The 142,268-nt window shown below is 37.0% G+C and overlaps 11 protein-coding genes and 1 long non-coding RNA gene across 23 annotated transcripts; 7 read left to right on the forward strand and 5 right to left on the reverse strand.

The window, feature by feature from the left end:
• Positions 1-3,081: 3,081 nt before the first annotated feature.
• them4 (thioesterase superfamily member 4) lies at positions 3,082-9,637 on the reverse strand. 2 transcript variants are annotated; one of them, XM_084385575.1, is made up of 7 exons: positions 9,556-9,637; positions 9,078-9,253; positions 6,961-7,156; positions 6,681-6,843; positions 6,461-6,571; positions 6,217-6,341; positions 3,082-3,616 (listed from the first exon to the last, which is right to left on the reverse strand). In XM_084385575.1, exons 2-7 carry the CDS (start codon positions 9,234-9,236, stop codon positions 3,567-3,569), a joined length of 804 nt encoding a protein of 267 aa, XP_084241701.1. In that variant the 5' UTR covers positions 9,237-9,253; positions 9,556-9,637; the 3' UTR covers positions 3,082-3,566. The 2 variants fall into 2 exon arrangements, with proteins under 2 accessions (XP_084241701.1, XP_084241700.1); XM_084385574.1 differs by having other exon boundaries at positions 9,078-9,627.
• A 91-nt stretch (positions 9,638-9,728) lies between these two features.
• LOC311276090 (uncharacterized protein) lies at positions 9,729-12,366 on the forward strand. Its single transcript, XM_084385581.1, has 4 exons — positions 9,729-9,883; positions 10,491-10,531; positions 11,523-11,649; positions 12,151-12,366. The coding sequence occupies exons 1-4, from the start codon at positions 9,812-9,814 to the stop codon at positions 12,256-12,258; spliced, it is 348 nt and encodes a 115-aa protein (XP_084241707.1). The 5' UTR covers positions 9,729-9,811; the 3' UTR covers positions 12,259-12,366.
• Positions 12,367-15,693: 3,327 nt separating this feature from the next.
• Positions 15,694-21,543, reverse strand: LOC311276087 (uncharacterized protein). The gene is made up of 5 exons (XM_084385578.1): positions 21,296-21,543; positions 20,294-20,591; positions 17,323-17,377; positions 17,089-17,206; positions 15,694-16,968 (listed from the first exon to the last, which is right to left on the reverse strand). Exons 1-5 carry the CDS (start codon positions 21,367-21,369, stop codon positions 16,944-16,946), a joined length of 570 nt encoding a protein of 189 aa, XP_084241704.1. The 5' UTR covers positions 21,370-21,543; the 3' UTR covers positions 15,694-16,943.
• Positions 21,544-22,233: 690 nt separating this feature from the next.
• On the forward strand, positions 22,234-25,309 carry LOC311276086 (uncharacterized protein). Its single transcript, XM_084385577.1, has 4 exons — positions 22,234-22,833; positions 23,040-23,094; positions 23,493-23,607; positions 23,911-25,309. The coding sequence occupies exons 1-4, from the start codon at positions 22,537-22,539 to the stop codon at positions 24,038-24,040; spliced, it is 597 nt and encodes a 198-aa protein (XP_084241703.1). The 5' UTR covers positions 22,234-22,536; the 3' UTR covers positions 24,041-25,309.
• A 15,841-nt stretch (positions 25,310-41,150) lies between these two features.
• Positions 41,151-43,811, forward strand: LOC311276089 (prostate-associated microseminoprotein-like). The gene is made up of 4 exons (XM_084385580.1): positions 41,151-41,436; positions 41,989-42,103; positions 42,189-42,297; positions 42,925-43,811. Exons 2-4 carry the CDS (start codon positions 41,989-41,991, stop codon positions 43,091-43,093), a joined length of 393 nt encoding a protein of 130 aa, XP_084241706.1. The 5' UTR covers positions 41,151-41,436; the 3' UTR covers positions 43,094-43,811.
• Positions 43,812-44,827: 1,016 nt separating this feature from the next.
• LOC311276078 (C-Jun-amino-terminal kinase-interacting protein 4) lies at positions 44,828-66,471 on the forward strand. Of its 2 annotated transcripts, none has more exons than XM_084385555.1 (28): positions 44,828-44,970; positions 47,245-47,728; positions 48,377-48,571; positions 49,274-49,394; positions 49,520-49,590; positions 49,697-49,767; positions 49,906-49,981; positions 50,101-50,276; positions 51,765-52,027; positions 52,234-52,291; positions 52,441-52,593; positions 52,959-53,001; positions 53,115-53,242; positions 53,566-53,619; positions 54,437-54,577; positions 56,708-56,834; positions 57,039-57,122; positions 58,251-58,298; positions 58,682-58,823; positions 60,108-60,150; positions 63,330-63,410; positions 63,503-63,570; positions 63,651-63,799; positions 63,888-64,059; positions 64,223-64,336; positions 64,435-64,533; positions 65,827-65,919; positions 66,041-66,471. In XM_084385555.1, exons 2-28 carry the CDS (start codon positions 47,630-47,632, stop codon positions 66,148-66,150), a joined length of 2,979 nt encoding a protein of 992 aa, XP_084241681.1. In that variant the 5' UTR covers positions 44,828-44,970; positions 47,245-47,629; the 3' UTR covers positions 66,151-66,471. The 2 variants fall into 2 exon arrangements, with proteins under 2 accessions (XP_084241681.1, XP_084241682.1); XM_084385556.1 differs by having other exon boundaries at positions 49,909-49,981.
• A 582-nt stretch (positions 66,472-67,053) lies between these two features.
• On the reverse strand, positions 67,054-68,586 carry LOC311276091. The gene is made up of 2 exons (XR_014625034.1): positions 68,431-68,586; positions 67,054-67,760 (listed from the first exon to the last, which is right to left on the reverse strand). It is a non-coding gene; the product is annotated as an uncharacterized lncRNA (long non-coding RNA).
• A 995-nt stretch (positions 68,587-69,581) lies between these two features.
• LOC311276088 (tumor necrosis factor receptor superfamily member 1A-like) lies at positions 69,582-72,731 on the reverse strand. Its single transcript, XM_084385579.1, has 5 exons — positions 72,680-72,731; positions 70,533-70,645; positions 70,277-70,379; positions 70,054-70,179; positions 69,582-69,931 (listed from the first exon to the last, which is right to left on the reverse strand). Exons 2-5 carry the CDS (start codon positions 70,599-70,601, stop codon positions 69,750-69,752), a joined length of 480 nt encoding a protein of 159 aa, XP_084241705.1. The 5' UTR covers positions 70,602-70,645; positions 72,680-72,731; the 3' UTR covers positions 69,582-69,749.
• Positions 72,732-75,148: 2,417 nt separating this feature from the next.
• Positions 75,149-88,854, forward strand: ccdc106a (coiled-coil domain containing 106a). Of its 7 annotated transcripts, none has more exons than XM_084385569.1 (9): positions 75,149-75,241; positions 75,812-75,890; positions 76,007-76,117; positions 77,318-77,503; positions 78,659-78,709; positions 82,038-82,268; positions 84,036-84,242; positions 84,360-84,663; positions 87,333-88,854. In XM_084385569.1, exons 2-9 carry the CDS (start codon positions 75,836-75,838, stop codon positions 87,355-87,357), a joined length of 1,170 nt encoding a protein of 389 aa, XP_084241695.1. In that variant the 5' UTR covers positions 75,149-75,241; positions 75,812-75,835; the 3' UTR covers positions 87,358-88,854. The 7 variants fall into 7 exon arrangements, with proteins under 7 accessions (XP_084241695.1, XP_084241698.1, XP_084241693.1 ...); XM_084385572.1 differs by having other exon boundaries at positions 76,007-76,108; XM_084385567.1 differs by having other exon boundaries at positions 75,209-75,356.
• Positions 88,855-91,543: 2,689 nt separating this feature from the next.
• arhgef5 (Rho guanine nucleotide exchange factor (GEF) 5) lies at positions 91,544-108,426 on the reverse strand. Of its 2 annotated transcripts, none has more exons than XM_084385554.1 (15): positions 107,818-108,426; positions 104,314-107,061; positions 102,427-102,475; positions 102,202-102,242; positions 100,289-100,647; positions 98,916-99,076; positions 98,543-98,695; positions 98,334-98,463; positions 98,135-98,209; positions 97,916-98,005; positions 97,677-97,825; positions 97,431-97,574; positions 95,902-95,972; positions 95,713-95,817; positions 91,544-92,753 (listed from the first exon to the last, which is right to left on the reverse strand). In XM_084385554.1, exons 2-15 carry the CDS (start codon positions 106,892-106,894, stop codon positions 92,617-92,619), a joined length of 4,245 nt encoding a protein of 1,414 aa, XP_084241680.1. In that variant the 5' UTR covers positions 106,895-107,061; positions 107,818-108,426; the 3' UTR covers positions 91,544-92,616. The 2 variants fall into 2 exon arrangements, with proteins under 2 accessions (XP_084241680.1, XP_084241679.1); XM_084385553.1 differs by having other exon boundaries at positions 103,894-107,061.
• Positions 108,427-113,150: 4,724 nt separating this feature from the next.
• On the forward strand, positions 113,151-119,316 carry m6pr (mannose-6-phosphate receptor (cation dependent)). Its single transcript, XM_084385576.1, has 7 exons — positions 113,151-113,470; positions 114,236-114,399; positions 114,504-114,661; positions 114,971-115,077; positions 117,245-117,375; positions 117,493-117,619; positions 117,712-119,316. The coding sequence occupies exons 2-7, from the start codon at positions 114,254-114,256 to the stop codon at positions 117,835-117,837; spliced, it is 795 nt and encodes a 264-aa protein (XP_084241702.1). The 5' UTR covers positions 113,151-113,470; positions 114,236-114,253; the 3' UTR covers positions 117,838-119,316.
• A 5,142-nt stretch (positions 119,317-124,458) lies between these two features.
• Positions 124,459-140,622, forward strand: casp2 (caspase 2, apoptosis-related cysteine peptidase). 3 transcript variants are annotated; one of them, XM_084385565.1, is made up of 12 exons: positions 124,459-124,767; positions 124,859-124,992; positions 125,728-125,889; positions 128,598-128,747; positions 130,192-130,267; positions 131,759-131,850; positions 131,975-132,154; positions 132,243-132,371; positions 132,525-132,615; positions 134,298-134,492; positions 134,619-134,728; positions 140,011-140,622. In XM_084385565.1, exons 3-12 carry the CDS (start codon positions 125,737-125,739, stop codon positions 140,143-140,145), a joined length of 1,311 nt encoding a protein of 436 aa, XP_084241691.1. In that variant the 5' UTR covers positions 124,459-124,767; positions 124,859-124,992; positions 125,728-125,736; the 3' UTR covers positions 140,146-140,622. The 3 variants fall into 3 exon arrangements, with proteins under 3 accessions (XP_084241691.1, XP_084241690.1, XP_084241692.1); XM_084385564.1 differs by having other exon boundaries at positions 124,459-124,992; XM_084385566.1 differs by having other exon boundaries at positions 124,459-124,992; positions 134,298-134,486.
• The last annotated feature ends 1,646 nt before the right edge of the window (positions 140,623-142,268 follow it).

Raw genomic sequence — 142,268 nt, forward strand, 5'->3', positions numbered from 1 at the left:
AGTTGCATGACTTCAACACTAGCCTACCTTAGAGTTTAGGACCGCAGAGCTGCCAACTCTGGCATTCAGCGTGAGACCCCACGCAATTGACCCTTTTCACACGCCACACATCCTTTTTCTCATGCACAGAAAAATCACGAACCAAAGAGGACACTGACAGACAAGACAGGTTACTTTTGATATGAAACAAAGATTCGGTCAATTTTATTACAAAATTCAAACAATAAACAGGCTACCTTTTGGCACTTTTAAATGTGACAGATCGCTGTAGCGCCTCGAGTAAATAAGCACGAATGATCAATAGGTTTGTTGAAAGATACAGTAACTTATCTAAATGTACATGCCTAATTACATAATATCGACCAATCAGAGTTTTTCAACCGTGGAAAGAGGTCAATAAAATAGCTGGAGTAGGCTACATGTCACATAACATTACATTTACCTCAGGAAAGCCATTTAATGACCATAGCATTTAATATACCATACCTTTAATTATACCAGCTGACAGGGCTCTCTGTAGCCTATGTTTACAGCATTAGGTGAGATTTTCTTTCTTAAGAAAAAAATAACATATAACCTATCTGCTGTGTATCCAAATTGAATCAAGATCGGAATAAAACCACAAGAATTAAATTGAATTTGTAAAATTTGTATCAAGCAATAATAAAAGCAGTAGCAATACCAATTATTGCACCGTGCTGTCACCAAACTTAATAAAATTATGTTTAGTTAGGCTACCAAATGTTTTGACAATCACAATAGCCTACACTTATTGTTTGTGATGCAAGTTTTGCATCCCCCCAATCCCCATAATTCTCACTCCAAGCTAAACTCAAAAGTTGGCAGCCCTGCCTCCTTGCAGTCTTTATTGTAAAAGATTTTCTCTAAAAGTTCAAATTATAATAGTTTGCAAGAGTGAGTAGTGAGTAGATGAGTAAGTTTACCTGTTCAGCGTGTTGATGTTTCATATCCCTGACAACCTCTGTAGTCCCTTTATGCCACTTGTTAGCAACCGCCTTTTTAAGACAAGTAAAACCTTTAAAAAAACACAATGGGGGATTACTGATGTATTTAATGTCGTAGAATAAAATATATACATATATTGAGCTTGTGTTTACCACAGACCAGCAGTCATTTAACCAAAAACCAAGTGCTAATAATGCTAACTCGTTTCCAGGTTTTGGCCTACAAAAATACGTCATCCCTACAGACTTCACGGCTGAAGTGCCGCGGCTTAATTGGGAACGGAAACAGCGACATCTTCTGGATAAAAAGCGACATTGAAGATAGGTTCCCTTAATTACTTCACCCAAATATAAAATTGTCATCATTTAGCCTACTCATCCTCAGTTTGTTTCAAACCTGTGTGAGTTTCTTTTTTCTGAACACAAAAGAAGATATTTTAAAGAATGTTGGTAATCAAACAGTTGACAGTAGCCATTGACTTCCATAATAAAAAATATATATATACTATAAGCCAATGGATGTTAACTGTCTGGTTACAAACATTCTTCAAAATATCTTCTTTTGTGGTCAAACTCATACAGGTTTGGAACAACCTGAGGGTGAGTAAATGATGACTGTAAAAAAAAAAAATTGGGGGTTAACTATCCTTTTTAATGTTTAAATGCATTTGAAGGACCCTCTTTCAGAAATCAGAAACACTTTGTTTGAGGTGGTCAGATGGAAATATTTAGGCTACAACAGTGTGACATTACAGTCAGTTTGAAAGCTTGGTTTCATCAAATGCACTTTTGCTGAGGTCGATTTATTCTTAGATCTGAAACAAAATTTTCTATTGTACAATGACCTTTTATGTTATTTGATTCTTCATGACCCCTTGAAGGACTGAATGAAAGTCTGGCATTTTTAATCAGCATACATGTTACATCCCTCACATTGACACTACAGACATTCTTTACAGTGTGCTATAGGTGTGGGCTAAAGATCGTTTTGGTCTATTCTTGTGTCTTAATGATGATCATAAATGGAATGAAACAGAAAAGGAATGAATCCTTATCTTTTTCTTATAAAACTTCAGGAATCACCTTTTCTGCTCTTTCTGAAAGTGCACTTGACAGGCAGGAGCTTTGTGCCCCACATGAGAACTGACCATTAGCGCATCTGTTTTATACATTTGCTTATCTTTTACCAATTTGATGGAGGCCCATCCACATCCAGTTGGTGTTAGAGAGGAAAAGAAAGAAAAAAAGGAAAAGAAAAAGAGGTTCAGGTTGTGGATATGTAGCAGGAAGACCCCCTCAGGCTGAGGAAGAGGCTCAGGGCACTGATTTAAAGTCCCCATGAAATCAATGGCTTTTAGTATGAATAGGTTAGCCTTACTGTCATATATAGTTTCAGACAGTGTACATTTATTTGCTTTTCATTGGAGAGGATGAAGTCTGGTTTCAGGTTAGTCACGTGAACCGCCTCAGCGTTACCTAGCGTAACCTCGGTTCCCTGAGAGGAGGGAATGAGACACTGCGTCATCGAAGATCAAAGAAGGGGACAACGCCAAAACGCCATCCTCGATGACGCAGTGTTGAGAGACCGAGTCGAAGGGGAACTCCAAGTAGGGTGGACCTAACATAATGTAGTAATGAAGGCATGTTATAACTTCCCTAGCAATAATAATAAGGTACTGCACACATTTCCATTTATAACAATTTCCACACTGATTGATTGATGGCTTGGTCCCCAGCGTACTTTCTCTGCCTTTTAGAGCTGCCAGTGTCCAAGAATGGCTCAATTTCAGAGCTCCCTTTCTCAAGCTGCACTGGTTGCAGAGCTTCTTGCCCAGTGACGTCCCTGTCACTGCATGAGGTTCCTCATGGACCTAATCAAAGTCAGTGAACCTCATGGCCTTTCCGGTCCCGGTCACTGTCATAGCTCAAAGTCAGCAGCCAAAAACGCCTCAGTCCAGGGCTGGTGTCAAGACCACTTCAGTCCCAGAGATCCCTTTCTTGGTCCAGGTCCACTCACAGACGTTCTTTAGGCAGCTGTGGTTGGAACCTCAAATGATCCAGAACGTTTTGTTTCAATTTTGTCAATTTTCAAAGGAAATTTCAAAACACAACCAGACATTTTTGAATAGTGACTTTAATGGGATTAATAAAGGCAGTTATGAATGTGTTATTCCTCAGCAATAACAAATAAGATCAATTAAATGCACACCTTTCGATTTTTAACAAAATGTAAATTCAATTTAACACAATATACAATATAACACTGCTAAAATATATATTACAGTTTTTCATTTTATAATACTTCGAATGCTAAAGAACCTAATTGTCACCATGATGAATAAAAAGTTAGTAACAAAACTTTTGTTATGCAAAAAAAATATTAAATACCATATCAATAAATATACATGGTTAACAGTAACCATTTAGTTTTTACCATAAAAATGAGGTAGCCACATGTAACAGTTACATGCATACCCCTCTGAATACCTCATTCAGAAAGCTGAAGTAAAACATCAACTTGATTAGTTGTTCATTGCACACACACACATTTGCATACAGATATGCACACAGATGTGCATGGATCCGGATTCCGGGCTGCTGTCAATTTCGTGTTCCGAATAAATGGCCCACACTTATTGACACAAATAGAGCTGTGAGGCAAGAAAGAGGGGGAAAAAGAGAATGTTAAAAAACAAAGGGTTAGAGATAGCACATACTATAGACTTTATGAAGCCCCGCCCCTTTTCAGCGCTGCGCTCGTTGTCTTTTGTCTTCCGGTCTGTATTTTCATCTTGCGTATTTATGAATGAATGACTCGTTTTAAAATCTTCCCGGTCTACTGACATTTGTTATGTCATCTGCTTTAAACATTACAATTCTCATGATACCTTTTGTTAACTTTACAATAAGTAAATCCACTTCACCAGCTAATTACTCCTCGACAGCGATGCCATAGAGATATACAGAACGACCGCAAAAACAGAAGTTCAAAGACAATATTCTTAAGATGGTGGCGTCCTCATTTCTCTGGCGCATAAGGTCTATAAGTTTGCAGGGCTTGACAGAAAGGACCGTCTCAGGGCCAGCATGAAAGACGCTTGGGACAGTTGATGGAATTGATCAATGGCTAGATAAGCCATTACATTCATCAACTCACACATCAGTTGTGGTAAACGGAAGCTCAAGCATGTTCGCTTGATGTGCAAGAACCAATGAGGTTAATTGTCATGCGTTACACAGCACGTTTGAGCTTCAGCAAGAACCAATGAGGTTCATTCTCGTGTTACGCAGCACGTTTGAGCTTCAGCAAGAACCAATGAGGTTCATTCTCGTGTTACGCAGCACGTTTGAGCTTCCGCAAGAACCAATGAGGTTCATTCTCGTGTTACGCAGCACGTTTGAGCTTCCGCAAGAACCAATGAGGTTCATTCTCGTGTTACGCAGCACGTTTGAGCTTCAGCAAGAACCAATGAGGTTCATTCTCGTGTTACGCAGCACGTTTGAGCTTCCGCAAGAACCAATGAGGTTCATTCTCGTGTTACGCAGCACGTTTGAGCTTCCGCAAGAACCAATGAGGTTCATTCTCGTGTTACGCAGCACGTTTGAGCTTCCGCAAGAACCAATGAGGTTCATTCTCGTGTTACGCAGCACGTTTGAGCTTCTGTAAGAACCAATGAGGTTTATTCTCGTGTTACGCAGCACGTTTGAGCTTCTGTAAGAACCAATGAGGTTCATTCTCGTGTTACGCAGCACGTTTGAGCTTCTGTAAGAACCAATGAGGTTTATTCTCGTGTTACGCAGCACGTTTGAGCTTCAGCAAGAACCAATGAGGTTTATTCTCGTGTTACGCAGCACGTTAGAGCTTCCGCAAGAACCAATGAGGTTCATTCTCGTGTTACGCAGCACGTTAGAGCTTCCGCAAGAACCAATGAGGTTCATTCTCGTGTTACGCAGCACGTTTGAGCTTCCGCAAGAGTTTTTTTTTTTGCGAGTCAAGCAGGTTCAGATGAGCTTCTGTTTATGTTCACTGATTAATGTTTATATGTGAATAAAAGCCTAAATTCAATCTGTTCATCATTTAAAGTGATTGAGTCTCTTCAGAAAATTTGGACTAAACCGCTCAATTCATATGGATTAGTTTTATGATCTCTGTGAACTTTTTGAAGCGTCAAAGTGGTAGTTGTTTAGCTGTCAATTAAGGATCAGAAAGCTCTCAGATTTCATCAAAAATATCTTTATTTGTGTTCTGAAGATGAACGAAAGTCTTATGGGTTTGGAACGACATGAGGGGGAGGTAAATGATGACAGAATTTTCATTTTAGGGTGAACGATCCCATTAACAGTGATTTACATTATTTTCCATTTTACATCTATTTAACAGAAGCATTCAAGTAAGAAATACAGAAATTGAATCAAATGTAAAAATAATCATTGCATAGACTTTAATGTATTAATTACAAATAAACTGGTTATTATTAAACTTTTTAGAGTGGCATATCCCCTGAGAATTTTAACATCTTTCAGCATACCCCCTCTCTCCACTTAGACAAGAATAAAATGAGCGGCAAAACTCAGCATTTTTTTTCACGTACCCCCTTCTGTAACCTCACGTATCCCCAGGGGTACGCATACCTCAGTTTGGGTTCTTAATGTTACACATCCATTTTTTCCCCCAATGGTTTACGTTGACATCAGGCAGGGGTCTCCCTACCTGCAAAGTTCAGATCCAACACACCTAATTATCAAGAGCTCCTGAAGATCTTAAAAAGCTGCCCTCAGTTGTGTTTGATCAGGGTTGGAGCTGAACTTTGCAGGAAGGTAGAGCTCCAGAAACAGGATGGGCACCCCTGACTTAAGACATAACCGACTATGTTTACGTGAAAACTCACCAAGGCAGATATTTTGAAATAAGTATCTGACCGTTCAAGCGCAATACACTGCGAAAAATAATTGAATTCGGGATCACATTGGCCTCGTTTACACTGCAGGTCTTGATGCCCAATTCTGATTTGTTACCTTTATCCAATTTTTTTGAACGTCCGTTTACACGTTCTTTCAACTGTGACCCATATCCGATTCATGTGTTTACACTTGCCATACTATCTGAAACATCGCACATGCTTAAAGGGTTAAATTCTCTTGGACAGATGGGCGGACGCAAAATATGCTTGATGCTAGCTCTGTGATATATGCGAAGTTCGCATTTTGAGTGACTGTAAAGTGCATAAGTTTGTGTGTTTGTGAACTCTACCTGTGGCCTCAGTGTAGAGTTTGGACTCATCAGTGCTGGTCACTTTGCAAGTGATGAATGTTTTCCTTCCCTCTATTCGATCCAGAGCGCTGTGGATTAAAACCACACTGCCCAGAGGCATTGGACTGTACAGGAGAACAGAGTTCAACAGGTGAGATCACAGATAATCAATCCTTAAAGCCAGTGTAAACTGGAAAAAATAAGGGTACAACTTAAAGACTGAAGTACTGAAACATTAGCTCACCTGCGGTAGTCCAGGTTGAGATTGGCAGTCATAACGGGTCCTGACAGGTAACCAGCATGAGAACCTGTCACTGTGTCAATCATGGTGGCTATGGCTCCACCATGGACATGCCTGACACACAGGAAAAAGGTGTAACATCATTTCCTGTTCTCCCATTCAAACAAATAAAAGGGTGACCTTCAATTTCAGGCAATAAACATAGAATAGAGCTCTTTCTTACCCAGGTGCCCCCTCTAGTAAACGTCCTGCCTGAAACACACAAACGCAGCTCTTCTCCTCCTTATTGACAAACACCACATATTCAAACGTTGCTCCTTGCTCTTTAACATTTCTTGTGAAAAGTCGAGCTTGGGCCTGGATGAGTTTGCTGAGGTGGATGCCGCCTACCACACAGAAACAATGTGACATTTGCTTTTACACTCAATAGCATTATGTCAATTTATTTTACTGATTACAGTGACTAGAAGTAATTACGCAACTGCATATTATTAATCATTTACCAGTAGCATATTTAATGGAGCGGTTGTAGCTGGGCAACTTCTTCCAAGGACCCCTTTTTTTCTCCTCGCCATTTTCAGTGTCAGTGTCACACAGTGCATTATAGTGATCATAAGCCTTGCACATCTCTGGACTCCATGACGAGTTGGGCAGGCTGAAGTCCCGCGGCTGAAATGAGAACGGCCACAGCGACATCGTCTGGACAAAGAGTGACATTAAAGTTAGTTGTCAATAAAGTAAATCAGAGCAGAGTTCATTCTGTAGTCATGTTTATGGGCAGGTCTTGTAGTGTTTGGTGTGCTGCCATCAATGGATGGCTACATTATATATATATATATATATATATGTGTGTGTGTGTGTGTGTGTGTGTCTGTGTGTGTGTGTGTGTATATATATATACCAACACAGTAATAAAAATTCAGCTTTGCATCACAGGAATAACTTGTATTTTAAAGTATATTAAAATAGAAAAAACATTATTTTAAATTGTAATATTTCACAATATTATTGTTACATAAGCTTTCTATTTTAAATAAATTCTGTTCTTTTTACAAAAATTATATTCATCAAAGAATCCTGAAAAAAGTATCACAGGTCATAAAATAATTAAGTAGCACGACTGTTTCAATTATTGATAATAAATAAGCATTAGAACTATTTCTGAAGGACCATGTGACACTGAAGACTGGAGTGATGGCTGATGAAAATTCAGCTTTGCATCACAGAAATAAATTATATTTTAATGCATATTCAAATAGAAAACCATTATTTTAAATTGTAATCATATTTCACAATATTACTTTTTTTCTGTATTTTTGATCAAAATAAAATGTTCTGTATTTATGATCAGGTTTGATGAGCATAAGAGACTTTTGACCGATACTGTGTGTGTATATGTTTGTGTAAATAAATAAATCATTTATATATAAAAATGTATAAATAAATATAAAAAAAATATATAAAAAATAAAATAAAATTTACTTTAAAAATGTACCGTTACAGTTACAAATTACTTCATAAAAAAGTATTCAGTAACGTAATCCAAGTACTATAATATGAAAGTAATGTAACTGATTACTTTTGGATTACTTCAAGGTCACGTATATAAATAAAGTCAAGCAAGAAGAAATATTATTACAAAAAAAAAAAACTTTTATTTATTAAGAATTTGGTCCAGTGCACAATATTTGCCAAATATACACACAGGCCTGAATATATATTTACGTAAAGGGCTATACAGACATCTAGTGGCTAATGTATGGTATTACAGATTATTTTGTTTTATTTTTAACTAATTTTTAACTAAAAAATTAAAACACAACATTTAAAAAATTTACACAATCTACATATTAGTTTATTTTAAAATAGGCCAACATGTCGACTAAAGCCGTGATCTTTCTTAATTTGCCTGACTGAATTTGGGGCGTTGGCAGTGGGAATTCCCCTACGTCTACGATGTTACCTAGACAGCGAACTTCCCGTTACGTGAGAAAAGATTAAGAAAGGACATTTTGGGTACTAAAAAAAGCGACTCTCCTAATTTCTACAAAATAGCAGCGGAATTTCCATGAATTAAAAGCGATTTTACCCGCAGGCAGCATCGTTTCTACTAGCAGCAGTGATTTAATCTGCGTTTGAGGAGATTGTAGAAAGCTGTTATTTGCACATGCACCAGCGCGTGGCACACGTGAGTCATTACTGGCAACAGAACCAGGAACTACTGTGTAATAAAGCAGCGCTTACTACAGTGTTGTTATGCCAAAATACTTATTTATTTAGCCAAACCATTGTAATCCTGAAAGTATTCCCCCCTTTTTTCAAAATGTAACTATAATCTGATTACTACTTTTTTTACGTAACTGTAACGGATTACAGTTTAACTGGATTTTTGTATCCTGATTACATAACGCCGTTACATGTATTCCGTTACTCCCCAACCTTGTATATATGTGTGTGTGTGTGTGTGTGTGTGTGTGTGTGTGTGTTATATAAAATGTAGCCATCCATTGATGGCAGCACAACATACGCTACAAGACACGCCCATAAACATGACTACATAATGAATATGAATTATTATCAGCAGTTTAAATTAAAACAAATGAGAAAATGAAAGGTTTACCGAGATAGGACTGCTAGTGTTGAATGAGGACTGCATGTGCCTGTGTGTCTCTTTAGAGAGCAGCTGGTTAAACGAGACTCGGTTCAGTCCATTAGAGATCCGCTGCTGTCCGAGGAGGAGGAGGAGGCCAAGTCTTCTTCTCGCTATCTGTCCCAGCATGATGACTGTAAAGCAGTCTGTTTTCAGAGGAATGTAGTGGCCGTCAATGCAGAACAAACACAGCAGATGTGTTATTCTTCTAGACAGGATACACGCCTAAATATCTAATATACAAATGAATATGACTTTCTTTTACATGATGTAACGTTAATTAACTGAAGGCATTTCCACACACGCTCTGTCAACAGAACCCGCAAAACAAGCGATAGCCGCTTAGTCCTTTTTAAACAATAAACTGGAAAACGAAAGAAAGTCTTTATCAGTTATTTAGCGATAGAACATTGTATAAAAACGACAGCCAATTCTGAGGTGGAAATACCTGCCGGTGAACTTCAACTGTGTGACTTTTACATTCACAGATGTCATCGGTCATTGGCTAATTCACGCACGCGGAGTGAAAACGCATGTCATTGTAACCACGTGACAGTAATTCATACGTCTGATTGGTGGGCTGAAGTGTTACAACATCCTGTGTGTCTGTTCCCACAACAATCCCTGGTTCCCGTCCTTTCGGCGCACTGCTCGAATCTACTGTTTTTGTAATTTTACATTTAGTAGTTGTTTACCTGCATCTGATGCACAATGTTTGGTCGAGAGGAGCGTTCAACAAACAAGTTTGTTGTGCAGAGAGAGAGGGACAGATAAGGGTACAGAAATGCTGTTTGTCTTTTTTATAACTTTACAGTCACAGGGTCCCTAAGAAAATATTATTAATAATAATTATAATAACATGAACTAAAAATGACTATATTATAAAATTAGGGACATACACTATCGTTCAAAAGTTTGGTGTCAATATTAATACTTTTATTCATCAGGGAAGGATGCGTTAAATGATCAAAAGTGACAGTAAAGACATTTATAATGCTGTACTTTTGAACTTTTTTGTTCATCAAAGACATTTTTCACAAAATTATTAAACGGCACAACTGTTTTCAACTGTGATAAAGACAAGAAATGTTTCTTGAGTATCAAATCAGCATATCAGAACGATTTCTGAAGGATCATCATGTGATGTGACACTGTTCAGAGTAATGATGCTGAAAATTCAGCTTTGCCATCACGGGAATAAATTACATTTGAAAATATGTTAAAATAGAAAACGTATTTTAAATTGTAACAATATTTCAATTTTTTATTTCAAATTTAGCCTATTGTTAATTGAATGTTTAAACATGTCGTGTGTTTTATCTTCTCTACAGACCCTCAGTAGTACATGTACATGTAGTTTTATGCTTTTCTTTTTTTTTACAGAGAGCTAAAGAGATGGCGGACAGGACTGCTGAGCCGGACACGTGTGTTTAAAGGGATAGTTCACTTTGAAATTAATTTTTGATATGTTTTAGCTTACCTCAAGGGCATCCAAGATGTAGGTGTCTTTGTTTCTGCAGTAGTTTCAATTTTGATATTTTTAGGTCAAACCGTTCTTGTCTGTCAGTCATATAATGCAGGTCTATGGTCACTGTCTCAAAACACAAGCACAGAGTCCAAATTAAAACAATTCCCCTACGTCCAAATGAAACAATTCCCCCCCAAGTACACATTGATGGCCTAAGACACGAAACGAGCGGTTTGTGTGAGAAAACGAACAGTATTTATATTGTTGTTATCTCTTGAAAACAGCACACGTCCAAATGATCTGACGGCGCGGGCGGGTATAGATATATACATAGATGTCGCCTTGGCTACGGTTTCGTTCCAATGAACTGCAGTAGCCAAGGCGACATCTATGTATATATCTATACCCGCCCGCGCCGTCAGATCATTTGGACGTGTGCTGTTTTCAAGAGATAACAACGATATAAATACTGTTCGTTTTCTCACACAAACCGCTCGTTTCGTGTCTTAGGCCATCAATGTGTACTTATGATGGGGAATTGTTTCATTTGGACGATGGGGAATTGTTTTAATTTGGACTCTGTGCTTGTGTTTTGAGCCAGTGACCATAGACCTGCATTATATGACTGACAGACAAGAACGGTTTGACCTAAAAATATCAAAATTGAAACTACTGCGGAAACAAAGACACCTACATCTTGGATGCCCTTGAGGTAAGCTAAAACATATCAAAAATTAATTTCAAAGTGAACTATCCCTTTAAGTTGATTTAATTCTTTTAGAAATGTAAAAGAAAGAAACGTTATGACATAAAATGAATAAGAAATACTGCAGTAGGCTACTTTTACGTCTCCAATCCCATATGGATCATTTAAATGACTCTGTCTTACATTAAGAGTTGAATACATCAGTAAATATATATACTGATATACCATGTACTTGTTCTAGAATCAAGAGTGTGATGTTGACGGCTGAATTTGAGTGTCTCGGCCTTGCTGTCTATGAAAAAGCCCTGAAATGCAGAGAGAGAACCAGACAGAGAGAGAAGGAGTTGTGGAATACCTCTCTCACTCTGGTCAGTAGAGATATCTGTGACTTTCTTGAAAAAAATCTACTGTGAGAGTGAGTAATTGATGACAATATTATCAAGTTTGGGAAAACCAACCCTTTCTAAGAGTAGTCGCAATAACAGTATATCATCAGTAGAGGGTGGTATAAAGACACGAGCGGAAGTCAGACTGAATCAGGAAATACATTAGTAGGCCTGGATCTTTGTGATTCAAGGTTGTCTTCTTACGGAAGCTAAATTTAACCAAACATTGTTCAAGTTAAGGTTTCTCAGGTTAATTTTTCAGTTAGCAGGTTTATTTGGTCCAGATACTGAGAAAGTCAACTGCTAGACTACGCTTACACAGAAAACCATGCAGTTCTGTCACAGATATCCACAGTTGTATTCGACAAACAGCAGGTGTCAAATGGAAACGATTCATGTGATTAGTTTTACTTTACTTTGTTTATCCACTCTTGATCCTGTAAAAGACTAACAGAGTTATCTTTTGTGCTTATCCTTATCTAGGTCCTATATGACAGCAAATTTACAAGTATAACAGAGGAGAGTGTTGGAACAAATAAACTAATACCAAGGAACTGGAATTGTGCCACATTTCATTGCTTGTTGTACTAACAAAATTTTTTAATGAAATGAAATACAGTGACCTGAATACATGTGATATATAGTTCTAATAAATAAAAGTATAAACATTTAAAGCAAAATACATGTTTTAAGAAATACTATATGTATTACTACTATGTCAACTATAGTAATTTTGTTTGGCATATAAAATCAACTTAAAAATAATTTGTTACATTTTTAAGTATGTCTATTGTATAATCTAAATGATTTTCCAGACATCCAACTGCCAACTTGAGAATGTCGGAAATGTTGACAGTTGTTGGGATGTTTGTGAATCAGCTCTATTATTTACCACACCTTTTCAGCATTGTCTCAATTTTTGTGTGGTATTTGCATTAAAGGACGATTCAAATATAGCTTTGACTTGTAAATGTTGTTGATAATGAAGGCAGCAGGAAAAGGTTATTATAATATCCTGTATTTTTACAGGTAAGGAGAGAAGCGTTACGCAGTTTGCTGGAACAGGAGAGACAGCTGCACATAAGAGAGCTGAGCAAGACTGACCTGGCCAACAATTTATCAACAAAGAACATAAACCATAAAAAAACATATGCCCATGTTCAGCCTTCAAATTCACAGCCCTCTAATATATGAGTTATTTTATTCTGAAGTTCCCTTTAAACTTAACCACTCCTGTGATCACTTAAAATCTTATATCAAGCTCGTTTCGGTCTGGAAAAGTCTGGACAGTAAGATTATATCCTGTTTTTATATGAAGTCTCTTATTTTCACAATGGCTGGATTTATTTGAAGAAAAGTAAAAGTATCCCATTGGTGAGTGTGCATTACTAATTAATTACTGTCATTTAATTACTAATCCTTTGAAAAAGTAAAGTAATGGATTACTTTTAATTTCTCTGTAATTTAATTACAGTTACTTCTGATGTATTTGCATTACTGTATAAACTATAGAACTATTCTGTATATAAATATTTGTCCCTTTTGGTCAGTTCAAGAATCATTTATTCATTTTTATATTATTTATTTGAAAGAATTAAAAGAGCAGTTTCACGTCTTTCCTTGTATCGTTCAACTGAGGTTGATATGGGATTTAGAAAGTAATTAGTAATAAGTAATACTGTTAGAGGGAGTAATTAGTATCTAATTACACTGTTGAAGATGTAATTATTAGCCAGTAATTAAATACTTTTTAGAGTAACTTACCCAATGTTGTATTATCCTTCAGAAATGATTATATTGTGCTGATTTACAAGATGATTTATTCACAGCATTATTTATACAAAGTGAAAACATTCACTATGGAAAAAAACTAAACATTGGAAATATGGATAAGCCTTTTAAAAAAGCCTAAGTTGCAAGCAAACAGGAACAACTCTTTAATAATAACCATTAAAGAGACCCAAAATGAACTATTTCCAGGAATTAATGTATGGTGAACTTAAAAATATAAATATAAAATAAATATGTCATCTGAAAATAGTCCTGTTTTTGATATTCAGGAATTACAGGTTCCTGTTACGGCTGTTGGAAGATCTATTCTTTCGAAAGAAAGGGAGGGTAAACACTGTTCACATTAGAGCAGGTCTGTGTGTCCTTTTCTAACAACACACATTTAGATTAGCTACCATGAAGAAAAATAATAGCATTGGTAAATATGTGCGTTCCCACCCTGAAGATCCTGCATTAAGCAACTTCTCCAATAATAGTAAAAGGTGAATTTCAAAAACCTTAAAGAGTGACTTGAACACTTTACTAGAATCTGAGTAAAATGCCACGAATGTGGAAAAACAGGTTAACAAAACTGGAAGAATGGGATTATTTGTCTAATACACATTTGTTCGCAAAGTGCTGTCATATAAGCTCACAATGCAAGTCGCTGCTCATGAATAAATTAAAACCGCCCAAATACGTTTCTAAGACTATATATTTTTTATATACTTGTGCAGGTGTGCTCAAAAGTTTACATACGCCTTGATTCTTAATACTGTGTTAAAAAAGGTTCAAACATTCACTGATGCTCAGGAAGGAGACACGATGCATTAAGCCGGGGGGTGAAAACTTTTGAACTGGATGAAGACGTGCAAATTTTTCTTATTTTTATATTATTATTATTATTATTATTATTATTTTATATATATATATATATATATATATATATATATATATATATATATATATATATATATATGTATATATATATATATATATATATTTTTTTTTTTTCATTTAATACTGCCCTTCGGAAGCAACAGAGGATACTTACATGTTTCCCGGAAGACAAATTAAGTACAATTTACCTTGACTTCAAATTCAAAAAGTTTTCACCCCCTGTTTTCATCCTCTGATGGCTACTTCCAGCAGGATAATGCACCATGTCACAAAGCTCGAATCATTTCAAATTGGTTTCTTGAACATGACAATGAGTTCACTGTACTAAAATGGCCCCCACAGTCACCAGATCTCAACCCAATAGAGCATCTTTGGGATGTGGTGGAACGGGAGCTTTGTGCCCTGGATGTGCATCCCACAAATCTCCATCAACTGCAAGATGCTATCCTATCAATATGGGCCAACATTTCTAAAGAATGCTTTCAGCACCTTGTTGAATCAATGCCACGTAGAATTAAGGCAGTTCTGAAGGCGAAAGGGGGTCAAACACAGTATTAGTATGGTGTTCCTAATAATCCTTTAGGTGAGTGTATACTGCTGGAAAGGGTTAAAATATGCAAAATATGCTGTAAAACCGAAGAATTTGCAGCACCTGAAGGATTTTTCTGAAGAACATTGGGCAGGACAAACAAGAACAACCATCACAAAACAAAACAAAACTAAACTAAACAGTCGTGGATCATCCAGGTAACGATGTTAAGACTTTTTAAGATGTTTAAGACTTAAGATATTAAGACTCAAGGGGAAACTTTTATGTAAAATATCTTATTCAGGACAGTACTAAATAATAAGTAACATGCATTTTGTATGATCCCTCTTATTTTGTTTAAATAACATTTAGCAGATTCTGCAAGGTGTATGTAAACTTTTGAGCACGACTGTACATATGGTACATAACCTTTAATATGACAATAAAACTTGTCAATCCTCCCCCATCTGTTCTTTTTGATGAGCAGAACAGACACACCCCATCCTCCAACACTCACGGATCCAGTCTAGCTAATAGTGTGCTGAACAGAAGACTACACACCCAATTCTCCAAAGAATCTTTGGTTTAAGCCGCTGCCGATTGCTCAAGTGGAATGATGCAATGCAAAAAAGACTTAAGCACCCTACACCATTGAGTTACAATGTATGATGAGCAAACAGACAGTACCAGAGAGTAATATATTGTTTTTTTAAGCATACACTGGAGGTGCAAAATGAATAATGAATGTAAATGAAGCAATGTTCAAAGCAGAGTTGGGTGTGTTAGAAATTGCAGAAGTGAAGACCAGGAGACATGGATGTAACTTCAGCAGGATTATTTATTGAGAACACGTGCGGTTAGTATCTGCAGTCATAAATTCTACCTGCGGAAGCTACTGTAGTTCTATACACATTTTAGGGGGCAGTCCTTACAAGTGAAGACAAAGCACTTGGGTGACGACTTTAAAAAAGCATGCAAATGAAGTATTTGTGTATAGGAACCCAACCCAGCTTCTAAGGTGTCATCAGTCCTAATCTAGTCTCAGTAATCTGTTTTATTTGATTTACAATAAAGAGAACAGAACTGGCAGGAATCTCTTGCTGGAAAATTTGCTTAACTTAATGATTCATCTGATATCATCATCATAAACTTAAATGCTGAATTCAATGTACGTCACTTTAGTTTTTAATGTTATGTCAAGACGTAGGATCAGCAGATCTTAAACAGATTCTTAAATGTGTGATCCCACAGGGTCTCAAGTAACAGGAGATAAGTAATCAGATTACTTTTCCAAGTAACAGTACTTTTAAATTTACAACTAAATATCTGAGTTACTTTGTCAAATAAGTAATCCATTTTACTTTGTTCTCCCATGTATTGACTGACACCTCTCCTGTCCACAGAGAAATCGATAATGAAGTGCAGAGGCGTTGTTGTGTGTGAACATGATGGTTATTGTAGCTCTATACTATATGTGAGCAGGCAAATTACTCATCTCACTTGCACAAAAACAGATTCAGTATTCATCAAAATGATTCAAAACAGTGAAATGCAAACTCAGAATATTACACAAACCTGCAATAATTAAATATGTTAAATAATACAAATGTACTTTATGTATTTAATCTCCCTCACCTGTTCCTTGTCCCACTCGGTTGAAATCGCAGGCACCTTCATGCATTACTTTATATATAAAATAAGTAACGCCATTAGTATACTTTTACTTTTACCGTAATAGTACCGTAATATTGTAAGGCATTACTTTTAAAAGTAACTTTCCCCAACACTGAAAATGAATAATTAACTTAAAAGGAAATGTGCAAAGCTTGATATTCTTAAAAATATATATATTTTTTTGTAACTGCCAAGTTTTTACAAAAACCAATGAGTCTTTTTTTTTCCACATCAGTCTTTATAACACATTTATTTAGTGCATTGTTCATAAAGAAGCACATCCATACCTTTTTTTATGAAATAACATATTAAACAAAGTCAAAAAGGGTGTGAAGAAGAAAAGAATATACACAATCCCATCCAGAACATTTTTCCTGAGCACTCCCAGACTTCTGAAATCCCTTCACAGTGCAATTGCGCACAACTTCCTATGAAGAGACAAGCAAAAGGACTCGTTGTAAAAAACATTCTGATTCGTGATCTTTGAAATAATAAACAACGATTACAGTTCATAATCAATGGAATGAATTCAAATCAACCACTCTTACTTTGCCTCATCCATTGTAACGTCCACAAATTTGCAGATCTTCAGATCTCTCTCTAGAATGCTCTTTTTTAGACCCTGAATCTCTTCCTCAGCTTTCTTTTTTTCAGCATCTTGGTCTCCTGCAGAGTAACGTGTGAGATGAAACATTGACAATGAGCATTATATTATCCGCATACCTTCTGACACTATAGTTCTTTCGTTCTAAACCCAAGGAATAAGAGTAACTCATGCTTACCCTTTAGTTTGTTAAGTGCTTCTTTTGCTTCAATGCTCTTCTTCTCTAACGTATCCTGAAACAGAGAGAGAAAGACTGTGAGAGCACGTATAAGCTTGTAGTTTATACACTATGGACAGGCAAAACAGAAACACAGGGCTCAGTTTAACAGAGTACAGACCTGTCGACAAACTTGATTTGCATAGCATGCACTGTGATGTAACACAACACTGTAAGGAATCCTAAAACATTAGCACATTCCAACTATCAAGAGACTCATATGAACCCTTCAAATTAGAGCAAATAGACAACACTCTGTTCAGGTTTGTAAGATCTTCTTTTGAAAGAAGTATCTTATGCTCACCAAGGCTGTATTTATTTGTCCAAAAATACAGTAAAAACATTAATATTGTGAAATATTTATGCAACTTAAAATGACTGTTTTCTCAGCATCATTACTGAGTCATTAGTCTTCAGTGTCACATGATCCTTCAGAAATCATTCTAATATGCTTATTTGATGCTTACAATTTTTTTATTTATTATTATTATCAATGTTAAGAACAGTTGAATGTTTTCTTTGATAAATAGCAAGAAAAGAATTTAATACATCCTTGCTAAATACAAGTATTAATTAAAAATATATATTACTGACCCCAACCTTTTGACAGCTATTGTGTGTGAAACTAACATACTGAAATTTCCAATCGTACTTTGCGTTTATATTATTATCATTATTATAGAAGTAATGTATTTGATTTAGAATGGCAAGCGGTCTATTGGTTCTTTGGGTTTTACTTATCTTGAAAAGTTGCAAAACTGGAAATACAGTTTTCATTCCATGTATAAACAGTGAGTTCCAACTGAATTGAAGGTTTGCATATTTAAACTTCATTATCACTTCTGGTGGCTTATTTAACCATACCAAATTAGCTTGCAAATGTATTGAATTCAACAGGTCAACAATACAAAGATTTGCTTTACCCTATTGGCAGAGAGTCACATCTCAAAACTGGATACTGTTACAGTTTCATAACATTAAATATGATCATATATGTTGAAATATAATCATTATGTGCCCTTTCTGTGTTCCTAATATACTGTTAATTACTTATTCAATTCAATTCATATTTATTTGTATAGCGCTTTTCACAATACATTTAAAGGGATAGTTCACTCAAAAATTAAAATTCTATCATTGTTTACTCACCCTCAAGTTGTTCCAAACCTGTATGAGTTTCTTTGTTCTGCTGAACACAAAGGAAGATATTTGGAAGAATGTCTGTAACCAAATAGATCTCGGTCCCCATTGACAACCATATATTTTTTTCATACTATGGAAGTCAATGGGGACCGAGATCTGTTGATTACAAACATTCTTCCAAATATCTTCCTTTGTGTTCAGCAGAACAAAGAAACTCATACAGGTTTGGAACAACTTGAGGGTGAGTAAATGATGACAGAATGTTCATTTTTGGGTGAACTATCCCTTTAATTTCAAAGCAGCTTTACAGAAAATGCATGTATCTACATTACAATTACAAAGCTTATGCTTTTGCGTTGATGAATATTTGTAGCATATAATGTGTATATACATGTATGAATGTACTGTATAAGAAAAAAGAATGAATCAAGTTTTTCACCATTTTATCTTTTGCATTGACTAGGTCATTGTAAATAGTCCTGTGGTCTGACAAATAAAATATTTAAAAGTGCAAATAGTTTTTCCATTGCCATATACAACTATTCAAAAGTTTAGGAACAGAAAGAAAAAAAAAAAAGAAAAAAAAAAAAGAAATTAATATGTGTACCAGTGTTGGAGGTAATGCTTTACAACCAATGTGAGTTGTGTAATCATTTACTTGTCAAGTAACTAATAAAGTAACAGATTAAAAAAACGTTTTAAAATAAATAACGCAAGTTACTTTGTTCTCCCATGTATTGACTGACACCTCTCCTGTTGAGAGAAATCGATAATGGAGGCGTTGTGTGTGAACATGATGGTTATTGTAGTTCTAGACTAAATGTGAGCAGGCAAATTACTCATCTCACTTGCACAAAAACAGATTCAGTATTCATCAAAATAAATAAAAACGGTGAAATGCAAACTTAGAATATTATGCAAACCTGCAATAATTAACTATCCTAAATTACACAAATATACTTCATATTTGCTGATCCAATTCGACCATATATTCTTCTGCAATCCAGAAATGACAGCACAGCTGAAAGGTTTGTTTACTGTACATGTGTGAATTTGCATTTCAGCCTGAGGCTTATTCATTTCACTTTTGGTGTGAAAGGACCTTTACATTTGCCAAAAATATACGTTTTTTGATGTTAAAAAACAAACAAGCAACCCCAGACCAGGTGAGAAAAAGTAACACAAAAGAAACGTAAAGCATTAGTGACTAAGAAACGCAAATAGGGAGTAACGCGTAATCCAATACTTTTAAATGTAACTTTCCCCCAACACTGACTTGTATTCAGCATGACACAAGTGACACAAAAGGCATGTATAATCTTACAAACGATTTCGTTCTTTTGAACTTTCTATTCATCAAAGAATCCTGAAAAAAAGTATTACGGTTTACAAAAATATTACTAGCAGCACAACTGTTTTCAACATTGAGTATGATACGAAATGTGTCTTGAGCTACAAATCAGCATATTAGAATGATTTCTGAAGGATCATGAGACACTTAAGACTGGAGTAATGATGCTGAAAATTCAGCTTTGCATCACTGGAATAAATTACATTTTAAAACATATTAAAATAGAAAATGGGTATTTTTAACCTGCAATAACAGTTCACAATAAACAGTCGTGTATATAGCATTTCACGTCGCAGGACGTCACCTTCTCACAAGGATTTAACGTCACCTAGCCTCATTTGACAGACAATAGAGCAAAAAGGAGTTGCTTTGTGCAAAGGCAGAGAAAAATGAGAAAATCACAGTAAAGCTCAACTGCTTCAAGATTATTTACAATACCTTGTCAGTTTTGCAGGTGCCGAGTTCCTTTTCAGATGCATCAGTGCTTTTCTTAGTGTCATCCCTCTGTTTTTTGAGCTGATCCCTCTGTGTAATCAGAGCACTGAGCTTTTTAGAGATCTCTTCCACTTTCGTCTTGGCTGACATGATTCCATCCTCCTTAAACTTCACCTGGTCACTGGAAACAACGATGCGTGTTTGCAGGTTGCGGATGTTGAACTCCTGCTGTACGGCCTGGTAGGTTATAATCACCAGGGCACATAAGGCCAGGAAAACCATTGCCGACATGCCTCTCATCCTGAGGGAATAAAGGTAGGAAGAGAGAGGAAAAGAAGACCAAGAGAGTTCCTCAGGGGAGCGCTGATTTAGTTTTCTCTCTCTTTCTCTCTCTGTAGACACAGTCACTTGGTTCTCATGGCAGCAGGACCTATGCTGTCGAACGAAACTGACACAACTACCTGTCTTTTCTTCCGGAAAAGCATTCGATCTGAGCCGTAGACAGGTAGGTAAGCCTGTCTTACCTGTACAACTGGATGTCTGGGTTTAAGTAAACAAATGTGTGTGGGTGTGAGAGAGAGAGAGAGAGAGAGAGAGAGAGAGAGAGAGAGAGAGAGAGAGAGAACCTCAGCACTTCCTTCCTGCTGTGATCCCTGACTAACTTTTCCATTTTCTCCACCCACCTTCGTGTCATCAAAGAAAACTAAGACAATATAGCATCATCTGTCAGGAATTCTTGTTCCCATCAAATAATATATATGCATATATATATATATATACACATATCCAGTCCTCCCTTATCTCTCAAACATCAACCCAACAGGGGGACTAAAGGGTTTAAGGTGTGGCATTCCTATAAAACTGCAAATTTGGTAAATCATTACAAGGTGGTTAAACAGGATGAACAGGGATACTCTTGTTTGCATGACTTAACCAACATGTCAAACTGTCCTCGGTGTATCGAAACCCTTTTCCCCCCCCCAGCGAGGTTTAACAGGTGCTCACCTGGTTCGTTGAGGTTTCAATACTCTACTGTGAAGGTTTGGCTCGACTGAAGTAAACATAATTTTGTCCATCATTGTACTTGGATTTCAATTCAAGGGGCAAGGTTCAGGCGTGACTAAATAGAATTCCTTCGATGTGTGACAATACTTAGGCCTATTTCATAATCGACTCGTGCGACGTGGTCGTACCAGAACCAGAACCAGAACCAGAACAAGCGTCCTCGCGTCAACGACTCGCTGAACCGACTCATTGAACGGAGAATCATTTCTGTCGGACACGAACATGTCCAATTCATAATAAGCTGCGAACTGATGAGCCAGTGAGTGAACAGAGGACTTTACTGAACTTAGGCCTACTTAGCAGAATGTTAAATAAACGTATTGGAAATGTCTTCTTGTCTTCTGTCAGATGGAGGGAAAACATTCAAAATGTGTTTTTGTTTTTTCATGCAATGAGCCTGAAATCATTTCATTAACACTTACATAGAAGCAAAACGTATATAATTTATTCATAATTTATTCTTCTAGGCTATTTTTTTAAGGTTTTTACAGATGGGTTTGTTCAAAACATTTAGGCTGTTCCTAAAAAAAAAAAAAAATACTTTTTTTTTCTGGCTATTGACAGTAGACCTAGCTTATTTTCTGATTTATTAAGTGTCTTTATTACTGTCTTTATCCAATGTTCAGATTTCTTTGACATATTTCTGGAAACATCAAAACGTGGCTGCCTACATTTGTCTTCTGTGGTCATGACGTAGGCTACATTAATTGCTGAATCAGTGTAACCGGTCCTTGAAACGAACTGTTCGAAAGAACCGATTCGGGGTAGATGAGTTGGACTTTCCATCAAGCGTAACGTCCTACGTCTTATTTGCTCGACATCACTGTGAACGTACACCAATGCGTTCGGGGGGTGGGCGTGGTTTTTCACAGGTGGGTTGTGTTACCTGTAGCGACGTCTCCACTCCTTTCAAGCGCCGCTCAGGTGTGAACAGGTATTTACCGAGCGTTAAAATAAAACGTCATACCAGGAAGGGAGCTATTTGAGGAATCCGTATATTTTATCATCGATCTCGGTTAATATCACCGAGAATACACAGAGTCAGCTCTATAAAATAATGCAACAGCCGTCGTCTTCTGGGAGGTGTTAGTATCTACGACAGGTAACTCTGATCATCCGTACACCTGCACGCGAGAGTACAGGATCTGAAACAGGTCTAGCTTCCTCTTGAGTCCTCCATCATGAAGTTTCCTGCCTTGCTGTTGGGTTTTGTCTTGGTGTGCAGTCTGGGCATCGCTGGCTACATCCATAGCAGACGGAAGCAGGAACTGCATTTGAATAAACAGGCTTCATTTCTAGATATTAAATTCAGGGTGACCGGGGATGTTCTGGGGGAATACGAAGATCAGTTGATCCAGTCCGACACAGAAATAGAAAAGACTAAGAAAGAGCTGGATACTCTGACTAAAGACGTGTCCCAAGTTAAGACCTTATTGGCTCAGAAAAAGAGTGACGCTGATAACTGTAAAGGAGACAAGGTGAGTTGAATATGGAGGGATTGTTTAATGTTTCATTTTTATATGCGCTCAACAATTAATATCCATCTTAGACCTTATTTAAATGCTTCATTGTATTACTATTATAACTGTCTGTAATGCCTTCAAATACAATGTCTCAACTGTAGGCCTAAGTGACACCTGTGGTTTATTATATAGGCTAACCTCTTTAATTTTTTCTTCTCCAGAAACGACTCACAGATGAAATTGCTGCTTCAGATTCAGAGAAGAAACATATCGGGGGTGAGTTTATTTTCAGCTTTAAAAGAAAACCGTAGGCTATGGAAATGTCTTAAATATTGACCAGAAGTAGTATGGAGTAGAAAAACAGCTATTTATGTTCACCCTGCATTGTATCTCAGATTAACTACATTTGTCATTTATTGTTAATCCTATGACAATACTCAATACTGCCTCCCTGCGGCAACAAATGCAAGTCAGTCGTGCCTGGATAAATGCCAGCTAAATAAATAATGATGTATATTGTTAGTCGTTGAGTATAGGAATTGTGCAATTGATTTCTTTGTGTTTTAAAGATGTTGACAATAGCCTACATAATTGCACATTTTGTCATTGTTTGTTTTGCTTTGACCTGCTATTAAAAATATCCTCTCAGACATTTTTCTGTTTTCTCTTCCTAGATGAGTTTGTCAAGGAGAAGTCTAATTGGGAAACGGAGGTTGCTACTCTAAAAAAACAACTGGAGCAGGAGAGCACAATCTGCAAGTACATCGACAAGACCTCTGAGGAGGGAAGGTGAGTGAATTTGTACAACAGAATAATTTGTTATGGATCTCCAATCTCATTCAACTATCAGAAAACATGTGAAATTAGTTGTGGTTAATTATGTGCAGAACTTGTTGATCGGTCATCGACTGCCATTCTGTGCTCTGTTCAGAATGTCCATATTAACCTGAAGCCTTTAATTGGGGATTTTACATTGTTACATATTTAAACTTAAAATTGAAAGATAATTTTTTTTTAAATGCCATTTAAATAGAAAATCGATAAAGAGCATTCCATCAACATTGCTTAACAATACTCCTTTACTTCTCCAAGGAAACTGTGTAACATAATTGAAGAGCCACAAAAGGCAAAGGAACCGGCAGCAGACGCAGACAAACCCAAACCTGAGGAAAAAAAAGTTGAAGTGGCAGAAGCTGAACAGCCAAAAGTAAAGGTGGCGTGAAGTAAAAACCAAGTGGATTGAGTATGTGTGTGTTAAGGAGACGGAAAACAATACTATGTCAGTATCCGCTGGAGAATTGAATTGGAAGATTAGTTAAAACTGAACATCTTGCTTGGGTTGATCTCCAACATTCCACAAGTGACCCTGAAATGACAGACACACACTTTCTCAACCATGCACACAACAAACCTGGATCTGAAGTTTGACTGATAACATCATGCGTTCTGTCATAGTCCTGGTCTGTTTTGGTTTATAAGAAGTATGGGATGACACCGATATTGACAATTTCAGCTGCATATCTGCTATTTGTCAATTGATTTTGTTGTCCACTTTATCAACAATTAAGTTATAATATTATTATTATTATTTTTTTTTGAGTTAGGTTCCTTTGCTTTCTTGGGTGTGTTTGTCCTTTTAATATTTCTTTATTTCTTCTTCTTTATTTTTTGCCCCTGTTACTGTGTCATTATGACCCTCCCTCAGGCTCATGCATACATGCCCGCTTGTATCGACCAATGGGAAAGCTCTTACCCTCTTACTGTCACTCCTAATTATCCTCACCCTGTTACCCCAGTTACTATTGTTATATAGTCCTTACAACAACGAGCTTAACCCATCAGAGCCTTCAGTGCAGTTATGAAGTTGCTCTTCAGTGTCATTTGTTAGAAGTTTTGGTTTTATTCTGAAATATTGTGATGCTTAATGTAACAATAAAGGAAGAGTTTGGTTAGACACTCCCTTTTATGTATTCTTCCAGTAAATGGATGGTTACTGCTATTTTAAATGTTTGCCTAGTCATTGTAATCTAATCTTAAACAGTGTCTTGACAGCTGAATATGCCGTTCTAGGTTGTTTAACCAGTTTGATGGGTAATGTCATAATAGGTTTAACAGGTGACATCCAGTTTGCGACAAATAACGACAGAAGGTTTAATATACAGCACCACCTTCTGACAAATCCTTGGCAGTATTTATACAGTTGAGTTGTGTTAAACGGAACTGGAATATTCCGGGTTCAATGGAAGTTAAGCTCAATCAGGAGCATGTATGGCATAGTTACAGACTTTTTTAGATTCATTTAGCATTTTCTAATAGATTTAATAGCAGAAATGTGCACCTTATTATTGTATAAATTCACTTGCATACATTTGTTTAAAAGGTTAGTTCACTCAAAATTGAAAATTCTGTCATTATTTACTCTCCCTCATGTCGTTCCAAACCTGTTCTGTGAAACATAAAAGATATTTTGAGTGTTTTAAATGTCTTAATGTTTTTATCTAAACGATGGAAGTCAATGGTAACTTGCGGTGGGGTTGTTAAGGGTGTGGGAGATCAGCAGAAGATCGGAAACCAGCTGTTTCAATGGCGTTAAAGTGCGTGGATAACGGTTGGTGCTCTGCCTTTATAAAGCAGCGCCGAACGCCAATTCCACTGACTTCTTGTTCTTCAGACCGTTGACTTCTGACTGTCTGAACAAGCCTGACACAGAAGTTCCTCGCCATAGAAAAGCACCCCTTCAGCGGACGGCATCACAAGCTGCTATTGTGAACGCGGCCGTAAATTATATATTGTTAATAGGAAGCATCACTAACATAATTTGATTATTTAAATTAAAAAAGTTAGAAAAGTTTTTCAACCGTCACCACGGTCATTCTGGCATCACAAAAAGTTTCATTTCTTTGCTTTTCAAAGAGTGTCAGCCATCTTCAGGCTGTGGGTATAAAGATCCTTCCATACCTGGACAATTGGTTGATCTGTGCACCATGAAGGGTAACTAGGTTATCTACCCTGGCACAATCTTACTGCTTAGGCACGTGTTGGCGCAGTTCCAAAAATTAGTGGGGATGATATCGGCAGCAATAAAGGTAGCGCCTCTGGGACTGCTCAATGCAGGACCACTGCAGTTTACACTCATCCCTAAATTACACAGGTGAGTGAAGTTGAAGGTCACATGGAAATATGTTCAGGCTCTGCATCAGTGGATAAGCAAAAGGAGATTGAACCAAGGGGTTCCTCTGGGGAATATACCAGCAAGGAGAATGGTGGTGACAATGGATGCTTCTCTGACTTGTTGGGGGGTTGTCTGGCAAGGCAGAACAGTCAGGGGTTTATGGGTGGTCCCCTCGACCATGGGGTCAGTCTATCTGTCTTTGAGACATTTGATTCAGTTCTACAGGAGAAGCAATAGACTTCTGTTTCGGGCCTACCCAAAACTCACCTCGCACAGTCTACATACCCGGAGTAGTAAACCGGGCAGCCGATCCCTTCTCCCGAACTGGGCCTCCCCCGAGGGAATGGCGATTACACCCAGAGGTGGTGTCTCTGATATGGGCCCGGTTTGGAAGAGCCCACACTGACCTGTTTGCATCAGCCGAGACAACCCATTGCAAGATGTGTTTTTCTCTGTGCAGCCTATAGATATATACACTAGATGTCGCCTTGGCTACGGCAGTTCATTGGAACGAATGCGTCAATAGAGCCGCCATCTTGGAACAGGGGAGCCCCTCCTCTTTAATGCATCAGCGTCAATGTAGGCCAAGGTCTAACGGAAATAAAATCACCATAAATCGTCATGAATGCGATTTTCTAGTTTTTTTGGTTCGTTCCAACGGTCAGACATGTAATTATCATTGAGTCCAGAGAAAATGTAAGGTTTTGATATTATGATAATCTCCTTCTTTTTCAAAATATAATGCATAGTGCTAGTGGCCTACGTTTATTAGTCACATTCTTCCACTTGAGTTAACTTAGAATGAACTATCGCTACTTACCTTAGCCTACTGCATGCAAAATGGCTACGATGTGACTATACATGTTAATTTAAACATTTAAATTGTATTGGTTTATTAAATATGATACACAAAGCAATTTGCAGGTGGAAGCAAATAAAAAATTTGAGAGGAACATAATGTGAAAGTTAGATGTTAGTTGAGGTGCCAAAGACCGTTTCATCTTTTCTTTATTCCTGTCCCGCAATACTTTTGCCACAATAAGTATGTATTAAAGTAGTAAATACATCTTAAATAGCTAAACAGTTGACATTTTCACAAATTCCAGTGTCCTTTCACACCTCCATCCCCAGTTTGCAAGGAAGAAACAAGCCCTTGAGCCCACTGTGGAATTCTATGTATAATAATCATGGATGTACTGTTTGAAGATTGACAGGGAGAGGACAAGCATACTATTAGGACTGTACTTATACAGGTTACAAGCGCAACACTTTTTTTCCATTAAAAGGTTTGAGTACAATCAGTAAAAAATCTAAAGTTAGGAACAACACAGCCAAAAGTGGGTACTGAGGATCAACTCCTGCATATTGTACATTTTAAACACAAGGGTTATTTCAAATAATATCTAAAGAGTACGGCACATTCACAGTTCATTTTCTTCCTCCAAGCAGAGAAATGTACACTTAACTTATAAAAAAACAACTTGACTACTACCATCCACACAGTAACTAGACTGATCATATTTCTTTAAGCCATGTTTTGCGTGAATGGGGTACAAAATCAATTTGGTCAGAAATAAACATTTTGTTGACCTTGAAAAGAGACAAAGGCAAATTTACAGGGACTTGCCTTGTTTTTCAAACGCTATACAGTGCATGTCTAAACTCAACACACTTCTTTATTGATTTTAGTTGCACACAAAGTCAAACAAACAATACAATGCAACAAACAGAAAAGATCATTCCCATTCTGCATACATGAGGTAAAAACACAGCAGTCTTTTTCCATTTAGGCAGCAAATTAATGCAGTTGTGGCATTAATACTGACAAGTTTTAATTAAAGTTTAGTTAAAGTTTTAATAACAAGCTAGTCAGTATTACAAAACAATGCACTCCCCAAACCCAATATCCATCGCCTAGTAAACACAATATACATATACAGTAAATATGGTTCTGACATGGTTAGCACCTGACCTGTTATTGTTCCATTGAAAAGCTGAGGTGGCAGAGAAAGAGAAGCAGTTTGAGGATAGTATAGGGTTAGGGACTGACCCGTCAGTTAACCAAGGACTGAAACAAACCAACGTAACCAGAAATATAATTTCGTATCATTCAATATCATAAAATACATTCTCACTTGTGAAATGTAATCCCTTGCTGTCTGGTTTGTAGATTTCGTTCGTGTGAACATCCATACGTAGCAGAAAAGTCCGGCATCATCCATGAATTCGAAGTACAGGCAGAGATAGCAGCGTTACCTAGCTACTTCCTAGACCCCTGTTCCAAGATGGCGGCGGTTCTGACGTATGCTTAGAACCCCAAGGCGACATCTAGTGTATATATCTTTGTGTGCAGCCAAGGTGGGCCTTTGGGAATGGATGCACTGTCTCACGAGTGGCCAGGACGATTGTTATACACTTTGTTATTATGGGACATTACAGGATCTTACTGATCGCCCCAAAGTGGCCATGTAAACATTGGTTCCCACTTCTCCTATGTCTGGTTCTAGACCTTCCATGGCTGCTACCAATCAGAGCAGACCTTCTCTCAAGTGGAGGGTCAGATCTGACACCCCCGAAAGCAGCCACGCTAAAACTCTGGGTTTGGCCCCTGCTTTGCAGAGTTAGAGGCAGTAGTGAAAACCAGAAACAATGCTAAAGCACCTTCCACTTGGGATAATTACTCAAACAGATGGCGTGTGTTCTCTAATTATGACCGCCGCTAGCGTAGCTAGCGAAAGCGGTCGGGATTGTCAAAGTTTTTTTTTTTTTTTTTTTTTTTTGTCACCTTACTGAATTTTTCGTCAACGATACCAGGGACACCGAAGCACCGGGGAACATGAAATTTGGTGGGCATGTAGCCCCACTAGACTTCTAAGGAAAAATTTCGTTTGGTCCCCGGGGGCCACTCCCCCCCCCCGCGCTGGGCCCCCCCAAACCCCAAAAAATGCAGTTTTTCCTAAATAACTACCTGAACCGTGGCACCGAGGATGAAGAAATTTTTATGGTATGTTGGTCTACTAGACTTTTACGGAAAAATTTCGTTTGGTCCCCGGGGGCCACTTCCCCCCCCGCGCTGGGGCCCCCTTAAATTTTTCGTCAACGATACCAGGGACACCGAAACACCGGGGAACATGAAATTTGGTGGGCATGTAGCCCCACTAGACTTCTAAGGAAAAATTTCGTTTGGTCCCCGGGGGCCACCCCCCCCCCCCCCGCGCGCTGGGCCCCCCCAAACCCAAAAAAATGCAGTTTTTCCTAAATAACTACCTGAACCGTGGCACCGAGGATGAAAAATTTTTTATGGTATGTTGGTCTACTAGACTTTTACGGAAAAATTTCGTTTGGTCCACGGGGGCCACTTCCCCCCCCCCGCGCTGGGGCCCCCTTAAATTTTTCGTCAACGATACCAGGGACACCGAAACACCGGGGAACATGAAATTTGGTGGGCATGTAGCCCCACTACACTTCTACGGAAAAATTTCGTTTGGTCCCCGGGGGCCACTCCCCCCCCGCGCTGGGCCCCCCCAAACCCAAAAAAATGCAGTTTTTCCTAAATAACTACCTGAACCGTGGCACCGAGGATGAAGAAATTTTTATGGTATGTTGGTCTACTAGACTTTTACGGAAAAATTTCGTTTGGTCCCCGGGGGCCACTTCCCCCCCCTGCGCTGGGGCCCCCGTAAATTTTTCGTCAACGATACCAGGGACACTGAAACACCGGGGAACATGAAATTTGGTGGGCATGTAGCCCCACTAGACTTCTACGGAAAAAATTCGTTTGGTCCCCGGGGGGCACTCCCCCCCCCCCCCCCCCCCCCCGCGCGCTGGGCCCCCCCAAACCCAAAAAAATGCAGTTTTTCCTAAATAACTACCTGAACCGTGGCACCGAGGATGAAGAAATTTTTATGGTATGTTGCTCCTAAGGGCCCACATCAACCTAGCCCATAATCACTCATTTGTGATTTGCGCCCCTCCCATAAAAAATGAAAATGCAATATTATTCTGCTTTAATCGCCCCTATCTTCAGTGGAGATGTTCAGAACTGCACCATATTTCATGTGTATGATTAACTTGACATCCTCTGGGGGTATCCTCTGCTAAGTTTTGTAGAATTTCATCCATGGGGGGGTATAAAATAAATTCATTTATGTGCACATTTAGTGACTGTACACTCATCGGCCTGTAGATGGTGCTGTTGAGCGAAGGGTTGCTGGTTTAGGATGATACTGTCACACACACACATGCAGGAATACAAACAAACGCAAGCATGCACACACACTGACATCCACACGCACAGACACACACCCATACACACACATACAAATCCACATGCACAGACACACACACACAAACACACACGCGCACACATGTACGCACACATACATACACGCACAGACACACACACACACACACACACACACACACACACACACACACACACACAGACACACACACACACAAACACACACACACACATACACACACACACACACACACACACACACACACACAGACAGACATGCACATACTATTACTTTTTTTAGGTATATACATAAACACGCAATACAGCCAAATTACTCCACGTCATTTATTTTTGTGGAAAGCCAGTGCAGGCCTGAGCGGCGGTCATATTTTGTACCGTGATGCGGTACATCTAGTTGGTGTCAGGACAGAAACCTGCGCCCCGTCTATTGTGGTCTTGATTCTATTCTATGCTTTCTTCAGTCACAGTGAAAGTTTATGTTGTGGCTATTTCTAATTCCCATGCTGCACAGTATTGAGGAAGGCTTAGCAATTGGTAAACACATGTTGGTGTCTCAATTTCTTAAAGGGGCACGTTGCCTCTATCCGGAAAAAAAGTTAAGATCACCACCCTAGGATCTTCCCATGGTTCTACAGTCATCATTGCCTAAATCCCCATTTGAACTATTGGCCCAGGCGGATCTTAAAGGGATACTCCACTTTTTTCGGAAATAAGCTCATTTTACATCTCCCCCAGAGTTAAACAGTTGAGTTTTACCGTTTTAGAATCCATTCAGCCGAACTCCGGGTCTGACGGTACCACTTTTAGCATAGCTTAGCACAGATCATTGATTCTGATGAGTCCAGTAGCATTTCTTTCAAAATGACCAAAGAGTTTCAATATTTTTCCTATTTAAAACTTGACTCTTCTGTAGTTAAACCGTGTACTAAGATCGACGGAAAATGAAAAGTTGCGATTTTCTAAGCCTATATGGCTAGGAACTACTCTCATTCCGGCGTAATAATCAAGGAACTATGTGGCTGTACCATGAGTGCAGCAGGCGTAATGATATGACGCAGCTCCTGAAAATAGTCCCCAGCTCGGTAACTTCTTCCAACGTGACCGGGACTAAGTTTGTCTAACCTATTAGACCTATTTTCAGGCGCTGCGTCATATCATTACGCCAGTACACGGTTTAACTACAGAAGAGTCAAGTTTTAAATAGGAAAAATATTGAAACTCTTTGGTCATTTTGAAAGAAATGCTACTGGACTCATCAGAATCAATGATCTGTGCTAAGCTATGCTAAAAGTGGTACCGTCAGACCCGGAGTTCGGCTGAATGGATTCTAAAACGGTAAAACTCAACTGTTTAACTCTGGGGGAGATGTAAAATGAGCTTATTTCCGAAAAAAGTGGAGTATCCCTTTAAATCACTAACGTGGAAAACAGTTTTCCTTCTTGCTATCTGTTCAGCAAAAAGAATGGGTGAAATACATTCTTTAACAGTAAGTGAGGACTGTCTGAGGTGGAAAGCAGATTATTCAGGGATTTTATTCGGCTTTCTTGCCTAAGGTTCTTAATCCTCGCATGATCAAGTAATTGAACTCTTTTAAGTACAGGGCTTGATATCACTACCTTGTGTCCAGTTTGAGCACTTCACATTGAGCGCACACAGTCGTTGCAACATTCACACACTTAGCTGTTTGTGTGTTTTGATAAGAACATGATGTTGGACAACCTGCCTTGAAACAGCGCCTATCACGTTGGATAGTGGACAGTATTGCACAAGTGTATTCCAGCCAGAGCTTACCAGTTCCAGGGAAGTTGGTGACTCATTCTACCAGGAGTCTGGCCACTCGGCAATGAAGGAAGTGGCACTTACAGACATATGTGCACCGGCCTCATGAAGCTCACCTTGCACCATTGCCAAGTATTACAGGGCCAATGTGGCAGTATAAGGAAGTGTTCGGTACACCCGGATGTTATAAAGGGAACCAACAACTTAAGGTCAGTCATTTGAATTAGTTTACATTAGGTCACGAGGAAAGGCAGCACAATAGCATCATTCAAGGTAAGACCGTGGTGACGGTTATCATTCTCATAGATCCAAAGTTATATCTGGTGAGTGGACCACGTCTCTGCAACGTTCTCCTTGGGATAAACTAGCGACGTCTTTTGAGGACGTGAGTCCCCACGACGTGCCCACGACGTTTCTGGAACATTAGATTATAAAAAATGTAACTTTACCACAACGTCCTCACAACGTTGTCATAAATATAAACCTAACCTTTAAAGGCCTATACAACGTTTATATATAGGCTAGGCATATATATATATATATATATATGTGTGTGTATATATATATTAGGGCTGGGAATCGGTTAAAAACAATTAACTAATTAATTGCAAAATTTGCTGTAATTAATTGCAATTAATTGCATTTCCCCCAAGCTTGTAATCATCAATATTTAAACTTAGAATCACCTAATTAAATTAAACAACACAGGAAGAAAAAAAGGAACAGAAAATAGCCCTATATTAAAATAATATCAATATATCAATATATTATTATTTTTCAATAATCAATCAACATAATCAATTTAACAGATTTTTTTTATTTTTTTTTATTATCAAAATAAAATATATAGTCCTACAAAGCTATTATTACCAGAGCAGGTCATTTTACCATTGTTGCCCATCATGGCTATACCAGCTCAACAAACAGAAGTCTACTACAGAGAAATTTCACGTTATTTGAGCGGACTTTGCTTTTCCAGTGCGTGATCGGTACATGATTCGAGCGTTTGGGCCATTAACGACAGAGCAGAACATTGAGCAGAGAGTGCAGCAGCGCGCCGACACACACACATACACAGAGCGGAAAAGACCCGCTCATGAAAGAAAATGAAACCTGATCGCCGACACGGAGGGGCGGGACGGCATATTTTCGGCCTTTTCAGCCGCAACAGGAAATCATTAAAACGAGTCAAAAAAAAGAAAAAAAAGAAAAAAAAAAAGAAGTGCTGCGTTAATTGCGTTATTAATTAAAAACGTTAACGTTAAAAACGTTAATTCCCCCAGCCCTAATATTAGCCTAATATATATATATATATCAATTATTATTAAGGAGGTTGAGTGTTCGTAAAAACAAAAACAAAAAATTCAATTATAAAAGTAAATGCGCTTGATTGCGTGCGCGTTGAACATTCGAGTAGCTTTCAAACCCTGGAGCGCGCAGAGTTGCCATGGAAACGGCGCAACAAACACAACTGACAAGCAGCAAACTCCCTCTCTCGCTGTTGTTTTCACTGCTTTCAGGTGAGTTTAGTCTCTAAAATCACACAAATAATACACACACCTGTTCCTGGCACTTTTCTTACGTGTTATTGACACACATCTGTTGAATATTTACTTAATAGAAATAGTTTAGTGTCTTCGGAAAAAGTCAGTTTCAGAAGAGGTAACGTTAACTTAACTAAACTAACCTAAACTCTTGTTTATAAAAGTAACTCAGTTGAGTGGGTGATTGGAAGTTGGCTAATTTATTTAACAAACTGATATTTAACATAAATGTTTGTGCTGTTAATCGATGACGTCACTTACACGGAGCGCAAAAAATGTCTAAAACTAGTTAAAATGCGTTTTGATCTTTCACGGTAAACAAATATTGATAAATGTTCTGTTATTTTAGCAGCGACAAAATAACCCCTTAACAACAGAGGGAAAGCTCCACGATTTCAACATTTCTGAAGAAAGCTGCTGCCAGAGAGGAAACACAGGTGAAGTGAGGAAGCTTATTAAATAACCTCATATCCATTTTCCCCCACAATATGTTTTACCTATATCACCATACATCTGTTTTTTTCCTTTTTTTTATTATCTCAAATCTAAAAATTGTATTCATGTAATTTATTTTAAGAAGGCTTTGACATTCAAATGTAAGTAAGCAATATTCAATGAATATGTAAACCTAAAACATAAATTCTGTTATCCTAAGAAATTATTTTCTGTATATTCTTCTTTCCTCACAACGTAACTGTGTTAGCTGGGTAGTTCTAACCCAGTTAATTGCTAATAAGTACATAGTATGTACATGCGGAACAGGACTGTAAAATAAAACGCTAACGTTACTGAAAAAAGTTAGTAAGATAAATCATGTTGTATATATCTCTTGTTGCTATAACGTTACTATTGAAACAGTGAGTATTGTAATTTTTACCAATTGGCCCCATTCACTTCAAATAAGTAAGTGCATCACTAAGTTTTATTTAAAAAAAGAAAAGGAGGGACAAGTAGAATTTTAGTGAATATGGAATACTCTAACAATGCCATTTTATTAACTCAGTTGATAGGTTTTGAAATATTAAAAGTAATGAGTAAGCCTTCCTCTTTTTTTCATGGTTTGCTTTGATAAAGAACAGAACTGACCCTAAGTGAACTTAATTGGCTTAGTATCTGCTCCCATTGTGTGCGTACCTCCCATCCCCTCTCTTTTTTGTTTCTCTTTCTCTCTCCCCTGTTTTCTTTTTTTTTTATTACCCCGCAGGCTCACAATTAGGGGAAGCAATTAGTGTCTCTCTTCCGCCCCATCTCGTTCAGAAGGTCATTGTGTACAGCGGGACTCCGAGGGAGGGGCAGAAAGCAGATAACATCTGCTTCATTTCTGATTCTCTGATGAAATAGATAATATATATATATTGTTTTGGGCTTGTCTTATGTAACCTTTTAACGTGTTTAATGTTAATTTAAGCATGTAGACAACAACTGTTCTACCGCTGCTTCAGCAACAGGAAAATTATATGCTTCCAGATATCAGTCCAGACATATTAATCAAACAAAGTAGAACAGATAGTAACAGGTTTTTTTATAGACAGAGATATTTTTGTTCGTGAATGTTACATTTCAGACAAGATAGATGACATGGAATAACAAAAAGGGCATGATAATACGGTATTTTGTATAATTATTATTTTTTTTTTTTTGTGGCGTCACAAAGAAATATGTGGTAAAATGCAAAATGCATTAAATGCAAAAGCTTAGTAGATATTGTGCTGTAGTGCACTGGTCTATTGCAATTGCTCTAAATACAAATAATTAAATAATAAGATATAGTATGGAGATTACCAACAAATGATGGAAAATCTATTATTTAAATGTGTATAATTTTGTTTTTAATTTATAAATGCACTTTTTCTGTCCTTTAGCTACATCAAATATTCCAAACTTTTTTTCTTTCTTTTTTTCTTTTTTGGGTGTGTGTAACAAGTGTTGTATTTAAATTAGTTATATTGTAAAGTTGTTGTCTGAGTCGTATTTGTAATTTATGTTATTACATTAGACAATTAATGATTCATTTTCTTGGTAAGAAATACAAAAGAAGAGACATTTTTCAAAAAAGTGTACAGAAATATGAATCATATATCCGCTTCAAGAAATAATGTGAACATTGGTTTACAAATCAATAAAAAATATAGAATCTCAGAAGTCTAAATGCAAATAAACAGTAAAATGTAATTCCAACTACCAGCTCTTTATCAAACACATTAACAACAGAATAATTTATTCATGGCTTTTTATTGTTCAGAAAGATACCTTTGCATCATGAGAACTGAACAGATGGACTCTTGAGGTTTGACTCCATTGGGTCATGACCTTCAGAAGTCCTGTCAGCCACAATGCAAATGGATGTCACATTATAGGGTGGAATGAATACCCAATGTTGAAGATCAGCAAAAGTGGCTCGGGTGACCATTGAATTGAGCTTTTATATTTTGGGGATATTAAATTATAACAAGTCAAACCCAAACTAAATGAAGTCGATGCCTCTTGTTTTGCTGCATATTTTCTCTGTGACAAGAGTGCACAAGCAAAAAGACAAACAGGGTTTTTGATGTAAACCCCTATGCCTAAATGTAACCCATAAGTTATCCCTAAAATCAGAGGGAAACGATATAACACTGAAGTTGAAGCATAACCCTGCTTATAAGCCTAAACTTGACATGAACTGTAAACTTGTCCCTCAAATTTGGTTGATTAGAATGTTGATCCAGGATCAACAAAGACGTTGATCCAGGGACATGTTGCACTTGGTGAAATCAGGTTCTGCTTGTTACAAGCCGGGATAGTGTAACAGGCTTCCTTACAGTAACCTGTGGACTTCTGTTTTGCAGCACTGGTCTCCATGGTTCTTACAGGCATCTCGGAATTGAGATCAGATTTGCTTTGAGTTAAATATTTGCTTTCACAGAATTTCATGTAATTCAAGAAGTATAAAATCATAAGGACATTTACATTGATACATTTGATTACATTTACTATAGGCTACAATATAGGTTTCTACAAATTTATTTAAATGCACCGTTCAGTGTTTTGGGGTCTGTAAGACTTTTTAAAGTATCTTATGCTCACCAAGGCTGCACTTATTTAATTAAAAATACAGTATAGAAACTGAAATATTATTACAATTTAAAATAACTGTTATTTGTAAAAAAAGCAGTGTGTTTCTGTGTTGGCAAAGCTGAATTTTCAGCATCATTACTCCAGTCTTCAGTGTCACATGATCCTTCAGAAATCAGTCTAATATGCTGATTCAAGAAACATGTCCAATTATTATCAATGTTGAAAACAGTTGTGCTGCTTCATATTTTTTTTGTGGAAAACATCAGGATTATTTAATAAATAGAAAGTTTAAAAGAACAGCATTTATTTGAAAGAGAAATCTACAATGCAACTGTCTGGAATTAAGCTTTGGACATGGTTTGTTTGCAGATGTAATACAGGGTTGTCTGACTGACCTCCCTGTTGCCCTCTGTGTGACTGTGAAATCACATGTATTGATCAGCCTAATGCAAGAGGAAGAGCCTGCGGCAAGGTGATCAATGCGCTCTTAATTAACCCCTGTGAGTGAGTGTGTGTGTGTGTATGCTGGGGTTTAGGAAGGGTGCTAAACTTTGGACAGGGGTGTATAAATACACCCATCCCAGCTGAAACTTGTGACATTCATGCACATCATCTTGCTTACAGACAGCACTACATGACAGGCTAACACACACATAGCTAAGCTGACAGTAGAAACTAACACACACTCCATATAATAACAGGAGATGCTTTCAGGCAAAATGTCCCTAAAAATGACTTCAACATTCCGGATCTGAACGATTTCATGGATGGAGTTTCAAAACAGTGAGTATATTTGTGTGAGTCTGTGTGTTAATGCTCAATCTTTGTAAGTTTATGCATATGAAAATGTTGTGTATGTGTGTTACGAATGACTTCATCTTAGTCATTTTATTCTTTAGAACCTTTTACCTTCTGACCATGTAAATTATTTAAAATATACACATAAATTACATTTATAAATTGGTAACACTATATTTCAATGTCCTTTGTGACACGTTATATGTACTTAGTATAGTAATAACAGAAAATTATACATAGTTACATCCAAATAACCCAAACCCTAAGTTATTATATAAATGAACATTAAATGTAAATGTAAAAAGTGCTAGGTTTAGGGCTAGGGTTCATCATTAGCTCAGTAAAAGAATAAGCAGTTAGTGTTGCCTTTGATTTCTTTCCTATCTAGTCTCATATTTTCTAACTTAATTGCTGTTTCAAAGCTTCTCTGTTCTCTTTCAGACGCTGTAGAAGTTGATGGTGAGGGTCTGATAAGTCAGGGACTGTGTGATATGTTTGATATTCGGTTGCTTTCCTTATATCACGTCAACTAAATATCAGACATATTCCTACAGACTCTGGCACAAATCTTCACATTCGTGGCCTCTCTTCATTCATCATCTTGGGTCCATCAAATTTTTAGTTTTTATCACTTTCTTGATTGTTTCTTGGGCATGATTACTAGCGTTTGAGCTATAAAATCTTACCTTATAATGTTGAGAAGGACATGCAATACTCATTTAGTGAAGACTACACAGTTTTTCATGTCTTTCATTTCTTAGTTACAGTTATTTTGTTATATATTTTGTTTAGTTCATCTTAAAGTTTATAACTGCATGACTTTAATAACTGTATACCTGAGCAATTAAGCCAAAATGTAAAAAATGTTTTTTTTGTGAAGAACAATTTAATAATCCAAAGACCCCTTTTTCCACAACAAAGACCATTTTGTGGAATAAACGGTAAGGTTCCATGAATGTTAAATGTTCTTTTTGGTCAGTTTGGTCAAATTTTATGTTTTTAATTTTTTTTTTACTTCATCGGAATGGTAAACTTGGTAAAGGTTTTGGCACTCGCTGGTTAAATGGTCCTGAAAAGAATTGTCACACTTGTATTGTTTGCAGTCAAAAATGCCCATTGGAAATGAATGGGAGAATGCACTGGAAATGAATGTCATCTACTGGAAATGTTTGGTACTGCGCATGACAAATTCTTACTGAAAGCAAATATTTTTGAGATATCAACCTCACATTTGGAACACAGCTTGTTTAGATTTATGGCTTTGATTTTCTCACAGTTTTAGAGTAAAACGTGTTTTGGAAAATATATATTTCATATAAAAATTTATAAATTGTATTTTTGTGCCTTTTTCATAACAATAAATGTAAAATTGTATAACTTTTTTCAAGTTCACTTTTTTAAACTCTTTTCACTTCAGCAATAATCTGCCAAATGTCATCTTTAAAACTAACCAAACTTTCAAAGCATTCAAGATTTATGACAGTTTAAGATGGAAATTAAATTTTCAGGTCCATGCTCAAAAAGTGAACTACTGCATAAAAATAATGTAGTACCATACAATCCTCTAAAAATAGATAATATTTCTGAACACAAAAGAAGATATTTTGAAGAATGTGGGTAACCAAACAGTTGATGGGCCCCACTGACTATACATTAAATACTATGGAAGTCAATGGGGTCCATCAATTGTTTGGTTACCGGCATTCTTCAAAATATCTTCTTTTGTGTTCAGCAGAAATTCACACAGGTTTGAAACAACTTTTTGTTTGAATTTTCATTTTTGGGTGAACAATCCCTACTATTAAATTGTTTCTAACAACATACTACAACTAAAACCACATTTTAATACCTTGCATTTACTCATATAAGTTAGGCTATTTTTACAGAGACATGTATGTCAGGTTTCAATTGTCAATAAGTGAAACTCACATATAAGAAAAAACATGTGACAAACAGTTGTTGGTGTTCTCATATGCAAAAATCAACCTACATTAATAGATATAATTGTTTAATACAAAAAATATTAGGCTATATTTTCATCAAAATAGTCTAATTCAGGGCTATTCAACATGGACCAAGTAATCAAAATGGGTTAGGTTGAGTTCTGTGACTTTTAGCATATTTGTCCACTATAAGTAAATTGCCAGTGTTTATAGATTTAATTTTTAACTTGTTATAAAAAAGATTTCCACCTAGCGGGAAAACAGCCCACTGGCCGTCTATTTAGGCTAATAATCTTGGACTAATTTAACAATACTACATTCTCACATCATTGGCATCGACAATCTAACAGGAGCATTGGGTCGTACCAAAACTAATAAAAGCTCACGACAGAATGACTCTATAGTTCAATTGCCATGATTGTCTTTTTCTTTGGTTCTTAGCCAGTAGCGTTTGTGTGTGTGTGTGTGTGTGTGTGTGTGTGTGTGTGTGTGTGTGTGTAAGTAGCGATGCTTAAATGATTTTAACCTTTAACTCATGACTCAGTAAGCAAAGTCTCATAACTAAGCCAGAGTTTGTGTGCTCAATTTACGTCAGCTATACGTTTCTGGAAACTGCGTGCGTGCTATTTCAGTCTAAATAATGTTTTACATGACGCAGAGAAAGTACTGTAGCCTATCTGCCTCAAGCAACTGAACCAAGTTCTTTTTTATTAGATATCATTACTGATAATTGGTAAAGATGAATTAACATAATCTTTTAACATATTTGCCAGTTTTACTGAGACTATAGATACTGATGTGCACATGGAAAGAACAGCATAACATTTTTAGCATCAGATAGCCTATGTACATCAATAATAAATAAATAAATATAAAAAAACACTTTAATAAATGTGTAATAAATTTAATAAATCTACTAACTCTCCATTGCAAAAATGCCAAAAATGAGCAGCTGCATTACACACCATAGCACAAACATTTCATTTAAATATTTTCATATTCCTAAGGATCTGTATGCTCGTGCAATGTACAACGTCTAGCACACACAATATTTGTAAAAGGTATAAGTTAAAATGTTATCGAAATGTCCTTTATGCAATATATGCGCTATTTTTTGGATTTTGAAACAATATATTTTAGCCCTGAATAGTGTATGAAAGGTGAACACAAGATTGTTAGAAAAGTATTGCAAGTATTTGTTATTAATACACACAAAGATGAATTTATCATGTTCTAATTCACTGCTCGCTTATGAGTATGGCTTGAAGGGCTAAAATCATGCGATAGACATTTTCACCACAGTTACACATTAAATAACACCCAGATTAGTGTAATTACATTACATACATGATTACATCGATAAGATGAAGCCATAATATGACTACTTGTCATGCTATATCTGACAAGCTTTCTTTTTTCTAAATGTATTCATGCAGTTTTACCTGACAGCTTGATACTTGTTTGACTTGTTTGGCCGTTACTCTTAAACCCTTTATTGTTGCAACCTCTAATGTTATCTGTGCATGAAAACAAGAATAATGTGCATTGTCTCTTGAGGCAATATGCAACTGAAATCATTTCTATTTAAAGAAATAACGGTGTGTTGAAGAAATCGTGCTGTGTGTGTGTGTGTGTGTGTGTGTGTACATGTTTTTCTATCCCGGTGGGCACTTCAACCTGAATGCACAAAGACTCATGGGTACTTGTGTCACTGTGGGGTCCTAAATTGAGGTCCCCATTAGGAAACAAGCTTATAAATCATACAGAATGAGTTTGTTTGAAAGTGTAAAAATGCATGATGGGTAGGGGTAGTGTAGGGGATAGAATATTCAGTTTGTACAGTATAAAAACCATTACGTCTATGGAGAGTCCCCACAAAGATATAGTGAACCAGACACGCGCATGTGTGTGTGTGTGTGTGTGTTTCTGTGAAGTAGGAGGGTCACAGAAGTATAAATATCAGAGATCATAGAGCATCATCACAATAAAACTGAAGAGACACTGAAGGAATCCAGAGAACAAAACAGAAAACATCTATTAAAACAAGATTCACAGGGAAAGGTAAGAACTTTATTTCCTCTTATCAAGTTTTACATTTATTTTTACATATCTGAATCTGTTTTGGATCCAGTTCTTAGTGTGTCAAAAAACAACAAAAAAAAAAATATATATATATAATGATACAAGATGTAAGTCATACTGTATAAACGATCTAAAGCAAAATAACATCAGTAATCATAATTTATTTTTTTACTATAGTTTTACTTTTCAATAAAAAGTGCTTCATAGAGACTTTTAGAGGTTTCCACCATGGAATAATTTTATGGATTTAGTTTTAATTAATTAATGTACTTTTAATGCATTTTTTATTTTAATTACACTTTATGACGCAGCTTATAAATACTTTATCACTAGAAAAAAATCCTAATAACTTGTTAATCATGAAAGAATTATGCAATCATTTAAGACATTTCTCCTTATAGAAACTTTGTGTTCTTTTAAAACTGAGGCTCTATATAAAACCCCACTGAACTTTTTTCTGTACAAACATATTGTTCACATCAATTATTCATAATAAACACTGAATAATAATAAGTATTATTATTTGTACAGATGGGTTCAAATGTCCCCACCGGTCATATTGTGCTGATTGCAGCCTTTCTGCTGAGCGCATTTGCTCCAACTCTCTGTGTGAACCGAGGTGGAGAGTGCACATTCAACACCAAAGGTACTCCACAGCGCATTAGTGAGTTTGTGTTTAATGCACCACACGTAGAGAGATGAATCATAAATCGTCTTCGTGTTATTTTTAGGCATCTGTGAATATCAAGGACAGGTCTTCGGCATTGGCGAGAGTTGGATTACTAAAGACTGCTACCAGTGCGTGTGTATGGAGCCCATTGGAGTGGGCTGCTGCGATTAGTAAGTTATTTTTTAAATCTATACCTTATACTGTAAAAAAAAAAATCTGTACAATTTACAGTAAAAAATGTCAGCTGTGGTTCCCAGAACTTTACCGTAAAAATTTGGTAGCAGCATTTTAGGTTTTAAGGATGAAACTTAAATCTACAGTAAACTTTTTTTTTTACTTTAAACCAACCGACTGAAGTACAGTAATGCTTTGTACATTTATAATACAACGACAACCACCAAACAACACATCAGTACAACACATCAGTTCATCACAAGTACCTTTTCTAGAAGCTGAGGTACATATTATGCAATAAACATTACTTTAATGCTTAACATGAAACCCTAATGTACATAACTGATGAAGAAACATAATTAGTTAAATGAAAACCTATTAAAATTGAAATGCCACACGGGGAATGTAAATTTTTCCACTGTAAATTATAAGATGGCTTGGTTTTCACTTCCAAAAACTGTATTTTACTGTATGTCCTGTTTGATTACATTTTTGCATCGCATATAAGGAAACATACTGTTAACAGATTTATTTTTATCATAGCATTTTTAGTCTTTTACTGTTAAAAGATGGAGCATATCTACCTGCACATATTCAGTGTGTGTTCGTTCTCACCCTGACAGCAACTCCCAACCAGTAGATTATCCCGACTGGTGTGAGGTCATCAGAAAGCCCGACTCCTGCACCAGTGTGACTGTGATGAGAGCCAATCACAAACTCCCTTGTCTTTATGGGAAGTGGGGCAGGATGCGACCTGATACATGGAAGTCTGACAATGAATTAATGTTCTAGAAAGAATTTGAAATATCACTAATTCACGTTTGCAATAATTGTTCATTTTATTTTTGGGGAATTTAAAAGGATGTGCTATTATACCATTTTTACCATTCTGTTTCAGAGAACTATTGGTTCTCTGCATCAACATATTATTTAGGTTTAATGTTCAGACCTGAATTATATGTTGATATAGAGAAACAATGTTACTATAACTTTATGTTTAAAATCGGCATTAAACAGAAGTTGCAATAGTCTTTCTTCTCTATTGTGACATGTATAACCAAATGAAATGGGTTCTCGAACAAGAACATTTTTTAGGACGGGACTTGATTTTGTCTGTCAGGATTTGTTGGTTGTGGTTTGTTATTGCTGTGATGTCATCAATATATCAATATGATGTCATGTGAGTGACAGGTTGCCTCTCCCTCGCCCCAGTAAACATCATCAGAGGGCATGTGCATTTAAAAAAAAAAAAAGTGCACAGATAAACAATTTAGAATAAATACTGCAATATTCCATAAAAAAAAACCAGGTGTTAATTTTGATTTCATGTAACTTTAGATAAGACTGCGATGCACAGTGATATAATTAGCCATTTTAAAACTGAAAAGGTTTGCCACTTTATAAAATTGCATTTAATATATCTATAATATAATCTTGATATTCTCAATATAAATATTGGGAACGGAAGTTTTTTTCATGTGTGATATACATATTGGCAGCTGCAGCACTGAGTACAAATAGAATGGATCTATAATTGCATGAATTATTCAAATGATAGATAAATATTACTGGGTGCGATTCCATAATTGTTGATGCTCAAATATTTATCTAAACTGTTGATTTCATATGTCACATTTGTATTGTTTTTCTTTTGGGTGTTTTAATTTCTATTCATTTTTCTATGTGGTTTGCAACATAGGGTAGGTCTAAATACAGTTTGTGTGACCTTACAATATTTAACATTAAACAAACATTTAAATTAAATATACAAAATGTATAACATTTAGCCAAAATGGGTTACAGGGTTATAAAGTCAGCCTAAGCTGTCACAAAATATTAGTTTGTTTACTGATAAACTTAGATTTCCAAAAAATAGTTAAAGGTTAAAGCTTGACAAAAGCAGCCAGCGTAAAAATTATAAATTGAGAATATTTCATGATTAAATATTGCATTATGTTTCATTAGTTAACATCTTACTACAATTAATTTTATATCAATTCAATAGATCATTTCAGAATTATGATATTGTTGTACGATTTTAATTGTTATATTGATCTAATATGTAATGGGCCAACAAAGTACCGTATTCGTCGAATGTGCCAATTCATATTTGTGTGTTGAGTAGATTCCAGCAGCAGAAGATCTCTTTCGATTTCCTCTGCCCTGTCATGTGTGTTGAAATCTGATAGGGTGTCGTTGCACGCTCACGCTGTCGGTGGTGGAGCGTCGCAATAAACATGAACGTAAACCTAAAAGCTGACGGTGGTAAACTCGGTCAGAATAAAAACGCTCGACCTTTGATTACCTAAAACCCCTCGGACACACACTGGAATGCGAACTATTTAGCCAGGTGTGTTTTTCTGTCCAGAAGTCACATGATAAGCCTGAGCCATCACGTGTCAACGTTCAAGTTTCAGGAAAGTTTTCATTTCTTGGGGGGAGAAAACACCTCCTATCTCCCGCCCCTTCTGCGTCATTATTGGTTCTTACTCAGCGCTGTTCTTTTTGATAGGTCCAAACTCACGTCAATCAAGGGGGTTGACGTTCTGACCACGCCTACTTCTTTAACCTGCTTTAGAGTAATTGATATCGTTTCTGAAGCGAAGGACTTGTAATTTCATCCGCATGAACTCATAGACATGGTGTCCGAGCCACAGTAACATGTAAAGGTGAGTTGATCAATTTGTTATTACCATAATAAAAGATCGTTTGGTGGTGAAATATCCCGTTGAAAAGCCAAGTGTCAATGAACAGGCACACAGCGTTCAAGGTGTTTGCCGACGTTACGCAAAGTTTATTTGACTTTCTGTTGAATATGACGTTTATGTTTGCACTTAATATTTATTAAGTAATGTTTCTTTGAGGCTGAGAGATGCGTTTGTCTTTCTGGGACTTCAAATGTGTGTTATGCATGTGTGTACAGTATGTGTCTGTGTGTGGTCGTGACAGTTCTTGCTACAAGAGCCCAATTAATATGATGTTCTTGACAGATGTTTTTATATTGTCCACTTAAATTACTTATTTGCCAGCTTATTCACCGTTTACAGTGAACCACAGACACAAAGAGTGACAACAGAAATCTGCATAAAACGTATTTACTATTTACCCATGTAAAGCATTAGATTTGGGTGAGTTACAGAAAATATGATAGTTAGTTTTTAAACTTTAAAACTACAATTAGACTTTGTTGAGCTTTATAATTAACACATGTTTTGGGGTAGTTTACTAAGAAGATGGACCATATTTATGCTTACATTTATATAAATGTATTGGAGAAACATATTTCAGATTGTGTGTTTAGTTGCACCACTTTTCAGTTCATTTAAATAGCCCTCTGTTGTGACAAATGAATGAATAAAAATACAAATATAGCTGCAAGCAGCAATTAAGGGCCAAGCACCACAGAGGCAGGACGAGGAGCTAAAAATCAAGGCCGCAAGCATCCGACTAACTGACAAAAATTACACAAGTAATTACTTTATTACCATTGCACATACTGCAATAGGTGGCACTGACACCAAATTGATCTGATGGGGTTCAGTGTTGGGTGACAATGTTTAGAATTTTTTTTTGTGTGTGAGATTTTTGGTCAAACTGTTTAGAAGCTATTAGAAAAAAAGAGCATATTTCGTGACTAACTATACAGGTATCCTCAGGTCATGGTTGTCATAACACACACCAAGTTTGGTCAGAATACGCTAAAGCGTTTCGGAGATAAAGCCATGTGTTTTTAAATACCTCCAAGGCATGGTGCCGAAGACACTTACTGAGTTTCGTAATGATACACCAGTGCGTTTGTAAAATATAGCATTTTACAGCAAAATTATAAATGGGGTAATATCATCTATTTTCAATTTCAATAGCCTCAGGTCATGGTTGTCATCGTAACACACACCAAGTATGGTTAAAACTAGGGCTGCATAATGTTATTGAGTTTATTGCGATTATGAAATCGCAAAGGCTGTGCCGCTGCGATTATTTGTTACGCGCAGCTTGTCGGTGACGTATGGCTCTGTGATCAGTAGTAAATGCTGCTCCATCTGAAAGCACTGCGTTTATAACTTGCATTTGAAAAAGCAACATACATCAAACATGAGATGCATTTATGAACCTCTTGACCAACAAAAGGCAACATTTAATAAATCAATCAAAGCGTTTCAATCTTGTGTTTATTCAGCTACAGCGATAGTATGATGCCCATAAGGATTTCCTGGAATGACGTGCGTTGTGTACTTGTGCGGCGGGGCATATTTGGAGTGTCTGCGCAAGAGCGTCCTCTGGCTTTCTGAAGGAGCAGCATTTACTGCTGATCACAGAGCCGTACTTCACTGACAAGCTGCGCATAAAGTAATCACAGCCTTTGCCAAATTGCGTGTGGTTTCATTTAGATTTATTGTGCAGCCGTAGATAAAATACATGAAAGCACTGCAGAGATATAGCCTCACGTACATTTTGGCGTATTCTTCGTCAAATTTGTTTGCATGTTATTCAAGAACGTCTTTCATGACTCAACTTGACTGTCTGAAGATGATTTTAGTCAGTTTTGCTGAAAACCGGACAAACCGTCTAGGAAGAGTTAGCCAGCCTAGGTTTTTCAGAAAATTCAAAATGGACGAATAATTTTGTTTCTAGCCTTTACGGTTCACAAGTTATTAGCATAAATGTAAGTGAAACTTTGTACAGTTGGTGGCGCTAGAGGGATTGAGTTAGAGACTCCAAAACTGCTATGGTTAATGCACGGACTGTTCTTTATCTGTGTGCCAAATTTCACAACTTTTAACCATACGATTATATGGGCTGCCATAGACTTCAAGAGTGGAAGAAGAAGAAGGTGCTTTGCCCCTAAAGATTCAATGTAATTGTGCGGTCAATATGGGGTTATAAATTGCTGTTTAAAATGGTTTAGATGTACTAACAACTTCTCTTTTCTCTCTTTTTACCAGAATGGACACCAAAATACCTCCAGACATGAACAGCGCCGACTTACCCCAATGACTTCAGTCCATCTAGTTTTTGAGAATGAATGTGAGACAGAAAACGAGAAGCATGGAAGAGGAGGAATTAACTGAAAATACCATGCGGCTTAAGAACATAGTTCTGTTTCTCAGGTAGCTATTTATAAGAGGAGGAAGATATGTTTTAGTAGCTGTCACTAACACACTACCACTATTTTCATGCTTGATTTGGTAGAGTTTCTGAAACCATTTTAAGGTAGTGAAAACAGTGTGATAAAAAAGAAAGAGGTTTGGGTACAACAGCAAGGCCGAGTGTAGATTCAAAACATAGTCATATTTAAAAAGCCAATCAGAGAACAAGGAGCCGTGAAACATGGATTTTGGTGAAAGTACTCTTTGTGGAAGTGGAGACCTGGAACTGGATCCAGATATCGTGAGCGAGGAAGCGGGGAAACTCTACTCTGAGCTACAGGTAACCAATCAAGAGTGCCCACCTTAACACACTCACCAATCAAAATAACTTTAAAGTCAGCATGAAACGGAAGTTGCAATAGTCTTTTCTTCCATATTGTGATGTATATCCGAGTGAAACGGCTTCTCGAATAAGAAAAGAATATAGGACGGGACTTGATTTGGGGAATTGACCAGGAATTGATCGGATGGTTATGGTTTGCTATTGGCCGATCTCATGTGAGTGACAGATTGTCCCGCCCTCACGCTGAAAAACACGTCTTCAGGGAAGAGATGTCACTGCAAGTGGAGGGGAAGTCATTTTAGTTAAAGATTATGAGGGCACATGAATTTGTTAAAAAATAATAATGTGCACAGATTTATAATAAACACTGGAATATACCACAAATACTCGATTTCATGGGGACTTTAAAGCTTTAGAGGATATTTTAAGCATTTGCCCCTCACTCAAGCATATAAAACAGAAGTTCAGAGCAGATGCTGACTTTTCATAAGGGAAGTCAACCATCGTATTTTTTCCTTTACAAGCATAAGTCATAAGTACTGCTCTTCCTGTGAGTGCAACTGCCCACTAAGATAAGGGGAAAAACCACCAAAAACATCACAAGCAAACAAATACAGTTCAAACTGTTTTTTTTTTTCTTTGTAGTCAGTGGTGGAGACTCATGGCGCTGGAGTGGTGGAGTCTCTGCTGCCCATCCTCGTCTGGGTTCTGGAAGGGCTGGCGAGCTGCAGGGCTCAGCTGAGAGAGAGAGAGCACGAGGCAGAGAAGGAGAAAGGAGAGAGTGAAGAACTGCTGCAGAGATATCAGAGGGAGAAAACACTGAGGAGAGAGAGCCAGGAGGTGAGAGACAATCTGTGTGATGAAATGAAGGTCTTTTGTCAATTGCCTTTTTTGATTTTCAGAAATGTTAAAGTCCCCCTGTAGTCAATAATCTTAGACCTTAAAACACACCAAAATGACATATTTAAATGTTTTTTCATTAAAAATAATAATATTCATGCCTTAAAATAGCTCGAATATAACTCTACACCCTTGCCTCATTTAGTAAACGCGGTTCTATGAATATGCAAATTAGCCCCGCCTCCACTCACTCACACCAGCTCAGAGATCCACTCGTTGACGATCACACGTTGACGTGATTGGTTACAAGGTAGTTTGTGATGTCAGAGACACCAGCGATTTCAAACTGCATTGTTGAGACTGTCTTTGGTTCACTGCAGTTTTAAAGTCCCCCTGTGGTGAAAATCAAGTTTTTAATGTTGTTTATATGTCTGTGGTGTTTATAAGTCAGCACCATTGCTGAGTATTTTCTCCTTAAACCTTCAGTGAACCAAAGACAGTCTCAAAAACGCAGTTATAAATTGCCACTGCTGTCACCTGTCGGTCAATATATATGCTAAATATATTTATGTCATCATATTTGATGGGATTAAATGTAATTATTTTTCAATTTCTTTATATAAAACTTTTTGTAATGAGGGGAAATTGTACCTTTTCAATTTAAACGCCTTTAAAACATCAAACCTTTCTGTATACCGTCAGCGCTATCTGGAGTTGGATGACCAGTTTGAGCAAGAGAGGAGAGCAATGCGTGCGAGAGAAAAGGAGAGAGAAAAGAGAGAAAGAGAACTGGAGAAGAAAGCCAGAGAACAAGCTGACCAATGTGAGTCTCTCCTAATTAAACCTGGCACCTTTCTGCCCTCCCTCTCTCTCTGTCTGTCCCAGACTGTTTATACACATGATGTATATAAATGTTTTAAATATATGACCGAAGTCTTTTCCGTGTAGTGATGGCTTTGGAGGAGCAGAAAGCAAATCTGACCCGAGAACTAAACTCAATCAAACACACACATAACAAGGTCCGTCACCGCTTAAGTCTGTGCGTCCGTTTTAGTTTTTGCTTTTTGGTTACTTTACATTTCTATTTCTTAACCTTTTTTTTTAATCCTCTCTTTTAAAATCCAGTTAGTACAACTGACACATCGAGATCTGCTGGAAAAGAAAAAGGAGTGGGAGAGTGAAGCCTCCACTTTCAGGTAACACTTCCCCTTTTTTGACAGGTAATGGAAGCCCACAATTTGGTACATGTTCCTTGTAAAAAAATAAAATAAAAAAAAACTATAACTTTCGCTGCATTTGAGTAGTTGGAAATGATCACTGTGTTGTCATGTCAGCAGGAATCATGTGCACGGCAAACATTCAGAAGCTGTTTCTACACAAAGCCAAACAGAAACCACCTGCACTCCAGAGGTCATTTTATTTTAAATTTAGTGGATAGACACTTAACAATTATATTTACATTAATTGCTGGAATAAAACAATAAATATCTTGATTTTCACAAAGCATCTCTTTTATACCACTCTTTCAGCAACATGGTCCTAAAGCTGGCTTTGGCCCTGATTCCACCGTGTCAGAAACTACCATTACCAACGACAGCAACACCACTGATGCTGAGGTCAACCATAACAATGAGCAATCCTTTGTCAGTGACATCATAAGCTCCACCCCTGAGCTGGCCCATTTGGAGGGCTTTATTGAAACAAGGTACAGTCATTTATAAGGAGAGAGTGTATTATACTGTATCTGTACCAGTTTTGATGATATTGAATATATATATTCTGTATACTTAAATATATATATATATATTCTGTTATATTAAAGAAAATAAATGCTTTTAATTAAGCAAAAGTAACAGTAACTGTTCTTTGAACTTTATATTAATCAAGGAATCCTGAAAAAAGATTATCTATTTTTATTAAAAGTATTAAGCATTAAAGGGATAGTTCACTTTGAAATTAATTTTTGATATGTTTTAGCTTACCTCAAGGGCATCCAAGATGTAGGTGTCTTTGTTTCCGCAGTAGTTTCAATTTTGATATTTTTAGGTCAAACCGTTCTTGTCTGTCAGTCATATAATGCAGGTCGATGGTCACTGTCTCAAAACACAAGCACAGAGTCCAAATTAAAACAATTCCCCATCGTCCAAATGAAACAATTCCCCATCATAAGTACACATTGATGGCCTAAGACACGAAACGAGCGGTTTGTGTGAGAAAACGAACAATATTTATATCGTTGTTATCTCTTGAAAACAGCACACGTCCAAATGATCTGACGCGCAGACGGGTATAGATATATACATAGATGTCGCCTTGGCTACGGTTTCGTTCCAATGAACTGCAGTAGCGAAGGCGACATCTAGTGTATACATCTATACCCGCCAGCGGGCAGTGACCATCGACCTGCATTATATGACTGACAGACAAGAACGGTTTGACCTAAAAATATCAAAATTGAAACTACTGCGGAAACAAAGACACCTACATCTTGGATGCCCTTGAGGTAAGCTAAAACATACCAAAATTTTATTTCAAAGTGAACTATCCCTTTAAGCAACTGTTTTCAACACTGATGATAATAAGAAATGTTTCTTGAGCAGCAAATCTTCTTATTAGAATGATTTCTGAAGGATCATGTGACACTGAAGACTGGTGTAATGGCTGCTGAAAAGGAATAAAGGACATTTTAAAATACATGTTTTTAAAATGTATTTATATTTTTAATTGTAATAATATTTCACAATATTACTGTTTTTGTTTGTTGTTGTTGTTGTTTTTTGCTATATTTTTTTTATCAAATAAATGCAGCCTTGGTGAAAATAAGAGACTTCTTTCAAAAAGTGGGTGTCTCAGTCAAGTCAGAAGCTTGCTTTCTGTGTTTGTTTTCTGTCATGCACTTGTCTTTTTGTCTTGCTGAATTCAGGAAGTGAGTGGGAGTTTGTTTATCTGTTAATGCGTGCAACATCCTGTGGATGCTCTATTATTTTATTTATTTTTAAGTCAAGTTAGATGATTTTTTGTTGTTGTCATTCTGCATGGCAGAGGAAAATAAATAAATAGTCTTATCAGTTTGGTTAATATTGATAATATTTGATTGCATTTCTCATATACCCATAATTAATCTATTTCCCTTAAACATCTGTTCTCTTTCTGTCATCTTTTCTGTTCCTCTGTCTCTCTTCGCTCTTTCCAGCTCCCCTGTTTGTTCGAAGACCGCGACCTCTGGACTAAACTCTAGTTTGTTTGAGGAGATGAAACATGGCCGGGAGGATAAGAAAGAGGTAGATGAAGACCAGAAGGTGAAAGATGGAGGAAAATCACAGGAGGAGGAAGAGATGGACAGCGACTCTGATTGCTTGGAGTGGGACTTGAGGAATACAGAGTCTGTGTTTTCAGAGTTATCTGAACTCAGCAGGGAATATGTGGAAAACGTCGACCAAGGGGCCAGCGTCAGAGGTACACGTATGATCATGTGTTTAATCTGCGTGTGTGTGTGTGTGTGTGTTAGAAGAAATTTACATTTGAAAGAAGGAACAGGCAAAAGCATAAAATTCCCATCAACTGCAATCCAATGCAAAAGCAAATTAGGCTGGCGTGTACAATAATGGAGCAGTTGTGCATGTGTGTGGTTAAATCTTTTTGCATTTGTGTTTCGTTTGCAGATAGCACAGACCAGTTCGAGCAGATTCTTTTTCAGTATGAGGAACTAAAACACACTCAGTAAGATTTTTTTTATATATATGTCAATCTTTTTATTGTCAAAGTTGAGGTTTGAATGAGGCTCTGAATCTCTGATTGTGATCCATGTGTGTTAACCATAACCACAAACGTCATCCATCCATCCATCCCTGTCTTTGTCTCTGTCTCAGTGAAATGGTGGATACTGCTCGTAAGGCCCTTATATCCCGTGTTGAGGAGCTGACCAATGAAAGATCTGCCCTGAATTTGGAACTCGCTTCTTGCCTTGAAACCATCACTCGGCTGGAAGGGAAAACCAAGGAGATGGAGGAGGAAAGCAAGCGGTAAAACGAATTATTGATTCTCAAAACCTGAAATTTATCATAACTTAATTTAGAATGAGCAGTTTACCGAATACTTAACCAAGCAGTTCTTTAAAACGGTGGGAATGATACCGTTTAAAGTCATATACATAAAATGACGCTGCTTAGTATTTTCAGGAAAGGAACAAAGCATGATAAACATTTCATATAGGATTGCAATTAGGAAAATAATATATGTACTGTCATTTAATAGTTTAAGGTCAGAAAGATACACATAAAAAAACATACTGACCCCAGACTTTTGAAGTGTGGATTAATAGGCAACAGTTTTTGTTTTGCTTTTTTGGATATTTATTTATGAAATAGCTTTTTATATTTCACAACAGGTTACGAAAAGAGCTAGAGACAGTCCAGTCGGAGGACCCTGATGTAAGTCTTTATCAAAGATTTCAGGTGCAAGGCGCAGAATGTTCATGGAATGTGAAAACACAATCAATAAAACATTGCCTAATATCTGCCTCATTCTCTTTTGTTCGCCTCAGGCCTCGCTGCCTACCTCCCTCCGTCGCTTCTCTCGTTCTGAAATGGCCCGGGTCGTCATGGAGAAAAACCAGTACAAAGAGCGACTGTTTGAACTGCAGGAATCTCTGCGGCGCTCTCAGACTCTAAGGTGTGTTTAACGTCCTCTCCCAGGATGCATATCTTCATCTTTAACAGAAACGTTCACCTGTCATTCAGAACTGTAAAGTGAGGAACAGGTCTGTTAACCTTCATCACAAGTGGTGCGTTGTGAGCATGAATAATGCAACTAATCGTGTGGCTTGACTACTGTATAGATTTTCATTTTTGAATAAATCCATTATATATCTACCCAGACCTTCGAGCACATTAAAAATCATGAATGGCCCTATCATTGTGTCAGTGACTTCTACACAGGCAAACACAGAACGTGTGAAAATGTAGTTAAACTAATTTGTTTATGTTGTCCTCTAGAGTTACCAAAGAAGAGCGCCCTCCTGTGGAAGGGAAGGGTAGTGTCTGGAGCAGGTGAGGATACTGTATTTACCTGTACAACCAGTACCTAACAGCAGTGTTTGGGAAAGTTACTTTTAAAAGTAATGCAACTAATTACGTTACTTAGTTACTTTTTATGAAGAGTAATGCGTTACATTACTTTTTCTCACCTGGACTGGGCTTGCATGATTGTTTTTTAATAACAACAAAAAAAGTTCTATTTTTGGCAAATGTTAAGGCCCTTTCACACCAAAAGTGAAATGAATACGCCTCAGGCCTGTACAGTAACGGGCGCTGCTCAAACAAACCTTTCAGCTGCTGTTCTGGATTAAAGAACAATAGGATACAGGAGAAGGAAGTTCAACACTCTTATTTCTAAATCTAATCTAAAGTAATTTTTGCTTATTAGTATGGTTGAATTAGATCATTGAAGGTCAGAAGCAAAGACATTGGTTAATAAAGTGAGATTGAATACATAAAGTATATTTGTGTAATTTAATATAGTCAATTATAAAAGTTTTGCGTAACATTCCGAGATTGCATTTTACTGTTTTTATTCATTTTGAGCAATACTGAATGTTTTTGTGCAAGTGAGGCGAGTAAATGCATGTTCACATTTAGTCTAGACCTAAAACAACCATCAACGCCTCCTAACTAGCGTTACTTATTTGAAAAAATAACTTTGACATTTTTCTGTAAATTGAAAAAGTAATGCGTTTACTTTACTAGTTACTTGGAAAAAGTAATCTGATTACGTAACTCAAATTACTTGTAATGAGTTACCCCCAGTACTGCCTAACAGTCAGTTTGTGCATTGTATTTCCTTCTCTAAACCCTTTTTTTCTTGCAGGTTTAATCGTTTTCTAGGTTTGACAAAGGGTCAGTTAGCACCAGCCACAGCTTTAGCATTAGCCATCTCTCCCACGCCAGCGCCTGCACAAACACCAGTGGGGTCTCCACAGCAACTCTCCACGAGACCGCCCCAAACAGAGTGAGTCCTCTTGCATTGGCAGTTTCAAATACCTCCTAATTGATCGTCTACCTGCTAATGTATTATAAGTGATACATGATAGCATGAATTTCAGGTCTCTAAGACTATTCGTTCATCAACAAATGAATTGTAGATCATTCACATTTGTGTCCAGAATAAGGAAAAGGATTTTTTTATTTTTTTATTTTTTTATTTTTTTAAAAATCTAGATCTAGAAGTTCCAAAGTAATATGATTATGTTTTTTGGGAGGCGCAATACATGAACTATTGTACAACCTGAGCTAACCTTTCCTTCTTATAAAAAAAGTCATTAGCTGATATTTTAAGAAACTTGTTGATACAGTCCTGACGCTGTCTGCATTTCCTGCTTTATACATTTTCTTTCTGCTTGTTGGTTACACCATATGACTTTGATGGTCACTCTGCCTGACTTGATATTTTTCGAATATTAATAATCAGTGAAGCATTTTTATTTAAACACTGCTTTTTTCTTTTTTCTTTTTTTTTGCTGTTACATTTCACCCTGCAAGCGAAAAAAAAATCTGAGATTAAAAACATGACAATCACAGAAGAGATATATTCAAGTCATTGAATGTGTGAATTGCATTTTAATGTTCGTTTCAATCAATTTTATATATATCTGTATGAATATAAATGTCATCGACTCAAACATACATTACCATTCAAAGGTTTTGTGTTGGTAAGATTTGTTAATGTTTTTGTAAGAAGTCTCTTATACTCACAGAGGCTGCATTTATTTGATCATAATACACCAAAAACAGTAATATAATGAAATATTGTTACAATTTAAAACAACTGTTTTCTTATTTTAATATATTTTAAAATGTCATTTATTCCTGTGATGTCAAAGCTGAATTTTCAGCATCATTACTCCAGTCTTCAGAGTTATATAATCCTTCAAAAATCATTCTAATGTTGTATCATTAATATTTTTGTGTAAACTGTGATTAAAAAAAAGTCAGGAATCTGTGATGAATAGAAAGTTCAAAAGAACAGCATTTATTTTAAATATCAAAAGTTAAATATCATATTATAAATGGACACTTTTGATCAATTTAATGCAAGATTACCAAATAAAGTTATGTATTTCTTTAATAAAAGAAAATATAATTGACCCCAAATTTTGAACAGTTGTGTGTATGTACTTAAAGGGATAGTTCACTTTGAAATTAATTTTTGATATGTTTTAGCTTACCTCAAGGGCATCCAAGATGTAGGTGTCTTTGTTTCTGCAGTAGTTTCAATTTTGATATTTTTAGGTCAAAACGTTCTTGTCTGTCAGTCATATAATGCAGGTCTATGGTCACTGTCTCAAAACACAAGCACAGAGTCCAAATTAAAACAATTCCCCACGTCCAAATGAAACAATTCCCCATCATAAGTACACATTGATGGCCCAAGACACGAAACGAGCGGTTTGTGTGAGAAAACGAACATTATTTATATCGTTGTTATCTCTTGAAAACAGCACACGTCCAAATGATCTGATGGCGCGGGCGGGTATAGATATATACATAGATGTCGCCTTGGCTACGGTTTCGTTCCAATGAACTGCAGTAGCGAAGGCGACATCTAGTGTATACATCTATACCCGTCAGCGGGCGGGTATAGATATATACACTAGATGTTGCTTGGCTACGGTTTCGTTCCAATGAACTGCAGTAGCCAAGGCGACATCTATGTATATATCTATACCCGCCCGTGCCGTCAGATCATTTGGACGTGTGCTGTTTTCAAGAGATAACAACGATATAAATACTGTTCATTTTCTCACACAAACCGCTCGTTTCGTGTCTTGGGCCATCAATGTGTACTTATGATGGGGAATTGTTTCATTTGGACGTGGGGAATTGTTTTAATTTGGACTCTGTGCTTGTGTTTTGAGACAGTGACCATAGACCTGCATTATATGACTGACAGACAAGAACGGTTTGACCTAAAAATATCAAACTTGAAACTACTGCGGAAACAAAGACACCTACATCTTGGATGCCCTTGAGGTAAGCTAAAACATATCAAAAATTAATTTCAAAGTGAACTATCCCTTTAATATAACTTCGATTACTTAGTGTGTTGTTTTTTTGTTTTATTATTTTATTTTTTGCGCAGGACTTCTCCTTCTCCCAGGTTGAGGAAAAGAGAGTTGTACAGGGAGATTCGTTCTCATGTGTGGGGTACCCTGGGTAAAAAACAGCTCCATGGATGGAGCATGCCTCTCGCTGTCACAAACATACAGGTAAACACACACACACATTATTCTTTAATTCAGTTGGTATGTATAGAAACAGATGGACTATAGCTGCCCCCACCCCAAGTGTGACTTGCGAGTCTACTAATTGGGTATATGTCTACAAATATGGCACTCTCCACAATACTCCTTAACTAAACTCCTCTCAGTATGTAAATGAATCTGTTTGTTGTGTGTGTTGATGTGGAGCAGGACTCTGAAGCCCCTCCTGAGCCCAAAGACGTGCCCGTCCTCATCCAGCTGAGACTGCTGGACCAGAGAGATGCTACAGCGAAAGTGAGGCTCACTCTTCACTCATTCAGTCTTAGTTTAGTCTTATCCATATAATATTATTGTATTTATTATTATTTTGTAAGCATATTGCACAGTTGTGCTTGGAGTCAATTGTTTTACTTGTGAAACATGCCATTGTCCAGACATCATTTTTGACCAGGCTGTCATTCAAAGAAATAATAATTGTACTAAATATTAGTTATTGATTATGTTGCAGTAAATGTATGATTTTTCCTTTTTTTTATGCATTTCTTTTTTGCATAGGACCTGTAGCTGTTGTTTTTTGTTTTTTTTGCCAAATCATTTTGTCAGATAAACAGCTTGACCAAATTTAGGATTTTGTTCTTCCCTCATATTTACAATATTTTCTTCATATTTTAATGGTTTAAATTTTAATGAAACTTATCATTAAAAACAAATATCCCCTCTGGACATCACTGGCCACTACTGTATATTTTATTATATTTTAGCTTTATTAAAATACTGATTACTGGTAACAGCGTTTAGCGCACCACCTACATACAGAAAGAATACTGATTCAAATATTTAATTCAATATTAAGGTGCGTATTCATCATGTCTCACACAATTCAGCATTGCGTTAACTGGTTTAGACGATCCCTCACTCTGTGGTGAAATAATCGAGTATGTTAACCAATCGCTGCTCAGATCGGCTTGGGTTGGATTAGAACTTCTTGTTCCATTGATTTTGGAAAAATCTTTACACAGTAATCATCAGAATATCTCTTCTTCTGTCTCTGAACATCTCCAGATTTGAAAACTCCTTGCAGACACTCATTTTAAGTAATGTTTAGTCAACTAGATGACTACAGCACATTGAAAACATACATAAGCGGAAATAAACGAGTACCATTTCAAAACGGAAGTGCGTCCCGAAGCTCAATGCAAGTCGTCCATTCAGATTAATTTAGGATATGGTCAGTAATGCTATAACTGTGTCTCAGGTTGAATATATTATTTTTAAGGTGCGTCACCATTTTGTCACGTCACTATAATCGACGTTTTCCACTTTCCTCTGCTGTGTGTCTAGTCCTTCACTGATTTTTGCCCGTTGAGAGCAAGGGTCTGGGATTTACAAGATGTGAATTTATACACTTTTTATTTTTTGCAGCTCACATGTGCTGTTGCGGTTCCTCCAGAGATATCAGGAGAGCAGACGGTATGTTCAAAAAAACATCACAATCTTTTACAGCTGATTTACATGTACATGGTTTCCACATCTTCATTTGCATGATTTTTATAGTCATTTGTAATTAGTGGATAAATGATTTCATACACATTACACTCATAAAGAGCTATTTCTCGCTGATTAAGTATTTTAGAGACTGGAGTAACTAGAGTTAAATGGGGGGAGGAGGTTTGAGTGGAAATCCCAGTTTTAAAGTTCCCTAACATTTTCAGGTTTTTATGAATGTGAGAACCTTGTATTACAGAGCAGGTTCTTGTACAAAAATGCATTTAATCACCACCTTCATCTAATTACCATGTTGCATCATGTCAGTCATTGTTGTAAACATTTCACACCCCGCCTCCCATCCTCAGTGTTCTGTGTGGGCCGTCACTGGACCTGCTTCCAGCAGTGATGTCACTGTGATTGACCCGGCTCGCTCCAATACCATTCTGGATCAGTTCAGCCTTCCACCCACGTCCCCTGCATTATGCATCTGTGTTGTGCCCCCTACTGGTCAGTCTGAATTTACACTGGTGTTCACACCTGGACAGTTCTGAAGTCAGGGATGTAAGGTGCTTTACTTGAGGATTACTGAAACTGAATGCAAAATTTTCATTAGGGTCGGTAAGATATATTTAAAAATGTTTTTAAAAGAAGTCTCTTATGCTAACCAAGGCTGCAATTATTTAATCAAAAATACAGTAAAAACGATAATGTTGTGAAATATTATTACAATTAAAATGATCTGCTTCCTATTTTAAAATGTAATTTATTCCAATGATGCAAAGCTGAATTTTCAGCATCATTACCCCAGTCTTCAGTGTCACATGATCCTTCAGAAATCATTCTAATATGATGATTTTGTGCTCAAGAAACATTTATTATTGTTATCAATGTTAAAAACATAAAATATAGTAAAAAAAGAAAATCAGTATTCTTTGATGAATAGAAAGTTCAAATGAGAGCATTTATTTGAAATATAAATTTTATGTAACAGTGCAAAAGTCTTTACTGTCGTCCTAAATGCGTCCTTTCCGAATAAAAGTGTTATTTTATTACTGAGCCCAAACTTTTGAACAGCAGTGTACAAATTTTCAAGGTCATTGTGACTTAAATCAAAATCTTATTTGGTCTTTCTTACTGCGTTACCAATCAATTAATTTTACTTGTATGTAAAACAGCCAGTGAAATCAATTAGACTGTAAAATATAATTGACCACAGCAGGGGTCAGTGGTCCTCGTTTAGAGACCACAACATAGTATTTAACCTGAAGTAATACAGTAACTTTATATGCATTTAGTTAGTAACCATAATTGGAATAAAATCGACAATTAATCTATAGTATTAACAAATTCTAATTTTAATTACATTTATTGTCTGAAAGACATACAAAGTCTGGACTTCTGAGAAAACTGTTTGCAACAGGTTGCTTTACAAAGTTTATGTGTTACTTAAATGGCAAATTTATCCTCAGCTTCCTGATTTCAACTGTCTGATTTAATTACACTTTCCTTTTAAATACGTAAGAACAGTTATTTTGTGGCTAATTTATTTTCAACTTTTTAGCTAGATGTTTCTTTGATGCTTTTTCTACACTTTACATAGAATTACTATACTTTTTACACCCCTGTCTGAAATTAATAGTTTCATATTTTCATGACATTTATCTGCGTTATTAACCTTTCATGGCATATCGCTTAAAATTGTATTCATATTTACTGCTCTTGCAGTTGGATATTGTTAGAATGAGGGAGTGTTGGTGAGTTGTACTGATGAAGTGTTAACTCTTGTGTTAGGAGACACTGCAGGAACTGTGTGGATTGGAACACAGGATGGAGGGTGAGGGCATCTCATTCTGATTCATTTGATCTTATTTTAGTATAGTGGTTTTGTTTAAATCTCTAATATTTAGTATTAAAGTTTCATACATAGCTCCTTTTATGGATATAAATAGAAAAATAAAGCTATTACTTTTCAAAGCAACTGGAAACGATTTTCACATGGTCGATAATGAAACGAGCAACAACAAAAAAACACCCAGAACATCTAGCATTTTCTTAAAGGAACACTCCGACTTTTTGGGACTTTAGCTTATTCACAGTATCCCCCAGAGTTAGATAAGTCCATACATACCTTTTTCATTTCTGTGCGTTCTGTAAGTGTTATTTGACGCACCTACCGCTAGCCTAGCTTAGCACAAAGACTGGATGTAAATGGATAATGGTAGCATACTAATCCCAATAAGTGACAAAATAATGCAAACATTTTCCTATTTACATGTTGTGATCTGTATAGTCACAGCGTGTACAAATAACAAGGCTATATGAGACAGAGACCATTTTTAATCGTATAAATACTGGGAATTATATTCTCACTGGGCGTAGGAGCACAGCTAACGTTACTTGGGCGGAGTGATTAGCGCAGCACACGAGACGCCCTGTGGTGAGGAGCAGAGAGTTCGCTCAGAGTTGGAGTAATAGAGAGTTTGCTCAGAGTTGGAGTAATAGAGAGTTTGCTCAGAGTTGGAGTAATAGAGAGTTTGCTCAGAGTTGGAGTAATAGAGAGTTTGCTCAGAGTTGGAGTAATAGAGAGTTTGCTCAGAGTTGGAGTAATAGAGAGTTTGCTCAGAGAGTTTGCTCAGAGTTGGAGAGTTGGAGTAATAGAGAGTTTGCTCAGAGTTGGAGTAATAGAGAGTTCGCTCAGAGTTGGAGTAATAGAGAGTTCGCTCAGAGTTGGAGTAATAGAGAGTTTGCTCAGAGTTGGAGTAATAGAGAGTTCGCTCAGAGTTGGAGTAATAGAGTCAGTAATTACTAGATAGTAAATTTATAGTTTACAATCATGGGTGTTCGCTGTATTGTAAAGAGCTGCGACAATAAACAGGGGAGACCAGGTAATACTATGATGTTTCATAGAATTCCAACCAAAAACGCTGACCTGATGAATCGATGGCTACTTGTTCTGGGTATAGATCCAAACACACCTGTAAACATCATCAAGAAGTATTTCGTTTGCTCTGAACATTTTACTATAGACGACTATTTTGAAAAAATGCAAGTTGCCACACGGACCATGAAACGTGTGCTAAAGGATGCAGCCATCCCATCGATAATAAAGACAGGACAAATTGGATCACCTGTTGCTAACATTAGCCATACTGTAACAGTGCCATGCTGTAATGTAACCTTAGTAGTGACACTATTACGTGAATAGGGGCTCCGTGTATCCCCTTTATTGTTGTTATTGTGTTGTCATGAACACACTGTATCGCTCAATAACAAATGAGTGGCGCTAAATGTAACTCTCAGGACTGTAACATTCAACTTGCTAATGAACAGCTTCCAAAGTTTGTAACTCCTCGTCTGTGTATTCTGGCTCAAAACTATATGGTTCGGGATCTTGGTTTGATACACAGTAAAATTCCTCTGACAATTCCTCAAAGTCTGACAGCCATGATCACGAGTCACGTTCGCTACTAGCTAGTTAGTCACGTTTGTTTTGTTTACGGAACCATCAACAGGGCGTCTCGTGTGCTGCGCTAATCACTCCGCCCAAGTAACGTTAGCTGTGCTCCTACGCCTAGTGAGAATATAGTTCCCAGTATTTATACGATTAAAAATGGTCTCTGTCTCATATAGCCTTGTTATTTGTACACGCTGTGACTATACAGATCACAACATGTAAATAGGAAAATGTTTGCATTATTTTGTCACTTATTGGGATTAGTATGCTACCATTATCCATTTACATCCAGTCTTTGTGCTAAGCTAGGCTAGCGGTGGGTGCGTCAAATAACACTTACAGAACGCACAGAAATGAAAAAGGTATGTATGGACTTATCTAACTCTGGGGGATACTGTGAATAAGCTAAAGTCCCAAAAAGTCGGAGTGTTCCTTTAAAGCTACACTTTTTTTTTTTTTTCTTTTTTTTTGAAAAGAGGGAAATTTAAATAATGAGCAAGTATATCATAAAACCATCTTCCAAACCATGTTTTTGCCTTACCGTAAATCACTATGGTAAGTCTAATAATTATTTATATGTTAGAGTTGTCAGGACAGATTTATTGGGAATCTGCATACTTTCATGAATCGTCCGTGTTTTTACGACATATCTGTAAATAAAGGAAAGAAGGTATGCAGTGAACTGAACTTCTAGCCGAAAATAGTTTGCAAGCAAAAAGTGAAAGCGGCAGACCCCGCAATAAAACATGAATCAGCATACTTTACATAGCATCACATTTGCTGTGCATTGACTAGGTTCACAAACAATGTATATGTTGGTAATTATGCCAATCTCTAAACAACTTACTACTTTGTTTTGTTTGCCCATAAATAGCCCAGGCAAGTTATAATAGCTTCCACCATTTTGTGAAACGAATAACAGTCATTATGTCTAATGTCAGCGTTGCCAATCTTTTGTAAGGTTATTTTAAAATAATTGATTACCGGTACAAGTCCAAAAAACACAACAACTGCATGCTCATAAGACATATTTTTCAGATATCCGTCTTTCGTTATTGGGAGATTTTGATCATGAGATTTGCACTAATAAGGCAATCACCTGTTAACCATGAGCACAGCGGTGTGTGTCAAGCCATCGGACTCATCCGTGCAGAATAGCAGATCACGTAATGACCAAAACAATGTTCCAGCGCAAGTAACTTGTAGTTTTATGCTTCAACCACTAGAGGCCCAAAAGTATGGAAGATTGTTTTCTACCATGGAATATATAATAATATCTAACAATTCAGACTTTTTTTCTCGGAATTGTGAAATAGAAACTCTTACTTCTGACAGAATTGCATGATATAAACTCACAATTGCGAGCTACAAAAATCAGAATTGCCAAAAAGTCCGAATTATGCGAGAAAAAATTTCACAATTACCTTGAAACAAACTTCCATAATAAGGTACATATAGTAGCTTTTTTAAAAAAAAGAAGTGAAATCTAGCTGTCTCAGCTGTTGCTTTAGGCAATATAGCATTAGGATGTGTCATCATCTGATGTTGCCCTCTTGCAGAGTGCTGATTCACTCATCCTCCAGCTCCAGACGCCGCTGTCTGCAGTCTGCCAGTCTCTCTGAGGGGGTGCACTCTCTGACGTCAGTATCTTCACAGTGACTCTCATTTATTGTTATCTATGATGTAATTGGAATGCCAGAGGTTCCTGATTGAATTCCTTCTGTGTGTAAAGGTATTCTCAGGGCGAGGTGATCGCTGGCTTGGCCAATGGGACGCTTGCATTCTTCACCCACAATTCAGGTGTGTTTGTGGTTTCATCTGTTTGGGTGTGTTATTTAGATGTGAATTGTACTTACGGCTTGTAATGATCATATTTCTAGGCATCTGGAATCTCCAGTCTCAAGAGGAGCTTTCTCTCGGCACACCACCTTTGCAGCCCATTCGCTGTTGCCTGGCTAAGGAGGGGTGTCTTTGGGTGGGATACTGGAATAAAGTTTACATGATCAGTACAAAGAATCGGAAAGTAGAGGTTGGTCACGAATGGAAATGGTGTTGTTCATTGTTCATCTTGTGCTTCTCAACCCTCACCCTCATCCTGACTCTTTCTGTCCATTTAGAAATCGTTCACAGTGTCTGAGCGATGTGAGCAGCAGGTGCGTTTTCTGTGCGCAGCAGGAAGTGGAGTTTGGGCTTCCTGCCGTTTGGATCCCATACTTAGGCTTTTTGATTGGACAACTGGCCGTCCACTACAGGAAGTAGATTTATCATCCATAGTGACTAAAGCTTTAGGTATTTGAATTGTATTTATTCATTGATATGGATATTTTATGGAATCTTACATGCTCGGCTGTCATGTTTTTTAGATATGCTGTACGCTACCATTAAAACATTTGAGGTCAAAAAGATTTTTCATTCTTTTCTTCTTTTTTTTTTACTTCTCTCCATCTGACAGGTTCTGCGTTCCTGTCTCTGTCTCCTCTTCAGATCACAGCCTTGTCTGTGGTCAGCGGGCGGCTGTGGGTGGGCACAGGAAGGGGTGCAATCTTCTCAGCTCCCCTGTCACTCAGTAAGTGTTTTTTCCTACTAAAATAAACTTTTCTTGAGTGGTTTTGAATTATACAACTTCTACATTGTTTGAATTTCCATTGTTTTGTTTTTTTGTAGGTTCAGAGTCCTGCTCTATACCATATTGCTCTCTTGCATCAGCTCAGCTCTGTTATCATGGCCACCGACAAGCAGTTAAATTCATTATTTCTGCTCCAGGTTCGAAACTTGTTTACTTGCAGTAAAGCTGTGTGTCCACCAAAACCTTTTTTTTCCTGAGGCTTGCCTATTTTTCAATGGGAGCGCCGTGTTTTTTAAAACAGCAGCAGTGTGACGAGGCGCCAAGAGTGTCCAACTTTGGGTAAAACGCAGCACTGTCACTTTTTATCCAGCCATCCAATCTCAATGGAGAATGGGCGGGACAAATGCAACACCGACCAACCGTCACATTCTGCTTGTACAACGATAACAAATGACAACAACAAGCACATCTCTTCATCCAAAACTAGTGGCAGAGTAAGTGCGTTACATTCTGTAGACTTTTTTTTAAAATTCAGAAACAAACTCAGATACTAGTAACAGTTCGCGGATATACCCGTATCCACACATATAGAGTCTCGACTGAATAAAATGCTTCGCCACCGATGTGCCCTCAAGGCTAAGAACGCTTTGGTGGACACATGGCCTTGCTCTGGCACTAGTTTTGGATGAAGAGATGTGCTTTTTGTTGTCATGATGAGTGCTGCGTTTTACCCATAGTTGAACATTATCAACTCTCAGGGACCGGTGGCCAAACCAAGTGGCAACCTTCCGGTCTCTCTTGAATCCAACACGGAAGTGAGTTCAACTGCAATTCATCGACTGGCTGCTAGAGACAGGCTGCAAAAGAGAGTCAATCCCATATACTCCCTATGTTAATATACCCAACTTTACAGCAGAAAAAAAACATGTTTACAGCCTTGTACAAAAAGTGGTTTTGGTCTGTAATGCTTATTTTTCCCTTCATGAAAACTGTGAGGGGGGTAAAAAAATGTTTTTATTACTCATCGGTTTAAATTATATTTAGCCTTAAAGTTCTGCATAATTAAGGGCGTGGCCTCTTGAGTGACAGGTGGATTGTTGCTGCTGTCACTACTAGCCATTTGTCTGCTGTCTGTTAGCCGTCACCTCAGCTAACCCCGCCTCTTTGCCCATTTTCGCTTATCTGGAAGTGATGCACGGCCAAGATGGCGATGGCCGGCTCCGCCCACTTTGGGCTTCAAAAATGCTCTTCAGAAACCTATGGGTGTCCATATATTTTTTTACAGTCTATGGTAAAAACCCCAGAGCACCGAGCCTATTCACGCTGCTGCCGTTTAAAAAACGTGGCGCTCCCATTGAAAACAATGGGAAAAAATGCTTTGGTGAACTAAGAGTAGATGGAAGACCAGTATTGACACCAGTTTTGTGTGTAATATTTACAATAGCATATTTTTAACCACTTTGTTTCTTTTTGACCTTTAATCAATGCAGGCTGCCGTAGTTCCTCCAGTTCAGCAGATGGCGCTGCTACTACCTCTCTGCTCATTCTCAGTGGAGGGGAAGGATATATCAACTTCCGAATTGGTGCGGCTTTCCTCTTGGCACAATTATTATATCACAGCTTTATGTATTTCTTTTATTCTTCCATTGAGAATGTTTTATAAAGATGAGATAAGTATATAATTCAATATTTTTTCCTCTTTAGGAGATGATGGAAGTGATGGGGCCAGTGAGAGTGTCCTACAGAGATCAGAGCGAAGTCACATGATTATTTGGCAGAGCCCCACCCCCTCCGTCCCAAGCCCCGCCCTCTGAAAGCACTTCAGCTGTTCACTCAAACTGTAGCGCACTACATCGTACAATGCATTACAGTTCTTCTGTCCCCCTTCTGTAGACGCTCCCAAAGGGAAGCCTGAAGTCAAAGTAAAGCAGTAACGTAAAAGAAATGTTATAATGTAACACTCATTCTGCACTTTTATTTGAATTTTTTTGGGGTGAACTGACTTTAATAGGCATTGTCTTTTTTTATATTCCATAACAGCTTAACTGGCTCCTCTCCAGTGTGCCTTATTTTGTGTTTTCAAAGTCTGCCCTGTATTTGGCCAGTGTTTTTTTTTTTTTTTTTTTTTTACAAAATCATCCTAAAATACTGGAACAAAGACTGGTTGTGACTGTGACGCTTGGCCAGATATTATTACTATATTTTTTATTTCTTTTTAATTTCAAATCAAGGGGAGTGATGTATTTAAACCAATATGCTGTTGGTCATGACATGCAGTACTCTGAAAAATACTCAGTATTGGTTGCTTGTCATGTGCATTAGATCAATTGTAAAATTTGCACACACAAAACAATGACAAGAAACTGACCTAGATTGACACACTACCTACATTTTGACTGTCCCTTTTTTTTCATAAACAAATTAGGTTTGGTGTTGAGGGTGAGGTTTTATTTTTAATTGTATTATTATTGGTTGTTGGTTTCTAAGTTATTTGTTGTGAAATGAATGGAGGCTTCTGTATGGCAAATTTTGCAGTATTTTCTGAATGAGGAAACATGTGGCTCTGCCTATTTAATGAGAGAGAGAAAGAGACTAAATGTTTAGTTAACTGGAAAACGTTTCATATTGTAATATGGAACTTTGTAAATAAATACATGTTCTCTATAGTTTAGAAGTCTGAAAAGTGTTTCTGTATTGTTAAAATAAAGCACCAAAGCTGCATGTATAATTTTAATTCATGAACATTTTTATCAGTGTTTTGAATTTGATCAAATTTCATGTTTTGTACACAAGAAGATATAAAGTTTTACAGCAAAAAAAAGAAATACAGTTGAAATAGAAAAACAGTAGAAACAGTTTTCGCTGTCCTAAATAGCGTACAAAAATATAAACCTTTTCATCATTGCACTACAGTACAGGTTCTATAAAATGACTGTAATTTCATAGTAGTCGTAAACACCACATTGTAACAAATCTGTCAACCTTCAGATTCTTTTCCTCCTCTTCCAACTGAGATTTTAGCCTAAATTTTGGTATCCCAGCCCTGTGTATGTGCTCTCTGCCATGCCCAGGGGTCAGAGGTCAGGATGTGCGATGGTCGCGGTGGGGTCTCCGTATGCGGCGACTGAGGCTGCGAGCGAACCGCTCCACGGCATTGTGTTTGTCTGTCAGCTCCTTCTCTGATATTAAACCATCAATGTTCCCACTGTACCACATGACCCAAGCCCCCATAGACATCAGCACCAGCAGAGCTCCAGAATACACCAACAGATCACCAAAGTCACGACCACCGATTTCAAGCGGGACGAAGATGCCGATCAAGAGGATAGAAACACCGAAGAGATCCATGAGGACTGCGAACACCAGGAGAAACTTACAGTGGGTCAGTCCAACGTGGTCAGTACCAGACATGGTGACATGTAGCCTATATCAGAAATGGAAAGAAAAAAGATGCAAAAATCTGCGTATATATTAAAGAATAATCTTAAAAAATTATCACTATTCTAGTAGGAACACATTTAATTTGGCTAAGGTTTTAAGATATAAAAAAATATATATTCCAAGTATGCACTCTTTACCTGAAGGAACTTATTTTATTTTACATCAATATATATCTTAAAGTAAAGCACTATAGATAATAAAACAAGATATCTTGGTAACACTTTACAATAAGGTTCATTAGTTAATGTATTAACTAACATGAACTAAAACTGAGCAATACATTTGTTAGAGTAGGCCTATTTATTCATCTTTGTTAATGTTAGCGAATTAAAATACAGCTGTTCATGTTAGTTCACAGTGCATTAACTAACGTTAACAAATACAACCTTTGATTTTAACAATGTAGTAAATATTGAAATTAATATGAACTAAAGATGAATAAATGCTGTAAAAGTATTGTTCATTATTAGTTCATGTTAACTAAGGTAGTTAACTAATGAAGCTTATTGTAAAGTGTTACCGATATCTTTTATGTGAGAAGAAATGGGGTGGAAAACCTGTTGCACCTGAATTCAACTGTTAATAATCGACCACTGCTTTCCAAAAAAATAAAACCGACTAGCCTACTAAATAACGATTATCATTCTACTTACCTTTTATCGCGGAAATGATGTTCGTTTGCAAAAACTGCCAAGGAAGACTCTCATTTAGATTATAAACATTTTGGTGGTTTGTGTTTTTCCGGGTTTCTTCACCTGCGCTCCAAATAGCTTCGACGTCACGTACAGGTGATGTCACATGACAAGCTCGCTCTCTAGCGCTTTAACAGCCATTTTATAGACTACGCGTTTCATAATTTAGTTTTATGCTTATTATAGCTTAGGAAAATATTTTAATTGCGTTTTAAATTAATTAATAATTCTTTAAATACTATCTATCTATCTATCTATCTATCTATCTATCTATCTATCTATCTATCTATCTATCTATCTATCTATCTATCGGCTTTGTGTGTGCGTGTGTGTCTGTGTGTTCCTGCAGTTTGTTACGTCATTCATTCATCGATTAATGGGGGTGTGACGTGTGACGCTATTTGGGTTGTTTTACGTGGTTTCAGTGTAAACACCATACCGATTAGTCATTTCCAGAAAGCTAGAACAATGTTATTCGAAACTAAACCAAAACCATTAACGTAACTTGAGGAAGCAACAGTGAATCTCAAGTTTTACTTTCAGATTTAGACTCTAATTTAGGCTATATGACCACAAAATGATATATTAAAAATGTGCCCTGTAAAGCTTGACATGAAATAAAGCAGAAAAGCATTTTTTGAAATGAAACAGTTTATTGAACCTTTAGACAAAATATATTTTTCTATAGTTTGCATATGCGTTTCATGTTTTACATCAACCATACAACGTTCCATATAGCATGAGTGAGAACTTAGGAGAAAAAACATCTGTTTTATTCAGAGGCCCAAACATACAAAAATATGAAATAATACAGTTGTTGTTATTTATATGTTAGTTGAAATTCTGATAACTTGTAATGTATATCAGTTGATACTCTATATAGCGCTTATCTATATAGTCTTATAAGATGATCATGTTTAGATTCATGATCAAAACTCTGCGAGTGCAAAACACACAATACAATGCAATACAATTATGATTGAGAGACGCACAAATAAACATTATATCTGTTTTATCATTTAATATATACATTTTTCATGAGTTTTCTCAAATAATATAGTAATAATAATATAAAAAAATAATGTAGGCATAATCAAGCAAACCTAATTCAGTCTAAAAGTTATAAAAATATATAGGCTATATGAAAAAATATATACATTTTATGAAACAATATAAAATACATTAGTACGTTTACTTTATAAAAACCATTAAAAAATGCACTTTTGTCAGAGGTAATTTTTGATTGTTTCATTCCAGACATGGACCTAATGGAGGTAGACCTATAATACTTCAGCAATAACATTCTCACAATGGATGTGAGGTCTTTTCAAGGGCACACAATCCCATGAAATCCTGATTGATGAATCTGAGAACCCATCTAAGAACCTCATGCGGTATCCATGCTGACATCCACAAACTGTGTTATTTTGGTTTGTACATGGTGAAATAATCACTGCATGACCTGAAAAAGAGAAAAGGTTGAGTGAAGATCTAAAGAAAACCAACACAGCAAGATATACGTAGATATGTCATTTTAACATCATTTTAAGTCATGAAAGGAAAAGAAAACTGCTATACACTTACGCTTGTTGCATTTCTGGCATCTGAAGCAGTTTTGGAAATAGTTCATGCTGTCTTGGTACGTCCCGTCTGAACATTTCTCACATTCAGTTTGCAAGCCACTAGAGCATTTCTTTATCAACTTGTAGCCTAAAGAAAAACACATGACAGATGAAGAGACTGAACAGTCTATGTCTCTGAGAACTTTACGTTTGACTGTACTGATTGAACATTTCAGACACCGTACCTGGACCACATTTGTCACAGCAGAGCCCGTCACTCCAGTATTCATTTTTAGAACAATCCCTTTTATTACTGACACTGCGCTGCCCCGTCACAACGCCCACGACCTGTGGTAAAAGGTTTACACATCATGAAACTCTACTTTCATTCTGACGTTGTTCAACTGAATGATGTTATCACATTGACCTTTGAAATATTTATACAACGGATGCACATATTTGTAAATTCATCAGTTCAGAATTCTGTTTCCAGTGACTCACCAGTAATATCAAAATACATGGCAGGAGTTTCCTCATATTGTCCTTGGATGTGTTATATTGTTCAGTCATAATTTAATAATAATAATCTGTGCAATCATTCTGTCTTCAGTTTTCTGGGAAAAGAAGAATAGATTTAATATTACATATTTCAGGAGATAACTGGATGACTGCAATTCTGAAAGAACCTGTGAAACCTGTGAAATTATATATATTAATTTAATTGTTATATACAAATTATACATGATTTAGATAGACTAGCACAAATGTTTATAGGCCTAGTACATGCCACAACATACATGTTAAATATTTAAGACATAAATAGGCTACATCTTTCTTTTCATATTGTTATAGCTATAGAATTAAAGGAACACTCAACCGTTTTTTCATATTAAACTATGTTATTCCTTTAACTAAGACGAGTTGATGCATACCTCTCTCGTCTCAGTGCGTGCTCTCAATCGCTCTGGCGCATGGCGACACTTTGCTAGCACTTAGCTTAGCCCAGTTCATTCATATAGGATCCAAACAGAGATGAAGCTAGAAGCAACCAAACACCTCCACGTTTTCCCTATTTAAATACAGTTACACGAGTAGTTACACGACCAAGTATGGTGACACAAAATACACGTGCCGCTTTTCTAAGCGGGTAAAAAGGATAACTATAATGTATGGCGGAATAGCACTTGGGAGCACTTCGACTCGGCGCAGTAATATCATCACGCCTGAAAAATCCTCTCCCCCTCTCCCTCTCACTTCTGTCATTCGAACCAACGTGACTTTTTACTGCGCCGAGTCGAAGTGCTCCCAAGTGCTATTCCGCCATACATTATAGTTATCCTTTTTACCCGCTTAGAAAAGCGGCACGTGTATTTTGTGTTACCATACTTGGTCGTGTAACTACTCGTGTAACTGTATTTAAATAGGGAAAACGTGGAGGTGTTTGGTCGCTTCTAGCTTCACCCTTCTAGCTTCTAGCTCTGTTTGGATCCTAATGAATGAACTGGGCTAAGCTAAGTGCTTTCAAAGTGTCGCCGCGCGCCAGAGCGATTGAGTGCACGCACTGAGACGAGAGAGGTATGCATCAACTCGTCTTAGTTAAGGGAATAACATAGTTTAATATGAAAAAACGGTGGAGTGTTCCTTTAAAGGAATTTTTTGGAAATAGGCTCATTTTACAACTCCCCCAGAGTTAAACAGTTGAGTTTTACCGTTTTCGAATCCATTCAGCCGAACTCCGGGTCTGACGGTACCACTTTTAGCATAGCTTAGCATAGATCATTGAATCGGACAAGACCGTTAGCATCTCTCTCAAAAAAATGACCAAAGAGTTTCGATATTTTTCCTATTTAAAACTTGACTCTTCTGTAGTTACATCGTGTACTAAGACTGAACTGTTTAACTCTGGGGGAGTTGTAAAATGAGCCTATTTCCCAAAAAAGTGGAGTATCCCTTTAAGGTCTGTTATTGTCCACACCATATGACGATAACTATAACGATAATGATAAAGATAGCTATAGCCCTATTTCTAAAAATCATCTAAATATAAAATAATAGCAGTCCACAACACAACCAACACAGAGAAACGATATCATTAGAATCACTTTCAGAATGTTTTTTTTTTTTTTAGCTGATGAACGATATCGCTGACAGCCAATAATAATCTTTTCTGCTTTAAAGCACTCGAGCATTTAAAGCGGCAGACGACAAAACTGCGCGTGCTTAAACAGATACTCAGTTGATGTATACACTAATATAGTTAGCCTATCGCTGGTTATATTTACAGTTATCATTCTTGGTGTGAATGATAATGATAAAGATAGTACTAAAAATCCCCAAAAAATATCTCAAAGTCCATAACACAACTATAACAATAACAGCACGGAGAGCCTAACGATTTTTTCCAGCTGATGAACGATAAACACACTGACAGCCAATCAGAATCCATCATGATCTTTAAAGTTGTTCTGAACTCATGACATCTAAAGGTAAACATTTAAAGTTGTGTGAACAGGCCTTATTTATCAAGTTAAATGTTACATTTTGTTTGAGATATAGCCTAGTTGTATATAATTAGCTATGTCTTAATATAATATTAATATAATTGTAGAACTATTCTGACTGACAGAGAGAAGAGCAGATGACTTTACCTCTGTTGTAGAGTTGCTCCTGATTCCATCAAACAGATAGAATGAATGAAGGAATTCCCTCCTGGTTTTCTTATATAGCCTAGAAGACAGAGATTAGTCATCATTTCACTACGAAACCACAAACATACAACCTTTCATTAACTGGGCCTCAAGCCATAACAGAACAGGTCTAGTCAGATTTAGTCATCACTTTCAAGAAACTGAAAGGAAAAAATCCCTAAAAAGAAGACTTGACGTGTCTAAGCTCTCATTATCCAAACATACACAAAACATACCTTATTTTACTTAAATTGTGTAAAAAGGTCATGAGGCATAAAAAAAAGTTATTTTAAACATTGCGAAATATAAAGAAGAATATTGCTTTTAAACAGGTTCCACTAACCTTGTAAACTTAAAGATATGTGGTCAGCATGATATATGGCTTATGAAATATTAAATATCAATAAAATATCAATCATTACATTAATAATGTAAAAGTAAGTTATTCATTTTGACCCCAACTATGGTTGTAATTGTAACAGGAATTAGAAGTTTCTGCTGATTAGATTACGCATTCCCAAAAATCCCATATATTTTCATATTTCTTACACATTTCAAGCCAAATGGAAATGTTACAGTAAGCCATAATGTGACTCATTCCAGTAAATCATTGACCCTAAAGGGAAGTTAATCTCTCCAGTGATACCACACAAGTTCCCTATGCATTAGAAATGCTGACTAAAGCCAGATATATGTGTATTGTGAATCACTGGTCTCATAAATTTCATGAAAATTTGAAAATTCATAATTATGAATTAAGAATGATATTGTATGTCGAGGTCCTCATGATAATGATGGATGACCAACACGTGTTTCATTCAGCTGTGGATAGACCTCAAAAACACCTTATACTTTAACTTACTGTTTAATCTATAGTAACTTATCTTATTATTGAACTTATACTATATTTATATATATATATATATATATATATATATATTTATTTATTTATTTATTTATTTACATTTATATTACTATTTATATTATATCATATTATTCTATTCTATTATTCAAGTATTTCATTCCTTGCCATAGTTGCCTTTAGGGGACAAAAGATACAAGTATCATGGCATGAATTTCAATCAGCATCAACTTTCAGTGTTAATATAATTTTGGTGTTTACTAAATTTCCATTTGTATGTAACAGCGTTGAGTTTTTAAATGTATTCCCTCAAAGAAAAAAAAAATTGAGAATCGAACCTGCAACCTTCTGGGATATTAGGCCATGACGGCGCTTTACTATGTGCTACTGTACACTCAAAGCACTTTACTATCATATCAGGGAGTCTCCCCTCAATCACTACCAGTGTGCAGCATCCACTTGGATGATTTGACGGCAGTCACAGTACAACGGTTATAAAGCTCACCACACGCCAGCTATAGGTGGAGAAGAGTGAGAGGGTGATAGAGCCAATTCAGTGGATGGGGATTATTTGGAGGACATGACTGATAAGGGCCAATGGAGGGGATTTGGCCTGGGCAATATTAATGTTTTTAATAGTTTGATAATTATGTCAGATACTTGAGGACATGACTTTAATAATGCCTAGAACACAATTCCAGTTAAAACCTGCCTTAGCCTAATTTACTCTAGCCTGAATGTATGTTTTATTATGTTCATGTTTTATCACTTGTTTACCCAGCAAAAATTTTAAAAATATTCAAATTTTGGTTTGAAGGCCAGAATTAATTTTATATATATATATATAGTCAGTATCTTTACTGACTTAACAAACTTTACAGAATTGAGTAAAGTATTAATCATCCTTTTGTACCACTTGACAATAGCTACCTTGCTCAATTCTGTAAAGTTTGTTAAATCAGTAAGTCAGTAAAGATAATAAAATAGACAAATTAGTAAAGATGACAAATGGTAGAAACGCAACGCACACAGTGATGATTTATCACATCATCTGTCTACATTTGGGCTTGACTCTTGTTAGCAGCCAAGCTCAGTTACCATGAACTAAAGTTAACTAGTTACAAAAAAACAAACAAAAAAAAAACTATGTAATAATGACTAAAGTAGCCTAAACCAGTGAATTATAATGACAGAATGCATAATCCGAACCATTTGAGTGTGGTCTGCAAACATCCTTAAAATAGTGGATTTATGTTTTTTTTTTTTTTTTTTTTTTTTTTGTGCAAGCATCTTTTGAATGTTGGGTTAACATCTGACACAGAATGGTTTGGATAAGCTAGTATTAGACATGCTGTGTGAGCGTTCAGACTGGAAGAACCCTGAGGAAAACCCAGTTTCCCACGAATTTGATGACGGTCATGTGTGCGACGTGATATTTCCGACTAAGGCTACATGGGATCAACTAATCCCTTTTGCAATTCCACCCAGATTTTAATCAGTTTAATAGACCTACTATTACTATACTACATACTATATTTTATACTACTATGTATTTTGTGACTTTAAGAAAAACACCTTTTAGGCTTTTATTTTGAACGTGCCGATTTTAAGGTGCCGTAATAGTGACTTCCTTCCCGTTGTTTTTAGTGCTGCTGCTGACGGTAATTTACTTGTTATTGTTCGCAAGCTGGTTCCTTCACAAACACATACAGATGATAGTGCACTGAGACACGTTTTAAATACGTGACAGGGAAGCGCGCCCACGAGCGAGCAACGGTTTGTACGTGTTTTGTGTCATCACGTGACAGAATACTGCGCTTTATTGTATTTTCTGTCTGGAACGGTCTAAAGATTAGCCAGTTTGCTAGTCATCATAATGCCGAACAAATTGAGCATTATGCATGCATCACTACACTAACCATGATTAGTATTTTAAGAAGAATGCACCCCGTGCCATAACCTGTCTTGTTGGACTAAATGTTTTGATTGTGGATGGTTTGTGTTAAAGTGAATGGTAACGTTTGATACTGGCTGTTTTACTATGTTGCGTGCGTGTTTAAGAGAGAAGACAGATGCTGGTCATCTGACAGCTCGTTAGATATTTCATGTAACTTACATCATGTATGTGATGTGTAGCCGCATGCGCATCTGCATTTAATGCTCTGTAGAGAAAATAATGTAGATTTCATGAGTATTTTGGGCTGACAGACGCTCTCTGTGTCTCAACTCAGGTCATAAACTGAACAGACGGAAATATGAATGATGCGGATTCAGCCACGAGGAAGCACGCGAGTTCCCGAGAGTTACAGAGTGAGTGCACGCGCTCTAATCGCAGTTGGTATTTGTTGAACGTTAGCTGTGAGCTGTGAATTATTTCCCAGAATAATAATTGTGCATCCTACGTGTTTTTAATCATCATGCTTCAGCACCCAAGAATGAGGATGCCTATGAAATCTCCATTCCCTTTGAAGACAACAACTTTGAGCAGCAGGGAGGCTTCTACAACCAAAATGACCAGAACTTTGATGGTCAGTTCAGTTGAGTAACTTATCGCTTCTTTTTGTTGTAAGCTGTGACCCACCATGCACACTATGCACTTGTCCTTTAACTGTTCACACCAAGTACGATAACTATACCAATACATTATTAATTATTATTATTATTTTAAATAAATTTAAAAGAAAAGCAGAGTCCACCATTAACTATAATGATAACGACACAGATAAACTATATTATTGACCCTTTTCACATTTCTGGGCTTCTCAGAAGAGGAAGTCGTCATAGTTAAACATATATTTTTGTTTCCTTTTGCTCAAAATAGCAACTTTCAAAAAGAGGAAGAAAATAGAGATATTAATTAACAGCAGAAAAAGATGTCAAGTTTACCGTCACTCCCACTGACGCTGCGTAACTATAACGATAAAACCAATGTCCAAAACCAGTGTCCAAACCAATGTACAATAATGTTCTGTCCTTCATAATCGCACACTACAATTATATCGTTCATTGCTGAATTCTGATTGGCTGTCGATGTTTTTATTGTTTATCTTCTAAAAAAAAAAAAAAAATTCTGAAAGTGTCTCCAACGATATTGTTTCTCTTTGCCATTATCCTTATAACTGTGGTGTAGGCATCCCTATTCTCTACATAAACAATAATAATAACAACAATCTAAATAACAATTATTAAAACTTTATTGTTGTAGATATCATTATAGTTTTTGTCCTTGGTGTGAACCACCAACCGTCCATAATAAGTCTTTAGTTCATCTTTGGAACACAAATTACGTTTTTTTTTTTTAATGTTCTCTCATATTGATTTTTAATATTGAACGCCATAGGTTCTGGCACATCAAGCACACACAGTTGAGCTTCTTTGTTTACCATATTTAATATGCTCTATGAATGCGTGTTAATCAATGTTTATATATGAATATCTTTTCATTATATAACACAGTTGTGTCTCTTCTGAAGACTTGGATTAAATTCCTATGGATTACTTGTCTTTTTGTACGTTATGAAGTATGACATTTTTTTTGTCTATGAAAGACTTTCAATGGATGGTCAAAAATGATGATTTGTGTTCCGAAAATGTACTTATATCTAATGGGTTTGAAACAACATGAGTTGTTTGGTTTAGCGTGAGTAAATGATGACAGAGTTTTCATTTTTGGGTGAACTATCCCTTTAAGTGCTGTATGTCAATGTGTGATGATATTTGCTTATGTTGTGATACAGGTAGTGATCCGCCAGCACCGAGCAACTCTTATCTGTTGATCACTAACTTGCGGACACAACTGCAGATCTCGCTGGAGAAAAATTCATGGCTTCAGAAGCGCATTGAGGACCTGGAGGAGGAGCGGGACTTCCTGCGCTGCCAGCTCGATCGGTTCATCTTCTCAACCAAGAGTCAGGAAAGCAACGGTGAGACGAGGAGAGAAGAGACAGAAGCTGTGTCCCAATTCAAAGGCTGCATCCTTCAAAGGACGTAGACATCAAATGCCACGCCTTCGAAGCCCGCAAAGGTCGAACCGAGCGTTGTTAAATGCACGGTCTAGTCTACGGAGGATTGTTCTTGTCGCCTAGCAACTTGACAGCTACCGTTGATAAGTGACTGTTACTTTTTTGAAAGTTGGATTCAACTGTCGGAAAAAAAACAGGGTTCACAACTTACCTAAATATGTTCACCTTGGTCTAGTTATTTACAAAAATTATGTAAAAAAAATATATATATATATATAATCGCATCTTAGTAAGATATAAGTCAACATTTGAACAACTTTAAAGTTTCTTATCATTAGATATTTGAGTAAGTTGAAACCAAATTTAAAGATGTAAATCGGCAATTTCTCTCAAAAAAATCTTGTCGACTCTGGCGCGCAATGCATTCTGGGGTAGGCAAGGCCTTGAAGGATCCATCTGTTGTATCCTTCATTGCCCAGGAAATGGCATTTCGAGGCCACATTTGAAGAAGACATTTAGGGTACGTTTACACTACAACAATGTACTATAAACTGAAACGTTTTTCGCATGCAGACGACAACGTTGTCAAAATGATCCCGTTCACATGGATCCGCAAAAACGCTGAATTCTGCTGCCAGGCCAGTAGTAAAGAAACACTATGTGCCTTTAGACTGAACACGTAATACACATACGCATGACGTCAATGTTTTCACACAATCCAGTTTTTGTAGTTTAGATTGTAGACGATAAGGGCCCTCCAGCGTTTTCAGGTGTAAATGAACGGCCAAAACGCATAAAAAGGTTTCCGTTTTTAGTTGAAAAGGGTGTTGTGTAAACGGCCCCTTAGAGCCACAAGAAAAAATTGTGAATGGAATGGGGTCATTTAAGAAATAGTGGAATGTTCTCTATAATAAACCCAGCCTGACTTCTGCAGCATATGATCACAAGAAAATGTACAGGAACATCTGTTTTACAGGAACACAAACTAAGGTGAAACATAAAAACAGATGTTCATGTACATTTTCTTGTGATCATATGCTGCAGAAGTCGGGCTGGGTATCGATACAGATTTAGGGGACTAAAAGAGTAAAACTGAATTTCTTTTTTCCCCTGCAGGTAATGATTCCAGGAGTTTTTCTTGGAGAAGGAGAAGAGAAAATGATCGGGGTAAAGTGTTATTTTTGTATTTTTATACTATTGCAGTTTTTTTTTAATATATATATTTTGAAATTGTTTATTTTTACATTTTAGATTTTTTTTTTTTAATGTTTTTAATATTATTTAATTTTTTTTGTTAGTAATTTTATTGCTTTGTTTAGTTTACATTTTTTAATATATATATATATATATATATATATATATGAAGAGTTCAGATGCAAAAGCCTCTAAGTGCCATCTGAAATTTTCTTCTAGAATGATCATTTTTATCAAGCTCGTATATTTAAATTCAGTAATTTCACTTAAATGGCAATGAAAATGACATATACATATAATGACAATATACAACCTTGATAAAAACGATCATTCTAGAAGAAAGTTTCAGATGGCACTTAGAGGCTTTTGCATCTGAACTCTTCATATATATATATATATCAGGGACAGGTTCCCACGGGTTCTTGAAATTCTTGGAAGTTTGTGAATCTGAAAAAAAAATTCAAGGCTCTGGAAAGTTTTTGAAAATGAACATACAGGTCCTTGAAAGTTTTCTCGAAAAAAAAAATCCATATTAATCCATCTGGTTCGCTAATGTTTTATTTCGCCAACACTTCGTGGCCTATGCATACTAGCTCGCTTGATTTCATAGATATAAACACTAGATGTCGCCTTGTATACGGCAGTTCATTGGAACGAATGCGTCAATAGAGCCGCCATCTTGGAACAGGGGAGCCCCTCCTCTTTAATGCATCAGCGTCAATGTAGGCAAAGGTCTAACGGAAATAAAATCACCATAAATCGTCATGAATGCGATTTTCTAGTTTTTATGGTTCGTTCCAACGGTCAGTCGTGTATTTATCATTGAGTCCAGAGGAAATTTAAGGTTTTGATATTAAGATAATTACTTCTTTTTCAAAATATAATGCATAATGCTAGTAGGCCTACGTTTATTAGTCACATTCTTCCACTTGAGTAAACTTAGAATAAACTATTGCTATATAATACATATATAAATGAGCAAAACTTGGCCACTAAATATTTAATATTCAATTATTTTAATGATCACAATTAAATTTTTAATTTTATTAAATTGAACAAGCGCAACATTCAGCATTCAAGCAAATATTCTAAAAGATGTTTTATTAAGAATAATGTTATTTCAACATAATATCTCGTTATTTCGACATAATATGTGTGCGTGCAACAAGCAAGAAGTGCATTTGTAAATCTGGTGACGCGTGCATTGATTTTTATTAATAAACTTCTGACAGTGTCGACTCGGCTGCAGAGATGAAGTTGACGATCGCCATCTCCGTAGTGAACGCGCCTAGAGAGAGAAATGCACATAATGGATTACATAATCAGAGAGTAGCCTAGCTTTTTTCTTTCGTTTTAAATTATTTCGTTTAAAGACTATTTAAGCTTTGTGTATTTGATGTATTTCTCTTGTCTGTGTGAGGCATAGGCTGAGTTTCGTTAAGTTAGGATGAGATGCGCTCCAGTTAACGTGCAATAGGTAAGTGACCGCGCGGACGCCTCCATGATTATATCAACAAGCAATTTGTTGATGAATAAAATTTATTAAAATTAAGATACAATTTATACAAAACGAAATTCACTTTAAAGAAAGGATTTAAACAGTTGACATTTTCACAAATTTCAGTGTCCTTCCACACCTCCATCCCCAGTTTGCAAGGAAAAGAAACAAGCCCTTGAGCCCACTGTCCTTGTGCAAAACGCACACATACATAAGATTTGCGGAATTCTATGTATAATAATCATGGATGTACTGGTTGAAGATTGACAGGGAGAGGACCAGCATACTATTAGGACTGTACTTACAGGTTTTTTTTTTTTTTTTTTTCATTAAAAGGTTTGAGTACAATTGGTAAAAAATCAAAAGTTAGGAACAACACAGCACATCACAGCACAGCCAAAAGTGGGTATTGAGGATCAACTCCTGCATATTGTACATTTTAAACACAAGAGTTATTTCAAATAATATCTAAAGAATATTCACAGTTCATTAGCTGTGCGAGAATCACAGTTAATTTTCTTCCTCCAAGCAGAGAAATGTACACTGAACTTTTTAAAAAACAACTTGACTACTACCATCCACAGAGTAAATCTAATCCCATGCTGTCTGGTTTTCATTTCGTTCGTGTGAACATCCATACGCAGCACAAAAGTCCGGTATCATCCATAAAATTGAAGTATAGGCGGAGATAGCAGCGTTACCTAGTTACTTCCTATGGCAAGACCCCTGTTCAAAGATGGCGGCGGTTTTGACGCATGTTTAGAACCCCAAGGCGACATCTAGTGTTTATATCTATGGCTTGATTTGCTATGCATGTTTCCCGCGTGAGGTACTTTGTGTTGTACGTTGCCATGACACTCACGCGCGCTCGAAACTACTACGATGGTACCTCAACGGTTCACAGACACACCGTGAAATATTGCAAAAATAGGCTGAAACCGCAGAAACGTGATGCCTGGAAAATGCAAATTTCAAGATATTTAGCTCACCAAAGAAGATTACAAAGAATGCCACCCGTCCCGTAAAATACGGAACCATCCCGACTTTAAAGGTAAAATGATGTATTTTACGACCCACACATTAATTTGCGGGTGATTGCATGTTAGCGTCTTTGTTTCCATAGCGACGAGTCTAGAGAACATGCGCAACAATGTATCTTACAAGGTAACACGATGTAACCTTCCTCTCACTTGAAATGTGTCCCATATAAGTCCTTGAATTTGAGGGTATTGGACCTGGAAAGTCCTTGAAAGGTCCTTGAATTTGAAGTTAACCAAGGTGTGGGAACCCTGATATATATATATATATGAAGAGTTCAGATGCAAAAGCCTCTACGTTAAGTGCCATCTGAAATTTTCTTCTAGAATGATCATTTTTATCAAGCTCGTATATTTAAGTTCAGTAATTTCACTTCAATGACAATTCATAGGTAATTTGCATTGCCATTGAAGTGAAATTACTGAACTATATATATATATTAGATGAAAAAATGTAAATTAAACAAAGCAATAAAATTACTGAAATAAAGCTGGATTAAACTGAATTATATATATATATATATATATATATATATATATATATATAAAATTTAATTCAGCTTTATTTCAGTTAACAGAAATGTTTTAATAGTTTTGGTTTTAGTTCATTATAATAAACTTGTGCAGAACATGAATAAACTAAAACATCAATACTTTAATAATTACAAGATGTTCCTTCTGGCCAAAGTCTGTACTGTGTACGGTAAGAGGAGAGTGTTTACTGTAACATAAAGATCAGAATCAACTATAATCATTAACGTTTCAGATCAACAAGCAGAGAGCCAGCGGTCGGCAAACCGTCAATCATTCCAGCAGAGGCCAACCCAACAGACTTCAGCCAACTCCAAGGCCTTGAGCTCTGTTCCCGGTCCCGTCAGTGCTCAGATCAGTTCCATGTTCGGACCCCCCCACCCTCAGCCGCTCCTGCAGGGCCACGGTGGCGGCAGCACCAGCAGCAGCTGCAGCAGCAACAACAGGTCCCTCAATGAACTCCAAGGTGTGTCTGAAATGTGTTTATTTCACATCCTGCCCAATGATGTCCTACAAACAATGTTCATATTGAAGGCTATGAAAACGAATATAGTGAAGGTAACCATGTAGGTTAGCAGATGTGCTTGGAAACTACTGTATAACGATATAAACGGTTTCGCCTAAAACACGTACAAACACGATGTATCAGCTCCAACGTTTTTGCTCTACATCGTCATTGTGGTTGAAATATTCATGCCTACAATTAAGAAAACAGCATATTTAGTTGATTTACTTTTGTTTTAATTTCAGCAATCAACATTCTGCATAATTTCCCTGGATCTAATGTATTTTTGTAGATAATGTGTTGTAGTTCACTGATGTGTGTCTGATCATTTGTGTCTGGGGATCAAATCTTTTGATGTAAGGCTCAAGCTTAAAATATTAATTAAAATATAATATACATTTTATATACATTTATTTAAACTAACATTCTCATTTTAAACAATGTTTTGAAATGGATGAGTTGAAATGGAAGGAAATAGTGAAGGCTACTTTGGCATACCTCCATGTATATTATTTAATGTTTAATATTAAGAGATTACATTTCTTTTTCTAAAATGTCACCTGAAAATATTAATATTAAAAAATTTGCCTTGTAGTGTATGTATGTCATATAATGACAACATTTCTGTAATTAACACAATTTACATGATATTAACTCTAAATCAATAATCTGTCAAGTGGACATGGTTATTATTTGGCTTTGTTAATACTAGAGCAAAATGCCCGTGGAAAATCAGTTTTTGTGTGTGTTTTTAGTAATTGTTGGTTCGGTGTGTTTGAGTGCTCACTGTTACAATTACACAGCAAAAGTTCAGTGACATTTTTTATTTTTGCATGGTAGAAAGCAAATACTGATACTGACATAATGACATACAATAAATATGGAAAATTGAACTACACAATTGAGGGAGCAGGCTACACAGTGAACTCCGAGAAAACACCATGCTTGAGCAAACAGTTTGTGAATAGGCTACTACAAATGATGGCGGGTTTACCTATTCAGAGGTAAACAGTGTAGCTGACTTAATGTTTAGCTGACACAGTGTTTATGTCAGAATGTTTATTTTTAAACCACAACCTTCTAAGTGCTTCTTTTACTGATATATATTTAACGATATCTTTTGTATTTCTAATCCAAACAACATCAAACTTGGCACTGCACTTACTCGTGCCCGTAGCGAGACACCTGTCAAGTTTGAAATCCATCAGACTAACGGTTCGAGAGATATGCGAATAACAGACAGACAGACGTTTCTGTAATTTATAGATAGATATGACATTATACAGTAGCGTTCAAAAATTTAGGTCGGTTAGATTTATTTCATCAAAAATACAGTAAACAATTTAAAATCATTTTAAATGTAATTTATTCATGTGATGCTGGATTTATATGTATGAATGTAAAGCTGGATTTTCAGCATCATTACTCCAGTCTTCAGTGTCACATGATCCTTCAGAAATCATCTTAATATGCTGATTTGCTGCTCAAGAAACATTACTCATTATTATTATTAATGTTGAAAACAATTGTTCTGTTGTTTTTGTGGAAACGAAAACGTTTTTTCAGAATGATTTGAAGCATAGAGAGCTCAAAGACCAGAATTTATTTGAAATGAAAATCTTTTGTAACATTATAAATATCTTACCTTTCACTTTTTATCAATTTAGTGCATTTAATAAAGATATATTACGATGCCTGACTCAAGTACATCTACTTGTGCTGCCGCAGAATCCCTCTCTCTTCTGGGAGATGAAGAGGATGACTATCTCGAGGATAGCTACCTGGAGGAAGAGGAAATGATGTCAGGAGAGGATGTGATAACAGACAGCATGTCCCTCCGGAACATCGGCGCAGCTGGAAGACCCTCCGGCAGTCATCCAGCTCTGAAGAGGAGGAGGGTTTTCAGAATCGCCAGAGGGAGAGAAAGACAGAGAGGTGAGCGTGAGCGTTCAGAGTGAGGAAACGTGACCGGCAAGTGATTTTTTTTTTTTTTTTTCTCTTTCTGAAGGCTTGTTCCTCTTTCTCTTTCTCTCCTTTTTGCTGTTGCTCCAGTGAAAGACGCAGCAGGTGTATTGTTCCGCTATAAAAAGATCCTGGTGACGTACCAGAGGCTAAAGAATATGTCCAAGGCCTTCCAGATCCATGGTGTCGATCGTAATACGGTGGCCTCGACAACACCCATCGCTGAGCTTCTGCTGGTGGCTCCAGAGAAGGTGGCTGAGGTGGGCGAGTTTGACCCGTCTAAAGAAAAGCTTCTGGACTACGCTCGACGCTGTTACATCGCCCTCGACCCACAGACTCTCGGCAAAGTGCAAGCTCTGAAGAAGAACAACCTTCTCCTACCCATCTCATACAGGTATTAATACATACATACATACAGGTGCTTAGCAATCATCCCCATTCACACAGCAAATTACAGTAATATTACCTGAACGATTTTACAGTAAATGCAGAAATGTGCTGTTCCCACAAGCAACCGCGTTCTTTTTACCGGCAAGATCACACATCATTACTAAGATACCAGTAAACTCTGTGATGTCAATCATTTGAAATCATGTTACATGTACTTACTATAGTAATAACAGCATATTATGCATAATTACATGCAACTAACCCTAAACCAAACGCTAATTATATTCTAAGAACATGTTGTTAATTACTGTTACTCAGTGTATCATTACACTGCAACAAGAGCATCTTAAAATAGTGTAACTTTTTTTTTTTTTACTTCTGAATGACAGACATATGAGGACTATCACACAGAACTCAGTTTTGTTCTTAAAAACATGATACGCATAATAGTTAAAGGGATGGTTCGGAGTAATTTCAACCTAGGGTCCTTTACACCATGACCTCGAGCCAAACGCCCCCCACAGAAGCCTTTTTTCCCTTGGTCGAACATTATTAAAGTTAGAGCTTATTTAGAGAAATCGGCCGAATGGCTTAGTGCAGGCGCTAATGGATCCAAGGTTGTATCTCGTAAATTACCCCACTAATAATGCCCAGAATGGTACCAAACTTCTACAGTAGAACAAATAGGTTCTGTACTCATAAAACGAGTCATTGGAAAGTTTGTAAATACATCAGGAGTTTATTTAAAGGGTTAGTTCACCCAAAAATGAAAATTCTGTCAGTAATTACTCACCCTCATGTTGTTCCAACCCAGTAAGACCTTCGTTCATCTTCGGAACACAAATTAATATATTTCTGATTAAATCTGAGAGCAGTCTCACTCCTCCATAGGCTTCTAAGACATTATAACTTGCTGGCCCAGAAAATGTATTAAAGACATCGTTAATATAGTCCAAGTGACTACAGTGGCTCAATCTTAAGTTTATAAAGCGACGAGAATACTTTTTGTGCGCAAAAAAAACTAAAATAACGACTTTATTCCACTAGAAGCCTATGGAGGAGTGAGACTGCTCTAAGATTTAATCAAAAATATCTTAATTTGTGTTCCGAAGATGAACGAAGGTCTTACGGGGTTGGAACAACATGATTAATTACTGACAGAATTTTCATTTTTGGGTGACCTAACCCTTTAAATTCACTAGCTTTTCCCTTACACTTGTGAGTTTTGCAAAGGACTTTTACGGGCTTTTCCCAAATCACGGAAGTGAACTTGACGTCCGGGTTAGCGGTAGCATGAACCACAAGTGTTATTTAAACTCCTGATGTACTTACAAACTTTCCAATGCCTCGTTTTATGAGTACAGAACCTATTTGTACTACTGTAGAAGTTTGGTACCATTCTGGGCATTATTAGTGGGGTAATTTACGAGATACATAAAAGGATCCATTAGCGCCTGCACTAAGCCATTCGGCTGATTTCTCTAAATAAGCTCTAACTTTAATAATGTTCGACGAAGGAAAAAAAAAGCTTCTGGGGGGGGGTGTTTGGCTCGAGGTCATGGTGGTAACAATAGTAATTGCAGAGTGGCAGTGCTGATGAATGGAAATGAAGACAAGGTCTCAAACACGAGATGCAGCGCTGCGGTCAGACGTCTGTCTAGCGCATGTATATATAGATGTACAATTCCGACAGAGCTTTATGATTGGTCCAAAGCAGACTTCTTACATCAGCATGTTCTGACTCCGCATCTGCTCATACCGGTAATCTTGTTCTTTGTTTATACACAGCTTTATACCAGGAACTTACTGGTAATAGTATTTTTAAAGGTCCTGCTCACGCATGTAATTTACTAGTAAAGACTGTATGTGTGAAAGGGGCTATTGTAACACCTAAAATGTCCTTTTTACACATTTTCTAATATAATCATTGTACATAATTAATAACCTAAGTAGTTAAAATTAAAAACAACCGGCCGAGGCCCGATAGCGATACACCAAAAACTGTTCTCATGTTTGAAATTGCAGATATCATTTTTTTTTTCTAGATAAATTAAAATAGCAGCATACTAAAATTTAAAATGATAATTTAAAATGTTACAAATAAACTTATAATTTACAGTATGAAAGTTTTATATTAATTGAGGTTTGCTAAAGATGTATGTTACTATTAATTTGTGTTTTTAAAGATTACCTTTGCTGCGATCCAACGCTTAAAGTTGATCTTAATGTAAATAATGAATGAAAAAATCCAGTATTGTATAAATATCCAGTATGAACAGGTACTGACAAAGAAATAAACTCTAATATTGATTCTAAAATATTAGTATATCACTAGTAAGGTTTTTTTTAACTATTTGCTGACTTTCCTACTGTTACTATTTCTGCCCTCTGATTTTTATATAGCGTTATGAAATATTTATTGTTATCAGTGGGTCTTGTTCAGGAAACATGAGCAGAATAAATTTGTGTAAATCATTCTTATAACCATTCTTACATAAACGGTTACATTTTGAAGTTGATGTGACAATTTAGATAAGAACAAGTTTATAAAAATGATTCAGAAATACACATTCTTACTTTATACATGAGGTGCAAAATCCTGTATTAACAAACACTTTCATAAGCACATACAAACTGACCATTGGATTGTCTTTTTTTTTTATGCTCCTTCAGGTTGAAAGGAACGGATAATCGATAATTGGAAGACTCAGTGGAGTGATTCTCATCCTTCTGTACAGTGAAACCCCTTCACTGTATTTTAATGTACCACAGAACACACATCTACCATCTCAATCTCCACATTGTGCTGTTCAGATCCACTGTGCTCTGAAGCAAGTCTACTATTATTACCTCTGTTTCCTCACTCATAGAGCTAGATGCTCACAGCTGCGGTTGGGCTGCACACTTATGCTTTCAGGTTTGCTATTTTTGGAAGAGAACTTGGTTCTCAAACCCACAAAATGGACTTCATAGTATCTGTTCAGGGGTGCGTTTCCCAAAAGCACCGTTAGCTCCGTTAAATTGTGTTGGTAACGATGGAACTTGCGACCGTAGTTGCTGTCGGGAAACGCACCCCTGATTGATTGTTGCTATGGTTGAAGCTAGGGATGCTAACGATTAATCGACAATCCATTAATTGATGATAATTTAATCGATACAACTTGTCAATGGTGGATTATGCAAAGGTCTTCATAATCGCGACGTTATCGGATCCTGAAAATCCTATAGCTTTAGCCTAGCAACACGCCATGTCACTCTGTGATCTATGCATTGTCTTATGTGGGTCAAAAGCATCATGCGTATACTGGTTGCATGTGCGTCAACGGCGCTTTTTCATACTAATACTTGGTCTCTAACTGAAACAGATATGCTTGTTGTATTCTGCTTGTTGAGACCTTTTCAACAATATGTGACACAAGTGTATCTGTTATGTACGATGATTTTACAAATCGCATTTTCATTTAAAGCTATTTTTTTTCATGCCATGAAAATGGATCACTTATATGTCAGCAAATTAAAAAACACTAAGTGATGGTCATATTCCGTATATTCACCTATTTTGTGTTGATTAAACAAGTGGTTGTTAAGTAACGTGATACTTCGTAGCGCCCCCTGCTTCGGATTTAAGAGGTTAATGATTATTCGATTAGTTGACCGTTACTTTAAACAATGTTTGATTATGGGAATTTATGTAAATTGACATCCCGAAATTCCCTTCAGTTCAACATCAAACTGAAATGTCCATTGATGTCATCAGCCCTCTGTGCTGTGCAGCTCTATAGCAGTCGGCCTGTGTGTTGCAGAGGTTCTCGGTTGGGTCATGTGATCCACTCAGTGGTCCCAAGTGTGTGTCTTTGTTCTCTGTATCTCATAGCACTTACTGACAGACTGAAAGACTTTTGGGTTACACTTAATTTTGATGGTCCCCTTTAGACATTTGTTGACTATAAGTTACACCTTCATGTTGACCTCAGACGTCACGCCCACGGGCCGCTGCCTGCCTGAAGGTCTGATGCATATGGCACACATAATTTGAAACACTTCAGTCATCGAAGTCGTCGTCTGGTTGGTTGAATTCTACAGGATGTCCGGGAAACGTGTGTCGCGTTCTTTAATGGTCCGCCCGGAAACAAAGATGCCGTGAAGCCAAACCTCATGGAAGAAGAACGCCGTCATGTTTACAACTGTGACAGAGCGCTTATCAGGATCAACTAAATGGTCTTCAATGAATAATTTATTAGATGCATGCTGGTCTCTTATTGTAGGGACATCGACTTTACATTTTCACGCCCCTAAACATGACGCGGAACAAAACGAACTGTGATTGGTTGCTTTACATGTCAGTCAGATGGCTTCTGGGCGGTCGTTGGCTAATGAAAGCTGTGATAGAGTCCAGACCTTCTGCCGTTAGTCCGAAGATTTGGCTACGCGAGGCTACATGTCAACTAACTATCATTCGATTATTCGTTCAGTATTAGACTACGTTCAGACTGCAGGTAAATGTGGAATCGGATATGGGCCACATTTAAAACAACAATAGCTGCATTTCCGTTACACTTTAAATTGTGCAAATTGAAATTGCGAATTGAAAATACGCCCAATAGAAACACGTAAATTTCGCAAAAACTCCCATATATCGGAAAAAAAAGTTTTTGCGCTCGCATGAGGTGGTTTTTCAGGCAATTCGAAAAGGGATATTTCACAGAACTGCGATGGAATTTTTTTTTCCCGTATTTACAGGTCACATGGCGCATGTAAAATTCGATCATTCTTTAACGAAGGCATGGTGTAATATTTGAGCGGGTTGGGTGAAAGGTGTAAGGTGAAAACAAATGAAACCACGGAACAGGAGGAAACACATTAAACCAGGGAATGTCCATTCAACGACTGACCGAGAACAAGTGAAACAAAGGGCTATATATACACAGGCAGACGAGCTTAACAAGATAACAAGGGGGCGTGGCTAATAAGAAACACCTGGGGTGACTAATCAACATTAAACGTAACAAGGAACTGCAAAACAAGAAATAACATAAAAGTCCAGGAACACACAGGTTGGAATAACAACACACAGTATGTTTGGACAGAAGACGAGACAGAGGTCTTTATTAAACTCAGGAAAATTCTAAACAACAAAGAAATGCCACAATTTATCAAGACCTCGAAGCAGATATAAAGGAGAAACACCTCCGCTTCCAAGTATAAGGGGCTTTCCTTGCCATTAATGCTTGGATAACATGGCTAAGTCTCCTTCGATTAAAAATAATGACTAGTGCGGTGGCTGGGATATACGTAAACCTGCCAACATCCGTTGCTTTGATTTTTGGAATGTTATCTCAAGAGGAAAAAATTCTGTTTCAGTCACATACCATTGATTAATGGAAATGGCGTTATTTCGCAATAGATTTTTATCGACATTTAGAAAATATCACACAAGTTTTGCGCAAATCTGTAATGGAAACCTGGCCAATGTGAACAGTGGATCTGAGCAATAAATTGGAATTGAGCGCTAAGGCTCCCAGTGTGTTAGTAGAATAAGGGGTTAGGGTTAATGGAATAAGTTGAGACAGTTGCAAAGTTGCTTATAGTCAGTATAATGTCTGTTGGAGGAGTATCACAATAACGTTTTAGCAGATATTAAGCAGACAGTCTACTAATACTCTAATGAGAGTTAGGTGACGTGTAGGTGCAACGTTACTTATAGTCAACAGAATGTCTAAAAGGGATGATCGAAAAGAAAGTGTTGCCGACTTTTGAAATGTTAGATTTACTATCGGTGCACACACAGACCCATGCACTCCTCCCGTTTTAACACTGTGCGACTCTACACAAGCGGCACCTGCGTGTGCTCATTAGAACCCCACTGGATTTGATTTGTGGAGTGTTTGTGCATGTGTCTCCCTTAATCAAGCCCTGATTCCTATTAGACGAGACTGACTGTTCAGCATGTGAAAAGTTTATATAGTGTAAATCAGTGATGATACATGTTAAAACAGTTGGTAATAGTTCTGGTCTAGTCTAGTTCCGCATAGTGCAGACGATAATGATGTGTGAGGTGCATCAGTGAGTTCCTGGTGCTGAAGCTCTCATGAGTGTTTGTCGAATTCACTGTGTATGTCTGGATGCATGTTGGGTGTTTGTTAGTATGCAGCGAGCTTGAGATTAGACTATTCACACTATCCAAGTGGCTAATAAAAAAATGGCAAGTTTCTCTTTAAATCACAAACTTCCTATTCCTTACCATCAGATAATGTTTTCAGGAACACTATAATAAGTTTCAGTTTGTTAACATTAGTTAATACATAAGTTGTCACCAACTAATTGTTTTTATTTTTTTATAGCATTTAGTAATGTAGGTTAATGTTAACTTATAAATACACTTTTATTCATTGTTAATTTAGCTCATAATACATTGTGTATTTATACAACATTAAATGCTAAAAATGTATTAATGGAAAATAGCATTAACCTATTTTGCCCTTTTACAAAGTCTTGATTTTGTTTTTGTGGTCTATCAGAATAGGTTTTCATGCTTTGAATGTTCAAAAACACCTTATTTTTCACATATTTTACTGTGGATGCATCTCAATCAGCTCCCTAGTACACTAAAGAAGGTTGAAAATATAAAAAATAATACTAAAAAATCCATTGTTAGTTCATAAAACCTAATATATTAACTAATGTTAACAAATTGAACCTAATTGTAAAGTGTTTTGTTCGCATTATCTTGTACTTTTAATGTAATTTTACTCTGCAACCTTTGATTACGGGTCAGGGCTCAAGTAGATTTCAGTTTTGCCTCAGGAACCAATCATTTGTGGATACTTCATGTACAGTTCAGTTGATCGTAAAGCCATTTTTCACTGTCATGTTTTTTTTTTCTCCTCTCTCTCTCCATGTAGCCAATAAGCTGTTTATGGTCTGGTCTTTTCTTGTCATACTGAGAGAAACATTTATGAAATGAATTCGTATTGATTCTGCGTATTGTAAATGACACTAAAACATTTGATTTCCTACTGAATCCTGTGCCTCTTTACTCTTTCATTCTGATCGCATATTCCTCGAGGTCTTGCATAATTACAAGTAAAAATCAAAGTGCACTTGATAAGACTAAAAATCTCAACTGCTAAACTATGAAATGTTCTTTCAGGAAACAAATGATCAGTTTATTTTTTTTAAAGCATATTACAAATGTGCCACTGTGTTTGAACAGGGATGGCATTATTCCCTGAAAACATAATACTTTATATCTTTAAAGTTAAAAACCTATATTATGTACATTGTAGGAATTATGTACATTGTTATAACCTTGGGTGTTCCATCCTATTTTAAGTAGCCATGTATAATTCATGATCCTGAATAAAATTATCACAATTTGTTAAAGGAAAAGTTCACAATTTGTTAAAATTTGTCCTTTTAGCGTCTTGTGTCCTGGAGCACAACAAACTCCCCTTTCTCCACGAGTCTGCAGTCAGACAGAATTGATATTCCATGTTGAATCCAGCTGTCCTTGCATCCAGCTGTCCTTGCTCCTCAGTGAGACAACTCACTCATAAAGAGGAAAACGACGGCGGTCTGATTTTCTGTCCAGAGTGACACCCCACTTCCAAATTATAAGACCGTCTTTACATGATGCTTACATAAACACTTTGCATAGATGCTCATTTGGAGCAGGTACTGCATTTGGCGGTGCCATTTGCAAGAAATCCTGAGATATCCAAGGAGCTCTGTTGGCACAATTCAGCATCATCCAAGAGTCTTTCTCAGGGTGTGGAGTACCCTGACATGGGTGCCCCCATCACCCTTATCAGCTCGAGTATATCCACAAAATAAATAGAAACTTCCCACATAAGTCCAAAGTTCTTGAAGGTCTTTTTACACAAGGCTTTAAAGTAAAACTAAAAAAACTGTGGTAGAATAAGTCTGCCTGAGAACCTTGAAGAATGTACATATGGCTTCACAACGCAGCTGTAGCAATTTTCATGGTGTCCAGCAGGTTGCGCTTTCTTGTTTTGTCGCTGACTATTGTCTCCAGGTGAGACTCGGGGGCCCATCCACGCTGCCTGTCTGACAGACGGGTTCCTTCCACCCAGCCTGAAGGAAAGGGAGAGAATTCCATTAAAGGAATTTTTGTCAAAACGTCCACTTGCAATTCAATGCGTCTGCTTGTAACACAACATTAGCATCATGCCTGGCATTTCTAATAGGAACTGGTTTTGGCAGTAGTTCCTAAGAATAAACATACAGTATGAACAGTGGAGTATTAATTCATTTATCAGTATTGTCAAGTCTCCTTTATTTACATAGCGCTTATACAATACAGATTGTTTCAAAGTAGCTTCACTTAGGAAAATAAATAACAATCAGTGATGTAAACAATCTCATAGACGAATTCTGCGGTAAAGCAACTCTACAGAAGACAATATTATTCAACTCAAGTCAGCGTTGATTCATTTCAATTCAATAGCGGCGTAAAATTAATCAATTATGAAATGAGTAAATTCAGCAGTACAGAACACAGTGGTGTCATCCAGCTCAATTCAGTTCACGTTTTGTTCTCAGCTGATAGTGTCAGTACAGTCAAATCGATAATATTGCTGAATAAGTGTATTTAATTGAAGTGTCTTTTAAACCCCAACTAAGCAAGCCAAGGAACCCAAACTCCATCAGGTGACACTGTACAAGACACCTCATCAGATGCAGTATTTATATCATAATCAGTGTGTGGGCGAATATGCCCGTTTACATAAACTGTGGCAATTAGGAATGAAATCTAGTTGTGAAATTATGTTTATCACACCTGATGACCCTCTAGAGCAAATGATAAAACAGACATTCTACAACAGGGGTATTCAGTCTTGCTCCAGCAACGCCACCTTCCAGCAGAGTTTTGCTCCAGGCCTGATTAAACACTCCTCAACTAGCTAATCGAGGGCTGCACCCGAAATCACATACAGTATGTGACAAAAGTGTTCGAATTCACAGCACTCATAAAAGAGTAGGCAAAAGTTACCCGGATAACGTCCACACAAATGGCTCTTCCCTCAAATAGTGCCTTATTTAAGAGTAGTGATGGGGACGAGACCGCCTATGCCGAGTCCGAGTCAAGACCGAGTCTTTGAAGGGTCGAGACCGAGTCCGTTGGTTTTCAAATACAGTCGAGTCCGAGTCAAGACCGAGTCTTTGAGAAAGCAAGTCCGAGTCGAGACCGAGTCTTTAGGAGTCGAGACCAAGACCATAAAAACATGTCAGTTTTCATATTCATGATTTAATATCACCCCAGTTAATAATCAACAGTTAGGCCTACAGACTAAGCTAGACTGGGAATTGTTTAGAGGAGCAGTCTTAACGTCTTAATATGGACTATGCTTTTACTATCATTAAAAAAATCCCTACCACATGCATCATCTTCTGCCTATTTTTCTAAACTGCTTCAACAGTGCTGCTCTGTCATCAACATGTTAAGCCCACCCTGACTTTTTTAATCATAGTTAGGACATGCAGAGCAAACTAACATTTTCTAGTGGTATGTATTCTAGTGGACTAGTGATGGGGACGAGACCGCCTATGCCGAGTCCGAGTCAAGATCGAGTCTTTGAAGGGTCGAGACCGAGATTTTGAAGGAACAAGTCCGAGACGAGTCCGAGAAAGCAGAAATCGGTCTCGAGACCGGTCTCGAGTACTACATCACTATTTAAGAGTATAGGGGGTGATTTCGAACACAGCCCAGGATTGAAACCCACTGCCTTAATCAAACATGCCAGATTCAATTCATCATCACGTTAGAGCAGGGTTGGCCAGCTCTGGTCCTGGAGGGCCACTGTCCTGCAGAATTTAGGTGTTCGACTTGAATCTGCGCTGCACAGACCAATCGGTGTATGACATCAAAGTACAGCGTGAGCGATTAGAGAGCAGACGGCTTTCTAATCGCTCTTGATCAAACACACCTGAAACCTAACTCTTTAGGATTGTTTGAAAATTACAGGCAGGTTTGTTTGATTAGGGATGGACCTAAGCTCTGCACAGTGGCAATCCAGGACTGAAGTTGCCCATTCCTCCATTAGGAGAGATTTGATATGTCAGATAAGGGAGACATCCTAGGTGCACTGTTGGGAGTAGGCTCCAGGAACAGGGTTGTAAAACACTGATCTAGATGGCTTGAAGCAACAAGCTGTGCAATGATCTGCTGAGGACAAGACCATTCAATTCAACCTGTGGAGCAGGGAAACAGAGACAATGCTCGACAGACTGTTTTAGCTGACCAGGCGAGATAAGAGCCAGCGAACCTTCGCAAATGTTGTTCAGACTTGTAGAATCATCGCAAATAGGCTTAAGGCATTTTCCAGACTATGTTCTGGAGGTCTTTAGTAGTAGTTCTTAGTATAACTGAGCCAAAAGATGTTGCTCTAAATTTGTGGACTGTCACTTACCCCATACATTAGTATAGATGATGATTATGATCTACAGTACATGAACTGACTTGAAAAAGCTTAGGAAGTTGTAGGAGGTTCTTGGATCATAGACCACTACAAAGAATTGTCCCATATCATGTTCATGGTATCTACACTGCAGAATTCTGAAACAACATCAGCTTATATACTAGTTCCCCAAATTCTCTTCTGCATCAACAGTAGAGATTAGTCTCATAATGTTGGTTATATACTTCCAGTGGAAGTTCCAAGACTAGACAATAACTGTATGTACTATACAAAAAGGCCAATGCAGGCTCTGCAGGCAATCAGCATGACATATTCTGGAGATGAACGAAAATCTTACAGGTTTGGAACGACATGAGGGTGAGTAAATAATGACAGAATTTTCATTTTTGGGTGAACTAACCTTTTAACTTTAGGTTGCTCCAGAAGAACTGGCCTTGTAACTGTACAGTAATCTAAATGATGTAATGTTCAATAGTAATGTTTTGCATGTGGTAGTGTACTGTTGTAGAAACCAAACTGAGCTGGCCTCAGATGTAGCGATAGAAAAATAATTTCTATTCATGATGCTTTAGAAAGACTTATCTTTCCTTTATGTGTTTAGCGTTATAACTCACCATCACTACTCTGCTGGTGAATTAACAGAACGTCAGCTTTCTCTAAACTGAGTTCATCTGGCTGCTGGGCGATAAAGGCTCTGATGCACTGCATTTGTGAAAAGTCTGCAAATGGGAAAAGAGAGAAATTCATATTGTTAGCGTTTGAATATTTATTTTGAAATTGCAAGAGAAGGAAGTGGAACATACCCTGAACTGCACTGAAGTCAATCTCAGGATAAGGACGTGAGAGTGCTGATATCCAGCGCAATTTATCAGCTCTGAGAGAAGATGGGTACAGATTAGTTATGCATCATTCTGCTCAACCAGATAGCAAAACAATAGACTGCCTGACTGAACTTCATATATGCTATGCAATAAAGTTTTCAAAGTGACACATTTTACAAATGCCGAAACCCTACAGCAGGGATGTCCAATTCTGCTCTTGGATGGCCACTTTCCTGAAGAGTTTAGCTCCAACACATTTGCATGAAAGTTTCTAGTGATAAGAGCTAAGTTTGAGTTTGTTTAATATATCGTTTGATGACGACAATGATGTACAAAAACGGAAAGGTTTTGTGTTTTTCGCATACAGACAATGTTGTCAAAATGATCCCCATTCACATGGATCCGCGAAAACGAGCGCACAGCCATCTTTAGAATTTTATCTTTGAACTTCCGGTTTTGCGGTAGCTCTGTGTATTTATATGGCATCGCTGTCGGAGAGTAATTAGCTGGTGAAGTGGATTTACTTATTGAAGAGTTATCGAAAGTTATCATGAGCTTTGTAATGTTTGAAGCAGATGTCATAATAAATGTCAATAGACCGGGAAGATTTTAAAACGAGCGTATCATTCATAAATCTGTAAGATCTTACCTTCATGCTGTGGAAATACAAAGCGGAAGACAGAACACAACGAGCGCAGCACTGAAAAGGGGCGGAGCTACATAAGGTCTATAGACTAAACATGTTATGCACATGACGTCACCATTTTCACAACTCCATTACAGATTAGCGCAAAACTTTTCGAATTCAAAACAAAACGAATTCAGAATGACGGCGTTTTCATTAACCGATGTTATGCGACTTTTTCCTCTCTCGATAAGTCATTCCAAAAATCATGGCAACGGATGTTGGTAGTAAACATTAAAAAACGGTTTCAATTTCAGTTGTTCAAAATATTCCTTTTTTCGAATTGCCTGAAAAAAAAAAAAACATGCGAACGTAAAAAAATTTAAATAAATGGACAGTCATTTTTAGTGGTGTCTGAAACCATAGTGGACGTTATTGAGTGCACTCCTTCAATCCCACATTGCACTGCAATAACGCGTGTACAACTGATGTACACTCAACAACAGCTGTCCGAATTCGCTCACACGTTTTCATTCACTCCTTCAATTGAACTGTATTAGTTAACTAACGTAGGGAATAGTGAATGAGGGTTTAGGGGGCGATTTGCGGACCAGACAAAGTTGTCTGCGATTCTTCCTATTGTAAAGTCATGCAATGTGTAACCCCCTGTCTCTGCAGGGCAACTGAATGCTGCCCCAGATAGTCGTGCAGTGTGAAAAGAACAGTGATCTGACGACTTTGAAAATCGTGCAATGTGAACTCGGCATAAGGCTAGAGCTAAACTCTGCTGGAAGGTTCCCCCAAGGAGCAGGACTGGACACCCCTGCCCTACAGCCTTGTGGACTTCACTGGCACGCGCACACGGCAGCCATTGCATGAGACTTACTGGGTTTCTGTCTTCAAAAGCAGGGCTTTTTGCGACATGTGCAGACGGAACAGGTTTTTCTGTAAGGAATGCAGTTTAAACCTGCAGTTCTCAACCCGCAGCTCTGACACAGGAACATGGTCGATAACTGTAAACCTACCCCCTCTGCAAAAAGGAAGTTAGCAAAGTTATGCAGCATAAATATTTATTTTTTCAAAGAATATGAATGACAGTTGAAAAATGGATGTTAATGAAGGTCAAACATACTCCTTCCACAAAGAGAGCAGGAGATGGTCGTTAAAAAGGTGCATGTAAACACTTCTTTCATCTTCCCTGTCTCTCAGGGAAAAGTCTCTCAGTTCAGTCACAGGTCCCTCTCGTACCAGTCTGCGGGACTGACTGATCAATGGAAGAGTCTAACAGACACAAATAAAATACATTATTATAAATATCATTATTTAGTTGGCATTCAGTACAAATGAAGTTGCTTAATGCGTCATGCTCACCTTACACTCAAAGTCAACTTTGGCATTGAGAGTCACAAGTGACTCAATGTTCTTCATTTGAGAGATACTTTCATTACTTTCCTGGATCATCTGTAAAGCAGCAAAAGAAGCATGGGACAGTGGTAAGAGAGAAAAACTTAGATAACTGATAAGAAATTCCAATGCAGAGATGTGGGTGACATAACCACATTGTTTCAAATGCATAAAGAGTAGTCTCACCTTTTCAAGTAGTTTCATGGCCTTAATGGCCTGTGCTTCATCCTTGGTCTTTGAAGCGGTTCTCTTTACTATATTCTACCGATAAAGAAAAGAGAGCATCGACGATCATGTTGATATACTATTGGCTTATTTGGACAACATTCGAACATAGATGAAGAATGTGAGAGGCAGATTTAAACAGGACCGATGACGACATTACCTGCACTAGCAGTTTGAGGCGAGTGATCCTTTGGAACGGCAGAATGAGGAAAGACCGTAAAGGCAGCCGTTGACAAACCGGGTTACGCTGTAACTTTTCCACAACTCTACGGAATTCATGACTCTCGTCCCTATGAGAGATGGTGGAAAGAATCAAAGAAATCGTATGGACAAGAAGAAAAGAAGAAAAGCACATTTCCACATACTCACATTAATCTTTGATATGTCTTGTCCTGATATGATTGGTTGGTAAGGTATGGCACATAGACGTTTCGGAATTGTGGACAGTGTTTGATAATGATGTCGCAGACGGTAAAGTGCATTATGTCCTTCTCTACGGTTTCTTCCAGGTGAGATAGAAACCTAAATTAAAAGAAGCATATATTAGTGGCATAATTCAGATTTCAGAGCAGACATTTTAGAACTGACTCCAGGGTGTTGTCAGAGTTCAGCTGGAAAAAACGATTGGCTGGAGATGAAGATTTCATGCACATTTAGGGAGTCAAAGTTGTCAAATGGTGTCAGCAGCACACACAGTAGATGTAGAGAACTGAACGTTATTGTTCAGTGACATGATTCTAACCTGTGACTGATGGCTCTAACATCATTTAGCCTGGAGAACAGCCAGTTTTTGTCTTGTGAAGACAGGATAACATTGAGCTGCTTGGACATGACAAAGTTCTCCACTACGATGTCCAAACTGCGGCAGTATGATGCCTCAGAGGTCACGACCTCAAACCTCACCTGAAAAATACAGATTCTTTATGGTTATGTCCTTACTAGTAAAAATGAATATCTCACAATGTTGTTTTATATCTTATTGACAAACCTTTTTTTCACAATTGCCTTTTTATTTTTACTATGAGGGCAGAAACAGAATTCCATATTGTCCAGAGAGTGCATACAGTGGACACTTAAGTCAAGCTTAAATATGTATGAATTCCATGGCATTTGATAACAAAATATCATAGTGGATTCTTTTCTGTAAACAAGTGACTTCACTTCAGTTCCCCCCAAGATGAGTGTTTTGTTGAAAAGCATGCCTGTGCTTTTTGTCTTTAAAATATATGGCACTTGGTTTGAAACGTTATTATCTAGCATTATGGCATTCATATATTTTTAAGTTTATGACTTAGGGCACTTTTACACACCAACGATGTACTAAAAGCGGGAAAGTTTATCCTTTGTGTTTTTCGCGAATAGATGACAATGTTGTCAAAATGATCACATGGATCCGCGAATACGATTAATTCGCTCTATTCTGCTGCCAGGCCAGTAGTTGGCGATGTCGATTTAAGCAATAAGCCCCGCGAAGCGTCGTGCCTACCAACGCCCCTTAGCTGTTCTGAATCCACTGTAAAACACGGCTTCGAGTGGCTTATTGCTTTTATAAAACGGTTACTCCATAAAAATATTAATTTTAATACTAATTTTATTCATAAAATAAACACCAGCAACAAAACATATAACGTTATAACCACTGATCTATATAGAATGTCATATAGATCAGTGGTTATAACACATTTATTCCTCCGCCAAGCAATGTAGTTCCAAAGAGGTTGCTAAGCAACACATGCAGCAACAAAGAATCACAAACGGCAGTTGCGCAGTAATACTATGTAATGCGGTCACAGGTGTATGTTTGTTGAGTAATTTACAACGGCTTCGAATGCGGCTCAACCAATCAGAATCAAGGACCGGAACTATCCGTTTAATAATTGTAAAGAATTTTTATAATTGTAATCGTTTTCCAAAACTTGCACTTTGAAACCAGTTTTCAAAAGTTTGTTTTCAGGCCCCCAAAACGTTGTTATCATGTAAATAATAAAGCGCATAAAAAGTGTCCCGTTTTTAGTTGAAACCGGTGTTGTGTAAATGCCCCTTAGTGTGTCAAAATACTTTTTATGGCAACTGAGTTTTATGCAATGTTAGGTGATACTGAATCAATAATTCTACCTCCTGCAGACGTCTTGTATCTTCATTGAGTTCCCCAAAATCTGGGCTGCTCCTCACTCCCGGGAGCTCCTGCCACAGTGTGGGTGAGGATGCAGAGATGGACAGGTGAGGGGAAGGGGGTCTGTTTATGGATTGCTGAGGCACATTAAGACTTTTATAGGAGTTGGTTTGAGTGTGGGGGTGGAGGATGACTGGAGGGAGAGGTGGGAGAGGTCTGTGTGATAGCTTAGGGGAATGATTTGGAGAAGAAGATGAACGGATATTGAGATTATCTCCACTTATTGATATAGAATCGGTATGAGACAGCAGGATCTCTCGGTTCTGGACCACCTCACTGTATTCCTGATACAACTGAGAGTCTGCAAAAGAAAGAGACAGAGATATCATCATCTATATGGTTCTAGAGCAGTGGTTCTTACCTAGAAAATCTTACCAGATTTTATATTGTGTGGTGTTTTTAATATGCTTTAAGACAAACCATGTGCAAATTCATATGTCAGCACCATTGCTGAGTATTTTCTCCTTAAAACTGCAGAGAGCCAAAGGCTCTTTGAAATCGCTGGTGTCTCTGACGTCACAAACTATCTTGTAACCAATCACGTCAAAGTGTGATCGTCAACGAGTGGATCTCTGAGCTGGTGCGAGTGAGTGGAGGCGGAGCTAATTTGCATTAATAGAACTGCATATACTAAATTAGGCAAGGGTGTAGAGTTACATTCAAGCTATTTTAAGGCATTTTTTAATTTTTTATATGTCATTTTGGTGAGTTTTAAGGGATACAATTATTGATTGCAGGGGGACCTTCATTTTAAGGCAATGGTTTTTCCTCACTTTTTTAAGTTAAGTCAACTGATCACTTTTTACAGTCAGGTACTAAAATGTTTTATCACACAAAATAAACAAATGTCCTTAAAATCAAGCAATGTCACAAAATACATTGTGGTTGGCACAAACCAGCCATGCTTATTTTCATTGCAAGTGGGTAATATATTTTACCTTGGGTTGTTTTGTTCATGGTTTTTGAGGATGAGGGCATGTCATGCAACTTGCCTATGCTGACATTAGGCATTGCTTTTACCAAAAAACAGCTGAATTTGCACCAAAATTATGGGAAGTGTTTTCTCCTGCCTTTAAAACGTGACTAAGTCTATTTAATTTGTTTTATTTAACTATGCATAACTTCATGTTTAGTTGCATTTTGTATTATTTGGATTTAGCATTGTTTTTTTCCTGCTTTCCACAACCCTCCCCAGAACAGACTGAGGTTACAAAAAAACAAAACAATGGCAAATAATACAATTATAATCATACAATCATGTCTAGTTAGATACAGCAAAAGGCAGGAAAAAAAGCTAAACCAGTTTATCCACCAGTTGAGAAACACTAGTTTAGAGAAAATCACAAGAGGTCAGAGTACAGTAGTTTGCGAACAAGTACAGCAGGTCAGTAAATTAAAATAGCTAAAAAAGACGTACAAGCGCAAACATCCATGAAAACATTATTATTTTTTGGTAATACTAAGTTAGTATTTGCAGCTGTTTATCTGCAGTTCCAAGTGATGTGCAAGCACAAACCTGTTCTTTGCCTTGAGGCCTAGCAAAGTAGCATAGTTAGGAATGACAAAACTTTCACTGCTCTGAACATCTTAACTGTAACCCATAAAGAACCATGTATTTAATAGATTTTGCACATTAAAGCCAGTTACAATCATATTATGTACACAACAGTACAGAGGGGCACATAAAATGGTTCTTGTCATGTCAACAAAAAAAGGATTTGTATGTGTCTTTGTAATGTTTTAATGAACTTTAAAATACTAATCATCTGTTATAACCATGTACATACATTGTCATGTACATGTAAAGATCAGCCATGTGTTGCATAACAAGAAAAGAAAAAAAACAGACACTTACTATAGAATTTAGAATTCCTCTTTTTTGTCCTCCCAAGTTTCCTGAAAGTAAGACAGAAAGAGAGAGCAAATGATAACTGAGATATTATGGACATTTGTAAGACTTTCCACAAACAGAATACTGCCAGAGGTGATGGACTGCATTAAGACCCTATATGTGGTTGGTAACCCCTATTTTGGAATATGGGACATACAGTATACATGCTGTAAAGTCTGGTTCTCCTACCTTAGATCCATTTCACTCCAGGTGGAACTTAATTCATCCTCCTCACCATCTATACAACCAAAACACAGGAATCAGCACATAACACAATGCTTTTATTTGGCATCATACTTCTTAATCTCCCCTTAACCAAGACAGAATTAGAATTTAAGCAGCCGAAAACAAGTAAAATGTCAACTCAAGCAAAACACATGTTGTACATAAGGAAACGCTTCAAAATCTTGCTTTCTAGTGAATAACTGAACATAGACTAGACTGTAAGACCTCTGGCGCAATTCAACAGCTCTAATGGAAATGTGGCAATAAACTAATAATAACCCTAACGCAATCAAAAAAAAATTCTGAAGAAAAAAAAACAGGAAAAGGTACTGTGGGGGGACTTGTTAGTTAGAGTGGTTTAGTTTGTGAAACAACGGAAATTTGGCAGTTCATAATTCTGTCTCTTCCAAGAAATGCTGCTGTTTAAGGAGTCTTGAGTGGTCATGACTCCAACCCCCGCAAGAATCCCCAGGAGCTTCTAGGCTATTAAAATGAGACCACACAAATAAAAAGTACACGAATTTCTTTAAAATAGTCCTAAAAGTTTACCCTTTCTCAGGACTAGTTTCCAATCAGTTGTATGTTTCTGTTGTCATTAAAATCTGTCTTTAATTTTGTCAGGCACAGTCAATATGAATGAAAACTGTGAAGCAACACGATAGAAATGACCATAGCCTGGGACATTTTGTGCTCTCTTTCTTTAAAGTGTCTATGAGCACAACCAATCCATTTGAAAATCTGGTAACAAATCATTTCAGATTTCATAGAAAAACTGGATGTTCAACAAGAAAAAATGTAGGGGCCATATTTTTATCCATGCGCTGTAACATTGGTCACACTTTAGATTCATGTCTAATTCTCAATATTAACTAACTATTAACTATGATTTTTGCCTCAATAAACTCCTAATTACTGCTTATTAATAGTTAGTAAGGTAGTAGTTACATTTAGGTACTGGGATTAAGGGATGTAGAATATGGTCATGCAGAATAAGGCATTTATAAGTGCTTTATAAGTACTAATATACAGCCAATATCCTGGTAATATGCATGCTAATAAGCAACTAGTTAATAGTGACAATTGGACCCTAAACTAAAGTGTTACCAAAACATTTAAAACAGCTCTGCATGCCCTGGATATGATTTTTGGACATTTTTAAATCTATTCCATGGCTGGAAAACAGTCTCAACATACCTGTCAGTGAAATGTTAGGGATTCTCAATTGCATGACAGGAAAATAAACCTGACCCGCCCATATTGACACTTATTTATGGGAAGATGACTCATGGAATTCTGTGTTGCACTCTTGCATAAGCACAGTTAAACTCTCTACTTGACATTACAGCACTGGTATATTAACTTTGATAGAATAGGTTCAGCAACTGGGTCATTGAATGTCCAATTTAGCCTTCTTATGTTTTCTCCTCTCACCTGATATGTTGAATATTCTCGTCCTGCGGTCCCTTCCAACTCCTTCTCCCTCTTCCTCCTCTTCTTCCTGATTCTCTTCATCTTCTTTGGTTTTCTCCGCTGCCTTTCGGAACTCTCGCCTTTTTATGCGCGACTCATTCCCCAAATCTTGAAAACTACTAGAGCTCAGAACGTCTTTCTTTATAAAATCTTTCTTCTTAGAAACTTGTTCTTCTACCTTCCTGTCTGCCTCTCCTTCTAAGGAAACCATGTGCTGGATAGAACTAGGATCAAGCCGGTCATGTTCCTCACTCAACTCTCTCTCCGTCCCTCCCTGTCTTTCTCCTCCCTCTGTTAGTTCTTCCTCTTCCCTTGATTTGTCAATTTCTCTCTCACCCACTATTTGTGTGTTGGTTTGCATGTCTATGTGTTTAACACTACCTCTTGTATTTTCTGTGTCCACCGCATTCAGACCCAGGATCTCTTTCACCACGTTCTTGGCCCATCTAAGATGAGGAGCCGTAGAGCATCGCTTTCGTTCCTCGGTTGTGCCCCATGTGTCATCTGAATCTAAATGCTTCACGGTTTCTCCAGTAGCTTCTTTTTCTCCTCCTTGTAATGTGTCTTCAATATGAATTTCTGGAGCCCCATGACCATTATCCTTGCATGGCCCTAAAGTTTCAGAAGGCTGTGTTGGGAAGAGTTGGGTGTCTTGTTCTGATGCCTCACTGGAAATAATCGTTTGGCCTTCCAGTGATGTTACACCCTCTTTTGCCAGGTCATTAATTTCTGTTCCCTCCCCTTTGTCTTCCTTAGGGGAAAGAGTGAGGTCATCCATCGCTCTTTCAATGTCTTGTTCACTGTGTTCAACCTTTTCAAATGCATTTGCAGTGCTCATTTCACCTTGGTTGTCCACATCATGACTTGAATGCTGATTGGCTGCTTCCTCAACAGTAGTATCTACATATGCATTCTGTTTGGTTTGGGACTTGGGAAGGGTTTGACCAATCACACAAAAAACTTTTAGGGGTCCTTTTGGAGCCCTAGGATCTGCTCTCTCATGCGATGTTTGGTTTTCCAGTTCTTCATCTTTTCTGATCTCTCTGCCCTCAGCAGTTTCATCTTCAGCAACTCCACCATCCCAGAATTCTTTGCAGTCTTCAAAATTCTCTTCCTCAGCATCATCCCCTCCACTGGAGACTGTCACAAATCCATCTTCTGCTGACACCATTCTGCCTTTCTCTGGTTCCGATTCTTCCTCACTTCCTTCCTCATTACCCAAGTACTCGTGTCTATTGTTTTTTTCCTGTTCCTCTCTGCCTTCCTCTTCCATGTTATCGGTCACATTCTCTGTTTCCATCTGCAACTCTGTTTCCAGGGCTTCACTTTCACGAACCACGTTCCCTTCCATGCTTTTCTCCTCCCTTTCTACATCCACATCCCTCATAAACTCCCCAGCCCTTTCAAGTTCTCTATACTTGTCCTCAAGGCTCTTTTTCTTGTTTTCTTTCTTTCTCTCAAGTTCTTCTTCTTTACCAGTTGTCTTGCTTTCTTTGTATCTTTGATTGTACTTCTCTCTAGCTCTCTCTCTCTCTGTGTACTCCTTTTCTAAATGGGATTCTTTTCTCTCACTTCGAGGTTCCAGCCACATTTTCCGTATCCTGGTCTTAGCTTGCTTTGTAACTGCTTCCTCAGCAGCAAAGCGTTCACCCTTCTCTTCTTCCCTCAGTGCACTCTTTACTTCCTGCTCTTCCTCTGTTCTTCCCATCAGTTTCTCTTTATAAATCTCAGTGTTTTCTCGTTCTCTGTCATTAGGGTTCTCTCGCATTTCCCTCCCTTGTTCATTCTCGACAACACTTCCTGAAATCAGCTCTTCACTACTTTGTCTGCTCTTCTCTATTTTACTTCTCTCTTTCTCTACGTTCTCTCTCCTCCCCCTCTCCCTCTCTTCAATCTCTCTTTCAGAATACCTATCCCTCTCTCTTATCCTTTCTCCATCTCTATACCTTACTCTTTCAGTTGTGTATGAGTATGCATCTCTGTGCATTCTTTTCTCTTTGGAGTCTCTAATTTTATCTCTTAGTTTATCCGTCTCTCTGAGTCGCTCCAAATTTTCCCCTTTTGGATCACGATAACCTGTTTCCCGGTAATCTCTTTCTCTTGGCATCACCATGTCTTGCCTTCTGTCTGCTTCTCTATCTCTACGTCTGTCTCTCTCTCTAATTCTGTGTACCCTTCGATCTGCATCGCTGTCTCCTTCACTCTTGCAGAGTTTGGGTCCATGTTTAACATCCTCTTCTCTCTTCCTTTCCTTAACCCTGTCTCCATCACTGTCTCCTTCGCTTTTTGTATCTCTTTTCTTAGATCTATCTCCATCTCTCTGTCTCTCAGTCCTCATTTCCCTATCTGAAAAGCTCTCTATCTCTCGTTCCATGAGTCGAGGATAATACCTGTCTTCTCTGTCTCTAAGTTTGTCTCTTCTAAGTTTGTCTCTCTCTCTGTCTGTCTCTCTTTCCCTCATGCCTGAAAGGTCAACAACACCTGGGTAACTTTCTCTCCTTCTTTCTTTCCTTCCAGAGTCAAACTCCTTTTCTCGTTCCCTTCGTCTCTCTGGCTCCTCCTTCACAGGCCTTCTCGTTTCATTTCTCTTCAACTCCTCCCTGTATCTTGTGTTTTCTCTTTCACTCTGTGTGTCCATTTCTCTGTATCTCCTTCTTTCCATCTCGCTTTCATTTTCATACAAAATGTTTTTCTGTCTTACCAAGTGATGCTCCCTTTTATAATCTGAAAGTGGCATCCTTCCATCTCTATCTTTGCTTGGTTTTGTCATTCTTGGAAAAGTGTCCCCTTTTCTCCTCTCATTGTCTCGGTCTCCATATTCAGCATGTTCTGACACTGATGACTGTCCATTTGCATGTCGATCTCCATCTCTTCTTCTGGTTGCAGGAAATTTCTCCCTACCCTTAGTCCAATCATATGAGGCTGGCTCCATTTCTCTTTCTTTGTCTCTTGGTCTGTCCATGTTTTGATGTTTCCAAGTCTCTTCACATAGGTCTCCTTTGCTGATTAGCTGGTCACGATTTGCGTTGATTGACACAACCTGTCTAGTGCACCTTAAGGAGACTCTATTTGCACAGTGTCTTGAATGGCCCAATTAGTTTGACAGGTTTCCATGTCAAAATAGAGAACCTATAAGGGGTGAAATGTTGTGAAAAGTCAAAAATAAACCAACCAAAATTCATATTCCAAGAGGATCACAGTCAAACATATTCTGGGAAATCTTTAAAACTTTAGAGTATCTTGTTGCAACATGTCAGATATACATCTTGGCAGCTTACACAGTCACGATTAACGTGGCCTGGCATTTTATTGCACCATACACTACCAGATAAGTTACAACACAACAGAAATATACAGTTCTTGTCAAATAAGTCACTTCAAATCAGTGTTATGATGCATAATAGATATTGGCAATTATACTAAACTTATACACTCCTATAAACTAATTTAACTAATAAGAACGGTCACACTATGAAATATTAATGCAGTTGATATGCAAAACAGCCTGATTGTCAGTTCAGCAAAATGAAAACGAATCAGTGCTTACAAAGAATGTAGTTGAACCAACCACTGCCCTATGCTATTCTTGTACCTTGTTCAGAGGCATTTCAAATAATTCATGCATAGGAAGAGCCAAAACACTAGTAAGAGGGGTTGAAGGAACACAGCTTCAACAAAGCTGACTGATGTCAAAATGTAATGAATTATATTAACGCACAAAAGCTTTAACATTCTACAGCATAAACACAGATACATATTCCCAAGCATGACAAGGCAATATTTGCCTGTGATGTGGACATGTTTGTTTACAAGAACTGTTTGTTTTACTAAAGTTAGAAAAAAAGTATAGAAGAAAAAGTTTTGGGAATAATGCAGAGGACTCACCTGAGAAGTGTCTTGGGGGACGCTTTTCTGTCTCTCCCCCTCTTTTTCTTCGCTTTCCAGACAAAGTGAAGCTAGCAGGAATTGCACAACTCATAGACATTCCACATATCAGTGTTTGCCCACTGAGAGAACCAAAGTCAAGTGAGATAAATTATCTACTGAAAACACTGATATAATTATCCGGCCTGTCTCTGTCCTACTTAATCTGTTCATGTAATCAAAAATAGTTTTAAGCGCAGTAAAGTTTCTCACCGTGTTCCTCTCTTTTTTTCTGTTTCTCTCTCTCTCTCTCTCGTCCCCTCCTCCCGCCCTTCTCAAATTCCCAAACAAGTTTGAACAGATTGACACTTATCTTCCTCCCTCCTCCTGTTTCTGTGTTTCGTACACTTTTCCCCTCCAGCACTGTCTTAAAGAGGCATCCAAAAGTACACGTCTGTTTAAGCTTACACGCAGCTTTTCTTTGCTTCTCATAAACTCAGTAGACTCACAGTGATTGCGTTACAGCTTGTTCCAGTAATTCAGCCCTTCACTCACCTCAACCTCACTAGCACTGCATGCTTCTGCCTCACAGAAACAGGAAGTTCACAGTCTGCTTCTCTGTTCTGTGCTGTGATTGGTGGAGTTGAAGATGCTGGGTGTGTCTTTTTTCTCAGGTAAAGGCATGGGAAAGAGTGAGAGCAAAGGGGGAGGGGCGGACAAGTATGAGTGTGTCCATACACCGTAACGTCATCAGCAGCTTACGTAACACACAAAAAAAAGTTCTCAGAAAAAGCTGTAAAAGACAGCAGGAAGCACATATGACACATTAGGAAGTATAAACTGTAAAAAAAAAAAAAAAAAAATGTTTTTGATGTTTTATAAAACTTTACAAATCTACTTCTTTTTGCTCTTTATGTGCAAAGCCTTTCAAATGATGTTAAATTTGTGTATTTCTGGTATATTTTTGAGTGGTCAGTCAGCAATATTGGATGCAGATTTTTAAAATTGTAAGCATTATCTTTGTAATCCAAAAATGCTCCAGTTTAATTGATTATTTTGTTATAAATAGTCAAGTTTCCTGTCATCATATTGAACCATCTGAATAAGCTCAGCTCCAGAGTGTGCTGTTATCTGAAAGCAAACGTGCAAAACTTGATCTAAACAAAGCTAATACAAATCAATGAAATGTCCTGGACAAAGGTTAAGAGAAATGATCAATCGTCAACAAAGCATGTTCTATTGTAAGGCAAAAAAAGACTAATTTGGGAAGACTGCAATAAACTAATCAGATACTTTCAGTGCAATGGCAAAGACTGAGCATATCCTGACACCCAACAAGGTTAGTTAGTTGGTTAGTTAACTAGTATCACAAAAAGTAATTGCAGGAGAACAGATACAGTATATAAAACCTAGGCTACAATACCAAAACATGTCTCACAAAAACTAGTGCACTTTAATGACTTTGATATTATAAGTATTTAGTTAATCATTTAAGTTTATCCTTTATTCTGCTTGATTTATATCCATTTGTATTCATCTCTAGCATTTTCCAAGAACATGAATGTTGTTTGTGTTCACTATTCACAATATGTTAAGAGATATAGCTTTAGTTATATTGGACGCATTCCAGTGACTGATATTTCTTATAGAATTGATAGTTCAAGGTACCAGATGTGCTTCTCCATAAATAGTGCTGTATATAAAATGCTTGTTGTGCATGCTTTCTTTCTTCTAAAGGTGTCAAAACCACAATGGGTATATATTTTAGTCTATCTATTCTTGTCGTTCATGAGCTGGGTCCGAAAGCTTAAGAAATGCTGCAATCGGAGGATGCATGCATCAAGGCATGTCCAATTCAATGTTAGTTTCACTTCCTGTCTCCTGAGATACCATGTTTTGAAGGCAGCATAGATATATCCTTCGCTACCTTTGATATCCCACAATCCTGTGCTTTCCATTCTGTGACAGTTGTCATCAGTTTGTGAGTAAATGTACATTTTTGACCAACATTTTCCATTACTGATATCATTTCTATAGCGAGAAATTACTATAGTGATTAAATATTTGCTTTTATCTCCAAAGCTAACTCTATTTTGCTGTAGATCATTAAAGCTGCATTCAGTAACTTCGGGATTTATTCGCTGTATACTCGCTTTTTGCTCGCAGGTTTCTCTCTAGAGCTCCCCCCACAGTTTCGGAATAGATATTTGACAACACTGTTGTAAAAACTCGTTGGTGATTCTCAGACACCAGAGGCTAGCAGATCTACGACATCAAAGCAGATGGGACATTCTTTAAAACGTCTTCTTCATTCGGGTTCGGACAGCGTGAGGGAGCGCAATAATGACGGCATTTTAGCAGATTTCTTTTGGCCGTAAAGCAGTTGTTTACATCGCGAGACCTGATATCACACGAGACTTCCTGACGCGGCGGCCAGCGGCCCGCCACCCCAAAGTTGCAAGTGCGTATTTTCCGCTCACGGGCACCAGGGGGGTGCGAAACGACCACCATTCATCCCGAAATAAGTAATATAACCATTCCAATGACTCCGAAGCTGTTCAGTTAAGGTAAAAAAGTTACTTAGTTCACCTTTAAAGGGGTGCTTGATTATGATTTCACTTTTCTTTACTAACTTTAGTTAGTGTGTAATGTTGCTGTTTGAGCATAAACAACATCTGCAAAGTTACAATTCTCAAAATTCAAAGCAAAGGGAGATATTTGCTTTTAAAGAAATTGTTTTTTAAGGACTACAACAAATGACTGATAGGGACTACACACGTTTCCTCCCGGGTTAGTGACATCACTAACCCTAAAATTTGAAGGAACGCGATTTATAGATTATCATGACAGAATATGCTAATCAATGACTAGAAGATTACTACACATAAGGTACATAAATTCACCAACTAACCATTCAGAAATGTTGCCTACACATTGTCACTTCTTCTTGAGTCTCTCCATCTTTGTCTGACACCGGTTTGAACATAAAAGGCAAAACGTTTTTGAAATGTGCAGTGCAAGTGCTTGTCTGTGTGAATCCAAGCTGTTGTAGCTCCGCCCTCTGTGCCCAGCAGCTCATTTGCATTTAAAGGGACACACACAAAAACGAAGCGTTTTTGCTCACCCTCAATTTTAACATGCTATATAAAAATATCTGTGGGGGTATTTTGAGCTAAAACTTCACATACACACTCTGGGGACATCAAATACTTATTTTACACCTTGTAAAAAGGGCATTATTCCTCCCCTTTAAACCGTTACGCTGCCTCAGAAGTCTGTAATCAGTTTTGTGATACCTTTGTGTGCAAACGCTGCCTACAAAGTCATTGCCTGATAAGGCAGCGAGGCACCAAGTCAGCTGCCTGAGATTTCGGACGCAGCCCAGAGGCCTGTTGCATGAAGCTAGTTGAACACACTCGTTGACGAATCCATACAAATCCAACCTGGTTTAGATCAGGTTCAACAGGCTCACAATGCTCTGTTTAAACGTTCTCTGTCAACTCAGGTTTGATCCAGGGTTTGCGATTAACTCCTGAAAGTGCCAATCACGGAACATGGAGGGGGAGAGAGCCAGCACAATTTACTTCTCTGCTGAGATCATTATGAAAGATATCATGAAATTAACTGCATTCACAAGGTAGGAATGAGCCTTGCTGCTGCAGAAAGAGTTTAAGAAGACAGCTGAAAAAAAAAAAAATCTAACTATGTGAATCAAACAAATAGGCCTTACAATTGATATAGTTTCACAAAGAGCTCAAATACATGTAAGCTTAATCTGTTTAAAAGCTTTATTTATAAATGCATGTATGAAATTTATATGAATTTAAAAGCAGAGTTTAATATTAATTGTCATTGAATTTAATAATTATATGAATATATTTTACAAATTACATAATAATAATGAATATAATGTAAAAAATAAAATAAAATAGCAGCAAAAGATGAGCAATTTTGTCTCTAAAATGGCATTATAAACTGCATTAATTTGGAGTGAGAGATACAGGAGGAGTGGCTTTATTGCATCAGAAATATGCCGCTTTACTCACAGATTGATCAAGTTTGTGTTTGCAATCTCTAACCCAGAACAAAACCTGCTTTGGAGCAGGTTAGCTGTGCAACCCAAGTTAAAAATTAATCTACCTTTTTGAGCCCGAAAAACTAGAGTTTGCTCAAACTAATCTCGAACTTGCACTCGAATGCAATGTTAGCCAACTATGGTCGCAAGTTCTGTTGAATTGTGTTGGTAACGACAGATCAGTTGGTTTTGGGAAACACAACCCTGGGTAGCAAACCGGCTTTGTGCAACAACAGGCCTCAGGTCACGCCGTTACACAAACATATAATGCAGGGGTGCCCAATCCTGTTCCTGGAGGCCTACCTTCAGATCCAACCCTGAACAGACACACCTATCTGTAACTATCAAGTGCTCCTTAAGATCTTGGCTGCATCTGAAATCACATACTTCCCTATACTACATAGTAGGCAAAAAAACAGTATGTGACTGTGTCTGAATAAACAGTACTCATAAAAGAGTAGGCAAAAAGTACCCGGATGACCTACTTCTTCCGGCAAGATTCTGAAGTGTGCATACGATGGACGCTTTACTATTCCATGAGGCCACGGGAGAGGATTTATGAATGGCAGTGAAGCGACGTAACTGACGCTGGTAGATCACATGATAATGACAACATGGCAAATGTAGTATGTCCGAATTACATTCATGCTACACACACTCATACTATAGAATGTACTTTTTTAGTGGTCGTTAAGTAGCCTACTTATTCAGAATAAGTAGGCCTACTCAAGAGAGTATGCAATTTCGGACGCAAACCTTAATTAGCTGCTTCATTTGTGTTTGATCAGGGTTGGAGCCCAATTTTGCAGGAAGGTAGATTTCCAGGAACAGGACTGGGCACCCCTAACATAATACTTGACCTATATCTGACATAAACACAGCAGGGAGGAAGTAGTTTCCTATACATATGCCCTTGTTCCCTTAGCTCTCTGCAACAAGGGCCCAACATTTCACTTCACTACTCAAATTTATTCTTCATTTGTTATTCCTTTATTCTTTATAAAAATAAAAATGAGTTTTCATCCTCATCCATCCTCTCATCTTTCATCCAGACACTTCTTCGTCTGACTGGATCATTTGCAGTTTACTTCTACGATAATATCTAAGTCAAACAGGAGAGCTGACTGAGACTTATCAGGGAAAAACACGTCTTGTTTGATGATCAGCTAGATCAACAGCAGCAGCACCATCTTGTAACGAAGGAAGCACTCACACTTGTCTGAACAGCACTGACACTTGTTTGAGCAGCACTCAATATCCCATGTTCACGTGCAGCAGCGCATCAGCTTCCGCGTCATGCACAGTCACATGTGGCGCCTGTTTAGTTTCACTTCCGCGTTTGAACAGAAACAGATAAATCCTTTAAATCATGCAATTGTTTTAACGCTAATATTGTCCTAAGTTTGTTTATTCACTGTGTAATTATCGATACTAGCGTATATTTTGACGGAATGCCGTTAAGTGTTGGTTAAGGACATCAACTAGTGCGACACTTTTGGAAAGAAGAACCCCAGGCTGGGTGTCCACATTTAGACAACTAGTTGAGACCTTCCACTTTTAATTTTTCTACAATTAACACTCTCATACAAATTCCGAAAGGTACGTTTGTGTTTAATTTTGTGCATTTATTTCATTGCATACATATTAAAGATGGCAGCTTACGCTAACAGCAGCTTGTGTATATGGTTTCCTAAAGTTCTTAATCACCGTGTGCTTCATTGCTTACTTGAACTTGGATCGATGCTAGTTTAACTTTTTGTTGTCTTTTCGGAACCGTTTTCAGTAATATCACATACAGATTATTACATCGTTTTGGCATTAGAACCAGGCTTTGTAGTAAGCATGTACATTTTGCAGTTTTCCTCGAGTTTTATAAAATTGTATTTTCGAAATAAAGTAATGGGTTCATTCTGTGGTCCTTACAAATATGACGTATAATTGGAAAAACACTAATGACCTTTCACTTTTGACCTTTTTATAGTGTTATGCAGCTAAAATATGGATCAGATTTGAGCATAAAATATTTCTGAGTTTTTGATTTATTGTATTTGTGAAGTACACATAAGGTGTGGACAATAAACTAAAAAGAATAGCTGAATCAAATATGCAAGATGTTATAAGATACCAAAAGTGATTGAAGTTAACCAAGAAAAGGGATTCTGTTTGTCTAATGAGTTCTTGACTAATCATAGAACACATGATTCTATATAATACAATATGCATTACATTCTGTGCATATATTGTGTAATGCTACTGTTACATTGCCCACAATTCCGTCATGGGATTGTATGTACTGTATGCATGCATCATTCAGTTAATAGATACATTTACTGACAAGTTTATTTAATGCCCTTTTCCCATCAGGCGTCACCTCTGAAAGTCATGTTTCTGTCTGTGAGAATAATCACTCCTCTTTTCGTACTACTTGCTGGAGTGCAAGCTAAGCACACGGACAACTGCAAGCTGAAATCACCCAGCGAAGCTGAGAAAAACGCCCTCAGTTTGCTAGAGCCTCTCACCAATCAAAGGTAAGCCAGCTTTTTGCAAGTTAGTCTTGCATTCATGTTTGCAGGTTGTGCTGGTCTTGTTAAAGTTGCCAACTTCTAACTATCCTCATATTCACTCTGAACAGCTTCACCGCGGAACAACATCTGCAGGAAACATATTCGTACATTTTTCAGGTGTGTGGAGATGCTGGCGGAGTGAATGGTGCAGGTCTTGTGCAGAAAGACAAAGCTGGAAAGCTGGTCCCAATTGGGCGCTACAATCAAACACGAGCTATTAAAGGAAGTATGTTACGTTGCTTGACCTTTGGAAATGACGTGTCTGCTTTTGTTTCTTTTTGCTACAGGTGGACTTTTCTGAACCCATTATGGTCTTCAATATCTCTTTCAGTAGTCATTCATATCACTGTTGATTTATAATAATGACAACTGAAATTTTCTTTTTATTAGCAGGGATTTATTTACAATTTTCTTTTGCAACAACACATATAATGCACGCATCAAATTTGATTAATTTACAGAACTTATTACAGGTGTCAAAGGAAGTCTTGTTAACTCATTTTCTACAATAGTTCTGCTTTTATTCTTGGTGCAGGTGACTGGATTTTGCTCATCTATGAGGGGGGTGAGAGTTATGACGGCCACTGTTCAAAAGAGGCAAGAAGAGCCATGATTATGATTTCATGCAGCAAAAGTGCTAAGGTATGAACTTTTTATGCTTTTGAAATGGCATAGATTGCATGTTGAGAGATATTCAGTGGAAATGCTTGCTTGGATTTGTGGGATTACCTGCACATATCCTGCCCGTTGAATTGAAGTTTAAAATGTTTAACCATTTCAGCTGAGCAGGACTATGGGGTCGGGTCATCTGAGAGTTCGCTCAGAGTTGCAGTAAATCACTGTTTCGCCTTCTGGGATAATAGTTCCCAGTATGTATACAGTTAGAAGATGGCTGTGTCTCATGTGACCTTCTTATTTGTACACGCTGTGACTATACAAATCACTACACGTAAATAGGAAAATGTTGGCGTTATTTTGTCACTTATTGGGAGCAGTAGGCTAGCTGGAGCCGTTTACCTCCAGTCTTTGTGCTAAGCTAAGCTAGCGGTGGGTGCGTCAGACAGAGTTACGGCACGCACGGAGTTGAAAAGGGTATGTATGGACTTCTCTAACTCTTATCTAACTCCGGTGACAGTCCCAAAAAGTCAGCGTGTTCCTTTAAGAAAGATGGCAGCATCATTATTTTGTTTTTACACAGGGATTGGTAGGTATATTTGTAAAATCTGTTGACTTTGGCAATCCTTGTTGCATTAAATGACAATAGTGACAGTTCAGAAACACTTTTTGTGTTTTAGTAGTTTTGTTATGTACTTTTGTTGTTAATTTTTTTTTTTTTTATATACTAGTGCTGGGCGGTATATCGGTTCATACCGAATACCGGTGTTTATTTTTGTTATAATATGAATTTTTTAAATACCGCAATACCGATGTATGTCGCTTTAATAATGATCGGAACGCGGCGCGGCGCGGCACGACACTGTTTGAGAGGGTCCTTCCTTTTTCTCTGTTGCACTGTAGTGATGCACGTATAAGCGTGACTTTGAAGATGGATAGGTTAAACTATAATTGATCGCTGTCAAATTATATGACAGTGTTTCCCATACATTGGTTCACCACAGCCTTTTGGAAAATCTATTTGTGGTTGGCATTGACGTCGTTGAATAAACATGAGCACTGCACGTTTCAAAATCAAAACGCGGCGCGGGTGTTTTTATATTAATGTATCTGAGGTGAACTGACGGGCTTTAGAAAAGTTTTTGTTATTACGAGTGAATCTTTCTTTATCTTTCCTGATAAACCGGCGTTTATGAGCGTTGCTGCTTTGTGGACAGCCGTTACCGGGGAAACCGCTATTTCTGCCGCTCCTAAAGCGCCTCCTGCTGGCACCTCTTTATAAACAGCCTTGCAAACCTGGAATAATACTAGTGTGGATTTTTTTTTTCTACAATATTCACTCATGACAGTAAAATAGGGCATTCTAAGTCAATCTACTGCAGCATTTCCTCTCTCACTCAGTGAAAAATGTGTTTTACACCCAGTCATGCTTGGAAAAAAATACCGTCATATACCGTGAAACCGGTGTAATTTAGAAAAATACCGTGATGTGGCTTTTTGGTCATACCGCCCAGCACTATTATATACCTTTAATTTATTTTTATTTTATTTTTCGTAAAACAAACCCACCTCCGCTCACTCACCGGATGAATATTTTTGGTGTTACAGTGCTTGAATTTCAGCATGGGATAATTTTACTCATTCCTGCAGATTTTGTGCTCACACCTTAAAGCTGCCTCGAGTTCGTGTTCGCTGCTTATTGCTCTTAAACAGTCAAATACACACAAAATAATGTTAAAATGCCAATCTTGCCGAGTATTCACGTAAACACAGTCAGATATGTTTTAAGTGAACGTAAACAGTTGAGAAAGAAAACGCATGTGTAACAATATAATGGATCCGTGCGTCAGGTCTTAAAGTGACAGCAGCCTAACATACCTGCTGCCAAATTATGAATTAATATTAAAAATATTTATATGGCAGTTTTTCCCCATGGTATCGATGTTAATATTGTGGCCAGTGAAAATGCTGAGTGGCCAGTAACTTTGGAAAAACAGTAGCCACAGTGGCTTGTGCGCAAATAAGTTAATGTCAAGCCCTGGCTGGCTACTAGCATTAGTGCATTGTCACTTTTGGACTAAACAATTATCTCAGGTATGCAAGATAGCATAGCTTTTACCGTGACAATAGCCAGAATAACCTAATCAGCTCAGTCATTTTCTTATTAATCATTAATTGCTTTGTGTTTTGTTAGAATGACTTTTCAGTGGTTTTTGAGGACAATGCGAAGTCCGATGACTGTTATTACCTGTTTGAGCTGGACACCAATCTACTCTGTCCTGCAGACCCATCCAACCTCAGTGGCGGCTCCATATTCCTTATTGTGTGAGTGCTTCAACGTTCTCAGAGGGATCATTGCCACACCATTACTGGCAATCAAGAAGAAACATTAATGTCTTTTGCACATACTTTACATGTAATGTTCCTGTTTGCTGTTCATAGTGTATTCTCCTGCCTGGCTGTGTATCTTACCGGTGGATTCCTCTATCAGCGACTGGTAGTTGGAGCCAAGGGAGTTGAACAGTTCCCCAACTATGCCTTTTGGTCACAGATCGGCAACTTATCTGCTGTAGGTGTAAACACGTATATAGGTCTCTGTCCCCTGTTTCAGTCATTCTTTTCCTTTTATGAACCAAATATACCCCTCTGTTACCCTAACAGGACGGATGTGATTTCGTCTGCCGATCCCGTGGTAACAGAGAAGAACCCCCCACATACAGAGGTGTGGCTACTGAACCTCTCGGGGAGGAGCCAGAGGAAAGGGATGACCATTTACTTCCCATGTGACCAAATCATAACAACCAATGAACAGAGGCTGGACAGTTTATGGTTTTGAAACCCAAAGAGAGATGTTCAGTTCAGCAGGCGTGTTCCTAGTTCAGAAGTGCTGCTGTTTTTTCAATTTTTTCCAGGTTTTTTTTTTTTACTTCCCAATAGCACTTATTCTCTGTTTATCCCTCAAAATGTTAATTTGGCGTAGTATTCAGAAATCCAAAGTCCCACAGATAGATTTGGTTATTTAATATTTATGGCAAGATATCATCAACATGAAACACTGCCCCTGTTTTCAGTCTCTATAAAAGACATCAGTGCTGCTTGACTGTGTGATACGGTCACCACATAGATGTAGTTTGGTATAAAGTACAAGTACTTATTTTCATTCGAACGGTTAATCAAGTTTTACATGCAGTATGAACCCATGTCTGATGAAACTGAAAAGTAGTTTTTTTTTAGCTCATGCTCCACCAACTCAATCAATGTTAAACATGAATTTTCTATTTCAGAATTTTCAGAAAGTCACTGAAATTGTTTCTTTGAAAAATTATACTCACAAATATGCTTCGCTTTACATTCCAAATTGGCTATTTGTTGTGGAATATTGTGTTAGTGAGGAGAAGTTACATAAGGATCAGGCCTACCTCTTTAGCCTGTTATAACCCATATGTGATGTTTCTGAATGATGTTATTAAAGATAAATTGCGATCATAAGATACATTTGAGGAAAAAGCTGTTCTTGGAGAGAGTCATCTGTGGCACATTACCATTGACAACAATGAACAGTTAAAGTGCATTTCCATATGGTTGGTTTTCTTTTCATTTAGTTTTTCTGAATATTCGCTTTTTGATGTTGCAAATAATAATGTGATTCTTTGTACTGTGGGATCTATTTCATACGGTAGGAATTACTGTAAATCCTCACTGGAAACCACAGGACAAAATTTCAGATTAAGACAGAGCAGCAGTATATTTTTCTTTCAACACTTTTGTTAATGTATCGTGTGTTTGAATGCACTGAAGCTTTAAGCTTGATTTTGTTTTTAGTGGAGTCATTCATTTTCTTTATGCCCTTGAGGTGCTGAGATCATAAATGAGCATAAACACTCCTGTTTTTGAGCTATAGATCATGGTATTACAGCTATTTACAAGATCAGGAGGAACAGAGCTGATAGTTATACAAGGTGCTCTACTATTATGTATCATTTAAGTTTTGGTCTGTGTCTAAAGGTGAGTTAGAGGCTCTTTGAAAAGCACTTCTATAGTATCAGATTAGAAATGCTTTGCTTTAATAACTAGAGTCCATATTAATAGCAGAAAGGTATGACGCATTTGGCTTGATGTTATTCCGACGTGCTTCATGAAATGCAGGTCTGTGCGAAGAGGTGACTTACTGTTCTTGCAACTGTTTTTGTGTTCTTTACAATTTTAGTGTGAAAACATTCATTTTGTTTGCTTTGGAAAGTACAAATAAAGTGTTTGATTACTGAATTGTGTGTGCACTTGTGTAGTTCTTCACAGAGTACATTTTGCTGGATATTATAAAAAATGTGTTTCTAGAAAAAACTGGTGTTTCTGGCTCGCACACGACTGAAGCTTTACAATTTAACTATTCTTTGTTCAAAACAGGTCTTGACACAAGCTGGTTGATCACACGTTGTCAATAATTTCTTCACTTCCTCTATTATCGGCATTAGCTGCATGTTATACATTTTATATTGAGGTTTTAGTGGCACATGTGTCATGTTGGGTGGAAATTAGTATTATATTACATCAGATTTACAAAGGGTATGTATGTTTATACATATATATAAAACAAAAGTAAAACCCAACATATATACAGTACTGTGCAAAAGTCTTAGGCATGTTAATACCGCACACTGGTGGTGGTTGAGGGGAGACTCCCTGAAATGGTAGTAAAGCGCTTTGAGTGTACAGTAGCACATAGTAAAGCGCAGTCATGGCCTAATATCCCAGAAGGTTGCAGGTTCGATTCTCAATTTTTTTTTTCTTTGAGTGAATACATTTAAAAACTCAACGCTGTTACATACAAATGGAAATTTAGTAAACACCAAAATTATATTAACACTGAAAGTAAGTGTATAAATTGAAGCTGATTGAAATTCATGCCATGATACTCGTATCTTTTGTCCCCTAAAGGCAACTATGGCAAGGAATGAAATACTTCATTTTATGTTGGATAAAAATAAATCATTGTGAGAAACAACGTTACACCAGGGGAGCAGTTATCTTCTGGCTATACAGTAGAATAATATGATATAATAGAAATAGAAATAGAAATGTAGAATATATATATATATATATATTTTTTTTAGGTCTTTCCACAGCTATCATTCATACAATGATGGGAAGATAATTAGGAATTTTCAACTTTTCATGAAATTTATGAGACCAGTGATTCACAATACACACATATCTGGCTTTAGTCAGCATTTCTAATGCCTAGGGAACTTGTGTGGTGTCACTGGAGAAATTAACTTCCCTTTAGGGTCAATGATTTACTGGAATGAGTCACATTATGGCTTACTGTAACATTTCGATTTGGCTTGAAATGTGTAAGAAATATGAACACTACATTTGAACATACATTTAAACAAATGCATTAAGTTGAAATAAAATTGATTATGTTCAACTTAATGCATTTGTTTAAATGTATCTAAAATCAACTATGTGCAACCACTTACGATAATTTTTTTTAATTAAATTCAACTAATCATTTTTTTTCAGTGAAGAAGTGATGACTAAATCTGACTGGACCTGTTCTGTTATGGCTTGAGCCCCATATGAAAGGTTGTATATGTTTGTGGTTACGTAGTGAAATGATGACTAATCTCTGTCTTCTATATAAGAAAACCAGGAGGGAATTCCTTCATTCATTCTATCTGTTTGATGGAATCAGAAGCAACTCTACAACAGAGGTAAAGTCATCTGCTCTTCTCTCTGTCAGTCAGAATAGTTCTACAATTATATTAATATTATATTAAGACATAGCTAATTATAATACAGCTAGGCTATCTCAAACAAAATGTAACATTTAACTTGATAAATAAGGCTGTTCACACAACTTTAAAGATCATGATGGATTCTGATTGGCTGTCAGTGTGTTTATCGTTCATCAGCTGGAAAAAAATCGTTAGGCTCTCCATGCTGTTATTGTTATAGTTGTGTTATGGACTTTTAGATATTTTGGGGGGATTTTTAGAACTATCTTTATCGTTATCATTCACACCAAGAATGATAACTATAAATATAGCTAACCAGCGATATTATATTTCACAACTATATGACAACTACAACTGTGACATCAGAGCAAGGTTGACCGCTCTAGGACTCATTTCTAACCGGCATGCATCTCGCTCTGATCACCGGTGATCGGTTCTGCGCAGATTTTGCTCATCTCAAACAACCGAGCGCGGTCCAACTTGCTCTGATGTAATGCTGACGACGTATGTCAAAAAACTCTCGCGATCGCAAGGCGGACGTGTCAGATTCTGCAGGCGAGCGCAGTTGCTCTCCACCGACTGCGCTGATCAAAAGCATGATGAGAAACGACTTGCTGACGACACGACACAGCTTATTTCTCATTGGTTTAAACAACCGTGATGTATTGTTCTCTTTTAAAATGTTTGAATTTAAAATTCTGATATCGTGTTTTTATGTGTATAAATTATGTGTGAGTATTCCCAAACTCTCTGACAGTGATCTCTATGGGTTATTTGATTGCTGTCATATTTATATATAAATATATAGCCTATAAAACATTAAAGTAAAAATGATTGATAAACACGTCTTTGGTAATTAAATCGGTGTCTTGTTCATTATAATTAATTTCATATAAAAGCAACAGAACTTAAATTACATCCAGTTTATTACATGGTTTGGGTTTATTAGCAACACCGTGCACGAGCGTGAATATCGTGAATCCTGCGATATCAGTCTTTGATCTCACAGGTGTCAGATCCACTGCGAGAAGAGAGAACTATCCGCGTGCCCATAGTCAATCTAACTGATACAATATGTGGTAAAAAAAAAAATTCACAGACTAAAAATAGCAAATCTATTCGCGATCTGGTTTTAGAGAAGGTTACTACCAAGCCTTGCTCTATTGCTTATTGGGCTAAATTTGTTAGAAACTCTAAGTGGGAAAGTGTTTGGTTATTGCCTCATAAGTTTTTTGTTACAAACAACACTGTAAAAAATGATCGTCATTTTAACGGTAAAAGACTGTAAAAATGCTACAGTGAAAAACTGTTAATTGGTTAACAGAAAGTTTCCGTACTATATACGGTAAATAACTGTGATAGATCTAATGGTACATTTAATGTGATTTTACTGTAAAATACCGTTAAATTTACAGTTTTTGAAAGTGAAAAAGAACAACTCATTGTATAATTTACAATGAAAAACCATAAATTGACATTCCCACAATTCCCTGTGTGACACTTCACATTTGATGTATTTTTGTTGAAATAACTATGTTTCTTCATAGCTTTCTTCGTTTTTTTCTAATCAGTTATGTACATTAGGGTTTTATGTTACATTTAATGTTGTTAAATTAATGTTTATTGCATTTTTAAAATTGCATGTGTTACCATGATGGTGTTTAATGTTTGTGTGAATGACACTGTGCAGCTTCTATATAATAGTATTACCTCTTATGTGGAAGAGCTGCTTGTGATGAGCTTTGATTGATCATGTGAGTCTCATCACTGCTGTGATTGGTGGTTATTAGTGCATTACAATGGTACAAAACAGATATTAATACTTCAATAGGATAGTAAATTCACATTATATCAGATAATAAAATACGGTTTATTACTGTAAATTTTAAGTTAAATTTGTAAAACCAATTACGTTGCTACCGTATTTTTGACGGTAAAGTTCTGGCAACCACAGTTTAAAAATCACGGTTTAATTTTTACAGTGAAGGTAAAAGAAATTTCTTTCAAAATTATTCATAAATTCTATCCTGTTAAACATTTTCTTAGTAAATTTAAGAAGGATATTGATGTTATCTGCTCTTTTTGCTCTTTGCAATTGGAAACTGTATCCCACGTCTTTTGGCACTGTAGTTTTGTTAAAAAGTTGTGGTATGACGTCTCTATGTTTATCACAGAAAAGGTGCTCTGCTCTCTAATTTTATTTTGCTTTTTGAAAATGTAGTTTTTGGATATTTTATTCAGGATAATGTGAATAACGAAGCCTTTGTTATTAATCTGTTTATTCTTTTAGTTAAGTTTCACATCCATAAGTGTAAATTTTCTAACACAAAACCCTGTTTTAAAGTGTTTTTTAAAGAATTGGAAAGTTACTTTTGTGCTATTCAAAGTAGCACTAATAGAAAGGCTATTAAAACTGTCCGTTTATGTTCTGTCTTCAAAATATGCGAGTAATGTAAAGGTCTTGCATGTTTTTGAGTGTATTTTTTTTCTTTTTTTTTCTTTCTTTCCTTTCTTTCCCTGGCTTTATATTGTCTGTTGTTTTGTTCTGTATATGTTGTTTAAGGCATAATAAAAAAAAGAGGAAAAGAAAAAAAAAAAAAAAGAAAGAAGAGAGAATCCGTCTTGCCTGCTCTTTTTTCACTCCTCCAGCCTCACTGCAGCCGCCTACTCTTGCATACAGGCAGGCGCATCTCAAACAAGCCTAGTGATTCCAATGATATCGTTTCTCTGTGCTGTTATCGTTGGTTGTGTTTTGGGCTGCTATTATTTTATATTTAGATGATTTTTTTGAAATATGGCGATAGCTATCTTTATCATTATCGTTATAGTTATCGTCATGGTGTGGACAATAACATACCTTAATTCTATTGCTATAACAATAGATGAAAAGAAAGATGTAGCATTTATATCTTATGGTTTAACATGTATGTTGTGGCATGTACTAGGCCTATAAACATTTGTGCTAGTCTAAATCTGAATTATGTAGGCTATATTTTGTATATAACAATTATATATTATAATATATCTAATATTATATTGGCAATTCCTGCACAGTACTGTGTGTATATATATATATATATATAGGCTATATATATATATATATATCAATGTATCATAAATCAATGACAATGATCACAAGGTGTGACTATTTGAGAAGCAAGCTCTCACAGTAAAACTAATCTAAATAAATGCATATTAAAGTCTAAAATAAATAAATAAATAAACATAATATATTTAAAAAAAAATCAAAAACTAGGACAAAAGGAGTGTTTATATAACAGAATTGCAAGTTTTAAACCGTCAGGAAGTTGTTTACTTCGAGTTTGAGGCTGTTGGTTTAATAGAGTCCCATTTAATAGGCATTCCAGTTCCAGTTGCAGTCTGGGATTTATAGATTTATTGTATTATACTGAAAAAGTCTGGGAAATATGTAAACTTGAAATAATAAAAATTGTTCAGTGAACAGAAATGAGTCTTGAAGGTGTGCTGGTATTTAATGTTCATTTTAAACCATGGAAACGTCTGTGTGGTATTACACAAGTTTCAAATTTCAAATAAGTGGATTAAACATCAATATCAGCCCCTTAAGTGGGCGGGCGGGGCTCTGATAGGCTGCTGCTCACGTCAATCATCTTCACACACAATGCTGATTGGCTGCCTCGCTGCATCCGTACCCGCGGAAGTTTGTACAGAGAGAATCAGCGTACTGTCAGTTATATTTTAAAAATACTCGTCCGTTTTTCAGCACAAACTCTGTCGTTCCTCGTGTACTAGCCTCGTGTACGACGACGAAAAACAAAGAGAAAATGACATTTAAAAGGACGAATTCTGCGTCTAGGAAAACAAAGCTCGCATGAAGCGCTAGCACCTGACAGCTAATAGTATTGTGTAGCTCGTTGTTAATTCAGTTAAATTTTTTATCGGTCGCCAACTTTATAAACAGCAGAAAGGAGTAAAAAAAAAAAAAAAACGATTTGAGGTGCATTTTAGCGGCTGTTCTGCTTTTATGCTTTAGTTAGTGTCAGAAGTGTTTTATATTGACAGTTGTGGTTTTGTTTTGATTACGTTAGCATGCTAAGCTAGTCGCAGCGCGAGCTGGCATTCATCATTCTGGATTTACTTCAAATCAGCATCATCTTTCATACATCATTCGTGTAGTGTCTTTTACTGTCATCTCCACACGACGAGGGCTGTAACACAACAGGTAAAGTGAACCGTGGCTTGTAGGCATTATAACTTAGCAGACACTAGCAGAAGGCTGTGAAGGCATGTAGACCACTTGACACTCCTCACCTGTGCGCGTGCGAGTATGTGATTCGGGTTTAACTTATAGCACGGAAGGACCCTTTCACCCCCAAAAAATAAAAAATTAATTTGTGTATATATAGTAAAATTAATTATGTTTTTGACTTTGTCATTGTCAATACTAAAGAAGTACTATAATAAAATATTTTTTAATTTGAAATCAGATTAAGCTATCACCACAACAAATACTACTATGATCTCCCAATACTTCATAACAATTAATAAAACATGAATACATTAATGAAGTAATGTTACAATGCAGTCTTATTAGTGTCCCTTAGAATAAGCTTCATTTTCCTTATAATAATATATAAGGAATATCTATAATTATAATAATAAATGACCACTTGCTTATGTTTTAATATAATTTTATTATTACATTTTATATATATATGTTTTTTATATATACATATACATATAATATATATATAATTATTATATATGTTTATATATATATATAAAAAAAATATATATATATATATAGTCTATTATTTGATATTTATATGTGTATATTTTTATAGCTGTAATAACAGCTTATCTTACGATAAACGAAAACCTAAGTTAGTGTTATATAAACTTTGTTACATTGAATGTTTTGTAATTTGTGTCTGTTATTTTTCTTTTTTTAATTTAGCGGTTCATCATGCTGGGAGAGTGTGGCATGAAAGAATGGGAGAGACGAGCACTCAGGAAGAACTCCGTAACGTTGCTGCAGGACTTAGTGGTGGATGATTTACTGATCCAGTGTCTGCAACAAGATGGAATCCTCACAGAAAACATGACCGAGAGCATAATGGTAAGTGTAAAGCTTAATTTTAGATCCACGTGAAATCACTGCAAATATTTTGCAAACAGAGAATGTTGTTGCAACTGAAATTCAAAATGGAAAGCTGTAATCAACACTTTCTATGTCTCGTGTGCAAACGAATTGTGTCACTTAGAAAATCAAATGCCAATCACAGATTACAAAGCGCTCACCAAAACCATGTGTTTTGTATCGTCATATAATTTTCGTTGGTTAAATGACGTTGTGCCATCTAAACGCCTTTTAGGTGAAGTGTGCATTAACCCTTTTGATAAAATAATCGCGATTTATAATTTTGAGCAAAATAATCGTGATTATATATATGATTATCAGTTTAACCATTATCCTGCAATTCTAATGTATACAGTAAACTACAGAGCACGCTGGTATATTTAAAAATACAATATGCTGCATTAGTAGAGAAGAGCCGTTAACATTAGTACCTCAAGTGATTAGAACAATGTGACAAAAATTCACGCAAATCCGAAACAAATGTTTAAATGTCATTATAATTACGGTCTATATGCATTAGTTTATATACAGCTGGCACGCTTATGGATTTGTTAGCCAGCTAAGTTGCCAGATGTGTGATGTTCATGCAGCCGAGAGATACGTAAAAAATCAGGAACATATCTGATTTCAGTAGAAAAAAAATCTTCACTGTAATACATATTTTAATTTTTACTAGCTAATCATAATGGCCCTCATTTATCAAAAGTGCGTACACCAAATTTCCAGCGTACACCTGGCGTACACCCAAAACCACGGTGACTTTGAGATTTATCAATATGGACGTTGGCGTACGGCATGCTCAAATCCTACGCCAGCTCAGGAGGTGGTGTACGCGCGTTTTGAGTGCGGGAATGCGCAGAAAAACAATTCCTAACACCACAAAACGCACTGACAAACTAAAAGATATGATATATTATGACCCACTGTAAAAAAACAACAACATAGTAATTATAAACTTCAGTATTTATTTTTGTGCAACATGGACTTCAATGTTTAATTTGTGTGACTTTACCAAAGCATTTGAATTGTAGGCATATGTATTTCTTAAGTTGCGAGCCTGCGCTTTACCTGACGTTTCAAGCCTTGTTTATACTTTCGCCTGGCTCCGCAGCGCGAGTCTCCGCAGACTGCGCGCGCACCTCCCCAAACGGACGAGGCGTTTCTACTCGACGCGCTCGCCGTTGTAGCCTACTATTCTTTGAAACGATGGTTAGGCCAGGGTTAGGCCCGGCAGGTGTGCACGGACTGGGTTTAGTAATGAAAGGCTTTCAATGACCAAAAAAATAATTCAGACTGACAAAATAATAAAAATGACATTCTTCTTCTTTTAAATAATAATAATAATAATAATACAAATAATAATAATAACGACATTCTTCTTCTAAATAACAATAAGCGTCATTAATAAAAATCTAGAAATCAATTTTGTTTCTTTGCACTTCCCTGGTTTCGCTTTCTCAAAGAAGTTTCTCTTCTTTGCTGTCTTCCGTGTGTCCATGGCGTAAAATGAGGGCGTGGGGGGAGCGGAGACTTGAATATATAGGGGCGTGTTATTCTAATGACGCTCGTTTTCAGCCGCGGCATTTATCAAGCGCAGGTATTGCGTACACCTGGATTTCAAAGGTACGCACAGCTTCATAAATCAGGCGGTGAGAAGAGTGTAAGCATAATCTTACTCCAACATATACGCCCGTTTCTACGCAAGGATGATAAATGAGGGCCAATGTGCTTTAAAAGAGAGTACATACAATTGAATACATCAACGGGGTTGAGTTCTACGGGGACTAGAGGGTGCTAAGCATTCTCAAACGAAAGCAAGAGCACCCTGTTGATACTGTAATAATATCATATTAGTTAAACAGATTTAGCAAACGGTCGATGCTCTGGAGAGCATCAAAGGTTTCTATTTAGAAAGTGTTTTGTAGCATTGAGCAGTATAGCCAATCGAATACATGCTTGTTGATCTTTTCAATAAGGTTTGGAATCGCAAATCGATTCCAATTCTGGAATCAAAAATACTTGTTATAAAATAAAAATTTCGATTCCACTTATCGATTCCTGTGTGCACATTTTAATGTGATTTTAAACCATTCAAGCCAAAGAAGACGCAAAAACTTAATTGAGTTCCCTTTTGTGAACAGAGAAATACACACAAAATTCTGTAAAAATATCCTTGTAAACACAGTAGGTTATGTCTTAAGTGAACATAAACAGTTGAGAAAGAAAACGCATGTGACAGTTCTTTGTTGTTGTGTGCATTAGGTCTTAAAGTGACAGCAGCCTAAAATAAACCTGCAAATCTGTCAAAAAAGAAAATCACTCACTGATCTTGACTGAATAGCTTTTGTAACTTAAATACAGATTAATCTATATTTTACACCGACCGAATTGCCTCGATACCATCGAGTATCGAAAATCAATTTGTACCAGACCCAGCCCTAGAGATGAGTGACAACTTTTTAGTGATTACAAAGGGACCGCTCTTTCCACACTTTATTTATTTATTTATTGTATTTTTTTTGCATTAGATTCAGCACCAGTATCAGTAAAAAAAAAAAAAGCTATTGGTTAATTAATCAGGTACTGCCCAACTTGGTTATTGGTATCATAATCCGACCTCCAGTGTCAAGCATCAGAAATAATGCTTTGAGATTAATTTTAACCTTGGCATGATTTGAATCTTTCAGGCTAAATCGACATCCCAGGGCAAGAGTCGCCATTTGTTGTTTCTTTTGCCAAAACGTGGCCCTTCGGCATTTAGCAGCTTCTGTGATGCTCTTACTGCGACAGAGCAACAGCACCTCCGCAGCCTGCTTATGGACTTCACTGAGAAAGACGTGAGTTGGTGCCTCCACTTCAGGATCACACCCAGTCAGACTGACTTGACAGGTTTCTATAAGAATATAATGGTTGCAGTGTTCAATATTGCATGTGTTGATATAGTCACAGTTATCGTTTAATGATGTGGGTGTCGTCTCTCATCGTCTTGTCTTAGGGAAAAAAAGGGAATAATATTTTTCGTCAACGAAATTAACACTGTTCCAAATGCTGTAACTTTTGATTACTTCATGCAATCACCACAAACTTTGAGATCACTGTAGCGCCTGAGCTCAAGCGGAGCGTGAGTGAACGCGATCCAATTCCTTCCTCTTTACTACGTTACAGAAGGAAATAAACATGAACAAACATCAAAAAATATGTTGAAAGATACAGTCCAATTTACCGAAATCCGTATCATGTCTCTCATGTAATCGCTCAATCAGTGTTGTCAAAAAAAAAAAAAAAAAAAAACAGCTTGTAAACAATGTCACATTACTCAGAAAAGCCATTTGTTGACAATTAACTTGATAGTCAGCAAGAGCGCACTCGCCACCAAGTGGGACAGGGGTGAGAATTACAGTTACAAGGTACAATACATCTCACTCATTGTTATCTAGATTTTTCCGTCACTGCTAAAAAAAAATTCGGGCAATGAAATTTAAGGCCGATGGATGATAGGCAAACGTATGTATTTTCTGCCCGACATACTGTAATTACCACAGGGACCTGCCATTAACCATCTGTCCCTCACGGACTGCGTGACTTCGCCACAAGATTTCTTTTTTCTAACTAATACAATTTTTGGTCGACTAAGCCTCTTCTATTAGGGGCAGCCCTAGTGATCAAGTAGTTAGGGACGGGGAAAGTCTTTCTTAGTGATGACAGCACATCTGATAAGAAACAGGGAGGCAAGGATAACAGAAGTGAAAAGAAACTTTGTGCGTCATTATTAAAAAAAATTGTCCTCTAAAGCAGCTATTTACTTGATGATCTGCACTTAATGACAAGAGATAAAAGAATATTTGTTTTGTTTATATTGGCAGTTTTAATAAGTAAACTATGCATAATAAAATAAACTATTTAAAAAATGTTCTTATACAAAATACAAAATCTTCCTAGACAATAAGTGACAGGAAGAGTTGTGGTATAAATCTTATGACCATGAGACATATAGAAATTGAGCCACCCTCAGAGGTCAGAGCTGGGTCAGTAGAATAAAAGGGAGAGAGAGTAGGACTAAAACTGTGCAGCAACGTCCATATTGTGCTCCAGTTTACCACACCCAAACTGCAGTGATTCTTTCACAAAAACCAAACAGACAAGTACAAACTCTCCTTTCACCTGGAATAGTGAGTAATACACTGACTTGAACTTTCTGTTGTATGTATTCACACATAAAGCCTGTAGCTAATGTAGAAGAGTGATTTTGTGCATGTGTGTGTTTTTTAAAAATCTTTACAGAAAAGCTTTTCAGAGCCCCCACTATCTCTCCCAACTCAGGAATGTGTGATACCTGCAAAAAGAGCCAGGACTTATGGTGAGCACTTTAGTGTGCTTTTATTTGTGTTTGTGCACTATATAAAACTATGCTAATGTCATGGCAGAATTTATGTAATGCGTACACAATCACTGATAAGCACAGTTCACAAACAGTGCTGCTGTTATATCAGTGTTATTTTAGTTACATTTATATACTATTATAGTATTTAATGATAGTTTGAATTAACTTTTTATTTTGTATTTTCAGGTTTCATTTTAAAGCTACACTATGTAACCTTTGGCCCTCTAGCGGTTAAAAGATAAAACTGCATGAGTTGTGGAAGAGCATTGTTTTTGTTGTGCTTTGCTCCTCCACACCGATGAATGCAGTTCGAAGCATCGCAGTACACATAAGCCCCTTTCACACAGCGCATTGAACCCGGGAAATTGCCGGCAAATTGCCAGAACGCCTTCTGTGTGAACGCAAACATGACCCGGGTTTAATGCCGGGATCGATGCCGGGTTGGGGACCTAGTAACATTGCCGTGTTCAGTCCCGGAACGCGCGCTGTGTGAACAAAAGCCGTAATAATGCCGTGTCGTAGTGATGACGCTGAAGCCGGGATCGTTCGCCAGCTGTGAAACGGTACGAAATGCGCAATTTTATGATCGAATCAGAGAAATAAATGCACAAGCGTGGTTTCGCAGCTCATAAGCAAACTGAAGACGCTGCTGAGACATTACAAGTCACATCGATGTCACGTGTCTTTCCGGGACATACACGGGTTTGATTCTGATTCCGGAAAATCACTGGCAGTGTGAATGAACCAAAATCAAATCCCGGGTCACTTTATCCGTGTATTTTCCGGAATCTCTGTGTGAAAGGGGCTATACAGGACATATTATCAGAGAGTATGGCCAAATAAATTAATACTTTTTTTTTTTTAATACAACCGGTGATTCCATGGATATTTAGCATTTTTAATGATACTTTAATGACGACAAACTTTTAGCTTCACACTACCGACAGTCATAGCTATTTTTCTTTGTCTACATTTATGATGTGACACGCACAGGCAAATGTTGTATTTATGTAATGTTTGTCGAAATCTGTCCAGACAGATCTAAAATATAAATCATTACTATAGTGTATTTGGGTAAAGTAAAGACTAAAGGTTTGGAAGATGGATTTTTTTAAACTCTCTCATTAAATAAAAATTTGTTGTTGTTTTTTTATATCAAAAAGTTGCCTAGTGTAGCTTTAATTTTAGTTTAAGTTTGTCATTTTGTTATGTGCTTTTAGTTTTATTTTAATTTTATAAAATAATTAATTTGAAGTATTTTAATTGTATTTATTTTTTGTTGAAGTTTTTCCATCTAATATTTATATTACAGAAAATGGTTTGTTATGGTTTTAGTAAACAATAACTATTTTATAATACATTTTAGTGCTCTTGGAACACCCCTCAGCCAATCAAATTAGAGGATCAGAAACTAAGTTGTTATATAAGAAAGTATTATACAAAAAAAAAATGTTTTGTATGTTTTAGAGTCCATGGAGATGCATTTAGATGCTGACTGTCCCGTGACCACAGCGGTACTTCCCTGCACACCGGAATTTTACCAGTCCCACAGGTCACAGGTATTAGGACACAAACTCTCTTCCTATCACTGCACACTCACACACAATTACCCACTTTATTTGCATATATATTTACGCTATTTTAGCTCAGTGTGATCCTCTATGCAAATCCCTTTCCTTTTAGGCTTACCCAATGCGCTCTTGCCCGCGAGGATTGGCTCTGGTGCTGAGTAATGTGAGGTTTGACTCGGCAAACACTGATTTGGACATCCGGAGGGGTGGAGAGGTGGATGAGGAGACGCTGAGGAGACTTTTCACAGAGATGGATTTCACAGTCAGCCTGCGCAAAGACCTAACAGCAGAGGTGAGTTAGACACGCTGCAGAGTCAGACTGCCCTGCAAAGCAAAGTGATTTATTAATAAAAAAAGTTTGATTTGGGTGTGTTTTCTAGGCAATGCGCCAGTGCCTAGAACAGTTTGCCCAGCGGCAGGATCATGCAGAGTATGACTGTGCTGTTGTGTGTTTACTGTCTCATGGTGTTGAGGGATCCATTTACGGGACAGACGGACAGCTAGTGGAGGTGCACCTGATTTTAATACCTAATTTTTTGTTATAGATACAGTTTTACATTTATAAAGTTAAGTAAATTTGCTTCCTTGCTTAAGATTCCTTTAGAAATCAGAGTTTTAAACCACAGACAGAGATTCAACTCTTCAATGTCTCTGTCTTTCAGTTGGACTGGGTGTTTGAGGTTTTTGATAACGCCCGCTGCCCTCTGCTCCAGAATAAGCCAAAGATGTTCTTCATTCAGGCTTGTCGAGGAGGTGAGAGTTATCAGTTATTTAACCAGATATGTTTGATGAAATCTGAGAGCTGTCACACTCCTTCATAGGCTGCTAGGTAATTGCATCTGCCGGCCCAGAAAAGTTAGTAAAGACATCGTTAAAATAGTCCAAGTGACTACAGTGGTTCAACCTTAAGTTTATCAAGCGGCAAGAATACTTTTTTGTGCGCAAAGAAATGACTTTATTCGACTATTAGACTATTCATTTTCTTCAGTATGAGCGTCTGACATGAGTTCATGAGAGCACCACGACGCATGCGCGAGAACTGAGAAAATGACGCAGATTAAGTCCTGTCATAGCCAGAAGCGCTACACTGTAGCTGCGTCCCAAATAGCGTACTTGTGCACTATTCTATGCCATTTTGTAGTGTACATAGTATATAAGTGTATGGTGTATAGTGCGTCATTTGGGACACAGCTTGTCTGTTTACAAGCTTCTCTAATCTTCTCAGTTCTCGCGCATGCATCGTGGCGCTCTTGTAAATTCTCGTCAGAGGCCCACATGGAAGAAAATGAATAGTTGAATAAAGGTTTTTTTTATTGTGCACAAAAAGTATTCTCGTTGCTTGATAAAGGTTGAGCCACTGTAGTCACTTGGACTATTTTAACGATGTCTTTACTAACTTTTCTGGGTCGGCAGAATGAAATTACATAGAGCCTATGAAGGAGTGAGACAGCTCTCAGATTTAATAAAAAATATCTTAATTTGTGTTCCGAAGATGAACGAAAGTCTTACGGGGTTGGAACAACATGAGGGTGAGTAATTACTGACAGAATTTTCAATTTTGGGTGAACTACCCCTTTAAATATACACTACCAGTCAAACATTTGGACAAAATTAAATTAAACTAATTATAAAAATGGTTTTCATTAATTGAAAAATTAAAATAAAAAAAATAAGTTGAAGTACTAAAATTTCTAAAACTAGAACTGACATTTTTTTTTATTTAAATATAAATTGAAAGATAGAAAATAATAATAAAAATGACAAACACTGGACAGAATTACTTAAACTGAAGTTACAATAAAAATAATATGTATACACGAATAAATACTATAGTATTACTATAGTATTATATAATAAATAATACTAAAATAACAACTGACTTTTTCTCATTTTTAAAAAAGATTTTGATCTAAAGGTTTCAGTGCTTACAATAATTAATTTTGTATACAGATTTGAACAATTTATGAATAGTTTTACAAAACCAAATTTTAAGAAACCCAAAAAGAAATGGACAAGATGGACTGAATAGTCATGGTTTTGACTAGTAATGTATTTAAAAAAAAAAAATTTTTAAATGTGTATTGTGCAATATATAGCAGTATTTCTCAGAAATAAGTGCTGACACATTCAATGAATGATACAATACTTGCAAATCGGTTGTTTCGGTTGCTAATATAAGTTTGAGAGATCTACCATTACATGCCTCATGCCAAAATTTTATTTGTTTAATCAGCTGAAACATTTGAATAGATTTGAGTCAGTGTTGAGTTTATTGTATTTTAACTTGGCCATGAAATCTAAAACTTGAAATCTAAATTCCAGAGCAATTAATAGGGTCCTCGCACCATCGGTGCTCAGGCCCTAAATAGTGATCAAAGCTGGCATGGTGTTAAATTGTTAACAAGCAAGCAAACAAACCTTTCTTTATATTTCAGAGGAGATGGACAATGGCGTGGACCAGTTAGATGGCCAAGAGCGGACTCAATCTCCAGGCTGTGAACAGAGGGATGCTGGGAGAGAGGAGGAGAGAGACAACAAAGTGAGGATGGAGAAAGAAAGGGAGAGTCTGAGAGTCAAACTACCCCAGAGATCTGATATGATCTGTGGCTTCGCCACCCTCAAAGGTTTCAGTGTGTACACATTGTTGTATATTCCCTAACCACACATTAAGTGATTTTATATTCATCCATCATGTCATATTTAGAGGCTAAGCAGATTGCTGACGTGTTGTGTTTTGTGTGTGTTTTGTGCTTCAGGCACTGCTGCGATGAGAAACACCAAGAAAGGGTCCTGGTTTATTCAGGAGCTGAACACAGCCTTCAGACAGAGAGCCAATAACACACACCTGTCAGACATGCTTGTGCAGGTAAAACTTTTAAGTCCAATGTACTTTTTTTGAGTAGACAGATTTTTGACCATTTATGGTTTCCAAACATTTTATGTTTTGTACCTTACAGATGAATATTAAATTCAAAATCAGATTTTAGATACAAACTTTCATAAAACCTTATTCACTACATGCAACATCCTGTAAAGCCTGACATGAAATAGTCAGAAAAAAATATTAATTTTTTTTAGTTTATTGAACCTTTAAAAAAAATTTGGGGGGAAATATGTTTTTTTGGTGAGTATCATATTATATGCATCAGGCTTTTACAGAGGCGGTATTAACATTAAGTGGCACATAAACATCTTGCGCACATAAGCCAATTATAAATGATATTTTTGGTGGCCACAACTAAAAAAGTGAAATGTTCTAATTAAAGTGGCACCAACCAGCAGGGGTATGTGCCATTACAAATTGACATTTACCAATCTGTTATTTTATATAATTGTAAACAAGTTTGAGAGAAAATGCCACAAACCATTATAAAGTGACACCTACCATTCTGAAATGCATTACGAAAACTGGCACCAACCATTCAGAAGTGTGCTGGACTTTGACACTGGCCCTTCACAATGCAGGGTAATGTAGGTCTGTAGGTAATATATTAAACTGTCTATTGTAATGTGGCTACAGCAAGTCAAATACTTAAACAAAACATTCGGCATCTCCAAAAGGAATGCATGTTCACCCTAAAAAATGGTTTTATTTCTTATTACAAATTTTCACATAAATTAATTGTGAAATAGCCTATTAAAGCCATAGATGAGAACCACTTACCACATATTAAATTATAGGCCTATCTGTATATTTTTATATTTGTGTACAGCACAAATAAACACAGACAACAGAGAGTATAATGTGGATAAAAAACAAGGCGGTCTATGAAGTAAATGTATCTACTTAGTGGAATGTTAAACAAAATGTAGTAACGCCTATATAGCTGTGGTGCGTGAGCTGATAAGAGAAAACATGCAGTGGATTGAGCGCACAGCGGAACAAACGCGTGAGCTTGTCGAGCACATCCCCGGACATCAGTTAGATGTCAGTGGCAAAGAAAGTAAAACATGACATATATTATTAACGTTATCTGGCGGTAAAGAGATAACTGTCTCTCTGTGAGAGAGAGCGCACTTCTGTTGCATGTTCTTCATTGCTGATCGTTCACTCAGCACACATGAGTCATTTGGATTAAAACTAAATCGTGTATGTAAGTAAAACATGAACTGTTATCTGATTTATGTATAACGAGTGGTTCCATACATTATCACAGGACGTTTGCAGGTCACGAAGTTACATGAACGCAAACATCAGAAACGAGCGCTCTGAAAGCTGCCTTTGACGGTGCACAAATACTGAATTATATTCTCTTACACGTCTTGTGCTTGAACGGGCGAATTCACACACAATTATGTGTAAACACCCGTCTTGGCGAGTGTCCATAGTGGGTTATATCTCAAGTGAACGTAGAAGACAGTTGAGAAATAAAACGCATGTGGGACAGTATATTCATATTTGATCAGCAGCCTAACTTTCAAAGTTAATCAAATCAAACTGCTCTTGACTGAATAACTTTTGTACCTTCATAAAGATCCATCTGTATTTAATTTATACAGTAATGAACATACCGTGTTATTTCACATTTGATTGCTTTATTCAAATTTCTGTACCTGAAAACTACTGTTAGATCTGCCTGAAACCCCCAAAAACAGTTTATTTCATTTTTAGCCTTTCTTTGTTCTATTGTATTTATTTGTACTATTTGTAATTTGATCATTTGTTCTTATTTTACTACTGACTGCGTACTTGTCTTTAATAATGTTTTAAGTTTACTGTAGTATCAAAATTGGAATGGAGAATTGTGATATTTCAATGGTGTCTAAACATTTGAACCGCTGACCCGATCCTCAGCACTGAGCCCTGCTGGAGCAGCTCTAAATATGTGCTGTGATATATTAAATGAAAGATAAAATATGTTTGAGCAAAGAATGAACAGTAAAAAGTAACAGAAGTTCATACAATACATTTTAGCTTGCTTAATTAAGGATGAAAATAACTGAAGGAAATATGTATTCGCTAAACAAACTAATATGATTGCAAAAGCAAAGAACATGATTCATATTCTTTTGGTTTCTCTACCCAATATATACAAAAAAAATGACAAATGTAGTGAAAATACAGGTATCGGCAAGTATCAAAAATGAAAATATCGATATCGGAAAAAGTTTTATACAGGGAGATCCTTAAGTCTTAAATTAGATTTTTAAAATTTAAGGCCATACAAAGTCTTAAAGTCTTATTTTTACTCATGAAAGGTCTTAAGTTTTCGATGGCAATTTGACTTAGACATATCTAAATGTTTTCCAACTTAGAACTATCTAATTAGCGTACTTTTTTATTTATTATTCTTTCTTTGTGGATTTGCTTGTTCACGTTACATTTCGCGTCACATTCGTGGCAGCATTACGTCCATTAGCAGAGAGGAGAAGTGAGTTGGTAAATGTCAGTTCAGTTGTCAGTTCATTCTTTATGTGCGTAGTGGTGTGTGATGTGTATTGTCTATTATGGTATTGTAATCATTGTTTTAACGATGTACGAGACACTGCGAGCTGACATCGCTTTTGTCTCTTGTGCTCACTGCGTGATGTGTACAGTTATAGGTATGTTCCCAAATGAGTTTTTGTATTATATTTATATCGTATTATGTTGTTATAATAGGCCTACAATATCACATCAGCAAGAGTTCTGTTTTCCCGTGCACAATTGCAAAGTGATATTTATTTTATCAGTTATAATTATATTAGACAGTTAATATAATATATGTTAACAGTTAAATTAACAATAAATTAACATTGTGAGTTACATTTATAAACGATATTGTCAATATTGTTTGTTTTCCCTTTATTTCGCCGACGAGAATTTCAAAATGAAGCCACAGCAGAGTCTCAGTGCAACAGACAGCGATGATTTTTGAAATGGAATCCACGTTTTGAACGAATCAATTTAATGATTCAGTGAACAATCACTTGCTTCTTTCCCGAATGAATCAGTTGTTTGATCAAATCGGTTGAATGAATGACTCCCTCAACTTACTTATTAAGCATTAAGACAGTGACTTGCCGCCACCTACTGGCAGTTTTAGTTACACATTTAAAGTACCCTTTAAGTAGAACATTAAAATTAGAAATCAGTTCATATTTAACAATCTCATAGCTTTATTTATGCAATTGTAAATATATTAATGCCAGTTCTGATGCTGCTTCTGTGTCACCTCTGCACTGCAAAGATGGATTTTGATTTAATGATTTAATTTGACTGGTAACAGTGGTATTGTGTAATTATTCTAATAGAATTTAATTTGAATGTTAGAATTTGACATAAAAGGTGATGCATACATCTACAAATGTCCATATTGGTGAAAATGCCTCTGAAAATCAATTTAAGGTGGCAAATATTACCCCTTAATAAAATTTTTTATTTTCTGTCACTGCTGTGAACTGACTACTGCATAGAATATAAAAAAATGAATATCTTCGTTAGCCAGCGGTCAACAACAGGCCTAAACCAGCCATGGCACCAAGCACAGAAACACAATCAGTAAAATATTATCTAATTATTAACAAAACTTTTGAAAATATCGAGACATATTTTGTCAATATTGCACACCCATAATGCATGGTATTAATTTAAAAAAAAAAATTCTGGTCTTAAAAAGCCTTAAATTTGACTTTAAAAATTGTGCAGAAACCCTGTTATAGTTGGTCCAAAACATAGAATGCAATGCAATACAATTATAATTTAAATATGTACAAATATACCTTCCTCAAAAGCCTGATGTATCATATTCGATACTCACATTATAATAGAATTTTTGTAAAAATGCAATGCATGTATAATTAAGTAATCCTCAGTTGCTTCACACCAATAAGTGGTCATCTTGAAATATTACTAACAATATAAATATTAATCTTATATTTACTTAAAGATAAGATTTCATAGCAAGTAGTGTTGTCACGATACTAGAATTTCTAACTTCGATACGATACCTTGAAAAATATCGATATTCGATACTATTTTCGATACCACGGAGAGAAAAAACTGCCACAATATTAAGTTTTTATTTATTTATTTAAAGCTAAATATAACAAGTCTAGAAGATGACAATGAGGTATATTTTACATGAACAGAAATGTCCTGAAGTAGTGCACTTGTTCAAAAGCATAAATGCTGGTTAATACATTAACGTTATTTGATGAACAGATTTAAACGCAAACGTGCTTGCATCACACGCAAAAACAATGCTGACAATGCTGGATCGACATGAAGTCACCTTTATTTATATAGTGCTCAGGTTCGAAAACACGAGGTGCACAGCACTTACCATCACACAGAACGAGCAGTGCGCTGCGTTTTTTATGTTGCTAGGCAACCACTGAAACAGCTGTCCTGTCAGTCAAGTAAACGTCAAATCAGCCTTTTATTAACTTTATTTACTTTCTGTTAACATTGTGGTAGTTACGGTTCGTGAAGTCGTTAAGCTTCTGGTAACCCACGAGAGCACCACAAATTTAAACTCCATCATCGCACTCTCCGGGTGTTCAAGCAACTAGCTTTCATCACTAAAACGGAAGGCCCGCCTCTCCATTCAATCTATTGGACAGTGGAAAAAAACGGAATGACATTAGGCGCTTTTTCCGCCCGGAGTTGCTTTTTTTTCAACTTCAAAAATGCGAGGCGCAGCAGGCGCATAAACAGCGCGCAGAACGCTCACTGCCATAGGAAACCAATTGAAAATAGGCAGCTCTCACTGCAAAAAACGCGTCAGGTGTGATCGGGGCCTTAAAGGTGTTAGAGCCTTTTGTTAGCACTGCTCTGTAGCATCTCTTGCATATTGGCTTGCTTGTGTCCTTCGGCTTTCCATGTTCATTTGCTTCATATCCAAAATATTTCCAGATAGCACTCCTGCTGTGTTCTTTATCAACCAAAGCCGGTCGCGGGGGCGCCGCACTCGCCATCTTTCCATTCACTTCACTTTTGCTATTTAACCAGAGCGAATGAGACGAGTGCGCAGCTCGGCTAGTATCAGTGTATTAGTATTGGTATCGTTCAGATATTTCAGTGTCGATATTTATCGAAATATCGATATTTTTGACAACACTAGCAAGAAGACATATATACCACAACCTTTAAGTGGACTTTTTTGGAATTATGCTAAAAGGGCTTTTACTTACTAAAAAGTATTTTGTTCACTCTGTTCTCTATAGGTGAATGGTCGAATTAAAAGCAGAGAGGGATACGCACCCGGTTCAGCCCATCATCGCTGTAAAGAGATGTCTGAGTTCACCAGCTCCCTCTGTAAAGACCTCTACCTCTTCCCCAAGTACTACCCCAACAACTAGGCACATGCACAAAGCACACGCAGAACACACTGCACTTAGCACTGATTTTGATGCAGTAGAGGGAGCTCTACTGTGTGTGTTCATCCATCGCCCGCCGTAAGCTCAGTATACAAACGCAGAGTCATGTAAATCTACATCTTCCATGCGTCATCTATTTCACATTCCTCAGCGCAATGCATTTGTACATTATTTAGCATGGATTTGCTAAGATCAGCTTTTAGAGTTTTTTTTTTTGTGCACTTAAAAATATTAAGCATTCATTTTCCATATATTCTTTCTTTTCTTTGCCTTGCTCTTTTTTTTCTTTTTAAATTAATGAATTTAGTTAGGAAAGAGTAAAGATGACATTTACGAGTATATGTGAAAAAATATCCATTTGTGTTCATGATAAACTTTAGGGTTAAAAATAAGCCAGAAAGTAAAAAAAATTTTTTATTCCACAGCTGTATACATCTATTTTTTTTCTTTTTTTCTTTTCTTTTTTTTTAAAAACAAAGGCAACTGATTTTTAATCCGTTTTTTTACTCGTATTTATCTTTTTCTATTCATTTTTTCTTTGTACAGTTTTCCCCCCTCAGTAGTTCTTGTTCTGATTGTTTTGTAATTATGAAGCCTTTTTAAAGGCAAACCATGAACTTTTTCAGTGGTACATTCAGAGCAGCTTGATGACACACCCTCCACATGTCACACACATACAGTTGCATGCATAAACATGCAATCTAACATTGTGCCAGTACCATACTTTACTCCTCCTTACATTTCACTCATACATTTGAGCAGAGCAGATCTGCTCTTATCTTAGGTTTCCTTAATGCAACTTTACATGCATTGTATCAACATCAGTTAGTTATGCTGAATGCACCATGGCAGCTTTTTATTTTTTTGTATGTTTTTTTTTTACCTTTAATAGGGCTTCTTTACTCAGTGACACTATTTCACTTTTTGTTTGCCATATAATAGTCAAATTGTCATTACACTTGATCATTCTACAGATATTTCTGTAATTCCAAAACATCCAGATTGAAGTTGCATTCCAAATGGTGTTTCAGCTCGTTTTTCTAAGGGCGCTTAATGCGGGGTATTGCCAAAATGAAATGTGTATATATTCTCATAACGTTTTGTGTCATTATGCCTGTCTATATGCTGCTTTTTTTGCATATGCCCCTCACTCTTGCACATTCCTTTTTGCTTTAAATATTCTGTGTGCCAATGAATGCACATTATGAAGATTGAAAGTATGCAAAAAGACTGAAAAAACCTGCAGATGGCAGTAGAGAGCTTTTACACTTCATCAGCAGACCTTGTGTCAAACAGAGGTTCCAGTGTTTAGAGACACAGTCTTCCTGTTCTGCACACACAACATTATTCCTCCTGGGAAAGCACATTGTAAATGAAGTGTGCTGTTTTCCCTCTGTGTATGCGTCTTCCTTACCTAATAGGCATGACCTTTAGGTTTAAGGTCATGACCTTTGACCTTTTGACACTGCCATGGCATCCCTCAAGCCCTCTTCTACATTTCACACTCGCCACCTTTAGCATGAGTTATCACTCAACATGATTTTATTTTACTGTTTTAGCAGCCAAAATGTTCGATGTAGATTTACACTGTTCATGCTAATATTGCTTTCAATCAACTGTTGCTTTTTATTTTTTTATCTTGATATTTTAACTAATAAGCTTCTTTGAACTGGGAGAATTATATGGGCCAATGTACATTTTAAACAAATATCAAAATTCTAAATTTAAAAATGAGGGACTGGTGCAGATACATCATTTATAAAAGATAACTTTCATAATGGAACGGGTGCCATGATTGTAAAAAAATTCAAGTATTTAAACAAATTACTGGTTATTTGATGAAATGCTAGAAGTCATTTTCTGAAGTCATGTTTATTTTTTAATGAAAAACAAATGAAAATGTAAAATGTCTATATTTAGTAATAGTATAGCAAAATTTGTTTATTGCAACGCCAGCACATGCATATTCACCAAATCCGGTTTAAAATGAAAAGAAAGTTGGGTTCATTTTAAACTGCTAACTGTATTTATAGATAATCCATGTTTTTCTCTGGCTTTGTTCACCTAGTTTTGAATGTGTGTTCAAAATTGTAACAGCATTGTGA

Source organism: Rutilus rutilus (genome assembly GCF_951802725.1).
Source record: "Rutilus rutilus genome assembly, chromosome: 17".
Classification (NCBI taxonomy): Eukaryota; Metazoa; Chordata; class Actinopteri; order Cypriniformes; family Leuciscidae; genus Rutilus; species Rutilus rutilus.

Bases quoted from the DNA above. Each gene is read 5' to 3' on its own strand.
- ccdc106a (XM_084385569.1), top strand. From the start codon at position 75,836: ATGAATGATGCGGATTCAGCCACGAGGAAGCACGCGAGTTCCCGAGAG. The intron at 78,710-82,037 runs GTAAAGTGTTAT...TTAACGTTTCAG, and splicing joins GAGAAGAGAAAATGATCGGG to ATCAACAAGCAGAGAGCCAG. The intron at 84,664-87,332 runs GTATTAATACAT...ATGCTCCTTCAG, and splicing joins CTCCTACCCATCTCATACAG to GTTGAAAGGAACGGATAATC.
- them4 (XM_084385575.1), bottom strand. From the start codon at position 9,236: ATGCTGGGACAGATAGCGAGAAGAAGACTTGGCCTCCTCCTCCTCCTC. The intron at 6,572-6,680 runs GTAAGAAAGAGC...CCTGTGTGTCAG, and splicing joins TTACTAGAGGGGGCACCTGG to GCATGTCCATGGTGGAGCCA. The intron at 6,342-6,460 runs GTGAGCTAATGT...TCTCCTGTACAG, and splicing joins CTCAACCTGGACTACCGCAG to TCCAATGCCTCTGGGCAGTG.
- LOC311276087 (XM_084385578.1), bottom strand. From the start codon at position 21,369: ATGATGGACAAAATTATGTTTACTTCAGTCGAGCCAAACCTTCACAGT. The intron at 17,207-17,322 runs GTAAGCATGAGT...GTTACTCTGCAG, and splicing joins AGCACTTAACAAACTAAAGG to GAGACCAAGATGCTGAAAAA. The intron at 16,969-17,088 runs GTAAGAGTGGTT...GTCTCTTCATAG, and splicing joins GTTACAATGGATGAGGCAAA to GAAGTTGTGCGCAATTGCAC.
- LOC311276090 (XM_084385581.1), top strand. From the start codon at position 9,812: ATGCACAATGTTTGGTCGAGAGGAGCGTTCAACAAACAAGTTTGTTGT. The intron at 9,884-10,490 runs GTACAGAAATGC...TTTTTTTTACAG, and splicing joins AGAGAGAGGGACAGATAAGG to AGAGCTAAAGAGATGGCGGA. The intron at 11,650-12,150 runs GTCAGTAGAGAT...ATCCTTATCTAG, and splicing joins GGAATACCTCTCTCACTCTG to GTCCTATATGACAGCAAATT.
- LOC311276078 (XM_084385555.1), top strand. From the start codon at position 47,630: ATGGATTTTGGTGAAAGTACTCTTTGTGGAAGTGGAGACCTGGAACTG. The intron at 48,572-49,273 runs GTGAGAGACAAT...GTATACCGTCAG, and splicing joins TGAGGAGAGAGAGCCAGGAG to CGCTATCTGGAGTTGGATGA. The intron at 50,277-51,764 runs GTACAGTCATTT...CGCTCTTTCCAG, and splicing joins GAGGGCTTTATTGAAACAAG to CTCCCCTGTTTGTTCGAAGA.
- arhgef5 (XM_084385553.1), bottom strand. From the start codon at position 106,894: ATGGACAGACCAAGAGACAAAGAAAGAGAAATGGAGCCAGCCTCATAT. The intron at 98,696-98,915 runs GTTAGAATCATG...CTTTTAATTTAG, and splicing joins GTTAGAGCCATCAGTCACAG to GTTTCTATCTCACCTGGAAG. The intron at 97,575-97,676 runs GTATGTTTGACC...TCCTTTTTGCAG, and splicing joins CTGCTCTCTTTGTGGAAGGA to AGGGGGTAGGTTTACAGTTA.
- LOC311276086 (XM_084385577.1), top strand. From the start codon at position 22,537: ATGAAGTTTCCTGCCTTGCTGTTGGGTTTTGTCTTGGTGTGCAGTCTG. The intron at 22,834-23,039 runs GTGAGTTGAATA...TTTCTTCTCCAG, and splicing joins ATAACTGTAAAGGAGACAAG to AAACGACTCACAGATGAAAT. The intron at 23,608-23,910 runs GTGAGTGAATTT...TACTTCTCCAAG, and splicing joins AAGACCTCTGAGGAGGGAAG to GAAACTGTGTAACATAATTG.
- LOC311276088 (XM_084385579.1), bottom strand. From the start codon at position 70,601: ATGACTGAACAATATAACACATCCAAGGACAATATGAGGAAACTCCTG. The intron at 70,180-70,276 runs GTACGGTGTCTG...GTTTTTCTTTAG, and splicing joins CTGTGACAAATGTGGTCCAG to GCTACAAGTTGATAAAGAAA. The intron at 69,932-70,053 runs GTAAGTGTATAG...TCTCTTTTTCAG, and splicing joins ATGCCAGAAATGCAACAAGC to GTCATGCAGTGATTATTTCA.
- casp2 (XM_084385564.1), top strand. From the start codon at position 125,737: ATGCTGGGAGAGTGTGGCATGAAAGAATGGGAGAGACGAGCACTCAGG. The intron at 125,890-128,597 runs GTAAGTGTAAAG...TGAATCTTTCAG, and splicing joins ACATGACCGAGAGCATAATG to GCTAAATCGACATCCCAGGG. The intron at 130,268-131,758 runs GTGAGCACTTTA...TGTATGTTTTAG, and splicing joins AAAAAGAGCCAGGACTTATG to AGTCCATGGAGATGCATTTA.
- m6pr (XM_084385576.1), top strand. From the start codon at position 114,254: ATGTTTCTGTCTGTGAGAATAATCACTCCTCTTTTCGTACTACTTGCT. The intron at 114,662-114,970 runs GTATGTTACGTT...TTCTTGGTGCAG, and splicing joins AACACGAGCTATTAAAGGAA to GTGACTGGATTTTGCTCATC. The intron at 115,078-117,244 runs GTATGAACTTTT...GTGTTTTGTTAG, and splicing joins CATGCAGCAAAAGTGCTAAG to AATGACTTTTCAGTGGTTTT.
- LOC311276089 (XM_084385580.1), top strand. From the start codon at position 41,989: ATGGGTTCAAATGTCCCCACCGGTCATATTGTGCTGATTGCAGCCTTT. The intron at 42,104-42,188 runs GTACTCCACAGC...TGTTATTTTTAG, and splicing joins GTGCACATTCAACACCAAAG to GCATCTGTGAATATCAAGGA. The intron at 42,298-42,924 runs GTAAGTTATTTT...TCACCCTGACAG, and splicing joins GGAGTGGGCTGCTGCGATTA to CAACTCCCAACCAGTAGATT.